Raw genomic sequence first — 144179 nt, forward strand, 5'->3', positions numbered from 1 at the left:
GAGGCTTTCCGTTTGTAAACGGAACGTAACGCCGCGTCAGCTTTGGCCTCCGGCGCTCTGACGGTGTCCTGTACAGAACGTGACACATTAACTTGCAGCGGCTGACCTCACTTTTACAATGCGTGGGATCTTTTACGACGCGCGGATTATAGTTTTATCCCCCAATGGTAAAATGAGACTTGTGTGCTGCACAATTTCCTGTCTGCATTGCCTTTTTTTTGTGATGTCGTTGAGTTTGTTCCTTTATCTTTTCTCGCGATTAACCTTAGTGACAACTGACCAAGAAGTGTGACACCCTGCAGTGGAGAAACAATACGGTACTATTCAGTCGCGCCGATCGAGAGGCTGGCTATTGTTCTGGTCGTTGAACTCCAATGGCCAGCAGAGGGCGGTAGAGTCACATAATCGCCCCCCCACCCGTCACAAAAACAACAAGCACACTATTCTGCTTGCAAACTACTATTGCTTGTTGGGAAAACACACACCGCGTTTGTTAGGAAACCACTGGGTCAGGGCGAATGTTTTTTTATGGTAGCTTTCCACAAGCTTACAAATCACTGGCTTGCTTTATTTCGTGTCAGCACATAATTACATGTGTTTTTTAAAAAGTTGGAAAGCAAGTGTTCCCAGGGTGCTAGTCAGTGCCAAGCTACTCAGACGTTTGGTGCAAATAAGTCACTGTTTTGCTTTGTTAGGTAATTCACTCTTGCAAGTAGCGGTGGAATGAGGCACTGCTTCTGTTCTGCAGTTCAGTTTCCGGTCTTCCTCGCACATGTTTTGCCACTTTCAAGGGAGCACTGGATACAACAGGCTGAGAGGGAGAGAGAGAGGGAGGGAGGGAGGGGGACACAATCACCAGAGAGAACAGTCAGTACTGGACTGAAAAGTTGAGAAGAGAGCAGTCCTCTTTACGCTGCATGCCTCAGCAGTGGCTCACATGGAGCTGCATGTGACAGCCAGCAGGAACAGTAGAGCTCACTGTGCTGAACCGCAGCCGGCACAGATACTCCTGCTGCAGGGCCGCCAAGTACTGCACACAGATCACAACAACAAGACAGTTGATGAATACAAATGCTATTTATAGAAATACAGAAATGCTATAGTAAACGTGCACTCTTCCTTCTATTAACTTCTTTTTGAAATTTCAGCCAATGACAAAAGTGTGTGTATGTGTGTGGGGGGGGGGCTGCAAAATAACAATGTTCAAAAGTGGAAACTAGGCCTATGCCATCCTCCTGCAAAATGCATTATGCATTGTGAAACAGCCATCCCCATGTATAGTGTAAACATAAAGGGATCATATATACACTACCGTTCAAAGGTTTGGGATCACCCTAACAATTTTGTGTTTTCCATGAAAAGTTACACTTATTCACCACCATATGTTGTGAAATGAATAGAAAATAGAGTCAAGACATTGACAAGGTTAGAAATAATGATTTGTATTTGAAATAAGATTTTTTTTACATCAAACTTTGCTTTCGTCAAAGAATCCTCCATTTGCAGCAATTACAGCATTGCAGACCTTTGGCATTCTAGCTGTTAATTTGTTGAGGTAATCTGGAGAAATTGCACCCCACGCTTCCAGAAGCAGCTCCCACAAGTTGGATTGGTTGGATGGGCACTTCTTTGAGCAGATTGAGTTTCTGGAGCATCACATTTGTGGGGTCAATTAAACGCTCAAAATGGCCAGAAAAAGAGAACTTTCATCTGAAACTCGACAGTCTATTCTTGTTCTTAGAAATGAAGGCTATTCCATGCGAGAAATTGCTAAGAAATTGAAGATTTCCTACACCGGTGTGTACTACTCCCTTCAGAGGACAGCACAAACAGGCTCTAACCAGAGTAGAAAAAGAAGTGGGAGGCCGCGTTGCGCAACTGAGCAAGAAGATAAGTACATTAGAGTCTCTAGTTTGAGAAACAGACGCCTCACAGGTCCCCAACTGGCATCTTCATTAAATAGTACCTGTTAGAGCCTGTTTGTGCTGTCCTCTGAAGGGAGTAGTACACACCGGTGTAGGAAATCTTCAATTTCTTAGCAATTTCTCGCATGGAATAGCCTTCATTTCTAAGAACAAGAATAGACTGTCGAGTTTCAGATGAAAGTTCTCTTTTTCTGGCCATTTTGAGCGTTTAATTGACCCCACAAATGTGATGCTCCAGAAACTCAATCTGCTCAAAGAAGTGCCCATCCAACCAATCCAACTTGTGGGAGCTGCTTCTGGAAGCGTGGGGTGCAATTTCTCCAGATTACCTCAACAAATTAACAGCTAGAATGCCAAAGGTCTGCAATGCTGTAATTGCTGCAAATGGAGGATTCTTTGACGAAAGCAAAGTTTGATGTAAAAAAAATCTTATTTCAAATACAAATCATTATTTCTAACCTTGTCAATGTCTTGACTCTATTTTCTATTCATTTCACAACATATGGTGGTGAATAAGTGTGACTTTTCATGGAAAACACGAAATTGTTTGGGTGATCCCAAACTTTTGAACGGTAGTGTATATATATATATATATATATATATATATATATATATATATATATATATATATATATATATATATGTATATGTATATATATATGTATATGTATATATATATATAATCCAGTGAGTCAAGTAAAATCTTTATGAGACAGTACAGGCCTGTTTCATGCCATTAGCAATCATCAGCTGCCAATCACTATTTTGTCAAACTTATTTTGCTCCTTATTTGTTGAGCACTTTGTTGAGCACTTTGTTGAGTAATGCTCATTAACATTTGTAGCCTCTTACACGAGTCCTTTTAGAAAATTTGCTTTTGGGTTCACATGGAGTCACAACGCCCAGTGATTTGCATTTAGAAATGAAAGTTGCATCAATGCTGCAAATCGTGTTGACAAGGATTCCACTGCTAAAGGCAAAATCCTGATGATGGTCGTTTTTGTTCATCTATGGGGAAACTAGTAACTATTGAGATGGAAAAAAAACTTTTAGCTAAAGCATTTTAAACTATTGATGTTGAATTATTAGATGATGAATTTGCTTCAGTAACTCGCTAACACCTGCCTTCTTTTTCCTCATTTGGCTGTCTGATGGTGAAGAAAAGCTATAGCTATGCACCATATCATTTTTCCCCCCCAGAAAATCCTACCTGACTGTAATGATTTAAATTTTGCAATTACAAAAGCATCCGCAATTTGAATATTCAATACACCAGAGATAGAAACTCTCGAAAAAGGACATTTGCTCGCATTGAAATCTTAAGGGTTGAAGCTTAGCAGAAGAAACGGCAAACTCGGTCGCACAGCTGTCATCATTTGTGTTACTTGCATGCAAGCAGCAGATGCAGTAATATCACCTGGGTAAACGGCCGTCAACGACTGTGACCTAGTTTACACACGGGGCTGGGGTATGATTTTGAAAAAGAAAAAAAAATCTCCTCAGCTTGTGAAAAAACAAGCAACAATTTAATATATAAAAATAGACAATATTGCCCTTAGCGTGCATAGTCACAGCTAAGCCATTGTGATAAACTCACTGTTCTGTACAGTGTAAGCAGTGTTGTCTCGGAGGCTAAATTCACCTAAATGAAGTTAAGCCACCGTTTTATTTGCAGACTATAGTCAGTAATAGTATCAAACTGATGCAAGCTGTAGAGAGTAGTGTATTTCAAGGGGAAATACATAAATTAATGCTTTTCTGAAATTACTGACCATGTTGATAGCTGCTTGCCTTGTCGGCTGTAGATCATAGTTTACCTACCGCTTTATTTACCACTACATCCCTGAGTGTACGGGTCTGTCAGAAACCATACAATTAGAAATGCTGTTGTAGCCCCCACAGACAGTGCCTCAAAATGGGACTCCTGTTGCAGCATCCAGAAATTCCCAAAATGTCAATAAACACACAAGAATAGGTATATGAACACTACATCATAACGCGTGTCTGTGATTGCAGTGTAGGTGGTGTACAGCGCAATAAAACATGGCTCTATTGAAATACAAATATACTATCTGAGCTTTAAGCAAATTTATTTAGTTGTGGCTTATGCAGCCCTCTCTTCCTGCACTCGTCTTCATATGGACACCTTTGCTGTGCGTTAGAGGAGGGAGGGGGTGGGGGGTGTCTAGATGTCACTAAAACAATGAAACTGTATTCTTGTTGGCCCCTTGGTGCAGCTACAGGGATATGATATCGACCATGGAGTGCGCCAGGGATTAAGCCACAGTGCACTTTGGCAAAAGGCCAAAACCTGCCATTAGTCTGCCACAGGAAGTGTTTCACCGCCCTGACAAGATACACAGACAAAGAGATAGCAGTTGGCATATCACTTAAGGTGTCAGTGTTGTGACAGTTTACTCAAAACTCTTTCCGTGATACCATTTCCATAGTGGCACTATGAAAAGTCAACAGTCTGAATTAGTCTATTTGATGGAAATTTGGCATGCAAGTGGAGAAAGAGGTCACATGATCCCCTAAAGACCTCTCAAGTTGTTTAGAGCTGCTTTGCTTTTTTTTTACCCCCCCCCCAATTGTATCTGGCCAATCACCCCACTCTTCCGAGCCGTCCCGGTCACTGCTCCACCCCCTCTGCCGATCCAGGGAGGGCTGCAGACTACCACATGTCTCCTCCGATACATGTGGAGTCGCCAGCCGCTTCTTTTCACCTGACAGTGAGGAGTTTCACCAGGGGGACGTAGCGCCTGGGAGGATCATGGTATTCCCCTTAGTTCCCCCTCCCCCCCCGAACAGGTGCCCCGACCAACCAGAGGAGGCGCTATTGCAGCGACCAGGACAAATACCCACATCCGGCTTTCCACCCGCAGACATGTAGGGACGCCTGACCAAGCCGGAGGTAACACGGGGATTCGAACCGGTGATCCCCGTGTTGGTTTGCAACGGAACAGCCCGCCATGCTACCCAGATGCCAAAGCTGTACTTTTTTTTTTTGACCATCTCAGTTAAGAGTTATATTAAAGGTGCTTATGTGTCATATGCAGCTTTTCCTGAAGTTTGATATGAATTGTGGATATTGATAGGGGTTGCTGAGTGATGCTGACTGAAAAAGGCTACGTGAGTCATGTCCACCCCGCTACCCAGATTTCAGCAATCAAGCATACAGGACTAGTTGACTGTGTGTCTGTTGAACAAACTGATGGTGTTCGAAAATGGTAGATGTTCTTTGTCCCCTGAACAAACAGAGGTCAGCATAAGAATAGAGTAACACATAGCAGCTTTAACATAATGTATTTTCAGAGAATCTCACATATTGATGGAAAATTTACGTAGCCCACCCTCACTTAAATTATTGTGTTTTTTTTCTTCTCTTTTACAAAAACCCTAAATGTTAACATTGTACTATCACCGAAACACTGTCAACATACTGTATCCTGGTAATGAAAGCTCGGGCAATTCATTGTGGAGCAAAGGTGAAAACAGAGCCGAAAGTGACGGACTGTTGTTTTAACGAGGGGCACCTCTAATTTTAGACTGGACCTTCAGTGGTGAGCTACCACTGTTGTTTCTGTTGACTGGCCTAGCTGCTCAGCGCTAGCTTATTCATGACCTATTTTTGCTCTTGACATGCTTCTGACCCTGGCATGAAACAAGATAACATGGGCAAGGGACAACAGCATTGGCGACAAAAATGATGATAATGATAACAGCAGCAATAATGATGACAACGACAAAGTTGTCGAAGATGAAGAAGGAGAATATGATGACGATGATGATGGGAAATATGATGTACAGTATTTTTGCCTAGCAGCATGTTTGCCTTTGTCACCATGGTGACTACTGTCAAAATGTGACATCAGAGGGTATGTAAAATGAAGCCAACTGGTGTGAGCATGTGACATTCCCGCAAGTGGAGCAGGAGAAGGGGCACGAGTGACTCTGTGGGGGTGGGGTGGAGGGGTTCATCTGTCTCAGGGAGGAAGTGAATCATGTCCAGTTCTTGTTATTATTGCCTCTGTGCTTATGAAACTTCTTTCACTGAATCATCCCTCTTTAAACCCAATCCTGAGGTATGTGGACGAAGGAGTGTTGCTCAGAAATGCACGCAGCAAATGCCAATGTTTCTAATCATAACAGCTCAAGGCAGAGGTACAAATCTAACCATGTCCAGGTAATCCAAATACAATAAAGGCAATGAAGATACAACGTCCATATAACAATGAAATGCCTTTCCGGTTTTACAGGAAGTACGTTTTGGGAGAACTTCCATGCTCTGCCTGGTAACCTAAATGACCACCTGTCTTAGAGACAACAGTGCACAACACCACTGGATACTTCTTGTGAGTGGTGAGCACTCTGAAAACGGGTAAAGCCCTTACATGTAATCCAGATACACAGGAACTAGGGCACAGTTTCACATGCCTCTGGCTTTGTCAAACTTCGTCTGTAATATTGCTGCATGTAGGCCATCACTGGCACAACTTGACTGAGAAAGTGGGCCACAAGAGGCAATGGTCGCAACCTGAGAGGCTGCGAGAATGTAGGTTAACTAGAAATTACATAACATGGTCACTGCACAAAAAAGCACAGTAATGATTTGTGGTCACTGTCTCTAGCAGTGATATAGAGGTACATATACAATCAGAGAACACCTAGAGAAGGAAAGTGGCTTTGAACTAATGAATTTCCAGTGGGCTGTGAGTTTTAGCAGAACACATATCAATTTTTTTTTGTTAAAAAGGCCATCGAGTAGCATTAAATATCAAAATATGAAAAGAAAAACATTTCAGAATTCAGGTCATTTTATTTTCTGTTTTATTTGCGGCTTTGCGAGGGACCAAACCCACCAAACAGTGATGAAACTCATCTGTGCTGAGGTTAACAGGCTGTATAGATACGAGAAGAAACATGAACGTTGTGTTGCAGAAAGAGAGCAGCATGAGCATTGCTTATGCAGCTTGCCCTATGACTCATCCCCTCCTTTCACTCCTCTGCCCCCCGCTCCAGTTCCTCAGGACCCCCCAGGACGGAGTGGAAAAACACACTTGCTGGATTAACCTCCTGACACATTAAAAGACGTCTCATGCGACACAAAGACACACTGCATGGTACAAGGCAATAGAATTCAAGAGGTGATTCCCGCTTTATTTTGTGCAAATGTTTTTGACAAGTTGTCCCCAGAAAGCCAGTTGACTGTGTTTTACGTGTAACACCCGTAGCACCCTGTGCAGTGCAGGATGGCCCTATGGATGCATACACAGATGCAGAGGCTGTCTTCCTTGACCTGTCCCACTTCACAAAGCCACTCCAGTCAGTACAGTACAGTGATTCATCAAACAGTTTTGTCTTTAGATGTTTAGGCAGTTATTACTAAAATTCTGGGCAGAAGACGACAAATAAGATTGGTCTCTTCGTTATCGTAATTTACATCACAATATTTATGAGACGGTCTTGCTGCTGTATTTGTTGTGTTAATTTTGTTCATGGGTGAAACGCACTCAAATGAATCATTATTTTCACTATGTGATGAGGTAAGGATCAGCCATCTCTCCCTGGACGAGAAGAGTTCGAAAGGTGGTTTTTGGTATTGTCACCATGTCTATTAATGTACTATTTCACTATGTGTATTGCAGAGGTGGAAAGTAACGAAATACATTTACTCACGTTACTGTATTGAATACTTTTTTTGTGTATTTTGTATTTTTTAAGTACAATTTAAAATCGGTATTTTGTATTTTACTTGAGTACGTTTTGACTCAAGTATTGTACTTAGTTACTTTTTAAAACCTATCCGTTACTGAGTAAAAATAACAATTCAACCTACAGGGGAAAAATACGCGCCAGAACCATAGACAGTAAACCAATGGCCAGAACCAACAGTGACAAATGATGATGTGATTAGCACTGGCGCGTGAACATAGAGGGCGCGCGCGGACAAGCTAGGTTAGTGGGCGCGAAGTTTTTAGTTTCTAGTGCTAGAATGGGGGTCGACAAAGCAGGCACGGCCAGCGGTCGCGGTCCAGAAGACCCGGACCTAGAAATAATAGATGAAGCTCAAGCTGAAACATCGAAGTCTGTAGAACTAGATGCAGAAAAAAAATCCTTGGCCACATTTGGAAGATTTCTTTTTGTTCAAGCGTAGGAAAGGCAACAGCATCATCATGCAGTGCAAGATGTGCCTCCCAGCAGTGAAGTACCTGTCTGCTTTCAACAACTCCACTTCAAATCTGCAGAAGCATGTTTTGGTAAGTATTTCTGCTGTCTCATTAGTAGTTTTATTTAATATAGCTGTTATGTCTGCACACATCGACAGTGCTGCATTTGATTTGGTGCTGTTCTATTGTGCTGGGATCGATTGGTGATGCCTGCGGGCTCTGGGTTGTTTGATCGGGTCTGCCTTTGATGCTGTGTCAGTCTAAATAAAGAATGCCACGGAGAGGTTGTGTCGAGCGACAGCGCTGTGTCCTGACGTGATTTAAAAATACAATAATAGCCAACCCAGGCTCACCCCATTTCGTGGGCATTTTTATGCTAGCACCTGCAACCATTGACAGTAGAAGAAACCCACAGCTAGCCAGCACATTCTAATTAGCTGCTATGCTAACATAATCAAACGTGACACATCATTAAGTACCAAATGAACTCGCTCCAGCCGACAATCCGCATGTTTATCGTACTTCAAACAGATACAAAACGCGTAATGTATATTTGCAGTCTGTTTAAGTCTTTAGGACATTGGCTAAATTTGCATAACAGCTAGCCCCTGGTACTTGAATGTGTAAAGGCTAGCTGTTAGTTGCTAGTAGTCTTGAGTGGACTCGGGGAAATTAGCCTTGGTTAAATTTAGCTGCTATGAATAGTCGGTGTTACCCCGTCGAAATTGCCACGGGTTTCAATTTGATTGTGTCTTTGAATTTACAGTCAAATCAAATGTATCAACTGTGTTAACAGAGAGGGTTGTAGTGTGAGGCACTTTGCCTAACCAACATTACAGGGCACTCAGCGCTCCTCCACAATAGGCGGGGAGCTAAGGGGCCTTACCGTCTGACCATGCTGAACATGTTAACAAATGTTAACATTGAAAATGTTGGGTTGCATTTCATGTTTCAGGTACTCAATGCATTTCAATGTATTTCCCTCCATTGGAAATGCGTTACAATTACAGGAACATGACTCTCCATGAGCAAGGGGAAAGTGTGACATCTGTCTTTGCAAGTTTAATCACATCTAGTGATAAATGTATGGTTTTAGTGGTATTATTGGCTTTCTCTTAATAATAAAGGCCAAAATGTAAAGTCTTTCTACTCGATTTACAAGGCAAATCAAGTAGAAAGACTTTAAATTTTGGTCTCTACTATTATGGAAAGCCAATAATACCACTGAAACCATACATTTTCCAAAGCTTGTGTCCTCTAGATGTGATTAAACATGCAGAGACAGATGTCACACCTTCCCCTTGCTCGTGGAGAGCCAATGGAGGGAAATACATTGAAATGCATTGAGTACCTGAAACATGATGTGCAACCCAAAATTTTCAATGTTAACATTTGTTAACATGTTCAGCATGGTCAGACCTTTCAAAAAAAGTTGGTTTCGTTCGATTGTAAGGAGGGTGCACGACTGCACGGTAAGGCCTCGTAGCTCCCCGCCTACTAGGCAGACCCAGAAAAGATTGTTTTGACTCCTTCATATCGACGACAAGGGATTAGATCACTAGTAGGCGATTGTTGCTCTGTGTGCATGCAAGCAGCTATGATGATTACACATGCATTGATATGTCTCCTTCCTCTGTATCATAATACTGGTAGGCTATAGAAACACATTGGCTTTTGATGTTGATTTGAAATCTCAATTTTAGCATTCAAATCCAAATCATTGATTTTGTTGGGAAGGGTGCAGCATTGTAATGCCCTCTGGATTGTGGCATATTGTGCTTAATACAATGTAATAGACAAAATGTGATGACTAAAGAAATAGAAAACTTTTATTTATCAAAGTTTTAATTTCAGTGTGTTTAATAAGCACCACATTGATTCCTCTACTGATAATACCCTTTTCTGTTTTTTCACAGAGGAAACATCCATCGAAACAGTTGGCTTTTAGCCGAGCAAAGCCAGGGAAGCGAACCCACCAAGCAAATCCACCAAGTCCAAGCAAACAAACAAATATAAAAGATGCCATGACAGTGGGAGGCAACCGCCGTGTGCCACAAGGCAAGATCGACAAGATCATCATTAGGCTAATATGTGAGGGCCTTCATACATTTAGTTTGGTTGAACAACCTGCGTTCAAAGAACTTTTGACAATGCTAAATCCACAATGCAAGGTCATTTCCAGGCCCACTGTCCGGCCTAGATTAGAGGCATCTGCCATTCAGATGAAGAAGAATGTCATGTCCCATCTCAGTAAAGTGAGCTACGTTGCCACCACTACAGATTGTTGGACTGCACACCAGCAAAGTTTTATTGGGGTGACGGGTCATTGGGTGGATGAAGAAACCTTTGAGAGGAGATCAGCTGCGCTTGCATGTAAGAGGTTAAGAGGGTCCCACACCTTTGATGTCCTTGCAGGGGCACTTGACGACATACACTGTCAGTATAGAATTAGGGGCAAAGCGGTGAGAACCACAACAGATAGTGGCTCAAACTTCGTTAAAGCTTTTAGTGTCTTCGGAGAACAGAGCCAGTCTGAGGATGCAGAATCAGATGCTGAGTCGGACAGAGATTCAATTGATGATGAGCCCACAGCCAACTACCTGGACACATTCAGCATCCTGGAGCAAGATAATGGCCTGGAGTACCAACTTCCTACACACCAAAGGTGTGCATGCCATCTTCTCAACTTAGTTGCCACAACAGATGCTGAGATAGCAGAAAAGAAGATGGACACATACAAGAGACTATCACGTGCAGCCTTTGGGAAATGTCAAGCCATGTGGAACAATACGGGTCGTTCATACATGGCAGCAGAAGTTGTGGAAGATCATTGCCGACTCCAGCTCATCCGACCAAATCAAACGCGGTGGAATTCAACATTCATGGCTGTGGAGAGAATCATACGGATCATACAAGAGAAAGGGGAGGAGGCAATCAGGAATATTTGTGAAGAATTCAAATTGAAAACGTAAGTTTTAATTTGCATTTCAACAGTATGAAAGTGTGAATGTGTGTTTACATACTTGAAACTTAACTTTTCCTGCTTGATTTCCTGACAATTCTTTGTATTCTATTTATGCCAGGCTGACTCAAGCAGAAATTGCTTTCCTGACTGATTACTGCTCGGTGATGAAACCTCTGGTAAAGGCCTTGAACATACTTCAGTCAGAGACCAACACACACTTAGGGTGGCTTCTTCCAGTGATATGTCAGCTACAAGCAAAACTCAAAAGGCAGGAGACCTCATCCAAGATGTGTCTACCACTCATCAAAGCCATTCAGGATGGTGTCCAAAAGCGTTTTGGTGAGATGATGATGGACCCAGAACTGATTGCGGCAGCAATACTTCTACCGAAGTTCAAGACCACCTGGACAGAGAGGCCGGATGTCATAGAAACAGGTATGATTGCATCTTATAATAAACTGCTTTTCAGCTGTGTATTGGAGATCTACTTTGTTTTATACTCAATACAATGTGGTCAGTGCTATAAGGCATTATGCATTATGGTGCACGCTTGGTAAATTAATCAAGTCTTAATTGTCAGAAATGTGTTGTTTGTCACTCGACAGGTCTGGCTCATGTCAGACGAACACCTTGACCAGATGGCAGAGGTGGAAGTGGAGCAAGTTGGACAACATTCCTCAGATGAAGATGATTTCTTCACCTCAATGAAGTCCAGAAGGTCAGAAGGTACAGGGGAGTTGGAAGGGTACCTAGCCTGTATCCCAAACGATATGGATCTGCTAAACTCCTTTCCAAATTTAAAAAAACTCTCTCTGAAACTCAACACTGGCCTGCCTGCTTCAGCTGCCTGCGAGCGGCTTTTCAGTTGTGCTGGATTACTGTTCACTGCAAAGCGAGCAAGGATGAGCTCAACTAACTTTGAAAATCAGCTGCTGCTTAAACTGAACAAGAAGTTTGTAGACTAGGTTATAGGTGATTTAGGGTGTCACAAAACTAGTGGCCTTGATTTGCAATATTCCTCTCTGGAATATTGCTGCTCTTTTATGTTAGTTCCTTTAATTTTGTAACACTTGTGCGCGTCATCATGTGGACATTACTTTGTAGTTTGTACCTCTCTGAGAGAGAGAGAGAGAGAGAGAGAGAAAGTAGGCGTGCACAAGCCTGTTTAATGTTTTTTACCACTAAATGGATGAGCTCAATTAACTTTGAAAATCAGCAGCTGCTTAAACTGAACAAGAAGTTTGTAGACTAGGTTACAGGTAATTCAGGGTGTCACAAAACTAGCAGCCTTGATTTGCAGTATAACAGCTGTTGCTGTTGGTGTTGACATGTATGTTGTTGTAATTACACTTACATTTGTGTAGGTATTCTTTGTTGTTATCGCACTTACACACACATGCCCTCTATAGCGCTCTTGCAGCTGTGGAGATGGCATTAACACATTCTCATTCTCTGACGGTTAACAAACACACACACACACACACACACACACACACACACACACACACACACACACACACACACACACACACACACACACACACACAAGCATGTCTCCTCTGGAATATTGCTGCTCCTTTATGTCAGTTTGACTTTGTAGCAACACTTATGAGCGTCATCATGTGGGCATTACTTGGTACTTTTTACCTGTGTGTGTGAGAGAGAGAGAGGGTGAGAGGGAGAGAGAGGGAGAGCGTGTGCGTGTGAGAGAGAGAGTGAGAGAGAGAAAACGTGAGAGTAAGCATGTTTAATGTTGTACCACTAAATGGATGAGCTCAACTAACTTTAAGATGCTACTTAAACTGAACAAGAAGTTCAGTTGTTGTGAAGTTGTTGTTATTGCGCTTACATTTGTTACACTTGTTCTTTAATTAAAAACAAAATAGTTATGGATTTCTGACCCCTTGTCCTATTTTTACTACCCTCACACCCCACACAAAGAAAGTAACTAAGTAACTTTTACTTAAAGTACATTTCAAATGAACTACTTTTTACTTTTACTTGAGTACATTTTCAGATGAGTACTTTTACTTCTACTTGAGTAATATTTCATCAAAGTATTGGTACTTTTACTTGAGTACAATATTTTTGTACTTTTTCCACCTCTGGTGTATTGTGTCGTCTTGTAGATGAATGTAAATGTTTGTGTTTTGCTGTACATCTGTGATCATGGATTACAGGAATGGTGGAAATCGGCAGCTTGTCAACTCTGACGGCGATTACGCAACTTTGAAAAAAAATCCCTGGCAAGGAAGCAAATATTAATAAGTAATGTGGGAAACTGTCAGAGCAAAATGCAAAACAAATGCACACAAAGCACATTAATATTATAGATGATATTGTTTTACAGTAGCAAAAAATAGTCATAGCAATATAAGTCCAGTCAAGAGAGACAATTCTGTAGTTAAATTATCTATCTTGTAATTTTTTTACCTCTCTGTTTGCGTCACTGATTTTGTCAGTGCTCTATCAGTGTCTTTGTCCACGTCCGTGTCTGCGTCTAAGTTTTGTCTTCGTTTGATGGCTGGGAGAGCTTGGTCTGTTGCCTCTTGTAGGCCCAGGGACCATGGCCCTGCCCGGAGCTCTGCCCGAGGAGGTAACACCAAGGGCGATCTGACAGGACGCAGAATCGGGTTAGGCTAAGCTAACTGCTAGCCCACGCAGATCGGCAGTTCCGACAGTCATCCTGGCTGGCGTTCGTTCCCTTGAACAGTGATTTTTTTTTAGCTTGGATATACGTGCTAGTTTGGATATGTGTGTTGTTTTGGATATGTGTGTTCTTGTAGTTTTTAGATATGTGATTTTGTCTTTGTGTTGCATTGCTGTGGGCTGGGGGAAACGATATTTTGTTTCATACATGAAATGAATTTACAAAGTGTCCCTGATTCCCGATCTGTCTGTCTGTCAGTCTGTCTGTTTAAAAAGCGCACCACATATGATGGAGTGGACATGCTGTGAGTTTGCATCACCAAGTGATAGATTCTCAAAAAGACAAAAAAAAAACAACTTACAAGCACCAGTTGTCATTATTCCATTGACAGCTGTCATTTTAAAAGCCTAAAATATATACCTGAATAGTTGGCATTGAGGCTTTAATTTTCAAATAAAAACATGTACTTCCACTTAAAAAAAAACAACAACAACATGACAGCAAAGTGGATGTCTGTGGCTCGTGAAAGGAAATGTAAATCCTAGCAAAAAATTGTCCACAAAAAAGGGGGTGGGCTAAAATTGAATTGAAGCATACACTCACTGGCCACTTTATTAGGTACACCTTGCTAGTACCGGGTTGGACCCCCTTTTGCCTTCAGAACTGCCTTAATCCTTCGTGGCATAGATTCAACAAGGTACTGGAAACATTCCTCAGAGAGTTTGGTCCATATTGACATGATAGCATCACGCAGTTACTGCAGATTTGTCGGCTGCACATCCATGATACGAATCTCCCGGTCCACCACATCCCAAAGGTGCTCTATTGGATTGAGATCTGGTGACTGTGGAGGCCATTTGAGTACAGTGAACTCATTGTCATGTTCAAGAAACCAGACTGAGATGATTCGAGCTTTATGACATGGCACGTTATCCTGCTGGAAGTAGCCATCAGAGGATAGGAACACTGTGGTCATAAAGGGATGGACATGGTCAGCAACAATACTCAGGTAGGCTGTGGCGTTGACACGATGCTCAATTGGTACTAAGGGGCCCAAAGTGTGCCAAGAAAATATCCCCCACACCATTACACCACCACCACCAGCCTGAACCGTTGATACAAGGCAGGATGGATCCATGCTTTCATATTGTTGACGCCAAATTCTGACCCTACCATCCGAATGTCGCAGCAGAAATCGAGACTCATCAGACCAGGCAACGTTTTTCCAATCTTCTATTGTCCAATTTTGGTGAGCCTGTGCGAATTGTAGCCTCAGTTTCCTGTTCTTAGCTGACAGGAGTGGCACCCGGTGTGGTCTTCTGCTGCTGTAGCCCATCTGCCTCAAGGTTCGACGTGTTGTGCGTTCAGAGATGCTCTTCTGCATACCTCGGTTGTAATGAGTGGTTATTTGAGTTACTGTTGCCTTTCTATCAGCTCGAACCAGTCTGGCCATTCTCCTCTGACCTCTGGCATCAACAAGGCATTTTCGCCCACTGAACTGCCGCTCACTGGATATTTTCTCTTTTCCGGACCATTCTCTGTAAACCCTAGAGATGGTTGTGCGTGAAAATCCCAGTAGATCAGCAGTTTCTGAAATACTCAGACCAGCCCGTCTGGCACCAACAACCATGCCACGTTCAAAGTCACTTAAATCACCTTTCTGCCCCATTCTGATGCTCGGTTTGAACTGCAGCAGATCATCTTGACCATGTCTACATGCCTAAATGCATTGAGTTGCTGCTATGTGATTGGCTGATTAGAAATTTGCATTAACGAGCAGTTGGACAGGTGTGCCTAATAAAGTGGCCGGTGAGTGTATATTGGTGTTAGATTTTTATCATCCCCGCCAGGCAGTAGCCTGGGAGGGGATATTGCGTTTGGTCATGCATGTTGGTGTGTGTGTGTGTGTGTGTGTGTGTCTGTGGCTAATCTCGCATACTACTGGGCCTATCAGCTTAATATGTTTTGTGCACAGTTATGAGTGTATGATGAGGAACTTCTCGTGGTTGCAGTGATTCAGAGCCTTTGAAGAACGTTTGTTCTTGCTACCACCGCTCCCTCTCTTCTTTCACTCTCTAGCTCGTTCGACCAACACTGCTGTCTGTCGCTGCTGATCTGAGTCAACCGTGAACCTACACACATCTACGGCTGACTTCGGGCGGCGAACATTATGTATTTGGGTATGAGTCTTGAATGTAAATGAGAAGTCGATGGTATCGCAAGTCAGCAAATCATTCTTTGCTGATCTTAGCACAGGAGAACAGGAGGAAAAGTGGATGAGCCAAAATTGATAAACTCTGTCTTTATTTTCATGACATACTAATAAAGCTGGGTAAACCGTTAATGCTCACACAAGCACTACTCCTACGTCTGACTCAGATCAGCTGGTGACATGATGAAAAGTTATTAAAAGAATTTTGAAAATCCAAAAAAAATGCGAAACTTATAAAGAAACAACTTCCTCTAGGTTGTAGTTAAAACAGGAAGTGTTGCTTAATTGTCGCTGCCCGATCTGAGTCAACCGGAGATGTGATTCGAACATGTGCAAGCGTAAACAGGTTACCCAGCTTTATTAAGTTATGAAATTAAAGATAAGTTTGTGGTTAAACCAGAATTGTTGCACAGCAAACCTTCTCTTTTTGGAAAGTGCAAGTTCATGTTAGAATTGGTCGCATTCATGCGAGGGTACAGGCTGCACATCCACAGGCTGACAGGCAAAACGATTTGATTGGCTAGATTTTTTTAGCTTGAGCGCTGCATATTAAAAACTTTTTTTTCGATATTTCCCGTTCAATCAACTTGGCGCTGTGCCAACGTCTTATAATGGCAGGTGTATCTGTCCGGTGCTAATCTTGCGTATTATTGGGCCTGTCATCCAAATAATTATTGTACAGCTATGATCATGGTCCTCATCTGGTTTTTTGCCTAACTCCGAGCACCGGAGGAGAGATACGCAAACAATGCCTCTATATTTTCCTTCCTCCCAGTAGACGGTGGTTCGAGCACCTGAGAAGGGGAGGTACGTCTGGAGGGGCTCTCTACTGAGTGCACTCTTCTAGTTTGGTGACTGTGTTGGAGGCAGCTTCTCATGGCCTAAGATGTGGCCACTGAATGATTTAGTGTAATTTGCGCACTGGTTGTAATTGTGTACTATCAGAAAGAAGGCTGTAGTCATTGCTGAGAATATTGCACATAAGTTAAAGCATAATTATGTAACTTTTTTAACCGCTTCAAAATCATTTTGATGGTACACTGACTTATAATAGGGAGAATTGGGCCTCTTTCATTCCCACTCCGCACCCGAATGTGTGATCTTGCACTATGTAACCTGGGGTTGAGCGGGTACGGTCTCCTGCGAGAGATTTTTTTTCCTAGGATCGCGAAAGCATGACCTGCCTAACTCTGCCTCTGATTGGCTTACCTGATATTCTTACCAAAACCCTAATCAATCCCACTCCCCAGCAAACAAAACATGTCCCCAGCACGTCCCCTAAAGGTCCTCTAGGGTTTTCATTACGTCACGGGGACGTTATTGCGGGACGTCCCTATAATGTCCCGAGGACATTACAGGGACATTAGGGGAAAGTCCTCTAGACGTCCCTGTGACGTCCTGGGGACACAATAACGTTCAAAGAACGTCCCAAGGACATTACAGGGAGGACGTCACGGGGACGTTATCGCGGGACGTTCACGGAGCGTCCCGAGGAAATTACACGGACGTTAGGGGAAAGTCTTCTAGAAGTCCCCGGGACGTCATGGGGATGTTGAGGGACGTTCTTTGAATGTCTTGCAATAACGTCCCCGTGACGTAATGAACGCCCTACACAATGACATTTACCGGACGTTCGGAGAGGACCTTTAGGGGACGTGCTGGGAACGTTTTTTTGTTTGCTGGGTCCTTATGCGACCGACCAACCCAACCAGCGAAGGTAACAAGTACTAGCCAATCAGAGGCAGAGTAGGGCGGGTCATGCCTTCACCATCCTAGGAAAAAAATATCTGTCGTGGGAGATCATACCCTCTCAACCCAAGTTATCTTGGCCTTGTTCAGACTGCCAGCCCAAATCCGATTTTTGGCATATCCAGATTTTCCCTGATTGATTTCAGGAAGTCTGGACAGCAAAAAAAAACAAAAAACACATGAAATGGGATTTTTGCAAATCGGATCAAAACTACATTTGGATGTGGTTTGAAATGCGATTCCAATCAGATTTCTACAGATGCGTCCCAGTCGGGACGCTCTGGCCGCCCAATTTGGATTTCAAACTGTCTTTTGCGTCACTTGCAGTGTGATACAACAATGACGTCAAATCCAGAGTGACGGAAGTGGAGCCTGCCATGACTGTAGCACGGAAAATTGCTATGTACACCAGCCTCCTCTGTCACTGAGTTTGTCTGGTGTGATGGGGGAGTTCTGCACCACGACTTGACACCACGACTGTTTGAAGGGCAAGATGATGGATCCCCATTTCCCATGTTTCCATGTTGGTAAACCCCATCACCAGTGTACGTAGTTACTCATGCCTATGTCGTTACTGCAGCAACCCCTGCAGATACGTTGGTTATGTGTGGACACACAAATCTGATCTGATTACTTGCAAATAACAGTGCAGACAGTGTCTTAAATATCTGATTTTAGAAATGAATCCAATTTGCCTGCAACCTGAACTACTAACGATAACAATCGACAACTCTGTGGTTTCACAAAGCGTGGCAGCCAAAAATCTCGGCGTTACGTTCGATCCCAGCCTTTCTTTTGATAAGCACATAAAAGAAATCACCAAGACTGCCTTCTTTCACTTACGTAACATAGCTAAAATTCGGTCTTTCCGGCCCATGGCCGATGCAGAGACTCTAATACATTCATTTGTCTCGTCCAGACTTGACTACTGTTCTGTTCACAGGTCTGCCACATACTAGTACTAAAAGTCTTCAGATGGTTCAGAATGCTGCTTCTAGAATCCTAGCTAACTCTAGGAAACTTGACCATATTACACAAATTCTTGCCTCCCTTCATTGGCTTCCTATCCATGTTAGAACAGAATTCAAGGTGCTTCTGCTGCCTTATAAAATCCTAAATGGGCTGGCCCCATCTTACCTGTCTGATCTCCTTAAACCGCATCTTCCATCTCGAGCTCTCCGCTCTCAAAATACAGGGCTCCTGTGTGTACCTAAAGTTAAAAAGAAGTCAGCTGGTGGCAGGGCCTTTTCCTATCGGGCCCCGCTCTTGTGGAATAACCTGCCTGCTGCCATCAGACAATCAGAGTCGGTCGAGTCCTTTAAATCCAAACTTAAAACTCATCTTTTTGCCTTAACCTACAATTACTTGCCTTTAAGATGAGTGTTTTATAACCTGTATTGCATGGCTGGTCGGTTTCTATCTCAATGAATTTACCAAGCACTTTCTGCCAACAAGATTTTAGCATATAGATTATGACTAATTGATGACTTAATTGATTTTGACTAATGAATATTGCAAACTGTTCTCTTCTCTCACATGTCTTGTCTCTTTCTCTGAATGATGTCTTCTCCTTTCTCTTTCTGTGTGTGAATGATGTCATTTGAGTCTCCCTTGTGTGCACGTGCAGTCGGTCCTCCTCCCAGGTCTCCATGGTGATGGTGGTCGCTAACTAGATGCTCCATGGCATCCCCCTCATCACATTTTCTTTTTATACATCTTAGAAATCCATATAATTTTGTTATGCTGTTTCAATGTTATATCCTTCTCTCACTAAGATGTGTGACTAATGTTTTTTTTTTTTTACATGGTGATGCTGGTCGTGTGGCTTGGGTCCTGGGCTGTTCTGGTGGTGTCTGGACACTGCTTGGCATCCTGCGCATCATATTATTCATACATTTTATAATTGTGTTATCCTCTTTCAGTGTTGTATTCTGTAAATAGGGTAAACATAACATCCATTGCATGTTGTCCATCCTGGGAGAGAGACCCCTCCTCTGTTGCTCTCCCTGAGGTTTCTTCCTATTTTTTCTCCCTGTTAAAGGTTTTTTTTGGGGGGGGAGTTGTTCCTTACCCAGTGCGAGGGTCTAAGGACAGGATGTTGTGTTGCTGTAAAGCCCCTTGAGGCAAATTTGTAATTTGTGATATTGGGCTATACAAATAAAATTGACTTGACTTGACTTGAACAAAGCCGTAGCGCAAGAATAGGCATTCAGGACTGGGAGTGGGAATGAAAGAGGCACCATTCTCCCTATTACAAGTCAGTGTACCATCAAAATGATTTTGAAGCTATTATTTTAAGGTAAAAAAAAAGCTACATAATGCTGCTTTAAATTACACATTATTAAAGGATCAGTTTGGATTTTTTTGACACGAGGTGGGATCAGTTACTCCCTGATAGGTATATCGATGCATGGACATTCGCCTGGTCCATGAGCCCCATGTTCAGAGATTTTGTAGCTTGTCACAGCAAGTCAGCAACTTGTGAGAGAAAACCAAACAGCAGCAAATGGGACCAGCTAAAAAAAACAAAACAAAACAACAACAATAACATTTTAAGCAACAACACAACATAAACAAAAAGGTTTTATCCATTCACAGCCAAATAAAACCTTTTTCCTGTATCACTGATGCTTTTTCTCCTCACAGACCAATGTTATATCAGTTATAATGTTATAATGTCATGTTATATATGTTATAATGTTATACCAATGTTGTACCAGGGCTAGGCATGGGCACGGGGGGTGCGGTGCCACATGCCCCACCAAATGCCCCATCAAATGCTCTGCCTGCCCCCCAACGCCAAGTGTCCCCCCTCATCCCAAACTGCAAAAATAAGTATTTTATTTTTTCCTTGTAGATTCAGCCAATCATAAAAATCCATCCATACATTATCTGAACTGCTTATCCTGCTGTCAGGGTCGCTGGAGCCTATCCTAGCAGTCATTGGGCGGCAGGCGGGGAGACACCCTGGACAGGCCGCCAGGCCATCACACAGGGCCGACACACACACACACACACACACACACACACACACACACACACACACACACACACACACACACACACACACACACACACACACACACACACACACCTATACACCTAGGGGCAATTTAGTATGGCCAATTGACCTGACCTACATGTCTTTGGACTGTGGGAGGAAACCGGAGCACCCCCGGGGCTCAAACCCAGAACCTTCTTGCTGTGAGGCAACCACGCTAACCACTACGCTACCATGTCACCAATCATTAATAATAATTTTTTAAAAAGCCACGTCAGAATAATATGTTTTACTAATATCTGATTGGTTGGTTTTGCCATATGGTTGGTTTGGCCATATAGAGACCCAGCGAGAGAGGGGTGTCAGTTCTCGGATCAGTTTGTTGTCACTTGATTACTGTATACTGCTGCCTGTACTCGGGGTCAGTCCCATGTTCCCTCAGCCCTGTGGATTAGCTATCGAATAGGTTAGCAATTGGTTAAGGTTAGATTAAGGTAAGCGTTGGGTCAAGGTGAGAGTTAGGTAGAGGTTGAGGTTAAGTCAGGTTAATGTAGGTTAGGTTAGGTTAGGTTTAGGTAAGTTCAGTGAAATAGGGCTGAGGGAACATAGCGGCCCGGTCAGGCCCAGCCCGAAAAAACAACATGGAGCCACCACCCCGTGGACTCACCACACGCGGGGAGGAGCATTGGGGTAGGGTGCATTGCAGGCCAGGTGGCAGGCAAAGGCGGGGACTGGGGCGTGCAGATCGCAGATTGGTCCTCAGGACGTAGAATGTCACTTCTCTGGCAGGAAAGGAGCCTGAGCTGGTGTGGGGGAGGGGGGGTGGTACCAACTAGATATAGTTGGACTCACCTCCACACATAGCATGGGCTCTGGTACCAAATTCCGGAAGAGGGGGTGGACTGTTTACTTTTCCGGAGTTGGCCAAGGTGACGGGCGCCGGGCGGGTGTGGGGATACTCACAAGTCCCTGGTTGAGCGCTGCCGTGTTGGAGTTCCCCCCGGGGAATGAGAGGGTCACTTCTATATGACTGCGAGTTGCTGGGGGGGGGGGGGGCTCTGACTGTTATGTGTGCTTTTGCACTGAATAGCAGTTTGGAGTATCCGGCCTTCTTGGAGTCTCTGGGCGGTGTCCTGGATAGGGTTCCACCCGGGGACTCTATAGTTCTGCTGGGGAACTTCAGTTCTCACATGGGCAATGATGGAGAAACCTGGAGGGGCGTGATTGGGAGGAACGGCCTCCCTGGTCAGAACCCGAGTTGGTACCTTGTTATTGGACTTCTGTGCAAATCATAGATTGGCCATAACAAACACCATGTTCAAACATAAGGTAGTTCATAGGTGTACTTGGTACCAGAACACCTTAGGCCGAAGATCGATGATAGACTTTGTGGTCTTATCATCTGATCTGCGGCTGTATGTTTTGGACACTCGGGTGAAGAGAGGACCAGAGCTGTCAACTGATCACCACCTGGTGGTGAGTTGGATCAGATGGGGGGGAAGGCTGCCAGACAGACCTGGCAAATCCAAACGTGTAGTGAGGGTGAACTAGGAATGTCTGGCAGAGGCCCCTGTCGTGAGGTCTTCAACTCCCACCTCCGGAAGAAGTTTTCATGTATTCCGAGGGAGGCTGGGGACATGGGGTCTGAGCGGGCCATGTTCAAAGCCTCTATTGCAAATGCGGCAGGTAGGAGCTGTGGTCATAAGGTCATCGGTGCCTGTTGAGGTGGCAACCTAAGAACCCACTGGTGGACACCGGTGGTGAAGGAAGCCATCAGCCTGAAGAAGGAGGCCTTTCAGGCTTGGTTGGCCCAGGGGTTTCTTGAAGCAGCAGACAGGCACCGGGAGGCCAGAAGGGCTGTGGCTTCGGCAGTCGCGGAAGCAAAAACTCGGGTGTGGGAGGAGTTTGGCGAGGCTATGGAGGAGGACTTTCGGTTGGCCTCAAGGAAGTTCTGGCAAACCATCTGGCGACTCAGGAAGGAGAAGCAGGGCCTGAATCAGGCTGTGTTCAGCCGGGGAGGGGAACTGCTGACCTGGACTGGGGATGTTGTCAGGCTGCGAAGAACACTTTGGGGAGCTCCTGAACCTGGCTAACACGTCCTCAGTGGAGGAGGTAGAGTCTGAAACTCAGGGGAAGCCCCACCCACATCCCTGACAGAGGTCTCTGAGGTAGTTAAGAAGCTCCTCGGTGGCAAGGCGCCGGGTGTGGATGAGATTCGCCCTGAGATGCTGAAGGCTCTGGACATTGTTGGGGTGTCTTGGCTGACACGTCTCTTCAGTGTCGCGTGGAGGTCGGGGACAGTACCGGTGGAGTGGCAGACTGGGGTAGTGGTTCCCATATTTAAAAAAGGGGAACAGAGAGTGTGTTTCAATTATTGGGGCATCACATTGCTCAGCCTCCCTGAGAAAGTCTACTCTAAGGTGCTGGAAAGGACGATTGTCGAACCTCGGATCTAGGAGGAACAATGCGGATTCCGTCCTGGCCGTGGAATAACGGACCAACTCTTTACCAACTCTTTACCCTTGTAAAGAGTTGGTCCGTTATGGCTGGTCAACACCCATGCTGATGGAAGCATGGGTGTTGACCAGCCAGGAAGGCTTATGACCGTGTACCCTGGGGCACTCTGTGAGGGGCACTGTTGGAGTATGGGGTACCGCAGCAGTTGCCACAAGCCATCCGGTCCTTGTATAACCAAAGTGAGAGTTGGGTCCGCATTCTTGGCACAAAGTCAAACAAACTCCGCCAAGGTTGTCCCTTGTCTCTGATTCTGTTTGTGATATTCATGGACATGATCTCAAGGCACAGCCCAGGTGAGGAGTGTGTCCATTTTGGGAACCTCAGAATTGCATCTCTGCTCTTCGCAGATGATGTGGTTTTGTTGGCTTCGTTAGAAGGCGACCTCCAGTGCGCACTGGGGCGGTTTGCAGCTGAGTGTGAAATGGCTGGGATGAAGGAGTTTGAGTATCTCGGGGTCTTGTTCACGAGTGAGCGTAGGATGGAGTGGGAGATTGACAGGCGGATTGAAATTACACCAGCCTAGTGGCCTGTCCAGGGTGTCTCCCTGCCTGCCGCCCGCTGACTGCTGGGATAGGCTCCAGCATCCCTGCGACCCTGAGAGCAGGATAAGCAGTTCGGATAATGGATGGCTGGATGGAAAATTACAACCAACCAACATCTTACTCCCCCCCCCCCATTCAAAGCAGTGTAGAAGCGGGCCTACTTGGTACTATTTTGTTTGTTGCAGAAGGCAATTGTATAATTTAGTGATACACTGGCGTTCTACAAACAAAATGGTTCCGAGATATAGCACTAGTTTGTGAGGAAAAGAGCATTAGTATGATACATGACAGCGATATTCTTTTGTGGAGGGTTAAAACCTGTTTCATGTGCTTTTGCTTTAAAATGTTTATGTTAGCTGACCCCGTTCATTTTTCTTTGAGAAGCTGCTGAGTAGTGGGCAAATCTCTGAACACGGTGCACACGGACCAGGCTAATGACCATGCACCGATATTGCTGCCTGTAAGTTTTATAACTTGGTGATGAAAAAAATTCAAAATAACCCTTCAAGGTGTTTTATATATTAAAGGTCCAATGTGTGATCTATTTGACCATATAAAATTGAGGTATTTGCATGCATAATTCAAGAGTTTGAGTGAGACAGAAAATAAGCATTTTGCGTCTTTCTCAACTGATCGTATTTGAAAACCTGCCTGTTTTATTCTTAGGCCCCACGTTAGTTTTGGGAGTGATTTTTCTGCCTGTGTTTTGTCATGTTGGTAGCAGGGCTGCCCTTTTGTCCACGTTGGAATTAAAGATTGTACCTGTACCCCTTGCATTTGATTCATAGCTCATTAGGTTCTAAGGATTGCGTGAGGACAGACTTATCTGATGCGGCTGAAAATCAACGCAAACGCAGTATGGACGTGGACTCTCCACGCAGAAAGGAACAAAACGTGACCGGGAATCGAACTCGCAACCTTCCAATAACGCGGTAACTCCCCCTCCCCCTCTTCGTGTCTGCCACGTCATTCACACAGGGGCTGTTCTGCTCTGACGAACTCCGCTCCCACACTGACGCCAGTGTTAAGGGGGGGGGGGGGGGGCAAATACGCGGAGCTACCCGTCACTTGATGATACGCGTGTTTGCAGAGAGGACACACACACAAGCCTTCGTTTCCAGATCCGTGCCCATTATGCTGCCTGTTCGTTCGTGGTGAGTAACGAGTTCGCCTCTCCGCAGTTGATCGCAAAATGTCACAGACGGACGTATTTGCCAGACTTGACACGTCCGGGTGTTTTGTAAAAGTTTAACTGACTCGCGACCTGGACATATATATTCATATATACACAGGTTTAGTCGCATTCGCTCTCTTTCAGTGTTTTAAGGGTGAAGGAATAGTTTGCTGGAGTTTTGACGAAGCTGCCCACCAAGCCGTTTCTTTTGTTTTTGTTTTTGTTTTTGCTGAAGAAAACGATCTCTGTGGGGGGAGACGGAGTGCGAGAACAATGTTGTCATTGTGGTTGAGGCGATCACCGCGGTGTCTGCTCCGCGGGGGTGAAGAGGTCAGCGGCGGAAGCGGACGGTCGCTGTAAAGGACCCCTTTAATCTAAGTCGGGGAACGACCGTCACGCCGCTGGTTGGTGTCGGCGGTGGCTTTTCGCGAATCGATTACCGGTTTCTGAAGGAAAACGTTCAACGTGAAATCGATTGAATGGGATCGCTGTTTTGAGTCAACTTCGCATCTCCTCTTAAAACCGGCTATCATCCGCTGCTTTGATACTTGGGGGTCTCTATGGTGTATTAAATGTAAAGGGGGGGGTCAGTGATCTGAAGATGGTTGACACTGAATTGCTGCTTTGCCTGCTTTAGATACAACTTTATTCATCCCTTTGGGGGTCAGGGGACACTTTCAGGAATTAAATGGGTTTACTTACTTACCGCCGTATTATATCAGGTGGGACAAAAGGCATGCTGCTTAAGCACATAATGAAAAAAAAGAAACTCACTTTTTTTTCTCTCTCATTTGCTGACGGGTTCAAGTGACTACTTCCGGTCTGTATACACAGTGTGAGCTCAGTGATTAAAACATTAACTCACTACTTAAGGCCCCTGTCATGTCCATCCAGAAAGAAGGACTTGGTGTGCCTGCCTCTGTAAACCGCAGGGCAGTGGCAGAGTCTTGTTGAGGACAGCCTGTTCTTGGCACTTCGACTGTCAGTGTAGGAGGAGTTAAGGACCAGGTAGTCTGTATTTCACATAGTTCTCCAGATCCACAGGCAATGCCCTATTTTGCCCCTGGTGTTGTTTGCATTGAGCTAGTAACTCAGCCACTCGCCCGCTGCCTATCTAGAGACACATGTGGCACTGTTTTTTAAGACTGGTCTGAGGAGGCAGAGCACTCCTCAAGTCCGACTTCCTTGGACTGGACAGATGAGTGCAAATGCAGGTTAAATGCAGAGTTGTTTTGTTTTTCTATTGATCTGTTAGTATTTTGCTGTTTATTCTAGAAAAGAAACATGTTGGTGAGGTCCAAATGTACTTCCGGCCAAGAGAAAAGAACATGTTCATGTACAGGCATACAAAGTTTAACACTACAAGCAGGGGAATGAACCTTCAACTAATCTATTGTTGCAGTTGGCAAAAATCCAGAGTTGCATCAGATGGTGTTGAGATATTTATTTTCCTCTGGATTGTCTCTTGAACTGCTTTCTCAACTTGCTAGCTTTTTACACTGAAAGCCATGCTAAAACGTGTTATCTTAAAATGGTGGTGTGCAGCTTTTTTTTTTTGCATATATTTTTCTCTTTCCTTTCCGTCCAATAACAGCAGCCTTTGTGGCTTTGACTCTCTTCCCCCAGTCCTTAAAATATGCTGTTTGGACCGTCTGTTTCCATGTATTCTTCATAAAGAACTCAAGGAATCACTGGAATGTTAATTACTCCATGGACGAAAGAAACAAGAGCTGTTGTTTTTTCTTCTTTTTTTTTCCTGGTATCTTAAGTTGTCTTCAGTAATGGTGGCGTTCGGAACGTGTGTAAATTTAAGGCACGTGGATATATAAGCCAATCACAATCAAATTTTGATTAGCCTAAACAAGCTGATGTCCTAAAACCTGCTCAACCAGAAGAGCTGTGGCTCTGGAGAGACCTGTCCCTCCAAGTGTCACTTACTAAAGCAGAGGCATCAAATTACTTGGCTGTGTATATCTGGCCATTAATACCCGAAGAGGCAACATGTTACTGTAATGCTAAAATGTTACTGCGATTTTGACTTGTGAATTTGCTTAAAGTCTCATTCGTGTGCTTAGCGTGGAAAGGTACCACCAGTAACCTTTGCATATGTGAGTGTAGAGCTATAGAATGCATGACAGCATGTCTCCTTGATTTACAACTAGTCCGCTCGCCTCACTGTTCATACATGTTTTATTGCCACTACATGACAGTGAGTGATACTCAGCCATCTCTCTTTTTCTTTTCTTTTTTTTTTGTTTTGTGTCCATACAGAATCTTTACCAACCACCATAATGAGGGGGATTCTTAAAAGAAAGTTTGCTGAGGTAGATGAAGATTCTTGCTCCTCCTCCTCCTCTCCTCTGTCCTCCCTTTCTTCCCCTGCCTCCTCGGAGTGGGAGGAGTCTGATGGTGAAAGCAGTCTTTCTGACAACCAGCAGTTCACATCATGTTCCTCCACTTCGCCTTCCAGTTTACCCAGTAAGTGTGCACACCCCTGGTAGCTTTTATTTTTCTTTCAAATAATGCAAACTTCTTCCTTATCTGGCCGAGTCCCTGCGAGTATGTTACACAGTAGGAGTGTCTCTTATCACTCCACGGCAGTACTGTTATGAATGACTGATAACCGAACGCTAACCTCAGAGCCATTTTAGATAAAGCATAGAGAATGACTTGCCTCCGGTATGTCTGTCCAGCCTTGTGGCAAATAATTTGTTTGAGCGATAGGATGTTGCAGAATCAATTTGGATAACCCAGGCCCTTTAAACAAGTAGGATCAAATTGGCTATATTCAAATGCCAATGATCTATAGACAGTATCATTCTCAGTATAGTCTACACAGCAGCTCATTTGCATTACACAAGCTTGCAATTTTATGCTCTCTCTAGCTTGAAATGCACGCCAAGTCTCTCAACTGAGTCACAGAGAAAACAATGCCCCGATGGCCCCAATGTGGACTGTCTTTTTTTGGACAGAAGAGCAGCTGAAACAAGCTTAGTCAGCTGGTCTCTGTTGTTTACTGACTTCTGGTACTAGAGTTCAGGCTAAAGGTTATCTTAGAGTTCATCCACAGTTATGTGTAAAGAGCAGTTGATTTGTTTAAACTGAAGCGTTAAACACCATCCTATACATACCTAGATGGATGTAAAACACAACACTAACTGAAAGATTATGAATATGTATTTGCCAATTGCTGCAGAACAACATTTACAACTGGCTCTTCTTTTTTTCCACTCTTTTGTCCTGATCTGTTGCTGTAGACCCTCGCCTTGGTATTTCCTTTCCATATTTATGTTCCACCATTGACCTATAGACAGCCATAGTGACGCACCTTTAGTGTGCCATCTAGTGGCCACTCGGCCTGTATCGGGGCTGAGACCAGCAGGGCCTGACTAGTTAGTAAAGTTGTTGCTCAAGTTCTCACCAGTTTAATTTTTTCAAAGGGATTCCCTGTGGTCCCAATAACTCAAACATCAGATGGTCAATTTAATAATGTTGCTACAGTATTAGAACTTAAATTGAATAGAACTGATAAGTTGAGTGTAATACTAGAACCATGTTATAGAGAAATATGGGAATATGTGGATTAACAAGCATATATGCAGGGTACACAGTGCACAGTAGAACAAACCCACATTGCAATACTAGAACATGCCAGAACGTTTGAATGCATGATATTGGAAAAACAAATACTCAAACCACAAATGAAGAATGTTAAGTAAATAGAAACAAAGCATGTCAAGTCAAGAGAGGGGAAGAAGAATATGCCAAAAAAAAAGAAAAAATATATACATACATACATACATATATATGTGTGTGTGTGTGTGTGTGTGTGTAATGAATAAAGACAAAGAAACATAGAATAATAAATATCAATGTCTTTGCTGCCCTTCTCTCTCCTATGTCACTAGTCAAGTCCATCCTGAAGGGATCCAAAAGTGTGCGGAGCAACGTGCGCTTCGACCGGGTCACGGTGTTTAGTTTCCCTCGCTGCCAAGGCTTCACCAGTGTGCCCAGCCGCGGTGGTGCCACGCTGGGCATGGTGTGGAGGCACAGCGCCCTCCACAGGTACACACTGGCCGAGCATGCTCTGGAGCAGCAGCACAGGCGCAGAGAGAGGCTCTGGGAGCGGCTGAGAGAAGACAGGCTTGAAGCGTTGAGACACAAAGTGAGTGATACTTATTTGTACTGAGCACAGTAACTAGCATGCCTTACCGTGTCCCACACCGTTTCTAGAGAAGTGTCCTACTTGAGATATTCTCCCCAGCTTGTTTTCTGGGCAAAATACTTATTCTTTTGTTTTGCCATGATTTTAGCTGATTGCCAGTGGCGCCATCGACCAGAGAGAAGCAGATAGACTCACAGTGGATCAAGTACCTGATGTAAACATCAACATCCATATCAGTGATGCTGAGCTGGAGGTCAGGGGCTTCTTGCAGCCCTATTCTGCCAAGCAAAGGCAGGCCCTCCTCAGGAGAGCAGGGGTTAAACGCATCGACAAGGAGGAGAAGAGACAGCTCCATGCCCTGCGTCTTTCCAGGGAGAAGTGCGGATGTGACTGTAAAGGCTTCTGTGAGCCAGAGACGTGTGCATGTAGCCTGGCAGGCATCAAGTGCCAGGTAGGAATCTTAAACTAGCTTTTATAGTATGTCAAACCATGGGTATGTAAACATATACTGTAAAATTAGTTTTCATTTATATCTTTTAACATGGACAAGGCTGAGGGGAGTGGTTTTACTGTAGACTCAAAGATATTAAACCCATGTGGAAATTTCTTTTTCTTACAGCTATCTTTGTGTTTCATGTTTTTCTTCTGTAGATGGACCGCTTCAACTTCCCTTGTGGCTGTACTAAGGATGGTTGCGGAAATGCTCAGGGACGCATCGAGTTCAACCCCAGACGTGTGCAGACCCACCGCCTCCACACTGTCATGAGACTGGAACTGGAAAGGCAAATGCAAGATGAAACTCTCAACCAACTGGACCAGAGGGCAGTTCCAGAGGAACTCCAAGAAGATGAGGACCGGGTACTCCCAGTGCCCGAAGCCCAGGAGAGGAGCTGCCCTTTTGGGTTTACGGCAGAGGAGGACTGCCTCCCGCTTACAATGCCCTCCATCTCCTCCTTCCATTTCATTCCAGAGCGGCCTGTGGTGGAAGAGAACAGCTGCAGCAGTGACGCGACTGACTCCTGCTGTTTCTCCACCAACAGTGAGGACTCCGATGCGTGGGGAAGCCCCCTGCGGAACCGCAATGTACTTGAGGTGGATGACGGCGGATTGGCCCGTGACCTCAGCATCCATTACTGTGAAGGTGACGACTGCTCTACGGGCAGTGACGGTCGGGTAAGACATATCAGACTACCACTGGCCAAGCACACTGACTGTGGCTCTTACAGCACCACTACTGACACAACAGGACCACTTTGCATGTCTAAGGCGGCCAACACATTCCCAGAAAATATCGGCCGAGCCACAGGAGCGGATTATCTTGACGAGAATGCCAATCAGTCCACCGACTTTTTTGATGACTCCTCCATTGAAGAATGCCCCAACACTCCCTCCCCGTCTATAGACTATTCTTCAAGCAGTTACATGGACCTCAGCCTCTCAGAATCAGACTTGGAATTTTTTGATAGTGACTGCAGTTCTGGCCCGCTGCATAACTCTTTTAAAGGACAAAGTCAAGTCGACTGCTTTCGCCATTTACAGCTCCTCAGCTCATGGAGTCTCCCACAGTACAGCGAGTCAAACACCTGCCTCCTGGAATCCCTCATTGGTTTGTCTGAGCCAAGCCAAAATCAAGATTATCCATTAACAGATAACCTGCGGTCAGATCTGACTGAATGACCATTATTACAGAAAGGTTTTGTGAGATAATAGTAGTAATCTTGTAAGAGAGCACTTAGCGAAGAGAACACTGTCTTGTATATTCATAAGATTATTTCAGTGTATAAAGTTTGATTTGCACAATGTTGGATTTTTTTTATTTCCTGCTAGATATTTTATATTGCCATTAAAATCTGCCTTTATTGCAGGGAAGATTCACTCGGCTTACCTAACTTATGTCTTATTGCTCATTATTCATCCACCAAAATGTGATGATTTCTGATGTATATTATTGGGGGGGGGGGTTCTCCGACTATCATATTTCTATGTTAAGGCAATAAACTGAAAAGATTTTATTTATTTATTAACTGTATTAATATTTGCTTAATAAGTGATAATTTCATGATTATCGTTGTGAATTTGTTTGACAAAACGGTGACTGGGCTAGCATGAAAGGTACAGGTTTTAAGCACTATTTTCAACATGTAAACCATGATGGCATGGAGAGCGAATGTAATGAACATAATAATTCCTCACTTTGTACAACTGTCAGTGTTCCCTTTGGGTATGCTAAAAGCATTTTACTGAATACGGTATCAAGAATTAAAGAAAAGGCATTAAGTTGTGATTCTATGGGTAAACGAGTATACCAATTTTAAAACACTTAGAACTGCAGGTGGTATTCTGTATTCTGGTTCCCCCATATTTGTATACATTGGAGATTGCCCTATGTTAATATATATATATATGTGTGTGAATCTGAATACATTCAGCCTCAACACGACAGTTTAGTGGGATATTACTGAATGTTATACAAATGTATAGCTCATGAGTATTACATTGAAGCTTTCCTTTAGCTTTTGTATATGACTACAGTACTAGAGTCAATGGACTTACAGTAAATTAAAGTTGATAAGTTTAATAAATGAATCAGTGAATATGTAAAGAATATATTGTCAATTTTTTTTAAAAACATTTTGAATAAATGTATTGGCCAATTTGCCCATCCTCCCATTATTTGGGTATATTGGCCAATTTAGCCATTTAAATTCAAACTGTATTTATGGTCTACATTATAAATGTAACTGGTGAAGTTGATAATGATTTTATGGTGATGACTTCTAAGGTACACAATATTTTTACATGTCACAAGTTTATATAATTACAAGCTCATATTTATGCCGTTTTTGAAGATAATTTTTTATGTACAAATAAAAAATATCATTCTGGCAGAACATGTCCCATGATCTATTATTTTAAGCAGCAGTTATTCATCTATACTGCAGTTTGCAATTTCGGCTGTACTTCAGAGCATATCTAAACGCCTGTAGGTACATTTTGTTTCTTATCTAAGAAAAGTTGTTGATTTATAAAAAAAATTTAAAAAAAACAGTCGTAAACTTGTGTTGAAAACAAGCCACCAACATATTGTCAGAGCCAGGGTAGGTGTTAGTGTTACGTGATCAAGAATATCAAGAATAAAGTATGAGTGGAAAATAAAAACCAAAGACAATTGGCATCTTGCTTTTAAGAACAATGTAATGGTGACACTGAGATTTAAAAAGATTGCCCAAATCCCCCAAAGGCCTACAAGTCAATATCCAAATAAGAATCTACTACTACTACTACTACTACTACTACTACTACTACTTCTTTCGGCAGCTCCTGTTAGGGGTCGCCACAGCAGATCATCTGTTTCCATCTCTTCTTGTCCTCTGCATCTTCCTCTGTCACACCAACCAGCTGCATGTCCTCCCTCACCGCATCCATAAACCTCCTCTTTGGCCTTCCTCTTTTCCTCTTGCCTGGCAGCTCCATATTCAGCATCCTTCTCCCAATATACCCAGCATCTCTCCTCCACACATGTCCAAAACATCTCAATCTTGCCTCTCTTGCTTTGTCTCCAAACCGTCCAACCTGAGCGGTCCCTCTAATATACTCGTTCCTAATCCTGTTCTTCTTCGTCATTCTCAATGAAAAGCTTAATGTCTTCAACTCTGCCACCTCCAGCTCTGCCTCCTGTCTTTTCGTCAGTGCCACCATCTCCAAACCATATAACATAGCTGGTCTCACAACCATATTGTAAACCTTCCCTTTAACTCTTGCTGGTACCCTTCTGTAGCAAATTACCCCTGACACTCTTCTCCACCCACTCCACCCTGCCTGCATTCTCTTCTTCACCTCTCTTCTGCACTCCCCGTTACTATGGACAGTTGATCCCAAGTATGTAAACTCATCCACCTTCATCTTCTGTACTCTTTGCGTCCTCACTATTCCACTGTCCTCCCTCTCATTCACGCGTATGTATTCTGTATTGCTGCTACTGACTTTCACCCCTCTTCTCTCCAGTGCATACCTCCACCTCTCCAGGCTCTCCTCAACCTGCACCTTACTCGCACTACAGATCACAATGTCACCCGCGAACATCATAGTCCACAGAGACTCCTGCCTGGCCTCGTCCATCACCATTGCAAACAAGAAAGAGCTCAGAGCCAGTCCATGTCCTAACCTGCTGCACATCCTCCCCAGCTCGGTCCCTCTGTCTAGTCAATCAGTACAAGTCCTTTTCTCCTTCCTTAGTGTCCAACCTCTCATACAACTCACCATACACCTTTTCCTTTGCCTTCGCCACCTCTCTCTTCACATCTTTTTGTACTCCTGTCTACTTCATCTCTCTGACTATCCCGCTTCTTTGCCAACCTCTTCCTCTGTATACTTTGCTTTACTTCCTCATTCCACCACTAAGTCTCCTTGTCTTCCTTCCTCTGTCCAGATGACACACCAAGTACCTTACTAGCTGTCTCCCTCACTATTTCTGCAGTGGTTGCCCAGCTAGGCAGCTCTTCACTACCACCCAGTGACTGTCTTAACTCCTTCCTGAACTCCTCACAATAGTCTTCCTTCTTTAACTTCTACCATTTGATCTTTGGCTCTGCCTTCATTATTCCTCCTGATCTCCAGTCATCCTACACATCACCATCCGATGCTGCCTAGCTACGTGATTCCCTGTCACCACCTTGCAGTCTCCAATCCCTTTCAGATCGCACCTCCTGCACAAGATAAAGTCCACCTGTGTGCATCTTCCTTCACTCTTATATGTCACCCTGTGTTCCTCCCTTTTCTTGAAATATGTATTCACAACAGCCATTTCCATCCTTTTCACAAAACCCATCACCGTCTGTCCTTCCATATTACTCTCCTTGACACCATACCTACCCATCACCTCCTCGTCACCCGTTCCCTTCACGAACATGTCCATTGAAATCCGCTCCTATCACCACTCTCTCCTCATTGGGTACACTATCCACCACTTCATCCAACTCACTCCAGAATTCTTCTTTCTTTTCCATCTCACATCCAACTTGCGGGGCATATGTGCTGATAACATTCATCATCACACCTTTGATTTCCAGCTTCATACTCACCACTCTGTTCGACACTCTCTTCACCTCCAACACACTCTTGACATACTCTTCCTTCAGAATTACCCCTACCCCATTTCTCCTCCTAGCCGCACTATGGTAGAAGAGTTTGAACCCACCTCCGATGCTCCTGGCCTTACTCCCCTTCCATCTGTCCTCACTCTTGTTTGTGCACATGTATTCCGTCTTGCTCTACTGGCTTTTATTCCTCTTCTCTCCAGTGCATACCTCCACCTCTCCAGGCTCTCCTCAACCTGCTACCTGCACTCACTACACATCACAATGTCATCCACGAACATATAGTCCACAGAGACTCCTGCCTGATCTCGTCCATCAACCTGTCCATCACCATTGCAAACAAGGGCTGAGTCACTCCTTGATGTAATCCAACCTCTACGTTGAACCCGTCCGTCATTCCTACCGCACATCTCACCACTTTCACACTGCCCTCATACATACCCTGCACCACTCCTACATACTTCTCTGCCACCCCCGACCTCCTCATACAATACTACACCTCCTCTCTCGGCACCCTTCCATATGCGTTCTCTAAATCTACAAAGACACTGTAACTCCTTCTGATCTCTATACTTCTCAATCAACATTCTCAAAGCAAACGTCACATCTGTAGTGCTCTTTCGTGGCATGAAACCATACTGCTGCTGGCTAATCATCACCTCTCCTCTTAACCTAGCTTCTATTACTCCTTCCCATATCTTCATGATGTGGCTGATCAACTTTATACCTCTGTAGTTGCTACAGCTCTGCACATCACCCTTATTCTTGACCAATACCCAAATCTACTACTACTACTTTTGGCTGCTCCCGTCAGGGGTCGCCACAGCGCATCATCTGTTTCCATATCTTCCTGTCCTCTGCATTTTCCTCTGTCACCACATCCATAAACCTCCTCTTTGGCCTTCCTCTTTTCCTCTTCCCGGGCAGCTTCATATTCAGTATCTTTCCCCCTATATACCTAGCATCTCTCCTCCACTCATGTCCAAACCATCTCAATCTTGCCTCTCTCGCTTTGTCTCCAAACCATCCAACCTGAGCTGTACCTCTAATATACTCGTTCCTAATCCTGTCCTTCTTCATCATTCCCAATGAAAAGCTTAGCATCTTCAACTCTGCCACCTCCAGCTCCACCTCCTGTCTTTTCATCAGTGCCACTGTCTCCAAACCATATAACATAGTTGGTCTCACAACCATATTGTAAACCTTGCCTTTAACTCTTGCTAGTACCCTTCTGTTGCAAATCACTCCTGACACTCTTCTCAACCCACTCCACCCTCCCTGCACTCTCTTCTTCACCTCTTTTTCACACTCCCAATTACGTTGGACAGTCGACCACAAGTATTAAAACTCATACGCCTTCGTCACCTCCACTCCTTGCATCCTCACCATTCCACTGTCCTCCCTCTCATTCACACGCGTTTCGTCTTGCTCCTACTGACTTTCATTCCTCTTCTCTCCAGTGCATACCTCCACCTCTCCAGGCTCTCCTCAACCTGCACCCTACTCTCGCTACAGATCACAATGTCAACATCCAACCTGTCCATCACCATTGCATCTTGAGCAATACCCAAATAAGAATAGGATTAAAAAAATGGACGTAAAATGAAAAAATTAAAACACGGGGGGGGGGGGCAAAACAAAAAGAAATAGACCACATAAATCACGGTAAGCTTCTTGTCCCTTCAGTTACTTATCATCTCCCCGTGGTGTGTCGGGAAATGACTACGTACACATTCTCTCGGAAACCACGTGATCAGGCGAAACTAGCCGAACCGCCATATGGCATCTTCATTACCAAGCCTAAACGCTATACTTTACTACCACCACCACTACTACTACTTCCGGCTGCTCCCGTTAGGGGTCGCCACAGCGGATCATCCGTTTCCATTTCTTCCTGTCCTCTGCATCTTCCTCTGTCACACCAACCACCTGCATGTCCTCCCTCACCACATCCATAAACCTCCTCTGTGGCCTTCCTCTTTTCCTCTTCCCTGGCAGCTCCATATTCAGTATCCTTCTCCCAATATACCCAGCATCTCTCCTCCACACCAGTCCAAACCATCTCAATCTTGCCTCTCTTGCTTTGTCTCCAAACCGTCCAACCTGAGCGGTCCCTCTAATATAATCATTCCTAATCCTGTCCTTCTTCGTTACTCCCAGTGAAAATCTTAGCATCTTCAACTCTGCCACCTCCAGCTCCGCCTCCTGTCTTTTCATCAGTGCCACTGTCTCCAAACCATATAACATAGCTGGTCTCACAAACGTTTTGTAAACCTTCCCTTTAACTCTTGCTGGTCGCAAATCACTCCTGACACTCTTCTCCACCCACTCCACCCTGCCTGCACTCTCTTCTTCACCTCGCTCCAGCACTCCCCGTTACTTTGGACAGTTGACCCCAAGTATTTAAACTCATATGCCTTCGTCACCTCCACTCCTTGCATCCTCACCATTCCACTGTCCTCCCTCTCATTCACACATAGGTATTCCGTCTTGCTCCTACTGACTTTCATTCCTCTTCTCTCCAGTGCATACCTCCACCTCTCCAGGCTCTCCTCAACCTGCACCCTACTCTCACTACAGATCACAATGTCATCCGTGAACATCATCGTCCACGGAAACTCCTGCCTGTTCTCGTCCGTCAACCTGTCCATCACCATTGCAAACAAGAAAGGGCTCAGAGCCGATCCTTGATGTAATCCCACCTCCACCTTGAACCCATCTGTCATTCCAACTGCACACCTCACCACTGTCACACTTCCCTCATACATATCCTGCACCACTCCTCATACTTCTCTGCCACTCCCGACTTCCTCATACAATACCACACCTCCTCTCTTGGCACCCTGTCGTATGCGTTCTCTAAATCTACAAAGACACAATGTAACTCCTTCTGGCCTTCTCTATACTCCTCAAGCAACAATCTCAAAGCAAACATTGCATCTGTGGTGCTCTTTCGTGGCATGAAACCATACTGCTGCTCGCTAATCATCACCTCTCCTATAGCTTCTACTACTCTTTCCCACATCTTCATGTTGTGGCTGATCAACTTTATACGTCTGTAGTTGCTACAGCGCTGCACATCGCCCTTGTTGTTGAACTTTACCACTGTGTCATGTGTGGGCCGCTCGTTGAGAATTTTTATCGGCAGGGTACTTCTGGATGTTAGTGACACAAAAAATGTGTTAACCAACATACTCGCCGGATACTTCATATTAAAAGAAGAATTACACCTAGGGGGAAAATCAAATGGAGATCTCCTGCTGACTGGCAGAAAACCTGGTTTCTGCCCAGGAAGTACTGCAAATAAAGCCAAGGAGGTTAATTTGAAGGTTCTCCACAAGATATATCCTGTGAATTCTGTCTTATCCAAATATATGGACATAGATAACAAATGTTACTTTTGTGGCTACGTGGAGGAAACGCTGGTACATTTATATTTTGAATGTGAGAACACATTTCTTACCCATCTAAACTGTTAACTCGCCGATCAACATAATGTTACTCACTCATTCAACCTTAAAGATATAATTTTTATTATGAAAATTCCACAAAAAAGCCACTTTTTTGTTTTATATGCAAAATTGTTCCATCCATACAAAGTTGCAGCCTTTCTTTCCCCTTTTCATACTGGAAATAGACTAGCTTCTCAAATCTCTTAAATTGGTTAGAAATTTAAAAAATATATATATTTCAGAGTTTCTATGAAGCAGTCTTTAATAGAAATAGATAAGTAATGATTTGATTTATTTGTAATGATTTGCTCTACTTGTATGAGTGTTTGTGTTTCTATGTATATGTGTTTTATTGTAGGTACATGTATGTTTTTGTTAGGAAACTGTTTTACTGTACCTACGTTTTAATTTTTTGTGAACAAAAAATATTGTTGTATTCCTTTGAGGAATAATGAAGAATAAATTTTAAAAAAGTGATTGACAGGCATATTTCCCACCTGTATATCACGAAGACCCGCCTTACTCTGCATCTGATTGGCTAGTACTTGTTTCCTCCGTTAGTTAGGTTGGTTACGGTTAGAGTTAGGGCAGGATTAGGGTTAGGGTTACCCAATCAGAGGCAGAGTAGGGGTGGGTTTTTTTCGAAATGCGGGTGGGGAAAATGACGCCATCGGCGGTCCTCGCCAATCACGTGGTTTCCGGAAGAATGTCTGTCTATGGCGACTCTTCCGGTTATGTCTTCGCCAACCAAGGACTGGATTGGGAAGAAGGAGGAGGAGGAGGAGGAGGAGGCGGAGGAGGGGAGGGGGGTATTAATTGCCACAGCGTTCGCTGGCAGCGATGCTTGACTAGTTTGGTCTGCTGAGGTACGAACCATAGACAAGATGGCCACAGACTGTCAATAAATCTTCCGCGGTTCTCTGATGAGATTAATACTTTAAGATTCAGTCACGATGGGCCTATCGCAAAGTTCAGGTGGACTGGAAGGAGGAACGTATGGATATCATGTGCACGGAGTAAGGACTGTGACTTAATTGAACTGTTTTGCTTTTGTTTTTAAGCGGCGTACGTTTCAGCAGCTTACGTTGATATTCGTGGAGTTGCTGCAATGCGACCTGCCAAAATCTGATGAGGTGGCACTTATACTTGTTCATTGGACACGCATCCACAAGTGGAAGTTTAAATGTCGTCAAAGAAATAAGCGTCTATACAGTCTGCTAACTAACTTAACGTTCAGCAAGAGGGAACTACAGCAGCCTCTTGGCTCAACGTTGATGCCACATCTTTGCAGGCAAATCTGTCAATAACTGTCTTGTAGTGTATGGCTAATGGCTTTTGTTATTTTATTTTCTGATGGGATCGGGTTCAGCAATAAAGCAATGTATATTTCATGGAGTGTGAAGCCCACCTTATTTGAGCATGTATAGAGACTTTATTGAGGCTGTGTATTAAACCAAAATCCTCTTCAAGGGCTGCTGTGCACTACAAGTCGTTTAATATGAGGCAGTTTAGTGTGAACGGCTGGCTTACCTTGATCAGTAGGATTTATAACATGTAAAATACATAGATATGTTACATCACATTGCAACTTTCAGTGTTTGTTCTCATCTTCATAGGTGCAGGAGAATTCACCCGCCGAAAAGGCTGGATTGGAGCCATTTTTTGACTTCATTCTCTCTCTTGATAACAACAGACTTGTAAGTTCAGTATTTGAGCATAATTACTGTAGTCATAGGGTATCAGCTGCAAATAGATCATAAATCAATAAAAGGGACATCTGTGAAACACGTTGATCAAAAAAAGATTGTGGTATAACATGACAGTTTTACACAAACCTTATCATGAATATTTAGTTAATATTACCCCCCCCACACACACACACTCCCAATTCCTTTCATTTCTGTGCACCAGAACCAGGAGAATGACCTGCTCAAGGAACTGCTGAAAGCCAACATGGAGAAAGCAGTGAAAATGGAGGTGTACAGCACCAAAACCATGAAGGTCCGTGAGCTGGAGGTGGTGCCTAGTTACATGTGGGGAGGACAGGGCCTTCTAGGTGCCAGTGTCCGCTTCTGCAGTCACCAAGGTGCCAATGAGAACGTCTGGCACGTCCTGGTGAGCTGCTCCACTAAGCTATGCCAGGCTCTGACTGATGAAAGTTTTGCCTCTGCACTCATAAAGTAGTTTTTTTGTTGTCCTTTTGTTTGTCCCCCTGATAGAAATTGTATTTGTTTTTCCCAGGATGTAGATGTCAATTCACCTGCTGCTCTGGCAGGGCTTCGACCTCACAGTGACTTCATTGTGGGTGCAGATCAGGTGCTGCAAGATGTAAGACTCATTTTCATATTGGGCTTTTTTTCTTGACTGTAAAATAACTTGGCTGTGTAATGGGCTGTGATTGTGCTGTCAACTCAAAGTGTTATCACTGGCCCTGTGGCCTTGAATTGAACTAAGTGGGCATAGATGATGGATGGATGGATGTTACCATTGGCCAGCAGTGTAAAATGTTGACTGATGCCAACTCACAAGCTAAAACAGTATTGTTGATACCGTGTTCCCAGTCAGAAGACTTCTTTACCCTCATTGAAGCCCATGAAGGGAAAGCCCTGAAGCTATTGGTGTACAACACAGAAACCGATGCTTGCCGAGAGGTGGTGGTCACACCAAACGGAGCCTGGGGGGGTGAGGGCAGGTATGTGGCCGTTCATGTAAATACAAGGATTTCTAGACCTTGTTGTCTTCATATTAGGAAACACTGATAAAGTTTTATCTATGAAATATGTTATCCCTGTGCAGTTTGGGTTGCGGCATTGGCTATGGCTACCTGCATCGAATTCCAGCTTCTCCTGATGTATCCATCGCAACCCCTCCACCATCTGCTCCTGAAGAAAGCCCTTCCTCAACAACGCCTACCCATGGATTCACAGAGGTATATGCTTTTCTGATGCTTAGTTCAAAATATTTATCTGACAGTTGCGTGATTTGACTCTGTGCATTCTATGCCATTTTTTTCTGAGGCATTAGTGGTCAAGGGTTTTGAAACTATGCAATTTCCACAGCTCTTCACAAATGTTTTACCCATTTATAAACCAATGTTAATAATATGCAGCTAAGAGTTGCAAAATATAAGTATCAGTCTTGAAACATTTACGATCTCAGGATGGAATTAATTAACTCCATAAATGGCAGTACTGTTTGTCTTGGTTTCTGATAATGGTACAGCTGAATAACTTCTTGGCTTGAGATATAGTTCTTACCTCTGTATATTTACAGGTGTCTCTGATGGCTGCTTCAGGCCAGAGGGAGGATCTTGTTGACCCTGAGCAGGTCACCCTACAGGATGCCCAACTACCTCTGCCCATTCAGAGTGTCATTGACCCTGGTGAGTGGCAGAAATGTGTCATTAAAACACAGTGGAAAACCCGAGAGAGAGAGTACACTGGGATTACTTGAGTTCGCTCTGAAACTGTGGAGGCGCTCTGATGTCTCTCAAATCCCCAAATCTTACTGCCCAAAAACTCAGCCAATTATGTGGAGGAAAATTTTAACTATTGCCATATTCTGCTTAGACCTCATTGGTGATATATGGTTTCATATATCTCTGTGTTTTAATTATACATTCCTGTGTTAATCCTTTTACACCATAGTATGTATGACGTCCTGTGTGGTGTCCTATACTTTGTTGAAGAACAGAACTACTTCTTTCCAATTCAAGATCAAATATTTTATTAATTATTTACCAAAGTACTTTGTTGTAAGTTGTTGTAAGTGCTGGTATGTTCTTGAAAGCCTTAAAATTGCAAGCGTTTTGTTTTTGTTTGTGTAGGTTTCTCTGAATCTGAGGAGGCCATTTTAAATACTGACCCTTCAGACTTGGTGGACAGGTTGGACCTGTCCATGTCATCCATTGACATGACCAACACCTCACTGGCCATGCATGAGGAGAAGGACATTGAAATAACAGGTGTAGGTAGGTCAACATCAATATTCTGTACCCACCATGTGCTTCCAATATTCTATGGGAGAACATAAATAGGATTACATCTGCTCTACTGCCCTTCTAGTTCATTCCCTGCTCCAATATTGTCCAGACTGGTGTTCATGCAACTCAGGCTGCCGTCTTTAGTCTTAATACATATCTTATGTTTACATTTTCTGTTTGTCTATACAGAGGAGCTAGAGACTAGTGATTTGGCCACTATGTCAGTTGACAGCCTGACTGAGATGGAGCCGCAAGAGCTCAGCTTCTTGTCCACCGTGGACCCAGCTTCAGCTTTCACCTCCACTGACACTGTATCGGATTCCTTAGTCCCACCTGACGAATCTTCTTACTTGATCCCAGAATCCACAGATCCACCCTGCAGTTCTGCTGAGTCTGGTGAAGCCCAAGGTATGGCCATGGATGAATTCTCTCCTCCCTTGGTGTCCCTGGAGCCTCCTGTTGATCCCCCAGTATCAGCCCCCAGCTCCCCCTCCCCACCTCCTGCTGATCTCATCCCACCTCAGGCTGCTGGCGAGTCCCCAGCGGATGACTCTCTTCAACATGCATTGGGGGATACAATGGAGCCTGACGTCATCAGCTTGGTGGAGCAGTCTTCAGATCCTGAGCCTGCGGACCCCACTCAACAATGCGGCCAAAAGGATGAGGCGCAGGAGCCTGACGAGGTAACTACAGACCTTACTCTTGAGTAAGCTTGATTTAGGTCATTAAGGAAGAATGAAAATGCAAAGAGATATCGACAATCTACAGGGCTTTTTATGGAAACACTAAGGGATGATTATGGAGGAGACGGCACAGGCCAAGGGAAACGTTGCACTTCCTCATGTGGTACATCAGTCTGTATGTCTCACATTGTTATATGGGTCATTTATCGTTGTTACTTTATGGGAATATATGGTTTTTATGGAGATAAGTAGAATTATTTTAAGGAACTAGAAGCACTGTAGTAATGTCCTTGCTCTTCTTTATTGTATTGGAGAATTTCTAGGTACTGCTGATTCTTAATTCAATTTTTTTTTCTAGAGCTAAATTGAACGGTTTGAATTACTACATTGTTATACAATCCTTTCATACATCTGGGAGAATGGCTGTTGAATACTTCCAAAGATATAAATATTTGAGACCACACTAACAATACTGCATCATGGAAACATATACATTCACTACTGCTAAGTGCAGTTGCACCTTAATGTATCATCACTAATGTCTGGAAAGTGTTTAAAAGTGTTTTTAAACTGCCACCGTTGGCAGTTCAAATTAAGAATTTTGGTCATCCACTACACAAAATATGGAAGCATCCCTAGTAGTGCAAATCTGTTGTTTATTGACACATTATCTTCCCAAAATTGATGTTTTAAAATTAGCATTACATAGGTTTTTAGTTTTAGAGGCTAGACTTTGAGAATACTATTGTGTTTACAAGGGAAACACAAATCCTCTTTTTCGTTTTTTTTAGTTAAGGTCGATCGGTACTTTATAAAGCTACTATTTATGGGGTCAGTATGTTTTTAACAATGTCATTCAAAATTTTTTATTCAGCCATACAACCACATACAAAGAATTTTGTCCCAGTGTGTCATTCCACAGTATAATTGTCAGTTTGTCATTATTGTGACATTATTGTGATCTATGCAATAGCAAAACTATGTTAAAGTATTGCCTTTGACTCGACCTTGTGTCTATGAACAATGTGCTTGTAATATAAATCTAATTGTAGATGGCAGCCCTTTCATACAATATGTAAGCAGTTTTTGATAATATAGTGATGCTGCTGTTAGTTGAATTGTCTTTTTGTAGGGACATCCTGTTTTTAAAACTTTCAAAAGTAGGTGCTGGTAGATAAAAGGATGAAAAACATATTTTTGCAGATATTTTATCAATGAATCATATGTTTATTAGGGATGAGTGAAAAACAAAAAAAAATCTGTTAATGTGTGAGAATTTTCTTTTGATGCAAAAAGAATCACATATTACTGGAACAAAAGATGAAAATAAAAACCTTTTTGTCCCTTATTTTCCTTATTTCAGACTCAATACACATTACAACTCTGAAGAAACAGTTGTTGATAATTACAATAAATCTGTCATTGTTAAACCATTCAAATTTATTTCATTGTTGAATGCCTAAAATATACATCATTCACAAGTTATTACAACAAGGGTATACATATTGCAGTGAGATGGCCTAATTATGGTTTCACAGCCCCTGTATTGGTCATTTAGTTTACTCAATGTGTGACGCTAAGATAGAAGCACATTCTCAATGGGGGAACTTTTTCGGTACAATTTACAATGAAAAAGTGCGCCTCTGTGCTTGACGACATACCAAGCGACAAGTAGGCATTGCTATTTATTTCACTTTGGTAAATTTACCACAGTGAAGAAGGTTCATATATATATATAGCTAATAGGGTTTTAAGAGAGCCTTTCAAGTTATATTTAATGAATAACTATATAATCTAAATGAAATATACACTAGGAACATCCCTCTTTACTTCGATAGTCACTGTTTATGATCCAAGCACAGAGCAAGTAAGCATGTGTAATTGTTTAAGATAGAGTACCTTATACATCATTTTCTGATTAAGATGATTTGGACAACTACTAGGATTCTTGAGTAAATTGTAAATTTTGGGTTGTGGTGAGAACATGAAATACCATTTTAACATCCAAGTCAAATAACTGTTAATGAATGTGCTCTTTTTTGGGTTTAGAAAGTAATCTGTTAGTATCGCCTTTTAACTGTACATCAACAAAATAAAAATGCTGAAAAGAATGTCACCTAAATCAAATGTTGTACATATATTTACAAAAAAAAAAAACTCAAAACATTCAGTTCATTGATAACAGCATAGCTCAAAATGAAAAGCTCTGACACTTGGACACTTCTGTCAATGAGGGTCTAGGCTCTTCAGTTATTGGATGTCTAAGCCGAGGTAAATTCAAGTTAAGATGGACCCCCCCCCTGCCCCCCCCCCAAAAAAAACATAGGAAGTTGATTGCTTTGAGGAACTGTGAAACTACCCAGAGACCAAGTTTATTCCTAGGCGGTGGTACTGTATAGATGGTGGAGTGTTGGGAGAACAAAGACAGTTTCTGGAATGTACTAGAACAAACATTAGTCTACTACATCCATGTGCATACACATACTCGGACAAACAAACACGTATTGAATACCAGTCGCTTCAACATAAAATGCCAATCATCAGGACAAAGAATAAAAAGAGCAGTCAAAGATGAAAAAAATAATAGGTGTTAGATTAAACATTTGACTCAATCCTTCAAATTGTACATATCGTGCCCCCCCCCCCAAAAAAAAAGGGAAAAAAAAGGAAAATCTACAAACCATTTTTCTCCCAGGTGTTCCAGCCGCTCCGGCCTGTTCTGAGTTCACTATGGTAGTTTGTGAGCCAAATGCTCACAGCTTTCACTGGGTCCTCATTGATACTGCGACTCCTGACCACACAATGGGGTTGGGGGTACTATATGTCAGAGGTGGGTGGTGATTGGCAAAATGACGAGTTCTTTTTCTCTTTAAAAGTTAATGACTTTCACGTTGACTTCTGCCTATAGTGAAGCGTCAAGTCTCCTCCGCTCTTCCAGATAAAATGTTTTACTGTTCGCAGGTCCATGTTGGGATCTAGAACCTGATCGACAGGTTAAAAGAAAAAATATTTTTATTAAGTTAAACAAGACTGAAGATGTACAAGGTAAGATACTTATTTGAATTGTGTTGATTCAAGTAAAAACAAACAAACAAGGAAAACAACACGGATTGCCCACCTGGTCCTGGCACATTAGCTCAATCTTTTCCTCAGCTAGCATTGCCATGTCTTCCTCCTTCTCCTGCTCCCCCGGCTTCTCATTGGCCGAGGAACTGGTGGTCTGCGACTCGTTGTCTAGGTTGATGATCTTCTCATAAACATGCTCCATTACCTTCCTCACCTGGAGCATGTCACTGGCCGACAGACGATCCCTGCAGAATTCAATGTGTTCATAAGCAATAATCAGATAGGTGGTTTGGACCAGGCCACAATATTACCATATTTCCCATACTACAAGTCACACCACGTGTTGTTGTGGAAAAAAAAAAAAACATATGTCGCTTCAGTGTATAAGTCGCATTTATATGGTGGTACCATAGAAACTGAATGACAGTAGAATGGACATTCCAATTCAAATCAACATAGCAGGATGGTCAGAGCCGGGGCGGCCATTTGGATCGCTGCCATTGCAAAAGAACTGTGACCATTGTAGCAGGCTAACTTCCGTATAAACCGACTTGTGGCAAGTCGCAGACCCCCCCCCCCCATGTCATGGACTCACTGAAGTGAGGATTTGCAGAAATGACCAAATGAGCAGTAGAGTAGTACGAATACTTACTGCCCTACTAACGTGTTGGCACCATAACAACTAACAATCGCCATTTTCTTTTAAACTACGCAAATGACACCGGCAAACAATTCAATGTCCGTTCTACTCTCACTCAATTTCTATGGGTGATAGTCTTTTCAATTGAGTCAGAAGAGTAAACAGTGCCAGTACCATCTACTGGCCGTAGTTGAAATGCAGTGTACTCTCCTGCCAAAATTATATGGTATTAATTGCTTTGGAATATAAGTCACAGGACCAGCCAGACGGGTAAAAAAAAATCAGCAACTTATAGTCCTGGATACACAGTAGATGAGCGTGAGTGATGGAGGATTGACATCATCTATGTCTGTAATTATTAAGTAGTGTCCTGCATATCGCTTCACACAAACAAATGCAAGCTTACAAGCCCCAGCAGACAGATAAACGCAACTCACTTCTTTAGAGTTTTTGCACCGGAGGAAGAATGAGGCTGGAGGTAGAATGGAATTTTGTTGAACTTGGGCATATTTTTCTGAAAGGGAAGGGGGAGGTTGATACGCATAAGTGACACAATATCATTAATGTTTTGTTTTTTTAAATCATGCGCAGACCTGGGAAAATTTGTTCACTTTTTACTATGTGTGATAGTATTTTCCATCCATCCATCCATTATCCAAACCACTTATCCTGCTCTCAGGGTCGTGGCGATGCTGGAGCCTATCCCAACAGTCAATGAACGGCAGGCGGGGAGACACCCTGGACAGGCCGCCAGTCCATCTCAGGGCCCACACACACACACATATTCACACCTAGGAACAATGTAGTACGGCCGATTCACCTGACCTGCATGTCTTTGGACAGTGATAGTATTTTACACAACCTAAATTTGGGTGAAAAGCATCGATTAATACTTACATCTACAGTTATGTCTATGACCCACTGTGGAACTGTCTCGTTAAGCAACATGGACTCCGTCTCTCCACCTGAATCTCGACATAGCAGCCTGTTGAACAGTTCATACGACATTAAAGCCACAGACACGGCCTGGGATGTACCCAGTGAGTCAACTATTCAAAGTAACATTTCTAAACACATTCGGTGCAGCCTAGGAGCTTCAATCTAATGTGGCAGCACATGGATCAATACTATCAATAGGAACTGGCGATAAACACTGGGTTTCTATCAAAAATATACAAACAGTAATGTATTGAATTTGAGAGGCTGAATTGAAATTATAGATTTCCATAAATACTTTTGCTATTGCTAACAGGGTTTTAACACTTCCTGAAGGCAGAAAAGTATTTTTGTTGAGAAAGATTTTATGTGAAAAATAGCAATGAATAGACAATCAAACAAACTGAGAAGGAATGATTCTGCAGAGTGAATATTCTCATAACGGTTGATGGACTGATTTGCATGGTCATTCATTTGCATAACATTACATAATACAGATCTGTTTTCAAGATTTTAGCAGTGTATCTAGTGGATGCATTTTCTGACACAGCTAAGTTCTATATTAAGGAAGGCTATGTACTTACTTCAAATCAGCCGATTAAAACAAATCTGACATTAATTCAATTTTTTGTGACATTTCAAAACTTTGCATTAAATTTGCTTGACAAGTCTGATGAAAACATAATCTTGTGTGAGACAGTACCTAAATAGAGTTCTCCCTCCTGCCTCCCCGAAGATGACTGGCGTGTGCGGTGGCACCTGGAAGTAACCATTTCCTTTCTGGACCCTGTTTTCCTGCTCACCATTCACTGCAGGCAAGAGAGTTCAATCATCATGAGACAAACTGAATGATGCTGTGGCATTGATACAACAGGCATATATGCTTTGTAAATATTGATGTGTCTATCCAACTGGTGTTTGAGGCCAGGTGCTGAATAAAAGTAGATTTTTGGCACAAATGGAAGAATATATCTGCTGAGTCCAAGTCTTTTACTGCTTTATTTTTACCAACATCATATTTGTCATGAGAAGGAAGGGCTGTGTGTACTCCCACATACACAAATACACAAATAAGGATGAAAAACTTCAAGTACTGGAGAATAAAATCTGACAAAAAGGACGAGACAGTGTCAGGATGATACAAAATCTGGAAGCATCTTACTGATGGTGCTGTGGATGGCAGCCTCAGTATAGTGCTCTGTAGTACGTTCTTTGTTTTAGTCTATTTTCTGTGTGTCCGGTTACTCAGACCCGATTACTTTCACTAGATAAGAACTGGTTAACATTAGGCAGTTAACTCCAGATAGTTTTTCCACCAGTTTTCACAAACCCGGAAAGTTTTTTGGAGATCTTAGTTGGAAGAACAGTGGCTGTGAGACATGGACGTGACGCAGACAGGGGAAGCGGGCCAGTGTGCTGGTGAGACTGATAGCGGGGATTTCGATCTGCACTCCCAGTGATTCACCTGGCGAAACTCCACTCCATACCCAACAAAATGGACAAGCTGCTTCTCCTCAATGGGACGAACAAAGACTTTGCACGTTCTGCTGCCCTTTGTTTCACTGAAACCTGGCTCAGCGAATCCAGCCCCAACAGTGGATTACATCTGTCGGGCTTCCGCCTACATCGTGCAGATCGCGTAACGGCACTATCGGGGAAAGCAAAGGGCGGAGGAATTTGCTTCTACATAAACGATGGTTGGTGTACAAATGTCACAATGTTAGTAAATACTGCAGCCCCAAGATATGGAGTCATTGTTCATAAACTGCAAGCCATATTATGGGCAAGGCTAACTGCTAGCCCGTGCAGACCGGCAGCTCCAACAGTTATTCTGGCTGGTGTTCATTCCCTTGGACAGTGATTTTTTGTTTAGTTTGGATATATGTGTTAGTTTGGATATGTGTGTTCTTGTAGTTTTTGGATGTGTTTTTGTCTTTGTGCTGTACTGCTGTGGGCTGGGGGAAAGGGCATTTCGTTTCATTTCATGTATGCAAGTACATGAAATGAAATGACAAATAAAGTGTTCTGATTCCTGATATTATTCACCGTGAGAGTTTTCATCCTTCATTCTGGTCGGTGTTTACATCCCAGCGTGAATGGCACACTGCAAATCTTGGCTGACCAGATTACTGGCTTGGAACAAAAACACATCGACTGACTTTTCATAATCCTTGGGGACTTTAACAGAGCAAAATTAAACCACAAACTACCAAAATACAGATAGCATATTAATTATCCCACCAGGGAAAATAACACACTGGACCACTTCAACAAAATTCTTTATGATGCATATCGCTCCGTCCCACAGGCAGATTTGGGGCACTCTGATCACTGCCTGGTTCATCTTATTCCAACATACAGGCAGAAACTAAAATCTGCAAAGCCTGTGGTTAAAACAGTGAAGGAAAGGACCAGTGAGGCAAAGCAGGAACTGCAAGACTGTTTTGATTGCACCGACTGGAGTGTTTTTGAAGCTGCAACTGGCAACCTGGACAGACTGACAGACACTGTGACATCTTACATCATCTTTTGTGAAGACGTGTGTGCCAACCAAGACCTTCTGCACATACAACAATAACAAGCCATGGTTCACAGCCAAACTAAGACAACTTCGGCAGGCCAAGCAGGATGCCTACAGTAGTGGGGATAGAGCCCCGTACAAGCAGGCCAGAAATTCACTGACACATGAGATCCGAGTGGCTAAAAGAAGCTACACTGAAAAGCTGAAAAACAGGCATTCGGCCAACAACCCTGTCTCAGTGTGGAGAGGCCTGCAAGACATCACAAACTACAGAAGACCATCCCCCATGCTGAGGCAAACAAAGACAGACCTGGCTGACGACCTGAATTGTCTTCTATTGTAGGTTTGAGATGGACAAAATCACACCCCTCACCCACTCTAGCCCAACAACAACAGCCCCCATCACACCTCTAGCAACCCTCCTACTCCCCCCCCCCCCGATACTCAGGCTGCACTCAAGATATGTGTAGTGGATTTGAGCCAACTTTTCAGGGACAGAAGACCCGGAAAGCACCGGGTCAAGACAACGTCTCCCATCCTGTCTTAAAGCCTGTGCTGACCAACTGCATCCAATCTTCATGCAGCTCTTCAACAGATCCCTAAAGTTGTGTGAAGTCCCCTCCTGCTTCAAACGCTCCACCATCATCCCAGTACCCAAGAAACCCTGCATCACAGGACTGAATGACTACAGGCCTGTCGCTCTGATGTCTGTGGTCATGAAGTCCTTTGAACGACTGGTGTTGGTTCACCTGAAGAATGTCACAGGACACCAGCTGGACCCCCTGCAATTTGCCTACTGCGTAAACAGGTCAGTGGATGATGCAGTCAATATGGGACTGCACTACATCCTGCAACACCCTGTCTGCCCAGCGACATATGCAAGGATCCTGGTTGTGGACTTCAGCTCAGCGTTTAACACCATCATTCCAGAAATCTTCTCCTCTTAACTCTCCCAGCTCACTGTATCCCCTGCAATCCGTCAGTGGATCATACCAGCTTCCTGACAGGCAGTAAAGAGCAGGTGAGGCTGGGGGAAGTCACTTCTGATATACGGTCAGCACTGGTGCTCCCCAAGGATGTGTTCTCTCCCCACTGCTCTTCTCCCTCTACATCAATGACTGCACCTCCAAGGACCCAGCTGTTAAACTCCTGAAGTTTACAGATGACGATGACACTACGGTCATCAGACTCATCCAGGATGGCAACGACTCTGCATATCGGCAGGAGGTTGAGCAGCTGGTGCTCTGCTGCAGTCAGAGCAACTTAGAGCTGAACATGCTCAAGACTGTGGAGATGACAGTGGACTTTAGGAGACAGCCCTCAACACTGCTCCCCCTCACAATATCCAACAACCCTGTGTCAACTGTGGAGCCCTTCAAGTTTCTGAGAATTACCATTTCCAAAGACCTGAAGTGGGAGACCAAGATCAACTCCATCCTACAAAAGGCACAGCAGAGGATGTTCTTCTATGGTCTGCCATAGAAGCTGTTGAGCCAGTTCTACACCGCAGTCATTGAATCTGTCCTGTGCACATCCATCACGGTCTGGTTCAGAGCAGCAACAAAACAGGATGGGAACAGACTGCAGCGAACAGTAAGGACAGCAGAAAAAAAAATCATTGGCACTCCGCTGCCCATCCTGTAGGACTTGTATACCTCTAGAGCCTGGAAACGGGTGGGCAGAATCAGCACAGGCCCCCCACACAAGGACACAATCTGTTTGAACTCCTACCCTCTGGCAAGTGCTACAGAGCAATGTACACCAAAACCACCAGACATAGAGCAGTTTTTTCCCCACAGGCCAACTCTCATAAACGCTTAACAGCATGATGCAAAAATAGGCATTTATTATGTAAATATGACACTTTGTAAATAGCCCCCTCTGGTCAAGATATCTCACCTAAACTTCTACGATGTGCACTACCTCTTTTTAAACCAGATGTGCAATACAAATGTACAATTGCAAAAACACGTACAACTGCCGTATACTGGTTACAACTTATCGCCGCTTTTGTTGTAGTTGTAACATAGGTATATAATATAGTATGTAGTTGTGTGGTGGAGGGTAGGTGAATATATAGTGTATATTTCTGGTATAAAAGATAATATAGTGTGAGTATATAGCATTGTATATGGGCATGATGGGTTGTGGAGTTGTGGTATTGGTATATGGTACAGTGTATGGGCAATACAGTATATAAGCAATAAGGTATAATATATGGGCATAGGTTGATCATTATTCTACCATAACAAAAATCTGTATAGTAGTGACTTACCTGTTATGTATACATGCTTGCCTCCAATGTCCTGTTTGTTGTTCCATTTATTTCTTCTATTTTTTTCTTTTGTTTTCTTTTTGTGTGAGTGATGTCTATGAGTGCTAAAAGCTGCAGTGAACTGGAGTCAAATTCCTCATGTGCAAAGGCACACTTGGCCAATAAAGTTGATTCCAATTCTGATTTTGGCCGGAAAAATTTTAATGGAAAGGAAGAGTGAACCATCTCCTCACCGTGGTTAACCTCATTCTCCTCCTCGTCCATGGGGTTGATGTGCGTCCTGGGCCAGAACTCGAGCAGCGCCTGAAGCAGCAGCCCACCCAGGTTCACTGCAGAGGAGCAACACGTTTTAATGAAAATTTATACAATCAGACAAATTATTTAGATGTGTGGTTTGACGTATGTGATTGAGCTGGAATTCATACACTTTGGGTCAGAGCCATCAGAGCTTGAAAATCCAGCATCCTTTGCAGACACCCAGGCAGCAAAGCAGTCACTCTCATCCAATGTGATGGTAAGCATCTGCTCAAACCAAACCAGGGGAGTGGGGAAAAAAAACAAAACATAACCATACATACGCTCACTAAATACTTATGATATTAAGATCACATTACAGTTACACCAACCAGGTTTGGAGCTTACCCCAGTTTTCAGATCAACAGAGAACCAGTTTGGTACGTAAACCATTTTGAAGCGATTTTTGATCTCCTCATCAAACTCCACTTTCCCCAGGTCTTCCCCTTTGCAAGCCTGGAAGCAGAACATATGCAATAGGCCCTAATAAGACTGCAAATGTGTCAAAGGCCCAACTGTAGCCAAAAGATTTACCAAAGCCTGGTGTTTACCTTAAGGACGTCCCAGAAAGCCACGTTGTTGTTGGTATCTTTGGTGAGTATATGCCTTTTATCATTCAGAATGTGACACTGAATAATACTGGCACCTCCTATCAAACACAAATATTCGATTTTACTTTGCAACATTGCAGAGGAAAAGTATTTGCAAAATACTTCAGGCTGACAATCACAAACTTACCCTTAATGACTTGCTCAGGTTGAGTACACAACGGTGTCAAAGGGGTACTACAGTCATTGTCATACTCTCCTGATGCTCTGAAGTTGTGCATTCCCTTGAGTGACTACACAGGTAGACAAGTAAAAACCATTACTCATAACTGACTGCCCTGTGATTTTGTTAATCCCTTCATAAATGTTCCTTGTAGCTACCTGCAATTAGCGTAACACCTACAATTATTCTTTGTTTATCACCCACACTATTACAAACAAGGTTTGATTTTTTTCCCCCACAAATTACAGGAGGATTAGTATTAGATGGTATTAGGTGCAGTCACACATGTAGTTCTCTATTCACACTGTGTTGTCTGCTAGGGCCATGAGGTTGACAGCTCGCCAATGATCTCAGAGGGGCCACGCATGCTTACCCATTTGTTAACGGATGACTTGGTGGTGGAGACCCAGATCGCTGGAGGTGGGTCAGCAGATCTGTCCAATTCCATCTGAGCAAGAGAGAGAGAGAGAGGAAGGGTTTGAATGATTTTTGAATAGTTAGAATGCGTTATAAGAGTACAGAAAACTAAAATTCCCTATAGCTGGCACATGGCATTTTTTAAACTTAAAATCTCATTACCACACTTTCCTCTAGTGACAACTGGATTATAAAGGGACTGCAAAAATCTAAACTAAAAGAGTGCACTCAATAGACGGCAGATCTCTGCCAGGCGAATCTCCCTTTCTCTGGTGCTCGGACTTGGCGACAAACCCCCCCCCTTTTTTTTGCCTACCGGGAGAAGGCAAAACATGGAGGCACCAATTGCATATCTCCCCTTCTCCAGTCCTCGGATTTAGGCAAAAAACCAGCTGAGAAGTTAGCACTCAATTGCAGTATAAAACAGGTTTTTCAAAAGATTTGAATCTCTGTAACCATGAGCGGGTCCTTGATCATAGTCATAACTGTGCACAAAAATTATTATGCTGACAGGCCCAGTAGTATGCAAGATTAACAGCAGACAGATACATGCACACACGGACAGAAAAACAGTTTTTCCTGCCCTTATAAGGCTTTTGCACAGTGCCCAAGTCGATCGAACGGGAAATATAGAAAAAAAATAAGTTTAATCTGCAGCACTCAAGCTAAAAAAAATCTACCTAACAAAAACATTTTGCCTGTCAGTCTGTGGATGCACAGCCTCCTAGGTGGACCCTCGCATGAATGCGAATAAGTCTAATATAAACTTGCACTCTCCAAAAAGAAAGGGTTTGCTATGCCAACATTTTGATCTAACCCTAACACTGTCTTTATTTTCATAATATAATAAAGCTGGATAAACTGTTTATGCTCACACATGCGCGACTCACATTTACGGATGACTCAGATCAGACAGTGACAAGAATATGCAACACTTCCTGTTTTGACTGCAACCTAGAGGAAGTTGTTCCTTTATAACTTTCGCATTTTTTGGAATATCAAAATTATTTTAATAACTTTTACTTTTAATCATGTCGCTGGCCAATCTGAGTCAACCATAGATGTGTCGCACATGAGCGAGCATAAACATTTTACCCAGTTTTATTATATTATGAAAATAAAGACAAGAGGTTATCATTTTTGGTTCATCCAGTGTTCCTCCAGTTCTCCTGTACTGAGATCAGCAGCAAATGATTTTTCTAAGACTTGCGAAATACAATCTACTTCTCATTTACTTGTAAGACTCATACCCGAATACACTTTTTGACACTGTTGCTGCCCGATTTAAGTCAACCGTGCACATGCGTGGCTCACATCTACGGTTGACTCAGTTCAGGCAGAGACAGAGAGCAGCATTAGTTGAGCGAGCTAGAGTGAATGAAGAGAGGGAGCGGCAGTACCAAGAACAAACATTTTTCAAAGGTTTTGAATCACTGCAACCACGAGAGGTTCTTGATCATAATCATAACTGTGCACAAAAAATATTAGGCTGATAGACCCAGTAGTATGCAAGACTCATACCCGAATACACAGTGTTTTCACACTGTCACTGCCCAATCTTAAGTCAACCATGCACATGCGTGAGTCACATCTACCTACGGTTAACTCAGATCGGGCAGTGACAGAGAACAGTGCTGGTCAAGCGAGCTAGAGAGTGAATGAAGAGAAAGAGCTGCGGTACCAAGAAAAAAAGGTTTTGCAAAGGTTTTGAATCACAACTGGTTCTTGGTCATACAGTCATAATTGTGCACAAAAAACATTAGACTGATGAGCCCAGCAGCATGCGAGACTAGCCGCGGACAGATAGACAAACACATACACAGAGACACACATGTGACAAAACACAAAAAAATTACTTAAATATCCCACTACAGTGTGACAACTGAGCACATGATATTTCCCTTGCCCAGGTGAGCAGACACCGGCTGCTTAAGTCCAGGTCAGCAGACACCGGCTCCTTACTTTGAGCACTGGCGCTTTCTCCTCACAGATGAGCACACGGATGTCTGGGTTGCGCAGATCAGTGCAGTAAATTTTTTTGTCCCTGCCACCAGAGTAGATGTGTGTGAAGGCCTCGTTGACCTGCAGGGCCCAAACCCCTTCGTCATGGACCCGGTAGGTGGCAATACACCTTTGTTGGCCGAGGGACCACAGGCGGATGGTCCCATCGGAGCTGCCTGACAGACACTGTGGGCAAGGAAAACAGTATAAGAAAAGGCTTGAAAACAAAATAAATAAATAAACTAACTAACAAATAAACGGATGGATGAATGAATGGATAGACAAATAAATAAATAACAATCCTCGTGATAAAAGGCCTCTGCTGTAATATTTATTGTGAGTCATCTCAGCTAACCTGAGTGCCATCTCGATTCAGCAACAATGATTTGACATTGTCCGTGTGACCTTTTAGTTTCATCAATTTTGCACAAGTACGCGGGTCCCACACTCTCAGGACCTGAAGAAAAAAAAGAATAAAAAGGGCAAATTAAGACCACTATGAACTTTAAAATTTTTGGGTTAGGTAATAGTACACTGAGATTGTGAATGGAGACAAAAACAAAGAGAGATACAAACCTTTTCTGTGGATCCTGACACAATGACTGTGCCCATCTGATTCATAGCCAGGCTATAGATAGAGTCTTTGTTCCCACTGAGTGATGAGGCTGTTTCAGACAGAACAGAGTGAGTCCGGTGGTACAAAAACCAATATCTCTTTGGGAAAAAATAAGTCATTGTAAACAGAGAATCTGTAAACTTGTGCTGTCACAACAACAAAGCGGCCAAAGTGAGAAACAGATGTGCTCAACTGTAAAATGTCGTAAACATACTTACTGGTGACAGTGTTGTTGGATGCTGTGAGTGCTGTTAGTGTGTTCACATCCCAAAGGAAAATTTGACGGTCTAAGCCTGCTGATGCCACTAACTCCTTGTCTTTAGCATAGGCCAAGGCTTTCACATAGTCTTTGTGTGTCCGTAACGTTGACATGCAGAACCCTTTATGTGCATTCCACACTTTGACTGTTGTATCTGAAGAGGCAGATATCACTGAAAAAGATATTAATAATTTGCACATTATCGAGTTGGTCTCCTGGCTAGCCAACAGCACAGTCAGTTAAACAAATACTAGATGGTGCTATGGTTCTAAATGCCAGAAGAAAATGAATACAGTATATCCCTTTATCGAGAGTGGGGGAGAATTAAACTCACATGTTTTTCCATTGCAACAGAGAACAATGTCATTAACCCAATCTGTATGGTGCTCCATCGAGGCAATGTATGGATCCTGCTACAATCAAAGAACAGGGAAATTGGGGCATTTCCATTGATCATTGATAGAGATTACAAACAGTATAGCTGTAGCGTGTCAGCGATTCAGAAAAAGGCATTTCATGAAAATGTCAGTCAGTATTTTGGGGAATTACAAATTTTGACAAAGATTAAAGGACAAAGAAAATGTACTTTGTGCTGATTGACACTCCATATCCGGATGATGGAATCCCTTCCAGCAGTAAAGAGCCGGTTCAGTGCTGGGTCCAGTTGGAGTGCATTAACCCCATTCCGATTGTACTTCTCAACCTCATCCCTAATGACATATGACACCTGAAATAGGAAAAAAAGAGTGAGCACCGAGCTCACGCTGCATTCGCAGAGCCATGACTCCAACGTCGCCGATATGACATTTACGGCCTTTTTTAGACGGCGTAATGATATCTAATTAAAAGTATTCAAAACGACACCGTGGCATGTTCCAAAACGCATTGCTATTTTCATGTCAGTTTACGTTACACTGGAAACCGTTAGAAAATAATCCCATGAAATGATTCTGAGGTTGGAGGTGAAACATCGAACCCAATCGTGTGCGATGACAAACCATCTAAATACTTACAAAGTGAAGGATGGAACCAGCCTGTAACATGCATTATTTCAGCAATTAGACCGAGCCCAGTTGCAGGTTAGCATAGTATAAACGCAGCAAAAGATTATATTAAATGTGACTGCTAATTCGCTTTGCAAATGCTGACGCTTGTAAACGAACCTACAAAACAAAACAGGGTTTAAATTAACTGTGACCGTGTCAGATTTTGTACCTAGCTTGTGATTATTCCATCTAATTGTCAGCGTTAGAGGAGGAAGCTAACGGTAATGCTAACTGTTAGCTAAGCTAGGCTAGCCGGCTTGAGTCATCATTCTTAGTCACGCTACCTATGGCAGCGGTTTTTTTTACCTTACACCTTGTGTCATTAGCACACTTTTTTATACTAAGGATCATTTCACTACCATTATCATACATGTAAAAATACTGAAAAGATTACAATTTACCTGTACTTTTCTCCGCCCAGCAGCATTTTGCCTATGATGGGTGGCCATCTTGCATGTTGACAGTCAATGCATATGATGTTACATCCGGAAAAAAGAAAACATGCCCTTTTGTGCTTTGTGGGTAATGGAGTTTAAATTGTGTCTCAGGCGACGCTCAGGTGAAACGTTCAGTGACTCCCACAGGAAATTGCAGCTGTTACATGTTACAATATAATAATATAGCTGCTAATAATATAGCTGCTACAGCTTAATTAAATGAGCTGCTGTGAGCGAGGATATCATTAATAAAAAAAAAACAGGCATTCAGTATGCGGAACCCCAGCTAACAACCTCTCTATTAAGCGCGTGAATGTGGCAGGCACATTGCACAAACCAAAGCAAAGGACTTTAAACTGCCATAGTCCCTTCCCAATAAAAAAAAAATGCAGTCTTGGGCCTCGCTGCAGGAGATAGCGGGACCTGCCAATAGCCACTCCTTAAGTCCAAGGAAGAGAACCAGGAGGAGCCATTCACCAGATCCAGGCATTCATCCACACGTGGAAGGGGATAGGAGTCCTTCTTGGTGACCTCATGAAATCTCCTGTTGTTCACACAGAAGCGCCACTCCCCCCCCCCCTTCTTTGGCACCATGACCACCAGTGAAGCCCAGGTGCTCACCCTGGGCTCTGTCTTCATGCTGCATTTTTTTGTAGAGCCCGCTCCACCGCTTCCTGCCGACCCAAAGGGAGGCGCTGTGGGCACTGCCATATGGGCACGGGATCCCCAGTCTCAATGAAGTGTTGCACAAGAGCATCTGAGACAAGAAGCACATTCAGTGCCTTAGGCAAGCCTCCCCTGGAGCAGGGGAGGCAGGCCTGGAGCTCCAAACTGGAGCTCCAGGCCTGCCTCAACTGCACTGACTGGAGTGTTTTTGAGCCTGCATCTACAGACCTGGAAGAACTTACTGACATTGTGACATCTTACATTTAATTTCACTTGAACACAATTCATTGAAAGCCATCAGACCAGCTCACTTACATCTTACATCAGTTTTTGTGAGGACGTGTGTGCCCACCAAAACTTTCTGTACCTTTAACATCAATAAGCCTTGGTTCACAGCACAACTCAGGCAGCTTTGTCAGGCCAAAGAGCAAGCCTACAGGAGTGGAGATAGGATCTGGTATAACAAAGCCAGAAATATACTCACAAAGGAGATCAGAGTGGCAAAAAGGTGCTGCTCTGAAAAGTTGATAAACAGGTTTTCTGCCAATGACCCATAATCAGTCTGCAGTGGTTTGAACACATTACCAACTACAAGAGACCCCCCCCCCCCCACACACACACACACACACACACACACACACACTGCAGGGAACCATCACTGGCTGATGACCTATATGGGTTTTACTGCAGGTTTGAAAAGCAAACGTTCACACCCCTCACCCTCTCCAGCCACAATACACAACCAACTGCACTCCCTGCCAGCCACTTCTCCCCCCCACCGAACCCCCACCCACACTCACGATGTGTGTTGAGGACGTGCGCCAGTTGTTCTAGAAACAGAAAGCCACTTAAAGTTTTAGCATTGTAAGGTTAAAACGAAATTTGTTCTCTGCATTTAACCTATCCTATAAGTACAGGAGCAGTGGGCAGCTGCAGCGCCTGGGGACCAACTCCAGTTCTTCTTTCCATGGCCCTGTTCAGGGGCCCAGACAGGAGTATTAACCCTAACACGCATGTCTTTTTTTGATGATCAGAAGCCCAGGAAGGTGCCAGGCTCAGATGCCGTGTCACCTTCCTGTCTTAAAGTTTGTGCTGACCAGCTGGCCCCCATTTTCTCACTGATCACTGATCTTCAACAGATTACTGAAGCTGTGTGAAGTCCCCTCCCACTTCAAGAGCTCCACTATCATTCCGGTCCTCAAGAAACCCCTTATCGCAGGATTAAATGACTACAGGACCATTGCCCTAACATCTGTGTTCATGAAATTCTTCAAGAGACTGGTGTTGGCCCACCTGAAGGAAATCACAGGCCTCCTATTCGACCCCCTGCAGTTTGCCTACCAAGCAAACAGGTAGTGGATGGTGCAGTCAACATGGGATTGCACTACATCTTCCAACACCTCAACTCCCCAGGGATATGCACAAGGGTCCTATTTGTGGACTTTAGCTCAGCATTCAACACCATCATCCCAGATATCCTCCACTCCAAATTCCCCCGGCTCACTGTACCAGCCCCCATCTGCCAGTGAATTAAAATTTAAAATTACATCCAGCACCCGGAAAATCAGCACTGGTGCCCCCCAGGGATGTGTGCTCTCCTCTCTACTCTTCTCCCTCTACACAAATGACTGCACCACAGGTGACCCGCTTGTTAAGCTGAAGTTTACGGATGACAGAACCATCATTGGCCTTATCCGGGATGGAGACGAGTCTGCATATAGACAGGAGGTTGATCAGCTGGCACTTTGGTGCGTCCATAACAACCTGGAGCTGAACACACTCAAAACAGTGGAGATAACAGTGAAATTCAAGAGAAGCCTCCAACACTGCCCCCCCCCACCATACTCAACAGCACGGTTTCTGCAGTGGAAACTTACAGATTTCTGGGTTCCACAATCTCCCAGGACCTAAGGTGGGCATCCAACATAGACACAATCATGAAAAAGGCCTAGCAGAGGATGTACTTTCTAACCCAGCCACTGAGGATGCACAAGCCAGTGCATTCTTAGTGCCAGTCCCAAGCCCAGATAAATAGGGAGGGTTGCATCAGGAAGGGAATCCGGTGTAAAATCTTTGCCAAATCAAATATGCAGATCATAAATCAGATTTCCACACCGGATTGGTCAAGGCCCGGGTTACCAACGACCGCCACTGGTACTGTTGGCCAGCAGGATGCCAGTGGAACCTATGCTACTGTTGGGGAAAGGAGAAGGAGAGGGAGAAGGCATGTCTAGAGGCAGCAAGAGAGGAGGAAGGGTAGGGTTGTGGAGGTGAGAGTTGGAACTTTGAATGTTGGCACTATGACTGTTAAAGGGAGAGAGCTGGCTGATATGATGGAAAGAAGAAAGGTAGGTATACTGTGTGTGCAAGAGACCATGTGAAAGGGGAGGAAGGCCAGGAGCACTGGATGTGGGTTCAAACTATTCTACCATGCTGCAAATGGGAGGAGAAATGGGGTAGGGGTAATTCTGAAGGAACAGTATGTCAAGAGTGTGCCGGAGGTGAAGAGAGTGTCAGACAGAGTGATGAGTATGAAACTGGAAATCGAAGGTGTATTGATGAATGTTATCAGCACATATGCCCTACAAGTTGGGTGTGAGATGGAAGAGAAAAGAATTCTGGAGTGAGTTGGATGAAGTGGTGGAGAGGGTACCCAAGCGGGAGAGAGTGGTAATTGGAGCGGTTTTCAATGGGCGTGTTGGTGAAGGGAACAGAGGTGATGAGGAGGTGATGGGTAGGTATGGTGTCAAGAAGAGAAATGTGGAAAGACATATGTTGATGGATTTTGCGAAAAAGATGGAAATGACTGTGGTGAATACATATTTCAAGAAGAGGGAGGAACACAGGGTGACATATAAGAGTGGAGGAAAGCGCACACAGGTGGACTATATCTTATGTAGAAGGCGCGATCTAAAAGGGATTGGAGACAGTAAGGTGGTGACAAGGGAGAATGTAGCTAGGCAGCATCGGATGGTGGTCTGTAGGATGACTTTGGAGACCAAGAAGAGGATGAGAGTGAAGGCAGAGCCAAGGATCAAATGGTGGAAGTTGAAGAAGGAAGACTGTTTTGTGGAGTTCAGGCAGGAGTTAAGACAGGCACTGGGTGGTAGTGAATAGTTGCCAGATGGCTGGGCAACCACTGCAGAAATAGTGAGGGAGACAGCTAGGAAGGTACTTGGTGTGTAATGAGGACAGAGGAAGGAAGACAAGGAGACTTAGTGGTGGAATGAGGAAGTACAGCAAATTATACAGAGGAAAAGGTTGGCAAAGAAGAAGTGGGATAGTCAGAGAGATGACGTAGACTAGAGTACAAAGAGATGCGAAGACAGAGGTGGCAAAGGCAAAGGAAAAGGCGTATGGTGAGTTGTATGAGAGGTTGGACACTAAGAAAGGAGAAAAGGACTTGTACCGATTGGCTAGACAGAGGGACTGAGCTGGGAAGGATGTGCAGCAGGTAAGGGAGATCAAGGATAGAGATGGAAATGTGCTGACAAGGGATGAGAGTGTGTTGAGAAGGTGGAAGGGGTATTTTGAGGGGCTGATGAATGAAGAAAATGAGAGAGAGAGAAGGTTGGATGATGTGGGGATAGTGAATCAGGAAGTGCGGTGGATTAGCAAGGAGGAAGTGAGGGCAGCTATGAGGAGGATGAAGAGTGGAAAGGCACTTGATCCAGATGACGTACCTGTGAAAGCATGGAAATGTTTAGGAGAGATGGCAGTGGAGTTTTTAACTAGATTGTTTAACACAATATTGGGAAGTGAGAGGATCCCTGAGGAGTGGAGAAGAAGCATACTGGTACTGATTTTCAAGAATAAGGGCGATGTACAGAACTGTAACAACTACAGAGGTATAAAGTTGAGCAGTCACAACATGAAGATATGGGAAGGAGTAATAGAAGCTAGGTTAAGAGGAGAGGTGATGATCAGCAAGCAGCAGTATGGTTTCATGCCATGAAAGAGCACCACAGATGTGATGTTTGCTTTGAGAATGTTGATGGAAAAGTATAGAGAAGGCCAGAAGGAGTTACATTGTGTCTTTGTAGATTTAGAGAACGCATATGACAGGGTGCCGAGAGAGGAGGTGTGGTATTGTATGAGGAGGTCAGGAGTGGCAGAGAAGTATGTAAGAGTGGTGCAGGACATGTATGAGGGAAGTGTGACAATGGTGAGGTGTGCAGTAGGAATGACAGGATAGGTTCAAGGTGGAGGTGGGATTACATCAAGGATCGGCTCTGAGCCCTTTCTTGTTTGCAATGGTGATGGACAGGTTGATGGACAAGATCAGGCTGGAGTCTCCGTGGACTATGATGTTTGCGGATGACATTGTGATCTGTAGCGAGAGTAGGGTGCGGGTTGAGGAGAGCCTGGAGAGGTGGAGGTATGCACTGGAGAGAAGAGGAATGAAAGTCAGTAGGAGCAAGATGGAATACCTATGCATGAATGAGAGGGAGGACAGTGGAATGGTGAGGATGCAAGGAGTAGAGGTGATGAATGCGTATGAGTTAAAATACTTGGGGTTAACTGTCCAAAGTAATAGGGAGTGCAGAAGAGAGGTGAAAAAGAGAGTGCAGGCAGGGTGGAGTGGGTGGAGAAGAGTGTCAGGAGTGATTTGTGACAGAAGGGTACCAGCAAAAGTTAAAGAGAAGGTTTACAAGATGGTTGTGAGACCAGCTATGTTATATGGTTTGGAGACAGTGGCACTGACGAAAAGACAGGAGGTGGAGCTGGAGGTGGCAGATTTGAAGACATTAAGATTTTCATTGGGCATGACGAAGAAGGACAGGATTAGGAACGATTATATTAGAGGGACTGTTCAGGTTGGACAGTTTGGTAACAAAGCAAGAGGCAAGATTGAGATGGCTTGGACATGTGTGGAGGAGAGATACTGGGTATATTGGGAGAAGGATGCTGAATATGGAGCTGCCAGGGAAGAGGAAAAGAGGATAGCCAAAGAGAAGGTTTATGGATGTGGTGAGGGAAGACATGCAGGTGGTTAGTGTGACAGAGGATGATGCATAGGAAAGGAAGAAATGGAAACTGATGATCCATTGTGATGACCCCTAACAGGAGCAGCTGAAAGTGGTAGTAGTAGTAGTAGTAGATATTGGAGGAACAGCTGAGGTTGGACAGTTTGGAGACAGAGCAAGAGAGGTAACATTGAGATGGCTTGGACACGTGTGGAGGAGAGATGCTGGGTATATTGGGAGAAGGATGCTGAATATGGAGCTGCCAGGGAAGAGGAAAAGAGCAAGACCAAAGAGGAGGTTTATGGATGTGGTGAGAGAGGACATGCAGGTGATTGGTGTGACAGAGGAAGATGCAGAGGACCGGAAGAGATGGAAACAGATGATCTGCTGTGGCGACCCTTAACGGGAGCAGCCAAAAGTAGTAGTAGTAGTAGTAGTAGTAGTAGTAGTAGTAGTAGTAAAGGATGTACTTTCTCCACCAGCTCAAGAAATTCAACCTGCCGCAGGAGCTGCTGAATCAGTTCTACACTGCAATAGTCCAGTCTGTCCTCTGCATATCCATCACTGTCTGGCTTGGTTCGGCCACCAAACAGGATAGAGACAGACTACAACAGTCGGTAAAGTCTGCAGAGAAAATCAGTGGTGCCAACCTGCCATTCATTCAGGACTTGGAGACCTCCAGACTCAGGAAATGGGTACACAACATCACTGCAAACTCATCACACCCTGGTCACAACCTGTTCCAACTCCCCTCTGGCAGGCACTACAGAGCACTGTACCCCAAAACAACCAGATATAAAAACAGATTCTGTCCACAGACTGTTATTTAAATGAACGCTTAACACTGTCAAATAAACCCAACCATTTTGTATACACTGTACTGTACATTGTACATATACTGGTATGCTCTGTCATGTCCATCTACCTCAGGCATGTATGTAAATAACATGCTAACATCTATTTCAGTATCTCTGGTATATTCGTTGCACCATTGCAAGGTGTGTGCCTTCATTCATGTCTAAAAAGTAAGGGGGAAAACTGGAGATTTCACTATAAATATTTGAAATCTTCATAAATAGGAAATTTGAATGGCTTTGTAATGCATCTTCACCTCTTCAAAGATGTCTTAAATTAAACCATTTGTTTTCAGTGTCAAATGACAATAACAAATCATTCATACCCAGTGGAACATAGCCCACAGCCTAAAATGGACCACAGCCTAAAACTGCAATGGTGAACCTCATTTTGACGTCAGATGCGTATAGTGTTGACAATCAATTCTCTGAAATGAGTAACTTTCGGGGGTGCAACCTAAATAGGGTCTCTTAATCGCTAGAAGTATGAAAACAACGTCAGTTTTGCAGTTAATTTGACATCATTGATTGACATGAAATCAAATGTCATGGGCAATTACTTTTTCACTTCCAGTTTTACAATCCACTTTTAACATGGCCGCAAGAATACCCCCCCCCCCACTCTCTCCCTCTCCGTTGTTGTGTGTGCTTGTTTGGTTTACCGTGATATAGTGAAACTTGACCTAAAACCACAACGGCCAAAAAAAGTGCGGAGGATTTGTTGAGAGACTTTATTTAATGTATGCCAATAGAGGGAGCAATAAGGCAACAACACTGCAGGTTTGGAGTTTGGCCCATTCCTCGGTGCGGTGGTCTGTATCCTCCAGGTGATAAGGGCTCGCAGATGGATTGACAACTTTCTGCTCTTTCTAAAAAAATTAATTTAATTAAAAAAAAAACCCGACCTGCTCCCCCGCACAAAACCTTTCGGGGACACGTTTAGGGAACACGTGATTGAAGAATCAGGACGCTGTGATGAGGCAAAAAGTCATCACCAATAAAAATAGCAAATAGGCTGGCTGTAGGCTTAAACTGGCAATATTGTGTACAGAAAACAGCGTAGTCCAAACCTGACACTGTGCTGTAACTTGTGTTTCGCCATCAGATTTGAATGCGGAATGAAACGTTCGTGGTTGGAGCGGCAGTAATCCTTTGTGTGTGTGTGTGTGCGTGCGTGTGTGTGTGTGCGTGCGTGCGTGCGTGCGAGTGTGTGTGTGTGTGTGTGTGCGCGCATTCCCCTCCCACCACCATTCAAACTGCTCAGGGGCAAATATTGGTGCGACTTTTCCCTTTCTGCGCAACTGGTAAAGAAAACGCGTGAAATTCGGCTTGGCGCGCCGTCCTCTCCACGGTGCACGGCTTGGGACCTTTCCCGCGATTGGATGAACAATGAAGAGTCACCCTTATCGGAGAGAAGGTCTTTTTTTCAAGGGCGACAACTGGCTGTTGCACGTGTAGCACATCCACCGTGGTTCAAAATGTCTTAGAAAAGGTGATTTGACAGCTGGCATCCATCTAGAAGTCTGGATTTCTCTCCGCGATATTAAAGCGCTTTTTCTTTTTTTTCTTCTTTTTTTTAAGTCTTTGTGATTTGGAGTATTGATCGATTATTATTATTATGAGTCGGGATAGTCCATGAAAGGAAGTCATGGATTTTGCACGGGTGGTTTGGCAGTTTCTTCTTCTGAAACACGGAGAACTTGTCTCGGGAAGCTATGCTGTCAATCTCAGAGTTTCACATGTGAGTATCACTGAAGATGATGTTTTGTGGCCATGCATCAGCTACAATGACAGGCAGTAAAGTTAAAGGTACGTCAATCAAAGATCAATCGCCGGGCCCATTTTGTTCATTACAGTAGTACAGTAACACAACCCATCTCCACCTTCCTTTGACATCATCAGTTTTTGAATAGCTCGTCAAACTATTGCAACCACAAGTTTTAAACAAGGGGTTTGGTTATATTCCATATGTAAAAGTATTACTGAGGTAGGCTATTGGCTATAAAAATGCAAAAAAAGAAGATAATCAATCAAATCAGATCCATTTGTTTGTTGTGAAGATGTCATTTGAGCTGTGCATGTTGTTTTTGTTGTTTGTCCCCCCCCCCCCCTAAATTCGCTTGAGCATCAGTGAAGAGCTGAGCATTAAAGGCTTACACTTAGCTGGATCATTTGCATCCTTCTCATGGCCTCTCACCATGTCAAAATCTGTTTTTCCTCTCTGAAAATGGAAACAAGGTTTGAGTCATGTTTGTGGGGGTACTGTGTTTTGTCATGCGACACGTTGTAGTTCCCATTGTAGTTCACAGTTTCCCCAGCCATGGAAATTCGAGAGAAGGGAACGCACGTACACGGTCAATCGCTAATGTGTACATCCCTCAAACTCGACCACTGCATTATTTCGGAAAGTACAAGGGAGCATTTAAAGCCCCTGTTTCTCTTTGGAAAACTGTTACCTTAAAATGATGGTTATGTCTATTCTTGCTGACTAATCAGTGAGTGGGTATGAGCTATCATGTATCATCACTGGTTTGTTTAAAGATTTCCCTGTTTGTGGAAAGAGGACAGAGTGCAGGTACTTCCTGTAACCTCAGGGGTTTAGCTGAAAACAAAGCGCCTCAGCCACTGGTAGCTGCAACGTGCAAACTGCATTTTGAAAAAGTGAAATGAAACCCGAAAAAATATTTCTGAACTTTATTAACATCAGTGCTCACCAATGTGGCAGCCTGCTGCTCATTTTGTTGGTCTATACCTGCTGGAGCTAACCTATTTAAACTATCCACCGCAATCACAGTAAAAGGGTTTTTATAAGAAGTAGGTCATGGGTTCAGTGTTGTGCACCTACAACTACAATGTGAAATTCTGTGAGAACATCAACCATTCTCCACATGACGGCCCCCAATGGTCCGCAGGCAAACTTTTAAGCTGTTGCACCATTTGACCTCTGCTATGTAGTCAATAACTCTTTCAGTGCTTGTTAATGCCAAATTGAGGCCTATTTTCTTTCTTTTTTTCTTTTTTTATTTAAACAAATCCTGCCGCTTCAAGTTTGTGGAAGTTTGGAATTTCAGATCTACCCCCCCCCCCCATATGAAAGCCCCACTAAGTGTATGCTTTGTTTGTATCATAGGGTTTTGTGATCATGGCCAGAATGTACCAACCCTTGAAGAGATCACATATTGAGAAAATGGCAGCACCACATAACACAGAACGGAACAGAATGCCACCAAAACGCATAACAAACCAAAGCCCAAGTGGCTACTATGAGTAAGACAATGGCTAAACTGGTCTGTCATGCTGTCCTGAGATAACCCTCTTGAGGGCCTCTTGACTTTAGCAGAAGATACATCTGGAGCATCCAAACGTAGCACAACAGAATTAAAAGGTACACGCTCACTACAGGAAACCCTGTGGCACATTCAGTTTGCATGAATATCCCATTGTCAGCTATGTAAGAATTGCTGATGAGAAAACAAACGTTACAAAGTACTTTTGATATGACACTGTTATGTTAAAAGTCCAGCTGAAATGGCATTTCAAGAGTACCCGACTTCTGTATCGTGATCTATTTCTGAGTGAAACAGGATAGTCAGGCGGGACATGATGTTGGGAGGAATTTGATTTGAACGTTGAAAAGTGCGTGTGTTGCTAGCTGGCTAACTAATGACTCTTAGCTAGGCAAGCATCATATTTTGTTTTACAGGAGGAAAACGTGATTGATTTTGATATAAAAATACAAATTGATTTTTTTTTTACATTTTTCCGGCATATATTGTTAGATATAGGTACATAATATGACTAGGGATGTGATATAAAATGGTTAAAAAGGAAGTTTTGATTTCATCTTGACTTTAAAGACAGAATCTGCCCAACCACAGTAACGAAGTACTCAAGTAAAAAAAAAAATCAAATCAAATTGAAGACTTTTGCATTATGAAAAAATTAGAAAGAATTTAAGTTTAAAATGTATTTTGGAGCTATGTTATCTATCCATGTTGATATTCTTGATCATCCTGTATCATGATCTTTGAATGAGGATGAGCGGACAAAGCGGGGGGGGGGAAGCTTGTTTCAGTCGAAAAGCATTACTCTTCAAGAATATTTCTACATACTTGGAAATATCGTACTCCCCAAATATGAGCATTCAGTAAAGACAATAGGTGAGACTCAACTCAAGCTATTGTTTAGCAGAGGATTAGCTGACTAGGCCTTAAATCAGTAGATCATGCTCTATCAATGTGATATGTTATCAGTCGTATGATTTCTCTCCATAAACGTTTTAGCATATGTTGAAAGGATTGGCAGTAATGTTAGCTTTTTTTTCAGTGCCTTTAAGCAAAATAAAAGCTAATTTGTATTGTCTAGTAAATATAGGCATTGTGCCCAACTGTTAGCATGCACTGCAGCAAGCCAGACCCCAGAGGTTGTTCAGAAATCTAGAAATGTTCATCTGCAAAAATAATTCGATCCAAAAGATTATTTACCAAAAAGTGAATAAATCATTTTAGAATCCCCCCCCCCCAGTTTCTGCTCAACGCAACTTTGTTACATGATTTGTTTAGCGTCTTCAAAGCACAAACATCACAACAAGATAAGCTGCATAATCTTAAAGTATTACTTAACAGGTTGGCCCACTCTCTCTAACAAAAAGAACATACCAAAGCTCACATAGGTTTAATTTGAACTTAATTGAATCAAAATGGACTGAACTAATGTCGAGAGACTGGTCATCCAATGTAAACAATCATGAGTCAATTTTTGAACATAAAGCTATGAGATCAGCAATGATATGATTCAAACTTTAGTAGGAACCTAATAAGCATTAAAACACTGAGCTGAAATCTCATCGTTAATCTTAGATATGACCATCTGTGGCATGCATTTCAGAGTACCCTACCCATTTGCAATCCAGTGAGTAAAAGTACAGCATAGCTTTGTAAATCTATGCAAATTCAAAGTTATTATGTGCTAGTGAATAGGCTACTTTTTAAAAAGGCAATCGTTGATTCTTTGTCAGATTAATTTTGCAATGGAAGACATTTAACGTTGGACAAAAAGCGATGTTGTAAAGGCCAAGAGAAAATATTATTGCAAACCTAAAACATAAAGATAACATAATTGTTCTCATTTAAGTCCACAGTTCTGTCAGTGGGCCTTTGACAGTCACTTCTAAAACATCAGAATGGTGCTGGATTGGTTTCTTTTGGACACGAATATTCAAATAGTTTTTCAGCTAAACAAGGTTCTCATAGTGCAATGCTAATCAGATTTAAAAAGAAAAAGAAAGTTTGGTTTGTCAGATTCAGACAATCCTCTCTTTTTACAAGGGAAACCTGTTACATCTTTTTTCTAATCTATCTCACATGAACTAACAATTTAGAATTACACTGTAATACTCTTGTCTCTTTAGAGTCCTATCCCAGAAATGTAGCAGTATGATTGTTATCCGCATTGAGGAAACACACACACACACACACACACACACACACACACACACACACACAATTTACAATCAATATGTGGCTAAGAAAGAGTAGCTTTGCTTCCAATCAACTTTTTAGCCATTTCCCTTCATCACAATGGGCTTGATTGGCTATCGTCACCATCTTAAAATAATGGCCTAAGTCATATTTTCAAGTTTTTAAAAAACAGAATAAACTGACAAATTTTGTTTCAGTTTCAGTTTATTCCGTTTTTTTTAAAACTTGAAAATATGACTTAGGCCATTATTTTAAGAAAGTGACGCTATAATAGATAATAATATTTAGTAAAACGCTTTCCTGACAGCTATCAAGTAAAAAGATGCACTATTGCCACCCTAAACCCTGTAAATGGAGACATTTTTCTCGGTACCTGCTCCTTATCAGCCAATCAAGAGAGTGTTTTGCGAGCCGGTGTTGCCATTGGTCCCTACCTGCTGTCAATCAATTTGCGTGCGCACAAGGCTGTTAGGCAGAAGTGAGGGGGCGGAGTCTTTCGCAGCGTGTTATAAAATTATAGCTAGCTCTTGCTAACTTCCGTCCAGGAGCACTTACCCTCTTTTTAACTGGTGAAGTTGATTATTCAAAGAGAAGAGGGGAGGCTGCCAAGTGCTTTTGCTCCACTTGAGGTAAATGTATGTGTATGTACCTCCTACTACCAATCATTTTGCTCATATCTGTTTAGCCAGGCAGTCAATCAGTGATATTTCAGACTCAGTTTTCAGTTATTATTGATGAGTTGAAATCTATTTTAAGGAAATAACTCGGTCCTCTTCAGTCAGAGATACTGTTATTGAGTTGTTTTTTTATCATCTCCATAATTTCGCTAGCTACCTCAGACCCAACTGGGTTGGTGTCTCATACAGAGTGTGTCATTAAAGCCGCTTTCTCATCCCGTTTTGGAAGAGAAAACTGGAAAATTTGAAAGTTTATTTACTCTTGAACAAAAGAAAGGAATGACATTTTTTTTACCATTAAGTAAGTCTTGCGCAACACAACATCGTAAAGCGCTATGATAGGAAATAGAACATGAATAATGCAAAATGACGTCATTGACATGCAAAATAGTCAGGAAGTGACAAAACAGCAGCCTTGTGTGAGACTTTGCAGTGTCCTTCAGTAGTATAAGTTAAAGCAAAATGAAATCTCTCCTGCACTACCCCGCCTCAAAATAAAAAGAATGTGTATTGTCCACTATTGTTTCAACGAGAAGGCAGTGAGTCTAAATGAAACAAGGGGCTATTAGTGAGTATGGCTGAATGCAAGCAATGTCCTTTGGAATGCATTGTATGAGAATTGGAGAAAGAATATGTCTGTCAGATCTTTTTGCTTTATGTTCAAATGCATTGCCATAACTCTTGCAGGTCTCATGTAGTGTACTTTTCCGTCTTATTCCCCAGTTTTTAGTTAAGGAAATACTACTGGAGAGCACTGTAGGTTCAGTGTGTGTGTGTGTGTGTGAATGCCATGTGTCAAAACTCCCAACCCATGGCTCTTGTCTACTTTGAATAATAATTACGATAATTATTTGCAGTGATGACCGTATCGCATCTGGCTGTAATGGGTATTAAAATTCATTCAACTAAAAGATTTTTCTCTCTCTGTCCTGTCTAATTCTTTTTCACCATCACCCCCCTCACCCTCAGTAAGCCGGCTTGCAAATCAAAACAGCGCACATTGGCAGATATTCTCCTTGTGCATTTGACTGTAGATTAATCATTTTTGTGACCCAAATTTGCATAGAATACGAATACCGTTGCCCGCCTTTGATTAAAAACTATAGGAACGGTGATATGACTAATAATGCTGAACTTTAAACATGTTTTCACGAGTAGAACTTGTTATCAATTGTCCCACGATTTTATTCCGATCAATTGCAAAACAATAAAATGCAACGTAATGACATGCTATGTCACGGCATATTTAAGCTTTGTAACGCTGCTTATTACAGGCTATTACAGGCTATTACAGGCCCTGTTACTTCCCTGCATTTTGGTTTTGTCAGAGTCACATCATGACAGAGACATTCTTCCTGTCAACCTGTTTATCTGCCTTATGACGTTGCGAATGAAACTTAACCTATTTATTCTGACAGCAAATGGGAAAGCACTGGCTCCAGTGTACGAGATGAGCTGATCTGAGATCAACCTTGGCCAAATAAGCAGATAAAATAAAAGCCGATAACTAGCGTCTGGCTGGACGTGTGAAGGGATCAATGCATTTCAGGACAGGAGGAGCTGGAGAACTCACACAGCCTAGTCAATCTGAAAGAAGATACAATGATATTTCTCTGTCAAAAGGGGAACATGTAATCCTCTATTTGGAAAGCTTTTCAGTTATTAAAATATCAGTCTCACTGGCAAAATATTGTAGGGAATTTTTATTATTTTTATAAGGGGGCAGACTGTCTGCCCTCCCTGACATTTTTTTTTCTTTTCTGGATAGGTCTTGGTCCTGGTTCAAGTCTTAAATTTGATTCACACATAGTGTGAAATAAAATATGCCATTAATTTATGCCATTTGGACAACCACAAGAAGGTTTTTGAAACTCAGTTAAGTACACGTGTCTGTGACTTAAAACTTTTTCCTGATTAAAAACCCCTTCCATCTGTTAAAACCCCACCCATCTGGTAGATCCAGTAAGTTGAGACCAGTGCCATAGTATATTTTACAGTTGCTGTTTGACCGTCATCTAAAGGCAAAGAGGAGAGTTTACTCACACTGAAAGTTGCCCCATCATAAATAATTTTTCAGCATATACATAGATTGGTTTGAAAACGTTCCTTACTGTGCTGACTATGTCACACAGTTTTTTCTTTGTAATACATCGCTGAAATAGAATTATGGGAGAGAGTCATGAGCTCTTATGTCCATCCATCCATCCACTACTTTTAGGGCTTGGTGCTCACGTGGCTCCTTATTATTCAGAGGAACAACAGCTGGGCTCTGAAGTCCTCCCTAAACTCCTCATGCCTTCACAAAGCGTGAGCCCCATCACGCTCAGCAGACACCTAATTTACACCACTTGTATCCTTGATCTCATACTTTCATTAAGTAGCCATAACTTGTAGTCATATAGCCTCGCAGACTGACTACAGGTGTTCCACAGGGTTCGGTTCTGGGTCCTCTCCTTTTCTCCCTGTACACGACATCCCTGGGTTCTGTTATTCGCTCGCATGAATTCTCTTACCATTGTTATGCCGATGACACCCAGCTGATCTTGTCCTTTCCTCCCTCTGACACACAAGTAGAGACACGCATTGCTGCGTGCTTGACTGACATCTCAGAGTGGATGGTGACACACCACCTGAAGCTCAATCTGGACAAGACAGAGCTGATGTTCCTCCCGGGGAAAGGTTTCCCGCACCGAGACCTGGCCATCACCATTGACAACACCGTGGTGATGCCAACTCGGACTGTGAGGAATCTGGATATGATCCTGGATGACCAACTGTTGTTTGCTGAAAACGTTGCATCGGTTGCTCGCTCCTCTGTTACATCAGGAGGATTCACCCATTCCTCACCGACGAGATGGCACAGGTGCTCATTCAGGCTCTGGTCATCTCCCGGCTGGACTATGGCAACTCCCTCCTTGCTGGCACCCCGGTGTCGGCCATCAGACCTCTGGAGCTTGTTCAGAAAGCTGCAGCTCGTCTGGTGTTCAACCGCCCTAAGTTCTCCCACACAACTCCCCTTCTCATGTCCCTACACTGGCTCCCAGTAGCTGCTCGCATCCAGTTTAAGACTGGTGCTAGCCTACAGGGCAGCGAAAGGAACAGCTCCTTCCTATCTCCAGGCCATGGTCAAGCCCTACACCCCCGCCCAACCACTTCGTTCTGCTGCCTCGGGACACCTGGTTGTCCCGTTGCTCAGAGGCCCTTGCTGCCGATCGACCCGGTTACGGCTCTTTTCTGTCCTGGCCCACAGTGGTGGAATGAACTCCCCACTGATGTCAGGACAGCGGAGTTGCTGCCCATCTTTCGGCGCAGGTTGAAAACTCACCTCTTCAAGAACTACTACCCTGTTACTTGTTCTTAGCACTTATTGTATTCACTCATTTAAAAAAAAAAACCTTTCTTGCACTTTTACTTTAGCACTGGTTTTGCTCTTAGATGCTTGTTTAGATGCACTTATGACCTCTGATGACTAGTAGTTCTCCTGATTTCCTACGTTAAATGCACTTATTGTAAGCCGCTTTGGATAAAAGTGTTGGCTAAATGACTGTAATGTAATATAGGAGAGGGTTTGAACTAGGGCTGGGCAATAATTCATTGTTAACGTTCATCGTCTTTCAATGTCATTGTCATCGACATTAAATTGTCATATTGTGATACACAATTATGTTGTCTAAATTAATGATGATGAGAATCTATTATCCCTATGATTATTGTGATGACAGTATTTTCTATATTGCCCAGCATTAGTTTGAACCAAGACTGACCTGTACATCAAGAGCTTTGTTTTGTGCCTCGGTGCAGCACTCAAATGATTTCAGTTGCCAAACCTATCTGACTGTTAAGGTGGACCCATATGACAGCTCCAAAAACATGCGAGAGAACTTTTGTTGGGAAAGGGACAGAGATCCCATTCCTGGATTCGGGCCTGGGAGTGCAGGTTCCGGGAGGGTGTCTGGTGACTAAAGGTGTGACACAAGAGGTAAGGTGCAATGCCATCGGTCCATTTGGGTAGTAAACAAAAATGGGGGTCATAGTCCTTGATTATTCATAATCATTTTTACATTGGTAATTTCAACCACTTGAAACAATGTGGATCTCAAACATGCCCCTGTGAAATATATTTTGAATACACACTTCATTTAGGTGAAGTTCAAGCATCATCATTTTATCAAGCATTACAAGACCTTTAAAGGTGTCCTTGCAATCTAATTACCTAAACATTTCACCAAAATGAAATCAAGTAACTCCTTGATCATTTGGATTTAAAGATCATTTCAAATCATTTCACATTTAAATCGATCCCTGGCGGATGCTATCAAGAGCTAGCTATAATTTTATAACATACTGCAAAATAATCCGCCCTCTCACTTTTGCCTAAGAGCCTTGAGCGGCTACAGAGAACATTTTCTCTCAGTGCATCCACTTCCTTGATAGCTGTTGGCATGTAGAGAGAGTGTGACCATATTTTATAAGACTTGTCCTCGGTTAAAATTGCTGATAGCCACTTTAAAGGTAATTTCACATGTGGTAGATATGCAAGATATTCTAGAAATCGCTGACAAAGTTGACTTAGGTTATTGTCCACTTGTGCTTTCTTGAATTTACATGAGATGCAACAGGAATGCCCTGCATCATCTTGTAGGTTGTTTTTGTTTTTTGTTTTTTTCAAGTCAGTGAGTCAGTTATTGAATTCATCAAATGGGGCTTGTCTTGCCTTTCAGTAGGAGTGTAATGTTTCATTTACTGAAGTAATATGACTCTATTTAAAAGTAATCCATGTTGGGATCTCTCTAAATGTAATACTCTCAAGTGAAATTTGCAAGTACGAACTAAAAAGTAATGTAATCAACATCGTGCTCAATGGCCATGTTTGCTGCTTTCTTTCTGCATTTAATTTCTTCTCCCCACCCCTCTGCTATGTAACCATTCCACCTGAAATGATCTCCTCTGATTTCAGGTGTAATCAAGCATAACAACTCCCAGATTGGACCAAATGAACAAATGTTCTGTTTAAAAGAACTGCTCCCTGGCTGCATTTTCCATAAAATGATACCCAAAGATCGCAGGTTTCACCGGCCTTTTTCGGTAGCTAGTACCAGCATGTCAGCAGAAGGAATGTTACATAGATAAACCGATACATTGGAAGACTGACACTCAGTATCTTTAAGGTTGGTGTCAGGTCATCATGGGATAGACTCTCTTGTTCATCCAGTTCAGTGAAGGGAAATAGTGAGAGATCACCCTCCCAAATCAGTGCGTGTGAGAACCCCCTGGTCAGAGCAAACGGCTGTTGGCTTAATCCCCCCTGACTGAGAACTATGGCTGCCCTAGTTTGATGGAGGCTGTTGGGTAACAGAAAGCTGGCATTGGTCGGTGGTAAAGAACTTAAACCATGTCTCTGTCCGTGCATATGCACTGGAACTCCCTCTCTACCATCTTCCAATCAGGAAATCACAGTCAATCCGGCTTTTGAATTAAGCTTTAAATATTGCATTCATGCAAAGTTCAAAACTGAGAACACAAGAAATGAATAAGTGACGAAGAAGTACTTGCCATTTAGCAATGTTAGACTTTTCATGATAGGGTCCTGTCTATGTAATACAATTCAATCATTTACTGCCGTTTAATTTAGATATTTACTACGTTTCCCTTGGAGGTGTCGTGGTATACCGGTATTGACGAAAACCGTGACATTTAAAAAATGAAATATTGATGTCATTTTAACAAGTACATATATGATAATATCCTGTAAATAATCCAGCGCCTCTTAAATCATTTCCGTTTTAGGCATCCGGGTGGCATGGCAGTCTAGTCCGTTGCCTACCAACACGGGGATCGCCAGTTCAGATCCCAGTGTCACCTCTCACTTGGTCTGGCGTCCCTACAGACACAATTGGCCGTGTCTGCAGGTGGGAAGCCGGATGTGGGTATGTGTCCTGGTCGCTACACTAGCGCCTCCTCTGGGCGGTCGGGGCGCCTGTTCGGGAGGGAGGGGGAACTGGGGGGAATAGCGTGATCCTCCCACGTGTTACATCCCCCTGAGGGAAACTCCTCACTGTCAGGTGAAAAGAAGCGGCTATTAAGTCCACAGGTATCGGAGGAGGCATGTGGTAGTCTGCAGCCCTCCCCGGGTCGGCAGAGGGGGTGGAGCAGTGACCAGGGCGGCTCGGAAGAGTGGGATAAAGGGCCATGTATAATTGGGGAGAAAGAAGGGGGAAGAAATTCCGGGGTTTTTTTCCGTTCTCGCGTTGCCCCCCCCCCCCACACACACACACACACACCTGAGCAGTAACTAGCTAGCTAGCTACTACCACAGTGTGTAGCTACTACAGCCACGCAAAATCATGTCATGAAAAAGGAAAAAGTAATGTAAGGACATGGTCAGGGGACATTAAATCACATTATATCAGAGTGGTTAGTTGTCAGCCAGTGGTCTCACACACAGACTCTGTCCCCTGCTCCCTGCAAGTCATTTTGTTTCAGTTGACATTATATTCATGGCAGATGTTCGGCCTTGTGGATCTTGTGTTTATCAGTTCATCTGTTTGCCTTTTCACTATCCATTAAGTGTAATTGTTCTTTTCGTACGCTTTTGTACAGTTATGGTCACAGACTCTCCACCTCTAAACTCATATTTTGAGTGTAATTCATTTGCCAAAAAAGAGACAAAACGTACAGTAAACAAAGTTAAAGATGAATTTGACTGATAGCGTTGTCATTTTTTCCCTCTAATTTTCTATAGATGTTGCGATGATATCGATATCGTGAAATCTTTTGGCCACAATAATCGTGTAGTGAAAATCTGATATCATGACAGCCCTTATTTCCCTTCTATACTACCATGGTTATGTTAACTACAGTTTTCTATAGTTCAACTGATGCGTCACTGCTTATGTAACTCCTCTGAATCAGCCTATTTAGCCTACAGTATTTACAGGCACCCATTAGACTATGTTTTTCCACTCACTCTGGATGGACTAGTCTTCGGCTGAACCTTCTAGGAAATCAAATCCTTTTTTACCGTGATTACAAAGTGATAAGAAATTAATGATAAAATAATATCTAGGTTGCAGAATTTTGTTATATGATGGATCGAAAGATGACTTTGCATATGGTCTCATGTGACTAACACTTTGGTAGACTCAGTATAATTCAGTGTAAATCTGTTTGCTCCGATACTTGATTTCTGACTAAACATTTTGGTTCCACTTTGAGGATGGATGAATTTATCAGATAAAAAGAAGGTCTACTGTATAGTCCTATTCCTTAAGGTGGCATAGTTTTATCCAAAAATGAAAACAATTTAAAGAAATGCAACTTGAAATCAACCTGTTGCTATTTCAAAGACAAAAATCATTCTGTGTTCTGTGCTTATGACTGGACCTATAGTCTACCTTGATAGTAGATGCATAGTATATAGAGTGTAATATATAGAGTCACATGGTTTTGTGTCTGATTTTTCAAGGGTTAAAAGAGCCCCATCGCAAGAACAAACCATGTTCTCCTGGCAAATCTCTGGCCAGTATGTACGTTTTGTAATTTTATTTTCTCCTGTGGCTCAAATCCAGCACAAATGAGTTCCCCTGACAATGCATTGTGCAATAGGAAATGGAAAACACCGCAACAAATGTCAAGATTAAAAACTGTGCAGGCACATGGACACAACATGCACAATCGACTTTCTCTGGTTCTTGGTTATTCCTCCACTGTTTACTTACCAAATGCTGATGCCAAGATTTTTAGAAACAATGATAACGGTGAATAGAATTTTGCCTGTATAAAGCCGGTGATTCAGTATATTTACATTCAAGTTCATCATTTTCAAATCACTGATAGAAAGATGAAATTTTGGATTGTGACATGTTTTGGGAATTTAAATGACACAAGAGGGACAACCTGTGAATACACCATATGCTTTCAAATGAGTTAGGTAACTTACATTCATCTCCTATCTACTTTCCCTGCTTCTCTCTTTGTCCCCCCCCCGAACCACCCTGTAGCTGTAAGTAAATTCTAGTACAGGAGAATCAGGATGAAAAGATGGCAGCCATGCTGTTACCAACGGGTCCTGATGGCTTGCGGCGGTTCACTCGCGAATCCTTGGCTGCCATTGAGCAGAGGATTGCGGAGGAGCAGGCCAAGAATGCCAAGGATTACCAGGAGGATCTGGGGAATGTGGAGCTGCCCAAACCCAGGGCCGACCTGGAGGCAGGCAAGCAGCTGCCACGCATCTATGGTGACATCCCAACAGGACTTGTTGGGGTTCCACTGGAAGACATTGACCCTTTTTACTTCAAGAACCAGAGGGTAAGGATTTCCCTTTGTGTGCACGTCTGCATGGGGGAGTGAGTGGTGGTGGTATTAGTGTTGGTATTTGTACTTCAGAAGCGTGTGTGTGTGCGCGCGTGTGTGTGTTTGTGTGTGTGTGTATGTGTGTGTGTGTGTCGGGGGGGGGTCTGATTCATCCGGATGGGCATGTTTCTGCATATGCACATTACGTCCTTCCTCAAGAGCCACTGAAAAAAAAACAGGTGCACAACTCTTTGTTTTGGGTTGCAAAGACAAATTCCAGTGCACACATAGCAACTACTGCTGGGCAAAATTTTAAATATTATTTGTAGATCGTCTTTTGTATCAGGATAATGATTATTCAGATGTTGTCATATTGGGACAATATTTTTGTTGGCTAAATTAATGAAAACCGGAATCTATTTCACACAAAGTGAGATCTGAAATATTTGAGGGATTTTTTGATTATATACATATAAAACTCTGTGATTCTCATGATGATGATGCCATTTTACATATCCCGTAGCACTAGTAGCAACCAGTAAAGAGCACTACATGTAATGTTTTGTCAAGTTAAAGTTTTATGTCAGTCAAAAGATCAAAAAGATATTAATTTTCCTGTTTAAAAAAAAACTCCTCCCTGGCTATTTTTTTCTACAAAATGATACTCATAATCACTATTGAGTTTAGAAAAAATGAAAAGTCCCTTAGTGAACACCCTGGCTGTTTATCTGAAAGAGTTAAATGTCAGCTTTTGGAAACTAAGGGGATGGTCAAGTGTTTGCCAAATGACTGCAGACAGCTTTCAGTATTCATATCCACAACATGGTGAGGTTGAGTGACCTCATATGTTTTCACGGCTACATAACTGACAAATACCAAGACTTTCCTTCACTTTCTGACAGCAAGCTTGTCTTAGATTTAAGAATACAATGGGTTTGTGTTTTGTGCCACTTATCAAGACAGAAACTGCTTGTTATGGCAGATTTCCTTAGACACTCACAAAGGCACAATTATGCCTTTACACGTTCGCCTGTTATACTTACTGGCATTGCCTGATTTGGCTCTTTTCAGGCCTAAATTACCCTTTTGGAATTGAATCTCTTTGGAAGAATGGAAACATTGTTCAAAGTAACATAATGACCAAACGAGAAGTGCTTTTGCCATTTGCTTTGATTTATATGTGTGTGAATAGCCCTCGTATTCAAGTAGCTCTAGAGGAAAACAATTTTGGCCATCTTTATTTGAATGATTAAATTTAGAAAATATCAGTAAGGGCGTCCGGGTAGCGTAGAGGTCTATTCCATTGCCTACCAGCACAGGGGTCGCCGGTTCGAATCCCCGTGTTACCTCCGGCTTGATCGGGCATCCCTACAGACACAATTGGCCATGTCTGCAGGTGGGAAGCCAGATGTGGGTATGTCCTGGTCGCTGCACTAGCACCTCCTGTGGTCGATCGAGGCGCCTGTTCAGGGGGGAGGGGGAACTGGGGGGAATAGCGTGATCTCCCACGCGCTACGTCCCCCTGGAGAAACTCCTCACTGTCAGGTGAAAAGAAGCGGCTGGCGACTCCACATGTATTGGAGGAGGCATGTGGTAGTCTGCAGCCCTCCCCGAATTGGCAGAGGGGGTGGAGCAGTGACCGGGACGGCTCGGAGAGCAGGGCGATCGGCTAGGTACAACTGGGGAGAAAAAGGGGGGGAACATAATTTTGTTTTAAAAAATCAGTAGATTCAGAGTTCATTCAACTTGTCAGTATCGGGATTTTACTCTCTATCTTAGTCCTCTAATCTCTATGCAAATAGCTTTGAAAAATGAGCATTCATGTGTAGTATCATTGAGGATTTGGTTGTTACGAAATTGGTAGCGTCAGTAAACCTTGTCTGCCGGGTGTGACAACGTGTATGACCCATTCGTGGAAAAAGATTCTACCTGTGTCTTTTATTGGACAGTGACATTATTGAATGCATTATGATAAAACCACAATCAGGATTTGTGAACGTGAACACGCTAGTCACTCCTTAAGATGAGTCAGGGTTTTTCTTTTTAAACCAAGTGGCCAAGTAGCATTTGAGAACAGTCAGCTGGTTTGAGCACCATGCAAAAGCGCCTCTTTAGACCTCTTTGTGGATGCTCAAATGGGATTAGCAAGTTTTGATTTGCAGAGTCGGCAGATCAAGCCTCTGCCCATTAATGGGCCGCTTATGGAGAGATGGAAAAAAAAAAGGACATGGCAGTCATTCTCAGGGTCTCTCTTTGTTTTGGCATGTGATGCACCGCTGGATGGGAGGATTAACCAAAGACGAATAAATATTTAAATAAATGCCACATCTGTTGGGGAAAGGTTCAGCCCACTTTGGAGTTGCCTCCATTAGTTCAGCCGGGCCCTGCCCTCAGCAGCGCACCGGTTCTCTGGGAGGCAGCAGCAGTGCTCACAGCGGATGTTCAAACATGCTGCAGGATGCAGTAAGAAACTCAACACAGCAGCTTTAATATCAACGCTACCCATCAAAGTTGATATATGATCTCATGCTTACACCCTTATACCCATTGAACTGTATGAAACAGAAGGAAAAGAACAAATTAGCTGCAGTATGTGTTAGTTTTGTATAAGCATGTGATTTCTTTTTACGCCGACATCATGTAGTGTCGTGTAAAGAGCCTCGAAATTGTACCGCCAAAAGTGGGTGCTATACCGTTACCACTGTATATTCTATATATATAATATTATATTTCTATTACAATATATTTATATATATATATGTATATAGAGAGAGAGAGAGGGAGAGAGAGAGAGAGAGAGAGAGAGAGAGAGAGAGAGAGATGTATATGTATGTATTATTCATATACATGTATGTACACTACCGTTCAAAAGTTTGGGATCACCCAAACAATTTCGTGTTTTCCATGAAAAGTCACACTTATTCACCACCATATGTTGTGAAATGAATAGAAAATAGAGTCAAGACATTGACAAGGTTAGAAATAATGATTTGTATTTGAAATAAGATTTTTTTACATCAAACTTTGCTTTCGTCAAAGAATCCTCCATTTGCAGCAATTACAGCATTGCAGACCTTTGGCATTCTAGCTGTTAATTTGTTGAGGTAATCTGGAGAAATTGCACCCCACGCTTCCAGAAGCAGCTCCCACAAGTTGGATTGGTTGGATGGGCACTTCTTTGAGCAGATTGAGTTTCTGGAGCATCACATTTGTGGGGTCAATTAAACGCTCAAAATGGCCAGAAAAAGAGAACTTTCATCTGAAACTCGACAGTCTATTCTTGTTCTTAGAAATGAAGGCTATTCCATGCGAGAAATTGCTAAGAAATTGAAGATTTCCTACACCGGTGTGTACTACTCCCTTCAGAGGACAGCACAAACAGGCTCTAACAGGTACTATTTAATGAAGATGCCAGTTGGGGACCTGTGAGGCATCTGTTTCTCAAACTAGAGACTCTAATGTACTTATCTTCTTGCTCAGTTGTGCAACGCGGCCTCCCACTTCTTTTTCTACTCTGGTTAGAGCCTGTTTGTGCTGTCCTCTGAAGGGAGTAGTACACACCGGTGTAGGAAATCTTCAATTTCTTAGCAATTTCTCGCATGGAATAGCCTTCATTTCTAAGAACAAGAATAGACTGTCGAGTTTCAGATGAAAGTTCTCTTTTTCTGGCCATTTTGGGCGTTTAATTGACCCCACAAATGTGATGCTCCAGAAACTCAATCTGCTCAAAGAAGTGCCCATCCAACCAATCCAACTTGTGGGAGCTGCTTCTGGAAGCGTGGGGTGCAATTTCTCCAGATTACCTCAACAAATTAACAGCTAGAATGCCAAAGGTCTACAATGCTGTAATTGCTGCAAATGGAGGATTCTTTGACGAAAGCAAAGTTTGATGTAAAAAAAATCTTATTTCAAATACAAATCATTATTTCTAACCTTGTCAATGTCTTGACTCTATTTTCTATTCATTTCACAACATATGGTGGTGAATAAGTGTGACTTTTCATGGAAAACACAAAATTGTTTGGGTGATCCCAAACTTTTGAACGGTAGTGTATGTATATATATATATATAATATTCTGGATATATTGATGAACTTTTGTGGGTGATGTCTGAAATATGTGATTTTTTTTTCTTTCTTACTAACGAGTTGTGTGTTTCTTTTCTGTTTTCCCCGCAGACTTTTATAGTACTTAACAAAGGGAAGGCCATCTTCCGATTCAGTGCCACGTCTGCGCTTTATATTTTCTCCCAATTTCACTTCATCAGAACAATCGCCATAAAGGTTCTGGTGCATTCATATCCTTTCAGACGTCTACCACAGGACGTTGTCGGAGCCGTTATGCGCCACAATCACAGCCGCATGCAACACATAACGTGATACATGGTCATACTAAAGGTTACGTAAAAATAATGGTGTCATTTATTGTGGGAAGCAAGCCAAGTTGGTCATTCTTTGTCACTATTAAATCACATCCTGTGTCACTTTAATGCATTTGCTGATGAATAACCATTCATTGAATTAGGGATAATGCAATAGTGTCTCATCACCATCATCGGGGGGAAAAAAAGAGACTTGAGGAAAGATTGTAATTATAAGAAGAGTTCTTTTTTAATTTTGTATAGATAGTATTAAGGGTTATGGTTTACACAAGGTTGGATATTGTTAATCAGCTATTTAGGTATGGCCTTGCTTTTGTTGTGGACAAATTTCAAGTGACATTTTTTTGCGTGCTATCAGCTCAGCATTTATGATAGCATGGAGAACTGACTGCGCGTGAGGAGAGCTCACCGGAAAGAAAAACCCTCTGAAAAAGTTCCTCGCGAGGTCCAAATTTTAGGCCATCATAAAGTGCTGAAGCCCCTCCCTCCATCCCACAATGTCAGATAAGCCAATTTATAATATTTACCGATCCCCCCCTACCCCCCTTTAGGACTCTATTGGATTTTTCCGTAGTCCCATTTCTGAAACAGTCTTTGTAATGTTCCTCCCTGGCATCGGAAACCCAATCCCCTGACATCCCTCTTTTAATCTCCAAAATGAAATAAGAGCAAGGAGATTTTACATCATGTGATGGCTGCCTATTAGTTCTCAGACAGCCTGCATGTCCTTTGCATGCAGGAGGGAATCTATCTCTCTCTATATATCCATCTACTATATCTCTTTTATGATATTGATTACAAAGCTGCTGGTATGGGACACTTGTGCTTTTGTCAGACATTAAACATGGAGTTATTATCCTCCACGATCCTCTGCAACAGGAGGAAAAATAAAGTGAATGCTTAAGCTGTTCCCATGTGAACTACATTTGAGTTTGTCATCCAAAAGCCGCATGTTTATTTTGGAATACAGCCATTGTTTGAAGTTTTATTATTATTATTCTGTGCAATTCAACATGTCCAAACTAACAAGCTTTGGGAACCGAGTCCTTCGGTGACCTGCTCAGAAAGTACCGTCATCTCCATTTATTTTCTGCTATTAGTCCCTGTTTAAGAGCAGGTCACTTTTCTTGGATTGGTTAAACTTAATTTGAAATGAAAGCCCCCCCCCTTTTTTTAAGGTCCCCTTGCTGTAGTAATGGATGGTACATTTTGAAGAGGACCCACCTAAATGGAGGGACAGGAGTTATGAACCTGTTCCACTGATCTCAGACTTTAACATGACACCACATGCCAAGAAAGGGACCGGTTCACGACAGAAGGAACAAATAGAAAATGATAATGGAAAATGAAATTATCAAGTAATGATTAAGGTAGACTGCTGTGACATTAGCACATTTTCCCATCACATTTTGTGTTGTTGTCAATCATGATAACCATTTCAGCTCTCCGTCTCATGAAACTTGGTGCTTTTGTTTCATTCGTCCGTAGACATTAGCTGAATGATATCATTATCCTACCTCGCTGTTGAACAGCATTTGCTGTTGCTTATCTTTATGATTGTCCATAATCTTTGCTTATTTGTAATGCCTTTGGCATGCACGGACCTCTTTTGCCGTCATTATATCTCCATGTTTATTCCCACTGAAAGCAGTTAAGGCTGCTTCCCCCCTGCCCTTTCTTTTGTGTGCTTTGATTTGTCTCTAACTAAATGTATTTGATATTTCACAAAGCACTTTCCTTAACACTTTTCACATTGTTCAGCCTGTTCATAATGTGCACTATACTGACCAACTGTTGTTTCATGGCGATGTCTGATCCAGCGCCATGGACCAAGTACCTAGAGTAAGTATGCAGTTTACCTCTCATCCGTTGTCAGGTCATTAAATAAATCTCAAGGCTAAAAATTTAAACTGTGCTACGTTTGTTCCAATGTTGAGCCCTGCCAGGGTTTGTTGCTTTGTCAGTCGTGATTGGAGAGTCATTTGGCATGTAAGTATATGAGGCACGTAATACTTACTGCATTCAGAATGGTACATGATGGATGTAGAGAAAGCATGTGGTGTGGTATGAAATTATTCATGGCTGCCTCAGAAGCTTCAAAAGCATTACACTGTCCCACTGACAGTAATACATGTCAAGGCCAAGCTTTTTTTATTATTATGATTCATAGCTGTTCTGTAGCATGCACCATGCCATCTGCATTGCAAAAGAGAAAGCCTTTAACTTGCTCAAACCTGCTCCTGGACTGGTGGAAGTTCAGTGTTTATGGTTGTCATGTGTAATGGGCCGGAAACGAGAACTACTCTTCCATCAGATTTCATCAACTTAGCCATTCAGGGGCGTCTGGGTAGCGTAGCGGTCTAGGTCTATTCTGTTGCCTACCAACACGGGGATCGCCGGTTCGAATCCCGGTGTTACCTCTGGCTTGGTCAGGCGTCCCTACAGACACAATTGGCCGTGTCTGCGGGTGGGAAGCCGGATGTGGGTATGTGTCCTGTTCGCTGCACTAGAGTCTCTTCTGGTTGGGGGAGGGGGAACTGGGGGGAATAGCATGATTTTCCCATGCGCTACATCCCCCCTGGTGAAACTCCCCACTGTCAGGTGAAAAGAAGCGGCTGGTGACGCCACATGTATCGGAGGAGGCATGTGGTAGTCTGCAGCCCTCCTCGGATCAGCAGAGGGGGTGGAGCAGCGACCGGGACGGCTTGGAAAATATGGTAATTGGCCAAGTTGAATTGGAGCGAAAAAGGGGGAAAAAAATCCCCCTCCCACCCCCCCAAAAAAAAAAAACTTAGCCATTCAGGGCAATAACTGAATAGCATCTTCAAGGACACAGCTTGTTCACACCTCGCAGTTTACCAACTCAGTTGATGGGTAATCAGGCCAGTTGGGATTGATTTAGCTCAGCTCGACTGGGCAGTAAAAAGGCCAAAACTTACAGTGCATGTCATGTCAACTACCAATTGTAGTAGGCATAAAGAAAAATATCATTTGTAGGTAGACTTTCAGAAAAAAATCCCATCTTAACTGATTAGATTATTAAAGTAATGCACAGTATGGTGTTTTCATACTCTAACCAGGTATCGTGTTCATGGAAACACCACGGCAAAGTGAGGCTTGATTGTTACTTTTGATAAATTTGTTGAAAAAAAAATTGAATACACTTTTGGTTTCTTCTGTTCCCTCTAAACTTTACGTGATACGCTTTCACAAACCTGTGGCATCCTATGCAAGTTCCTCTAAAAGATGCTAAATCTATGTAAATGTGCAGGCATATTGTACTTTGTGTCCTGCAAAAGTACACAGCTGGTCTAAAACATCACTGCAGAAAGTGAATTATAGATCGCCCATTCATGAGTCAATGCCTCATCCTTTCATACCTTTTTTTTATACCAACATCAATCCTTCTTTTCATTATTGACTGTGATTGTGCTAGCTGAAATTATCAAATCATCTCTTAACTTGCACTTCTCAAATACCATTTAAATAATTGCATTTTGTATGTTTTTCGCCTTCACTAATATTTCATTAGTCGTTTATATTTTGTTTTGTTTTATTTGCAGGTATACATTCACTGGAATTTATACTTTTGAGTCGGTAATAAAGATATTAGCGAGAGGATTCTGTGTCGGGCCCTTCACCTTTCTGAGGGACCCATGGAACTGGTTGGACTTCACTGTCATTGTTATGGCGTGAGTATCACTTAACCACATTTTATTGCTAAAGATATATTCATTTTTTACTTTTGTTTTGTGAAAACAGATTAGCTGCCACAAGTACACACGTATTACCAGATGACTCTCGGATATGATGCCCACTTTCGCTGTCCATGGTGCTGAAAGACAGCCGCTGCATTACGTTTTCTGTCATTTCAAGAAGAAGAAGAAGAGGAAGAAGAAGAAGAAGATCCATCCATCAATCCATCCATCCATCCATCCATTATCCTTCCCGCTTATCCTGCTGTCAGGGTCACGGGGATACTGGAGCCTATCCCAGCAGTCAGTTGGTGGCAGGCGGGGAGACACCCTGGATAGGCCAACAGGCCATCACACGGGGCCGACACACACACACACACACACACACACACACACACACACACACACACACACACACACACACACACACACACACACACACACACACACACACACACACACACACACATTCATACCTAGGGACAATTTAGTATGGCCGATTCACCTGACCTACATGTCTTTGGACTGTGGGAGGAAACTAGAGCACCCAGAGGAAACCCACGCAGACACAGGGAAGAAGAAGATGTACTTTATTAATTCCAGTGGGGAAATTCATCCTCTGCTTTTAAACCATATAGCAAGTATCAGTGATTAGCTGCCATGTGGCACCCAGGGACCAACTCCAGTTCTTCCTTCCTATTGCCTTGGTCAAGGGCACAGACAGGAGTAGTAACCCTAACATGCATGTTTTGATGGTGGGAGGAAACCGGAGCACCCACAGCAAACCCACCCAGATATGGGGAGAACAATGCAAACTCTACACAGAATGGACCTGGGATGCTCCTGGTGATCGAACCCAGGACCTTCTTGCTGTGAGGCAACAGTGCTGACTATTGGGCCTCCATGCTGCCCAAGAGAAGGCAGGACTTGGAGAAACTGAGAGACTGTGCAATCTATGCCATGTGCAATTCTACCAAAATTGGATTAATGTTATAACTAATATATAATGACCGAATTTGCATCTGATACTCAGACATTACTCTCGGAACAAGTCCGATCTCTAATACATGATGTCTCTGACTGGTAAAAGTCATTCAGACATCAACAACCGTTGCATTTTTCAAATTTGGATCCGAATGTGCTTGTCTAGCTTGGAACAAAGACTTGACGTTGATGTTAGTCAGTTTGCTGCGGATATGCAAGTTTGACTATGAGTTGTATAGTAGGACAACTGTTTACCAAAAACGACACCATGACAAATGACTCCCAATCGTCTTGCAGGAGTGTTGGGTAAATTTTGCTGATGTCTGTAGAACAACTTCCAGAGCACCACTTGAAAATCAACTGAAAAAAGCAAGATGCTTTCTTTTGAGACATTAGCCCGGTGGGGAAGGGACGATACACCTTTTGACAAACTACCATCGATGATACGATGGGCTGTATGTTTCAGACGAAACCCCGATTAGGACCTTGGATGGCCTCAGATAGCCTCAGAAAGCTGCTTTTCCAAAGTTGGGACAACAGAGCTCTGTATCTGAAGCTTTCTGAAGCTGACATGCAGATGTCTATGCTCACTTTCCGCTGCTGTTTGCCAGGCGTGCTTAGTTGTGAAAATGGGCAGGCTCTCAGGTCGTCTAAGCATTTTTTTTGGGGGGGGATTTCCTCCCCCCCTTTTCTCCCCAATTGTATCCAGCCAATTACCCCACTGAGCCATCCCGGTCACTAGTCCACCCACTCTGCCAATCCAAGGAGGGCTGCAGACTACCACATGCCTCCACCGGTACATGTGGAGTCGCCAGCCGCTTCTTTTCACCTGACAGTGAGGAGTTTCGTCAGGGGGACGTAGCGCATTTGGAGGATCACGCTATTCCCCCCCAGTTCCCCCTCCCCCCTGAACAGGCGCCCCGACCGCCCAGAGGAGGTGCTAGTGCAGCGACAAGGACACATACCAATTCAATTGTGTCTGTAGGGATGCCCGACCAAGCTGGAGGTAACTGGAGCTGATTTGAACAGGCGACCCCCATGTTGGTAGGCAATGGAATAGACCACCACACTACCCAGACGCCCCGATTCGTCTAAGCATTTTGATATGTTCACTCGTCACTGCCACCATGTAGCCCGGTCACCGCTCATCAGGAATCACCTTTGGAAAAAAACAAACTGATAACATTCACTTGTGTCCACATTGGTTTGAGACGCTCAAAAATCGTTTAATTCACAGAGACTGTGGGATGCAGCCTTGACATGAAAATGATGAGCAACACTTTGCCCTCCCTTTGAGTTTAACTGGTTTGGAAATGGTATGGGATGACTCGGTGTCCGATGTGTTCATACAGATAATCAAATTAACGAGCTCATCTGTCAGTATGCTGGACCATTAACTATTCAGATTCTCAGCTGTTAGGATAAATTATTAACAATAAGTTGCAAAACACTCTTTTCCTACATACAATGGTCTAGTAATTTCAAAGTGACCATGGCTAGTCATCTTGTAATGGTGATTTTAAGCACCGTGACCTATAATCCTATTTGTGGAGGTCAGAGATATGCGTGTCGTCATTCGGTGCTCATGGTGCAGGTGGGGGATTAGACAGGTGACCTATTTGTGCAGCTTTGCCTTTCAGTACCAATCATCTCGATAGGGCATTTACATTGTTTGGAAACAGCAGGATAAAAAGAGTTTTACTGTGCATAGTTACGCTAACTACACAGTAAAACTCACTCACCTCAATTACTCATTTGTTGTGCACCCCACTGGCTGAGGTGGCTAATGCGTCATCTATCTGTTCTCATTAACTCAAAACCCCAACTGGTTGTTGTTTTATCACTTTCCTCTGACCACCTTATCTGTTTAGGCTTAGAAACTGTTAAAACCTACAGCAGTAAAGTGAATTGTTCACTTTCCATGGCTGGGTCTTTGGTCATATGCTGTACGAGTAAGACTCGGTACTATAACTGGTTAAGGTCATGATAAAAACAAATCATTCTTGTTGAAAAAGCTATTCAATAGATTTCATTTGGTTATAACTTGTAAAGGGGTGGCACAGTGGCGCAGTGGTTTGCGCGATCGCCTCACAGCAAGAAGGTCCTGGGTTCGAGCCCCGGGGTAGTCCAACCTTGAGGGTCGTCCTCTATGTGGAGTTTGCATGTTCTTCCTGTGTCTGCATGGGGGTGCTCCGGTTTCCTCCCACAGTCCAAAGACATGTAGGTCAGGTGAATCGGCAGTACTAACTTGTCCCTAGGTGTGTGTGTGTGTGTGTGTGTGTGTGTGTGTGTGTGTGTGTGTGTGTGTGTGTGTGTGTGTGTGTGTGTGTGTGTGTGTGTGTGTGTGTGTGTGTGTGTGTGTGTGTGTGTGTGTGTGTGTGTGTGTGTGTGTGTGTGTGTGTGTGTCAGCCCTGTGATGGACTGGCGGCCTGTCCAGGGTGTCTCCCCGCCTGCTGCCCAATGACTGCTGGGATGGGCTCCAGCATCCCTGTGACCCTGGGTGGGATAAGCGGTTTGGATAATGGATGGATGGATAACTTGTAAAAAACATCATATATGTTGCATAAGATAGTCATGCAACATATTTTTTTCCTTTCTGTTTGTATTAATGTATCTGTTTTCAAACATTACTAGTTTCAGCTTTCTATTTCCAGGTATGTGACAGAATTTGTAGACCTCGGGAACGTCTCCGCATTACGAACATTTAGAGTACTTCGGGCACTGAAAACCATCTCGGTTATCCCAGGTAAGAGAAGCATTGTGGGAAATTAATCTATGTGAAGGTCATGGGGGAGGGGGGTGTGGGTGTCTAAGGTGGAGGATCCCTGTTTCATACATTTTGCATGCCGTTAGTCAGTATGTAACATCAGTTTGTTTTGCAATTCTTCTGTTATCAAGAAACTCCACTGATTTTGACTTGGAAGTGAACTCTTGCCTGTCGCCTTGATCAGTGTGAATTTAGATTGCTCCCCGAAAAATTGCCTTTGTTTATCCCTGCACAAAACATCTCAGCTCTGTTTCCAGCTGTGCTTGTGTTCACACAGTCATGATCATCCGTCGTATCGAACCCTCCTATCCAAGCACATTGTGAAACTTCATTTGAGAGGAGCAGTGTTAAATCCGATGTATCCATCTCTTCCATCTAGGTCTGAAGACCATCGTGGGCGCTCTGATCCAGTCTGTGAAGAAGCTGGCGGACGTTATGATCTTGACCGTCTTCTGTCTCAGCGTGTTCGCCCTCATCGGCCTGCAGCTCTTCATGGGGATACTTCGGCAGAAGTGCATCCGTAGCATCTCCCACTGCGTCAACTCCTCCTACAGCCCCAACGAAACCTTCATCTGCAACAACAGGACCTGGAGCTCCAGGGCGGACTTCCTCACCAACGAAGGTCTGCGCAAATGTTGTGAACCTCCCAAAATGCTGTGCCTTCCCATTTCCAGTCACCACCTACTAAATGTTAATGGGAACTGGATTTGCAATGCAGTGGGCACTGGATTTGCAATGCAGTGGGTGCTGTAATCGCCATAGCATCAGTGATATTTGACCTCGTCAATGAAATGTCAAATGGTAAACTGGGTAGAATCTTTGCATGCTTCATTTTTTTTTTTTTACTTTTTAATGTCTCCACAGACAACTTTTACAAAATTGAAGGAGCAAAGGATGCCTTAATATGTGGATATGGTAGCGATGCAGGGTAAGTGAGCCTGTTCCCTGTGCATGATATCATATACACTTACAGTATGTCTCATTTATAGGATAATACATAACGCCTTCTGGTCTCCTATGTGTAGTGTGTATAACTGGATAGAGCAGCTTCACTAAGTGTGTTGGCAAAATTACTTATACAAGCACAAAGACAGACAGATTTTATCTTGATCATATAAAAAAAGATAAACAATAGTCGATGTGTTTTTTTTCCCCTCAGTTTCTAACTTAGAGATGTGACATATATATAAATCCGGTTAAATGGAGGTAGTCCAGCCGGTGTGAGGATGTAGCGTGACAGGGTCAGCACACAGGATGACATGTGGTGTGGATAATCACCCTGCCTCCACCGGAGTCCTTTACACCGAGAACATGGGGTTGGCAGCTGGAGAGACGGGCCTGGTGGGGTCTTTTATGATTTCATCATTTAAAAGCTCTCTGGCACGATAAGGTTAACCGTAGCGGACGGGTGACTTTGGAGAGGGATGCTGCTATTGTTCAGACGAGACTCTGTGCCCGTTTCTTGGAAATCTTCCTCCGGAGTTCTGGTTTAATATCAGAAACTAATTCTCTGCAGCAAAGACACATTAGCTTTTTCACACCATTGTGAATTGTGTAACCAGAAGCACCTTTGCTACATCAAATAGTAATTGTGATAGTTAATTAATACAATTCCTTACAGGTTAAAACTTGAATCATACCAACATTTAAACATTTGATATGTGTGGAAGAGACGTTGCTTATGACATGAATTGTATCAGCCAATCAATCAGCAGTAATGGTTTTTAATTAAAAGCAGAAAAATGGAGACATGAAAGATGATATTTTGTCTTAGGAAAGAGGGACTTTATGCCCAATCAAATGCATAGCAAGAAACCATCCAAATATTGCTATTCAGCCTACGCACTGATTAATCCTATAAATCCAAATGCTTTTGAAACAACCAGCAACAGGATGACTCCGTCCATGCCAAGCCTGGTTCAAGGGTTATAGTGAGCTAAATACCCATCTGTGTGACTCTGAAATCCTAGGGTCTCAACAAATGGCTTGTTAATCATATGAAATAATAGAGAAGTGCATAAAACAGAAAAGCATGATGATATCAAGCTAAGGTATGGAAGCTGAGTTTGTCAAAGTGTTAGTCCTTAATTTTTTTTTAATAAAAAAATATAAATAAAAAAAAATCTCATAAAATCTACTAAAAATCGAATAAATAAAAAAAAAACAACAAATAAATAATAAAATCTAATAAAAATCTAATTAAAGTGCTATATAAATATTATTATTATTATTATTAAGAGATTTTAGACATAAAAATAGGCCATAAAATTCAGCAGTAATAGCATTTTTAATCAATTAATAATTTCTAAAAATCAGTGAATGCAGCAACGCAGAAACATAAACTCTTTAGTTTTTAATTTCACACAGTAGACACTCCCCAAAACACAGAAACTTAATCTTCAAGAAGGAAAATCTAATCCACTAGTTTGTGTGCAACTCAGAAAGAAAAAGAGGAAACGTCGGAGGGCGTCCAAAGGAAAATGACGTCACAGCTCTCCCTAAAATAGTAGGTCAGTATGATCAGACTATCTCAGCTTTTACTTGTCCAGCTGTTCCCAAAGTTTACCTACAAATTGCTGCAACTTTGCAGGACTTTCTGCATTTGAGTTTTATTTGCTGCGCTGTGTGTCGGCCATTTGAGGAGCCCCACAGGGCCCAGATGATGCTGGTGATCCTCACCCCATCACATTCACATCTGAGACACTTTTAATCTTTCTTCACCCCCAACTCTAATGGGTTTGATAATGGCTGTTTGGACAAAAAGAGAACAATGAGGATTAGTTCTTCTTTCAACCATTAATTTTAGGACTGATAGGGCATTTATAAGAGATTTTTATTTATGCTAGACTTCAGATTACTGTCAAATCTAGGACAGAAATAAACAGGGGGGCAATGCAGATCTGTAGTAACCTGATGCCAGATTCCAAGTGAACATAAGATAACTTTTGTTTTTTTCTTCATCTTTTTTTTTTTCCCGAAATGGTCAAGACAAATTTGTAAGTCCTGTCGCATTTTAGATGGACCTTTTTTGAGGCTAGCGATGGAGGCAAGATATTAAGCAGGTCATGAGGGAGGACGTAAAACATAGAGGATGCTTAATCTTTTGAGTGTATTCCAACAAGTAATCCCTGAGTAGATTTCCAAATTAAAGCTTTGGATACATTATGATGACTCACACACACACACACACACACACACACACACACACACACACACACACACACACACACACACACACACACACACACACGTGCACACACAAACACGCATGCATGCATGCACACACACACGCACACACATGCATGCACACAGATAGAGACACAACTGTAAACGGACGCACATGTACAGATAGACACATGCATGGATGTACACACACACACACACACACACACAAAGAAATATGTTTTACCCTCAAACACTCAAATGTTTTCACTATAGTTGTTTGACAAGTCTGTAATAAATTGTTTGCCCAGAGGTCTTAGTGCTAAGTCTCTGTACAGCTAGGCTGTTCCTTAACATGCCCACTGTAGAGTTCAGATAATTATTTTCAGACGCTTATCCCCATTAGGCAACAATCATGATTTCCAATATTATCTATCTATCTATCTATCTATCTATCTATCTATCTATCTATCTATCTATCTATCTATCTATCTATCTATCTATCTATCTATCTATCTATCTATCTATCTATCTATCTATCTATCTATCTATCTATCTATCTATCTATCTATCTATCTATCTATCTATCTATCTATCTATCTATCTATCTATCTATCTATCTATCTATCTATCTATCTATCTATCTATCTATCTATCTATCTATCTATCTATCTATCCATCCATCCATCCATCCATCCATCCATCCATCGTAGGGCTAACACTCCATTAACAGCCATAATACTGAGCAGTTTTCTTGTGTGTCTGTTAAATGTCACCAACATTGTGCAGAATAATGCCCACCAGTGACCATTATAAATGAATGTGAAAACTTACTTGCTGGTTTGCAGATTGCATTGTGTAAAAAAATGCAAATAACCACACCACATACAGCTGTGTAATATAGAGTTGCTAACTGAATTTGTTGTCCGTCAGTAACGTCACCGGTGGACACAATTTAAGAAACACACAAGACTACTCAGTATTATGTCTACTGATGGAGCGTTATCCCTGCAACAAATATACAGAGATAATGTTGAAAGTCGGGATTAGTTCCCCTTAAGGTCAGCATGCATCAAGGTCTACGACCGTGATACTGACCTTAACTATCGTATGGACAATTTGAGTTTTTGCCCTCGATTGTCAAATAACAGGAATGGGAAGAACCGCCCCCCGCCACCACCACCACCATGCCATTTGCAGTTATCTGGAATATAGTCCAGATGCTTTTCTCCTGATCTGCTAAACAAAGTGCAAGTGCCTCACGGTGCACTACAAAAGATACTCCCATTTAAACAGCTGAAATATTGTATTAAAATGTACTCTTGAAGGATCAAGAGTACGGGAGCCATGTGCTGACAGTTCCAAAACTTCGATATATGCCAAACATACACGCTCTAAACAGTAAATGGACAGCTCATGAAAGTCCCCATGCACAAATTGTTTAAAAGTCGAGGATAAAATGCGTTCGTCTCTTAAACAGGGTTACACTTTGCAGTGGTGGGTGCAGTCTCTGTTTCACTGTTTATCACTTGAGATAATGTGAATGTGGAGAATTTTTTTTTTTTTTTTTGCTACTCCCTTGTCGATTTAGAGGAGAACCATTCCTCACCTACCTTATTATTATTATTATTATTATTACTATTATACAAATTTCCTTTAACTTCATGCCATAATACAACATAATAACCGGGCCCATTCCTTGGACCCAGGGTTAGATAAGGTAGAAGTCTATTTGATGGATAGTGCCTTTCTTAGGATATGAGATGTTCCAGGTAGTGCGATCTTCTGTAGTTCTTGTATTTTGATGTTACCCGGGATTCATTGGGTGTACTTCTCCATCCTTTTTTTTAACAAGTCCCAGGGCTCCTATCACTACTGGTATTGTTGTGGTTTTCATTCCCCACATTAGTTCAATCTCGATTATTATTATTATTACCTCATTACCTCAGTGTCAAATGTTAGTATTGTCTTGGGATTTTTAATGTCTCTGAAATATCTTCATTTTTTTTGTTTAAAAAAATGTCTGTCAAATATATTTTACAGATTCTTGAAATATGTATGAATTTCACTGAACAGTTATTGCAAATACAAGGAAGGCAATGGCCCAACTGCAGTGTAGCGTTCACTACATGCGAGCAGCAAACAGCTGTCCCTGAGTGTTAGGCTGCTGCTGTGTGTGTACTCGGTGTTATCCGTGTGAAGCGAGATCCCACAGGGAGGAAGTGTGTGGCAAAGCATTGGCCCTAGAGGAGCCTCAGCTCAGCAGAGGATCCACACATGCGATGTTGTTCTCCAGGGCGCCGTTTCTATGGACACCTCCTGTACTTTTAGTCTAACAAGCAGGCCTTGCCTTGTTTTTTTTTTCACGAGACCTCATCGTTGCATAACGAGCCTCACCTTCAAACCGGGCACCCTAATGACGGCATCTACTGCCAGTGAGGAAATGAGATCAGCGACACCCACCTGGACTCCTCAGATGCATCTAATCAGTCCGAACTCTCACAGGGAGGCAAACACGGGTCACCAGCAGCCGTGTTCCAGTGCAAGTCTTAAAACTGAACATGAGATTAAAAGCAAAAAGTTTCTAGAAATTTCTCGCTCAAATTTTGCAACAAAGGAAGTCTTCTGTAAAGCTGCTCACAACAGCTTTGTTTTATTTGATTTTAGACATGCTTGCTGTCTGCATGGATTCGGCATATCGTGGGCTGACGTTCCCGTGTCATGAATATCCTATGCTGTTCAAAATCAGCCAAAGAATCTATTTGAATACTCGGTTGTTTTCCCTTCCCTATTCACTGACTGTATGATGGGACCACATGATCTGGCCTGCAGTGGTAGCTTTATTTGATATATTAAAAAAAAAATGCATCACTACGTCATACAAAATATAGCCTAGCTAATAAATAAAGTATGTGGCGCTCTGGTGCTGAAATCAATGCTGTGCACATCGATTGCCAATAGCCTGAGATAAATTATGGAGCTTTTCTTTATCACTGCTGTACTGTACACCTGAAATACCAGTAAGTATATCCACATGTCAGAGTAGGATAACGGCCACTGCTAAATCAGTGACAATGAAAATACAAGAAGCTGTTGTGTGTTTTGGTTCTGGCAAATGTGAACCAGTGAGGTCGTGTGCTATCTTCATTTACAAATTGAGCATATCTTGTTTTGAATTGCACCATGATGGTCAAAGTCAATAAAAACCAAGTACAGTATATTTTGCTGCAAATTAATTAATTGTCTTGAAAATCAGCCATTTCCAACTGAAAATGCCCGTGCCTGTATCAGATTTTGATTTATCCTGCTGCGTTGAGCAAAGGGGTAAAATAATGATGTAAAAAGGGGTTGTTGCATCTTTGTTAATTGGATGGCAACACATACATTGTCTGCAAGTCATGTGTGTGTGTGTGTTTGTCTGTGTGCGTAAATGCATGTGTGTATGTGTGTCCTCAATGGGCGTGACTGGAACACAGGGAGGAAACTACCGCTGGCCTTACCCAGTCTCCCATTGTCCCCCAGCAGACCAGCGAACCTTACTGCTTTCCTGCCTAGCTTGCTGGTTGGCTGACTGGCTGGTTGGGGGGGCTGGCTGATTAGTTGGCTGACTGTTTGGTTGGTGACATCTACAGCTGTTCTCAGAGTGATATGCTCCCACCCAGCTGTTTGCCTGCCATTACTAAATTATTCTGCTCTCGCAGTGACATGGCTGTCCGGGCTGTTCTTAGTCACTGGGCTGAAATATTTGCTGTAATGCCGCTACGCTGACAATAAAGATCAGTGATTGAAGCTGAAATTTTTTGAACTGCAATTTGATATCCATCTGGCTCGACATAATCCCTTTTGCTCCTGCCTGGAATGAATCTGAGTCCCCTCTTCAGTTGGAATAATGGGGATGAGACCAGTACATGTACTTACTGACTCATCCGCTTCTCTCCCTCGTGGAGTCAGAGAACTACGGGGGTACATGTAAAATACCGGAGATGTTTTTAACCCCAATAATAGCATAGCATGCTATCATAGCTATAGCAAGTCCCGCTGCTTCTCCATTGGATTATGCTTAGCTCTTATCAGTCCCAGCTTTAATCAACCCCCCCCCCCATTTGTACCTATGACATAAATAAACTGTTTGCTGTTTGTGTATTATTGTATTATAGGAAGTGTCCCGATGGATTTGATTGCCTAAGGGTTGGAAGGAATCCTAACTATGGCTACACAAGTTTTGACAGCTTTGGCTGGGCTTTTCTGGCTCTTTTCCGACTCATGACACAAGACTACTGGGAGAAACTGTTTCACCAGGTGCAATTTTTTTTTTCCACAAACATTTCCTCATGCTTCATTTGTTCTATGTGCCCTTATTTCAAGCACACGTTTATTTAAAATGTACAATTTGAAAACACAACTCCAAATGTATTAAATTATTGGGGACATCCAGGTGGCGTGGCGGTCTATTCTGTTGCCTACCAACACGGGGATCAGAGGTTTGAATCCCCGTGTTACCTCCAGCCTGGTCGGGTGTCCCTACAGACACAATTGGCCTTGTCTGCGGGTGGGAAGCCGGATATGGGTATGTGTCCTGGTCGCTGCACTAGCGCCTTCTTTGGTCAGTCGGGGAGCCTGTTTGGGGGTGGAGGGGGAACTGGGGGGAATGGCGTGATCCTCCCACATGCTGCATCCCCCTGGGGATACTTCTCAATGTCAGGTGAAACAAAGTGGCTGGCAACTCCATGTGTATTGGAGGAGGCATGTGGTAGTCTGCAGCCCTCCCTGGATCAGCAGAGGGGGTGGAGCAGCGACCAGGACGGCTCGAAAGAGTGGGGTAATTGGCCGGATACAACTGGGGAGAAAAAGGGCGTAAAAATGTATTTCATGATTATATTTTGATTCATAATTAACTCCATTTCATGTATGTTATATAGAGGTATATCATGGATGATGCTGCTGAGCTTCTTTCAAATATACATGCTTCGAAATGTGAAGTTCCACGTGCTGATAATATTCTCACACCCTTTTAGACTCTGCGCTCAGCGGGGAAGACCTATATGGTGTTTTTTGTGCTGGTCATCTTCCTGGGCTCCTTTTACCTGGTTAATTTGATCCTGGCTGTGGTGGCCATGGCCTACGAGGAGCAAAATCAGGCAACCATCGCTGAGGCCTGGCAGAAAGAGAGGGAGTTCCAGCTGGCCATGGAGCACCTCCGCAGGGAGCAGAGGGTAAACCCAGTATTATAGCAGTAAACAAACCCATGCTAAGTATTTCATCATGTATGTGTGGTGTACAATTTACCCATAATGTCAACCAGGATTTCACAAATATCCAAATATCATTCGATTTGTTTCTTTTTTTGCTCTTCTATCTCGAAACTAAGGCTAATGCAAGAAATCAGAAAACCTTTAACAGTTTCTTTCTGTGTGAAGTTGGCAGCGAAAAGACAGGTGCAGGAGACGGACTCGGTGTTATCTCCAGAACTGTCCCCGTTCTGCTTGAAACGAGGCAGTTTACGGCGGAGCAGCAGAAGGAGGAGGTCCCACAGGACGCTGTCAGAGGAGACCGCAGAGGAGGCTGCCGAAGAGAAGTTTGACCCTCTGGATGAGCCAATGGTATGGCACTTAAAACTCAAGAATTTCTCTACCAAACTGAAATGTGTTGAAATTTGTCCCTTTTCAGTCGGATCAATATGCCCTTCACACCTAATAAATGTTACAGTTGCTAGTGTCGTCGTGTGTATCTTTTCACTGACAGACTTAAAATGCAGCTATCAAACACTAACTGGTCAAAAAAAACAGACTATATCATAGATCAGGTATTGTTCTTGTGCTGTCTTACAGATAATTACTTGACATATGTGGGGAATGAGTGAATATTTGGAATTAGTGGGCTGAGTTCAGTCAGTTGTGAGACAATATGTAGGTAGCCCAAAAAGTGCCAAGAAAATATCACCTTGAAATGCTGTGTGGCAGTTTAAGTCACGGAAGTCAGTGTGACTCCAAACGTTAAAGGGCGTTATAAAACTGAAACATAGTAAGAGGGTTGAAAGGTAACTAGAACTAATGGATCCACTGTGTCTCTGCAGCCTCCTCTGTCTCCCCTGCCCATCCACCCGCTCCTGGCCACCCTCTCCTCTCACCCCCTCAGCACCCGCAGAGCAAGCCAAAATAGCATCTTCAGCTCGTTCAGGGCACGCAACAACTCAGAGGCTGACTTTGGGGATGACGAATACAGCGTTTACGGGGACGCGGTGAGGAGCCGCACCGGTTCCATGGCCATCCCATGGAAGAGGAGGACGGGCAGTGTGAAGAGCCACTGCTCCCAAGTATTCTCCCCAAGCCTCAATGTCAACGGCCGGCTCAACATATCCCTCGACCAGAATGGGATCACTGCTGTGGGCCTGCACACCCCAACCTCGCTGCCAGCCTGCAGCATGGAGAAGGTCAAGGAGGACACAGTGAGTGTGAGGTGTCCTACAAGGAAGAGACATGTACTGTGATTGACCTGTGGTTTTCAAACCACAGGTCAACCATGTGACCACACGGTAGTGCTGGATGATTTGGAAAAAATTATAATCATGGTGATCATCATAGGAAATTTTACACTATATATATATATATATATATATATATATATATATATATATAGCATTTCTTTTCCTGAAACCGTCAATGGGGCTGTTATAAGTGCTCAACTACTGAGGAGCGGAATATCAATTATATATATGCTTACATATGTAAAAATATCATATTTCAAAATCTAACTGAGGTTCATAACATTGAACTGTTTGGTAATGTAAAGTATAATGTTAAACCAAAACCAGCTTTCAAATAACACTATATCCAATATTTCAAACCCCCCTTTGTGAGGAATGTTAGGTAATACACTTGATTCTTATCGTTAATTTAAACAAAACTGGACATCCAGGGGGTGTGGCGGTCTATTCCATTGTGTCCTGGTCGCTGCACTAGCACCTCCTCTGGTCAGTCGGGGCACCTGTTCGGGGGGGAGAGAGGAATGGGGGGAATAGCGTGATCCTCCCACGCGCTGCAGCCCCCTGGCGAAACTCCTCACCGTCAGGTGAAAAGAAGCGGCTGACAACTCCACATGTATCGGAGGAGGCATGTGGCAGTCTGTAGTCCTCCCCAGATCGGCAGAGGGGGTGGAACAGAGATCTGGATGGCTCAGAAGAGTGGGTTAATTGACCGGATATGATTGAGGAGAAAAGGGGGGGGGGTCAAAAAAAAATTGTATATCGCGATACGATGATATCTGAATTTGATGCCAGTACAAAACAACAGAAAGACGACAATATTGTTATTATTGCCCAGCCCTAACACACACCCACACACAACACACTTGTTCGTTAGTCTTCACTATTAAAGTTAAAAGGCGCTATGTGTAATTCTACTTAAATCCTGACATCTATGGTTCTGTGATGGAAACAACAAGTCAAAGCATACAGGACAAACAGATTGAAATCGAAAGTTAACGAATACACCGCTCATCTAGGGACATCTGCCATTTTCAAAAGCTCTCAATAGACGTCAAATCAGTGTGACTCCTTCATATTTTACCAAGGACAGCAAGAGGAACCAGGTCTTTTGTGGATTGGTATGTCAAACAATAGCAAAACTCAGCCAGCTTGGCCCTTGTGTTTTTAATTGGATGAATTTAGGAGGTGAGGATGCTGTGTGTCACTTGCTTTATTTCAGTCAGTGCCACTCAGCAAACCCTGCTGATATTTGCCTGTCATATTTTGCTTTGGTAAAGTCTAAAGATTACACATTACACCTTTACATTACTCAGCATCCATCATTAAAACTCTCACCAACATCCAGCAAGATGAATGCAGAGATGTCTCTTGAGGGTCCGTGATTTTAAATCAACATCAATAGCCTTCATGTATTCCTTTGGTTGTCTCATCTCATTACTATCCCGTTACTGTGTCCCAGGAGCTAGCCTGTGAGGAGGAGACAACCTCCAAGCCTGCTCTCCAGCCTTCTCCTACAGTAACCGAACCTCCTCCACTGCACAGGAAAAGGGGGCTTAGCTCTGTCAGCTTTCTCAGCGATGCCATGGATGGTGAGAGTTACCTAATAGGTCAGAACTCACGATATTTACAATTTATCTGTGGTGTGATTTCAGTTGTTGATATGAAAATTCCTTGTCTGCATGCATTGGTCACATTTCTGTTGTACTGTTTTGCATACTTTTTGTGCTATTTAAAGAATAGCTTCCTTTTTTTTTAAACCAAGCCTCATCAAAATGTTTTCAAAAAGGAAATATAACATGGTTTTTAAAGGCTTAAATGATTGCCCCATTGGACTGTGTTGAAACCCAGTGATAGGGTTCAGGTAAGTGGTAGGTTTTCTTAATACTGAAGCAATCAGTACATTTTTTTTATCTGTACTATTCTAGATGATGTCCAACAACATTTTTTATGAGGCCTGCATTCACAAAAGTGCAGAAAAAAGTGCAAAAAAGTGAACCTATCCTTCAAGTAAATGGAGCCTTATTCAACATAGTTGGGTGCTAGGTGATTGAAAAGAGTAAAAGAGTAAAAAAAAATAGCATATGGTTACTGGAATCTTGAACAAAGTTTTGTTTTAAGACTCAAAAGTGAGCTGATCATTTAGCCGATTCAAGGTTCTCCTTGAGTTGACTACACGTTGGTTTCCCTTTACAGAGCTGGAGGAGTCGAGGCAAAAGTGCCATCCCTGTTGGTACACGTTCGCCAAGAAGTACCTGATCTGGGACTGCTGCCCGTGGTGGCTGAAGGTGAAGGATTGGGTGAAGTTCATGGTGATGGATCCTTTCCTGGATCTGGGCATTACTATCTGTATTGTCCTGAACACACTCTTCATGGCCATGGAGCACTACCCCATGACTGACGAGTTCAGTGGGATGCTTTCAGTGGGCAATCTGGTAAGGATTTCTGTGACACAGTCCTGAATCTGTAGATCGCCAAGCTGCAGCCATTAACCCTCGCCCTCACAAATGCAAGTGTTGCGTGGTAAATGACTAGTGAAGGGGAAGAAGTGTGGCATAATATTGAGCAGATGTAAATGGGGATAATAGCTCGATATCAGCACAAAACAAACCATATTGTGGGTCTATGGTGAAATCTGTAAAGAATCCGTGAAAGTTAAATTTGATTTCCACGCAGTTTGCCATGTCCACAGAGGTTGGGAATATTTGGGACATGGGGACGAGCTTAAACCTTCATGTGTATTTTATGATCTCCCTCTACTGGTAAACCAGAAAAACTGCTTGTGAATTCAAGTTTCCTAATGACCATCAGAAAGTAACACTATCTTATCTCAAAATATGCGTTTTCGTGTCCATCGGAAAAAGAAAAGCTCAAGGCTACTCAGTGTACTACATTGTCAGCATCCTTACGTTGTAGCTTCATTTTTCAAATTTGGCTGAACTGCTGCAGCCCCAACCTTCTTGTTTTTTTAGTTTTTTTTTATTCCGCTCCTCACTTTCTTGGAGAGAACAAAAATATATATATATATAAAAAGAGACTTGCATCTCTGCTAAAAAATATGCTTCATTATTATTTAATTATTCCATGTGTATGGGTTTTGTCCAGTGTTCTTTCAACAGAGTTTAATTCCAGTTTCTGCTCTTTCGCTCTATTACAGGTGTTCACCGGCATCTTTACAGCTGAGATGGTGCTGAAGTTGATAGCATTAGACCCCTACTACTACTTCCAACAAGGCTGGAACATCTTCGACGGCGTTATTGTTTGTCTGAGTCTGATGGAGCTGGGCCTCTCCAATGTGGAGGGACTATCTGTGCTGCGCTCCTTCAGATTGGTAATAAGAACCGTTTGCATTCACTGTCCGCATTTAAAATAGTGCCTGTTTATCATTACTTTCACATCCATTATTGGGAATTTTTGTAATCTTTTCACAAAAGATAAACCCCACGTGTGAAAGGTCATGCACACAAGGCCAAATTTTGACCGCTTTGCAGGTACCATGGCCAACCGGACATCTAATCTGTCAACCATTATTGAGATTGTGCGATGTCGTCACTGAGATTAAAGGAGCCAAAGGCCTGTTTTAACAAGAGCAACTCGGTTATATTGGATATGAAAATGGATCTAAATTTTATCATATGTGAAAATCGTCTGTGCGTTGTTTCGTTTTTTTTAGGAAGTGCATGTGTAGAAAGTATCTTTAATGTTGAAGTCTTCAGAAAAAGAAGCTGAACATGAAAAACAAATGTTTTAACATCCTCTAGCATCTTTCTGACTCATGTGGATTGCTTATGGAATCATTTCCGAATACACTTTACTTGTGCTGTCTTTAATTTTGGCTAATTAATCAATTTTTTTTACAACTTAAATTTGTGGATACTGAGATATGAACACACTTTTAATCTGGCAATTTAAAATCAAATTAACACAGTATGATTTTTCATCTGAAGGACTGAGTCAGTGCAGAGGCCAGGAATTTCTTGCATTCGAGTTACATGAAACTGAAACACAGCATAATTTCCCTACGAAATGGCAACATCATTTGTTTTTTCTTTCCTCTTATCCTTCCATCAGCTAAGAGTCTTCAAGCTGGCAAAGTCCTGGCCCACGCTGAACACCCTCATCAAGATCATCGGTAACTCGGTAGGGGCCTTGGGCAACCTGACACTTGTGTTGGCCATCATCGTCTTCATTTTTGCTGTGGTGGGCATGCAGCTTTTTGGGAAAAACTACCAGGACTGTGTGTGTAAAATCTCCATGGACTGTCAGCTGCCCCGCTGGCACATGAAGGACTTCTTCCATTCATTTCTCATTGTTTTCCGGGTGCTGTGTGGAGAGTGGATCGAGACCATGTGGGATTGTATGGAAGTGGCTGGGCAGCCCCTCTGCATCCTGGTGTTCATGCTGGTGATGGTGATAGGAAACCTGGTGGTGAGTACAATTCTGCAGACTTTCACGTCGGTCATTATCCCGAATTTATGAAACTGCGTCAGAATGAAAAACATTTTGTCTGCCCAAAGCAGCTGACTGTGAGCGCTATCACATCCAAATGATGATGTCACTCATAATCAGGGATTATGTTCCACCAATGGAGGCTGGCCATTCTATGATAAAAGGAGAGGAATTGCTTGGAGAGTGATAGGTGCTTAAAAGCAAAGGACTTTGCAATCTGATATTAATATCAGATTGGTAAAGTAGTTTGTAGATTTTTTTTTTCTTTATGTTTCTATGAAAACAGCCATGGTCCCATACTAGGTTGAAGGATTAATATCAATAGCCCTCAAAACAGATCTAGGCAGGGTAATAATGGCTTGACAGTGGCTCGGAGGTAGAGCAGGTCGTCTGGTAATTGGAGGGTCGTTGGTTCGATCCTCGGCTCCTCCTTGCAAAAATGTCGAGGTGTCCTTGAGTAAGACCCCTAACCCCTAACTGCTTCCAATGAGCTGGTTGTTACCTTGCATGGTTGACACTGGTGTGTGTGTGTGTGTGTGTGTGTGTGTGTGTGTGTGTGTGTGTGTGTGTGTGTGTGTGTGTGTGTGTGTGTGTGTGTGTTTGCATGGGTGAATGTGAGGCATTCATTGATTGTAAAGCACTTTAAGTGGCTGTTGCAGCTAGAAAAGTGCTATATAAACACAATCCATTTATAGAAACCATCTGTTGTCCCTCCAAAGCCATACAGATGTATTGTCTATACAAGTTGTCAAGCAAACAGTACTCACAACAGATACATACAACAGACTGAAGTAGCTTTACCACGCCTTGATGTCCAAAAAGGTTTAGTGCTTTATCCACTGGTAATGACCTAAGCTTTGTGGGTGAAATCTTAACCTAAGTGCCGTAGGAAGGATAAGGAAAGGCTATGGCGCAGTGTGTTCTGCCCATCCGTCCAGCCTTCAGGCAGTTATTATAGTTTTCATAGCTCCAAAATACAAAGCTTCCATGTCATTGCTTGTGACTGTTTACATAAAATTTAAAAAAATTAATCCATGTAACAGTTCTGTTTATACACAACTGCTGTCACTTGGCACCATAACAAGGGTATATTGGTTGGCCAACCCATATGGTGCGTTGCTCTCCAGCTGTGTCCTAGAAGCTAACGTTTAATGAGAATGGATCAAAAATCTTTTCCCAGAATCCCAGACAGCCAGCAATAGAAACGTTTTATTCGTGTTCGCTATTGCTTATTTCAAACGAGGCTCAACCCATTTCAGTATTAAGACGAGTCTTTAAGTATCTTAAAAAGGATTTATTTTGATTATTTCCTTCCTGTTTCTTGGTTTTGCCAACTGTATTGAGACGGCACCTGCCTTTCTCTGTGAGGCTCTTGCCAGCCTCTTGACACAACCCTTCTCTGTAATATGTAACATCCACATAAGAGAGATGAGCAGCGTTGGCGGGCGCTGGCTTTTACAGGTCATGTCCGTGCACATATTAAAATAGTTTAATACACAGAGGGCATTCTCCACCCGGCGATCAAATCGACCCACTCACGTAATTGTTTTAAAACCCTGTCAGGCTTTAAGAGAGCAGGGGTTTTTGAGAGAAGAGTTCCTTTTAGATATGGCTCAAACACCTGTTCCCAGCCTGCCCTCTGTCCCCTCTGCCATTAAACTCCAGTTTCTCCCTTATTTAATCCCAACCTCTGAAATGTAACGGTCATAAATGTAGTAATATATACTTTCAAAAAGAAAAATATGTTTTCAGTGTTTTTTGCATGACTGACACTACTTTTAATGCATATCCACAGACTGTACTGTTGAAAATAATATGTATAGGGTTGCATAACGACAGCTTCACTGCCCTAGTAATTGTAAAGTAATGCTTTTTTTTTTTACAAGTTAACACAATACAGACGCCCCCAGTGACTGTATTGCCTTATTAGGGAACTAAACAGATCATAACTGTGCTCCTTATAGAGTTATATAGACAGAAACCTCCTCTGCACATGAATCATGTGAAAGCTGTTTATCCAAAGGATTATCCAGGATGCTTAGGGGCGAGAAGGTCAAAGGGCATTCATCAGTAATCATCTGCTCATACTCCCCATCTCCGACTGGCTCAGAGACCTGGCCCAGAGATGATCCCTACCAACTGTGCACATCAAACACACACACGCACACACACGCACACACACACACACACACACACACACACACACACACACACACACACACACACACACACACACACACACACACACACACACACACACACACACACGGTGCAGAGGTATGCTAAATGGTGCCACTCTCTCGGCTAGTAGACGTGTTACTCTAGAGTTGGAAGTTCAGAACCTTGAGTTTATGAGGCAGCAAAAATATAAGACTACAAACTATATGCATCTGGACATATCTGGGAATGCCACCCTGTGTTCACGGTACAGGATTTTGCGATGTTTATGTCATGTCTAGGGGGGCACACATGTTATGTCTGCTGAGGATCTGTTGCCTTTGAGCTTATATCAGTTTGAAAGGCATTGTCTGCTTTGTGGTAACAGAGATTATGACTGGAGAGCATTAAGATAAACGTTTTTGTTTTTTATTTCAGCAAACTTTTAGCAAGCCCACACGGGCCATTACAGAAACCCATTTTGTGTATGTACATTATGAATATTCTTTTGAATTTTGGTAAAACTGTCACATAATCAGCAGTATACAGAGTAAAGGTAAACGCTGGATAAGCAAAAGATAAGTATGTGGTACTCACATAATGTGAATCCATCACAACTTTTACAGTGAATAGATAAATAGGGAGGTTTTCATCAACAAATTGCTGGTTTGCAAGTTACAGATCACTGGATTTTCTAGTTTGTATGCTGTAAGGGAGAACAATAACCAGGAATAAACATTAAACACATAGAAGACATCGTATATGAAATGTGGATAGGATATGTGCATATATGCACGATAGCCATTCACATTATCAGGTTACAAGAAAAAGACAGTTCAGTATATGTACAGTTATGAACAGCACAGGTAAATACACAATGAACAGATAAAAATGAATACATATATTCATATGCAAATGCTACGCATAGTGTCTTTTTCCATTCTTCGTAACAGAAGGATGTAGCCTATTTACTGGCATGTTCTTGTGAAATTTTCCAAATGTTCAGCCTAGAAACCTCTCATTTATCATAGAAACGTATGATTGATCAGCTGACTACCGTGACTGCGTACCTAAATCGGAACATCTTTGATCCACCTTTCCCCAGGTGCTGAACCTGTTTTTGGCTCTGCTGCTCAGCTCCTTCAGCTCGGACAACCTTTCGGCTCCAGATGAGGACGGTGATTTAAACAATATCCAGATTGCTGTTGCCCGCATCCATACTGGTGTCACCTGGATGACCACAAACATCGCCGACCTCTTCAATGGCAACCTCAAACACCACAAGCAGAACCCCAAAGAGGCCAGCCAGTCCATCAAGCTTGTTGCCAACCACGTGGAAAGCAATGGGGGAGTTTTTGGGTGCTACAGTGATAAGTACATAATACCAGAGGAGGACAGCTATATGACCAACCCAAACCTGACCGTCATCGTACCCATTGCCCCCGGGGAATCGGATGTGGAGTTTCCTGAAGAGGAGGAGATTTCTGAGTTATCAGATGATGAAGAGAACAAACCGGTAAACTCTCCTCCACAATCAGGGGCGGATCTACAGGGTGGCAAGGGGTGGCAGCTGCCACCTCTGGGACACAGTCTTGCCACCCCTTTGCCACCCCAGGAAAAAAATCTCTAGATCCACCACTGTCCACAATAAATACATATACAGAAACAAAGGCCTTGAGATTTCAACCTTGTGACTCAGTAATCTCTGTAACTAGTGTTTTTCAAGAGTAATTCATTTCAGCAAATATTTCACACAGTTGCAGTGCGTGCAGTGTATTTCAGGACCCAGTCTCACTGCAGGGAGAAACGTAAATATCACTCAGTTGTGTCTAATTGTTAAACCCCTGCATGTGCACTGCTGATACGACAGAGCCAGTTGAGGGTTTCTGCCCCAAGCCGACAGAATGTGTGACTAGTTAAAACATATCACAGCGGTATTAAAACTTGTTTTACATTATTTGAGCTGAAAACATGTTGGTGTGGGCTGAGGATGGTAAAACTGATTGCCCTCACAATAAATTCAGCAAAAAAAATAAGATGAATCACATAGCCACTTGCTTTTTCTTTCTTCCATGGGGAAACTTCCATTACCGTCAACCCTCTCTGAGCTGCCCTACATCATAAAGGGGCATCAAAGTTGGCAAGACCCGGGTGTCTGGGTAGCGTAGCAGTCTCTTCCGTTGCCCACCAATACGGGGATCGCCAGTTCGAATCCCCGTATTACTTCCAGTTTGGTCAGGCATCCCTGTGGGTATGTATCCTGGTCGCTGCACTAGCACCTGCTCTGGTCGGTCGGGGCACCTGTTCAGGGGGGAGGACAAACTGGGGGGAACAGCATGATCCTTCCACGTGCTATATCCCCCTGGTGAAACTCCTCACTGTCAGGTGAAAAGAAGCGGCTGGTGACTCCACATGTATCGGAGGAGGCACGTGGTAGTCTGCAGCCCTGCCTGGATCAGCAGAGGGGGTGGAGCAGTGACCGGGACAGCTAGGAAAGAGTGGGGTAATTGGCCGGCTACAACTGGGGAGAAAAAGGGGGGGAACCCCCCCCCCCCAAAAAAAGTTGGTAAGACCCGTGTGACGCAGGTGACACCCATTGGGTCGGTGGGGTTAGACTAGTAAAATATGAGCCCAGTGAAAACGCGACACGCCGGCAATAGCCAACTAAACTTTGTGGGTGGACTTGTGAGAAGCTGACACGAGGTGTTTTAACTACAGCACTGCCGCCTTCAGTCTAAACCACACCACCATAGCTGCCCTAATCCTTTTCAAAATGTGAGTAGGCGGAGACAGGCCAAAAATGAGTGTTTACTTACTCTTTAAGATAAAGGGGATTTTGGAAGTGGAACAGGAAATGCCAGCTGGACATGCCATTAAGATCTATAAATGGGCCGGAGAGATGGTCTACTGATGCAAATTAAAGACACAGAGCATTTATTGCCCTCATTATTCACAGGAAAGTACAACATAGGTCATTATAGGTCATTACTTCAAGCGTCAAGCTCTTGACCCTGAACTCATGTCATTCAAACATGTATGAAAGGTGAAAGGTTGAAGAGACGATAGAGGAGGGACATTAGTTTATGTTGGGGGGGTAGTAAAGTGGACACAGATGTGGAGGCTTTCCGGATACATAAGCTGTTAATCTGCCAAGCAGACAAGGTGATCCCTGGCGACACAGAGATTTGGTTGCATAAGGACCAAACACAAGTGCGCACAAAAAATCTTAAGTAGACCAAGCCATCTTTTGAGGCAGTTGGAGAACATATTTTGGCTCACAAGATTTGAGGCCAAACAAAAACAGCACCCTTAATGAAAACAAAAATGACTACAGTGATGTTGTGGCAAGCAGTAGGCTAAAATAGAAGCAGTGTAACAATAAATCAGATGGAGGCTTTTCCAGTTGAATGCAGCTGCAGCTGTGTTTATCCTGCTATGCTTACATCACAGAGAACCAAGATGAGCCCGGCGTGTTTTTAACCTGTAGACGTCTGCAAACCCACTAAAATGACCAGGGGTTTAATTACTCTTTAAGCTTCACGAGGGGAACATCTGGGGAAGTCGTCTCAAAAACTAGCCTTTATGAGAAAAGTTGACTAAAACAGGTAGCTTTTTGAAGGTCATAAATCATATAGGCATACTCCAATAATAACTTTAACCCAAACATAACCAGGCAAAATGGCACAGTCATATGAACACAAACAGTAGTGAGTAGTGGAAAAATTGCTTCTCATGTTTTCTGTTTTTAAAGTGTACGACTGCTCGTACAATTTCTCAAGACTGTTTTGTGTCTGTCATTTCTGGGCTGCAGTTCAAACTCTATTCTAGTGACTTTTCTTAGTAGCCCTCATCTTTGTCAGAGCCAAATAGTTTTTTCTGTTCATCCAATATCTTGACTGCACATCTCTGCCCCTCAAAAAGGAGATTTTTAATCCCAAAGGGACCCTCCTTGTTTATATAAAGTTTATAATATATAATTAGATAAACAAATAAAAATCTCTTTGCCTCCCATCAGCCATGAGGATAAATAACCTTCACGTAATCAGACCTGAGTGCATCACAATCATTTGCACAGTGGAGTCTTTACTTACAAAAGGAAGCTACTTAATGAGTTAATGTTATCTGTGACCCTCATTAATCACTAATCATCTCTTCCTCTCCCCGTTTTCATCTACTTTGTGTGTGTGTGTGTGTGTGTGTGTGTGTGTGTGTGTGTGTGTGTGTGTGTGTGTGTGTGTTGATAAGCCCCCCCCCCCCACTCTCTCTATCGCCCTCTCTCTGTCTCTCTCTGTCTCTCTCTCTCTCTCCCTTCCTCCTGCCTCACTGGAAACAACCTTCTGTCACCCTGTCTCTCCTCATTCCTCTATCTCTGAATGCCTATGGATGGAGTGGGCGGAGGGGCTCGGTGGTTCTAGTCCCTCCGGCAGTCAGACAGCAGTGAGCCAGATGTGGAGCCTGGCCCAGCAGAGCAGATTAAACTGACGGAGCTGAGCAGAGCTGGGTAGGGCCAGGCTGAGCTGGGCAGGCTGCAGTCTGGCTCGCTCCATCCCTCTTTCTCTGCCGCACTCCCCTCCCCTCCCCACCACATCAGAATTAGGCATCAGGGGAAATGGGGGGGGGGGGGCGCCTTCTCCAGCCATCCATCAGCTTAACAGGGCATCAGCAGCTGCTCAGCAGTAAAGAAGGATATATTTTACACGTGTAGGGCTTTAAACACACACCAAAATGACAAGGCAGTCTGTGGTTACTGACAAATTAGGGAGGGGGGAAATTTTACTCTGCCATGAATATGTAAAACCTGCCGAGATGGTTTGATAGTTGTTTCTTGACTCATGTCCTAGTTTCTCAAAGTTTCAAGTTAACTTCGAGGGGAAACTATCTCATGTTAAATGCACGTCAGTGCATAACTATATGTGGCCCTTACCTTCTCCATAGGGTGTGACGCCTTGTCTGTTGGGTTGTTTGGATGTGTGCGTGTTCACGTGTGAATCGTAATTTTAGCAACGGTAATAGTAATTGGAATAGTAGTGCTTAATTCTTACCAGAGTGAAAAAATATTTTATCGCTGAAACACTGCAGGGTCATAACATATGAAACACAAAGGAACAATTGAAACGCTGTTCACAGGGACTCTGGGGCACTGCTGTGCAAATGGCAGATAAAAGGATTATCACTATTGCATTGAACGCTGACTCACATCCTCCCTTCTCTGTCTTTGGACGTTAAGAATGGTGATGCCAGTAATCTTGTTTTTGATCATACACATGTTTTGTTTTTTTTATGCTGGATTATGCTACATTCTCATTTTATTGGATTGAAACTGCACCTCTGTTTCAATAATCCTGGTAAATCATGTTAAATATGCTGCCATTATAATGCAAGAAAATCTCATCAAAACAGCGGAACTGTACTGGTGGTGGTGTGGAGGGGGGGAGGATGGCACAGGGTGAACCGCCTTTGGGTTAGCTAGTTCTTAAAATCATTATTTTTACTTTACAAAAACGATTTTTAAAAGAAAATAACATTTAAAAAATGAGAGTATATTGCATGCTATTAAAAATGGGTAACGGCTGGATGATGCTGAGTGATTCTGATAAAGCCGTGACCTCAAAAACCCAGGTTCAGATCGTTTTGTTTGTTCGTTAGCACTCATTCAATCTTCTTGAGATGAATGCAGTTAATGTGACATAATGGAGAGGAGATTAATTGGCACATTACAGCGAGCTAGAGTTGCAACCTTGTGACTTTCTTCGATTTTCTGGTTTTTAGGAGAAGGTCAGCCTATCGGAGGGCAGCACAGTGGATCTAAGGAAGCCTGGAGAGGAGCGGGATAATTTCTCTGAGCTGGCTGAGGAGACGATGGAGCCAGAGGACTGCTTCCCTGAATGTGTGTATTAAATCAGACAGTAGCTGTTATTTCAACAAATCTTCGAAAAAGCCTTTCCAAGTTTCTTAAAACAAATTGTTGAACAAGTCCCCACAACAAATATGACACCACCACTGATATATTGGGGAGTATTTTGTTTTCAGAATATTCTAGATGTTAATCCGTCAGAAGCAATACTGTCAACTCACAGGAGTCAATACGCTCTGGTATTTATGTGTATTTCTCCTCAGTCTGCGTCCGGCACTGTCACTGCTGTAACATCGACACCACTCGTGGTTTGGGCCAGGCCTGGTGGCGACTGAGGAAGACTTGCTACCAGATCGTAGAGCACAGCTGGTTTGAGACCTTCATCATCTTCATGATTCTGCTTAGCAGTGGAGCGCTGGTAATGTCTCTCCGTGCCGTTTTGCCACAATGTGAAATTTTAGCTTCATTTATATTTATACGATGCCTGCATCTTCACAGTGGCAGTTGTTGGAAAGTTTCTCATAACAGTGCCTTGTATGTTTTCCTTTTATAGTGTTGCAGCATCCACCAAAGTCCATTCTTCTTCAGATGCGAAGATTTAAAACTGACTTTGAACATTGAAATGCAAAAGTCTCTCCCCCTAACTCTTACTTGGTTTCTAAATAATTCATTCTACTTCACTGTGTTGGGTTACAAAAGCAAAAAAAAACAAAAAACAGTTCCTCCCTGACTTTAATCATTGTTATATAATGATAAAATATTGCTATAATGACGTTGTGCCATCAGTGATGACCACGACGATGGCTACACCTCTATTTTATTCACTTGTCATTGTGTCTCCCGTTATTCTGTCTTTTTTAGCACATTATCCTGATGCAATTTTCTTGCTTTCTGTTGTCCCACTGATGTGTGCAGGCATTTGAAGACATCTACATTGAGAAGAGAAAGGTTGTAAAGGTGGTGTTGGAGTATGCAGACAAGGTCTTTTCCTACATCTTCGTCCTGGAGATGTTCCTTAAGTGGATTGCCTACGGCTTCAAGAAATATTTCACCAATTACTGGTGCTGGCTTGACTTTCTTATCGTGGATGTAAGTGAACTTTGCCTGGCATTTTACAGCATTTACATAACTAAGTTTATAAGGTAACAGAGGAATAATTAAGCTCTATCAGCTCATATTTAACCATGTTACAGTACATCTCATTTTGGCAAAAGAATGACATATTATGGTTAAATGCTTTAATGTAAATATTATACTACATAACTACCAACCACTAAAATTACCACTAAAAAGTCATCATCTGGGGGGGGCGTCCGGGTAGCGTAGCGGTCTATTCCGTTGCCTACCAACACGGGGGTCGCCAGTTCGCATTCCCGTATTACCTCCAGCTTGGTGGGGCTTCCCTGCAGACACAATTGGCCATGTCTGCGGGTGGGAAGCCGATGTGGGTATGTGTCCTGGTTGCTGCATTAGCGCTTCCTCTGGTCGGTCGGGGCGCCTGTTCAGGGGGGAGGGGGAACTGGGGAGAATAGCGTGATCCTCCCACATGCTGTGTCCCCCTGGTGAAACTCCTCACTGTCAGGTGAAAAGAAGCAGCTGGCGACTCCACATGTATCGGAGGAGGCATGTGATAGTCTGCAGCCCTCCCCGGATCGGCAGACGGGTGGAACAATGACCGGGATGGCTTGGAGAGCAGGGTGATTGGCCAGGTACAGTTGGGGGGCGGGGGGGAAAGGGGGGGTTTAAATTAAAATAAAAAGTCATCATGCGTTGCACGATTCAGATTATCAAACAAAAGTAATTTGAATTTTGAACATATTATAAAACGTAAGAAGTTAACTGACATGATCAGAATCATCCCAGTGCAGTAAACCCAAAGACATCCGGTCCCCCGGTCAAGTTAAAACAAACTGATGATAATTTGCCAAGTTAGCACTCTGATGTGCAGCTGTAAAATTATAAAGTTGCTACAAAACCGCTTGACTTCAGTTTACACAAGGTTCATCGTCCTAAAACTTGTTCACATTGGTATTTACTATTAGTATGCAGCATCGTTGAAGTGATGATCATTACAAACCAAGGCCTTCATTAGAGGTCTTTAGTGCTCAAGGGCTGTAGTCCGTGGCCTGACTTGACCTCCTCTGATTTCACCCGCTGTTACACAGATTTCCACAGACCGCTCTATTGTTAGGGTAAGTTCTAGTTAGTCGGGTCCCAGGTGAGTATGGGCCGCCAGCAGGGAAACTTACATCTGCATCACAAATGCTTCTGTGTTTCCTCACTCGTGCTTTCTATTTCGATATAAAAAGCCACCATGTCATTTCCCAAAGAAATAATTGCTTATTGAAAATGACAAGCGTTGTGTGAAACGTGACTTTTTTCAAAGCAAACACCCTCTTGAATACCACACCCTGGCTTTTATATCAAATACAAATGCACTACCATGTATGACTCTCAGGTTTATCTACAGAAGATCTGCCGTGTGCTTTACTTAGGAAACGGTCAGGAGATAAATTACACTGTTAAACAGGCATTCTTCTTCACATCAATTTAGAAATGTACCGGTTGAATCAATGTCCACATTACTGTGTCCTACTCATCTAATGAGTGTAACACGTTATATTGTCTAACTGTTTAGGGTGTATAACCGGCCCTGTTGTCCACTGCAGAGAATGTTGACTATATATATATGCCTCTTTCCTTCTTCCTACAAAAGTACCAGCTTATTTTTTCCTTTTACAACGCTTTTACTATTACTCGCCTCGGCACCAGAGACCTCTGTTGTCTTTTGAACAGTTAGTCGATTTGAGTATCTTCTTTAGATATATTGGACAAATCCATCTAAATAGACTTTTATAAAGAAATACAGATCATTGGGACCTTAACAGCCCGAAATTGTTTGCATAAAGTTATTTCGATCACCTGGATGAAAAAATTGTGAAACAAATTCGGCAAAGAAAGATTTGTTAAAATTCTTTATAAAACCTCACTCTATTTGATATATATACATATGTTCTGTATGTATATATAGCTGAGTATGTATGCATGTACCCTGGATGTGCATATGTGCATACTTGTCTGTGTTTTGTCATCACCAGTCATTACTACATGAAACGCTGCCATTTATTTATATCTACATACATTTGTATCATACCACTTTCATTCATAGCTATCATCCAAGGGCCATTCAACAGCGGAATACCATTTTGTTTTGTCTGTTTTGGATGTAGAATAGAGTGGAAGTCTAAATTTGATAAAAGATTTAACAACCTCAAAAAAAAAATCCAAATTACTCAAATTAAGCCACTGTGTTCCTAACTGTGGAATGTCCCAAAATACATATAAATATGATATATAATTAACTCTAAAATATAGCTCTGCAACCTTTTTTCTATCATCTATTGTGGATCGCTTTTTCTTTTTTTCACTTTAATTTTTTCTTTTATAAAATATTACAATTGTTTATACTATGCATAAAATTCTGTTTGACTACATGGTGTCGATAAGAATCTGGATGTGATAGTCATTTGCACATTATGTATGAATATTTTCCAGGATGTCTCTGGTGTTAACCCAGCAACAATAAAAAAATTTGTGTTCTTTATCACACAAGACCGTTTCCGATTTTTCCTCCAACGGTCTCAATGTGAACTGGAGTTGACTTAAAAGCTCAAGTTTGATACCTGAGTATCATAGGCTGGATTACTTTCTCTACACTCTATAGGTGTCCTTGATAAGCCTGGTGGCAAATTCGCTGGGCTATTCAGACTTTGCTGCCATCAAGTCCCTCAGGACCCTCCGCGCTTTGAGGCCTCTAAGAGCCCTGTCCAGATTTGAGGGCATGCGGGTGAGGAGCATTTTTAATACTTTGCATTGATATCATCCATTCTTCTTATAGACATATTTGTAGTGTAGCGGTCTATTCTGTTGCCTACCATCACGGGGATTGCCTGTTCAAATCCCCGTGTTACCTCCGGCTTGGTTGGGCATCCCTACAGACACAATTGGCCCTGTCTGCAGGTGGGAAACCAAATGTGGGCATGTGTGCTGGTTGCTGCACTAGCGCCTCCTCTGGTCGGTCGGGGCGCCTGTTCAGGGGAGAGGGGGGAATAGCGTGATCCTCCCACGTGCTACGTCCCCCTGGTGAAACTCCTCACTGTCAGGTGGACAGAAGCAGCTGGCGACTCCACATGTATCGGACGAGGCACGTGGTCATCTGCAGCCCTCCCTGGATCGGCAGAGGGGGTGGAGCAGCGACCTGGACGGCTTGGAGAGCGGGGGGGTTGGCCAGGTACAATTGGAGAGAAAAAGGGGGGGGGGGTTAAAAAAACAAACAAAACAAAGAAAGGTTTGTAGTGACTGGGACTGTACGAGTTACTCACTGGGTCATTTTGATTGCTGTCGCTGCTGGCCAGAGTAGCATAGGTTGAATGTACAAGCAATGGTTCTTTTGTCTTCCTCAAGGATGTACTGATATAGACGGACTGTTAAGAGGATTGATACGTGACCTTTGGTGACATGTATGTCCTTCAAAGCACAGAGCTGTGAAAAGGATGCGTTTGTTTGTGTTTTGTTATCAGGTGGTGGTAAATGCTCTCATCGGAGCCATCCCCTCCATCATGAATGTGCTGCTGGTTTGTCTCATCTTCTGGCTGATCTTCAGCATCATGGGTGTTAACCTGTTTGCTGGCAAGTTCGGGAAATGTGTGAATCGAACGGGCTTCATCCACAATGCCTCCGTAGTCAACAACAAGTCTGACTGCCAAGCCATGAATGACACCCAGTTTTACTGGACAAGAGTGAAGGTCAACTTTGACAATGTCGGTCTCGGCTACCTCTCCCTTCTGCAAGTGGTGAGTATCTGTCACAGCTCTCATCTGAGTTCGCAGCATCCATCAACCACTTAGCAGTGTTCCTATTCTTGGTCTAGTGTGTGCATCAAGCTTGTTCACTTGAAGGATACCACTCAAAATATCAGGTGTGTGAACCAATCAGCAAGGTGCTTTACATGGTTCATCTGGTAATCCCATTGACCTTACTCAGTCAAAGCTTTCATTTGTATCCAAAAATAGTCTGTTTCCTGATATTCATACAGCTGGTCATTTGGGGCTGCTGAGAAATAACAAGACCCCAAGACCCCCCCCCCCACACACACACACACATCACTAACACCCATTTAGGGTATTGTTTTTGGTCCTTATGAAAAACCCATGCTGCTTCCTCCGGCACAGAGGCAAAGATGGAGATTTTGGTTGAGGAAACAACAGCCAGTGTAGTATTAAGAAAACACAATTTGAAAACACCAGGATAAAAACGTTGTGTTAAAAACAAAACATCTTACAGAATGTCTTCATGCCCATATCTACACAGTTCTGATCACGCCCACTCCTTCCTTGGTGTGTTTTTGTGTGGGTATAGATAAAATTCAATCTGCCCTGAGCTGATTACACTAACCGGGGCAGTTTGTTTGTGTACAGAAAAACTTTTGGCTCAAGTAAAATGAAAATGACAGATAGGCGTACCGTCCCAGGAGGTGGCCATTACATTTGGAACAAAACTGGCTCAAGGTCATGGTCAAGGTCAACAAAAAAGGGGGACACGGATTCTTTTTCCATTACTTGAGCAAAATTTGTCCAATTTACATCAAACTATAGGCAACATTTAGATTTTCCTATTTATAAGATGTAATTATATCAATTGCCAGTATAAAAAATCCACTAAATTAAAGTGGCACTGTCAAAGATTTACACGTAAATAAATGTCCATTAAGATATAAATGTCTGTTAAGATTTCCACTTTCCAGGTGGTGTGGCGGTCTATTCCGTTGCCTACCAACACGGGGATCGCTGGTTTGAATCCCTGTGTTACCTCCAGCTTGGTCGGACATCCCTACAGACACAATTGGCCATGTCTGTGGGTGGGAATTCGGACGTGGGTATGTGTCCTGGTCACTGCACTAGTGCCTCCTCTGGTCGATCAGGGCATCTGTTGGGGGGGGGGGACTGGGGGGAATAGCGTGATCCTCCCATGCGCTACATCCCCCTGGCGAAACTCCTCACTATCAAGTGAAAAGAAGTGGCTGGCGACTCCACATGTATCGGAGGAGGCATGTGGTAGTCTGCAGCCCTCCCCGGTTTGGCAGAGTAGGTGGAGCAGCAACCGGGATGGCTCGGAAGAGTGGGGTAGTTGGCTGGGTACAATTAGGGATAAAAAGGGTGGGGGGGGGTTTGTAAATGATATTGACATAACGATTTTTTTGTATGACAGTACACGTCATACTTACCCAATGACACTAAAAGATGACGGTCATGGGCGCCAATCACGTGGATGCCCAGGGCCTTGGAGGTGTAATGCGTGACCAATCAGTTAAATTTGAAAGTGGGGTCTGTGTTTGCCTGCGAGCATGACCTGTATATCAGTGAAAAAAAAAAACTTGCATGAGTGATATTGCTAGTAAGGCTTATTGCAAAGAAAATGAACTAATTTGTGTTTACGTTAAATCAAAGCCGTGGGAAAGAGGATGGTCTGAAGAGAGAGCTGTTCTTTAGCCACGGTTTCAGAGGATGGTAGAACAACTTAATGATGTCTTAACTTAATGACTTTTACCCCCTCACCATTTTCTATGGTTGATGCTAAGAATGATTTATTTATTTTTTTCTCTATAACTTCATTTACTGGTGTCCGGGTGGCGTAGTGGTCTATTCTGTTGCCTACCAACATGGGGATCACCGGTTCGAATCCCCATGTTACCTCCACGTTGGTTGGGCATCCCTACAGACACAATTGGCCGTGTCTGCAGGTGGAAGGCCAGATGTGGGTATGTGTCCTGGTCACTGCACTAGCGCCTTCTCTGGTCAGTCGGGGCACTGTTTGGGGGGGGACTGGGGGGAATAGCGTAATCCTCCCATGCGCTACTTCCCCCTGGTGAGCTCCTTACTGTCAGGTGAAAAGAAGCAGCTGGTGACTCCACATGTATCGGAGGAGGCATGTGGTAGTCTGCAGCCCTCCCTGGATCGGCGGGGGATGGAGCACAACCGGGATGGCTTGGAAAATAGGGTAATTGGCCAGGTACAATTGGGGGTGAAAAAAAAAAAATAATAATAATTTCATTTACTTGCAAAACCACTATTGATATATAATATTATATTGTATCATAGGCAACATTCAAAGGATGGATGGAAATAATGTATGCAGCTGTTGATTCAAGAGGAGTAAGTATGTCTATTTATTCCCATGCCATTAGCACTTAAGCCTTAGGGTAACGTACTGACCTATAGTAATTATTGTTTGTTCTTTAGGTGGAGGAGCAACCCATCAGAGAAATCAACCTCTACATGTATTTATACTTTGTCATCTTCATCATATTTGGCTCCTTCTTCACCCTCAATCTCTTCATTGGTGTGATTATTGACAATTTCAATCAACAGAAACGAAAGATGAGTATATCCTACAACATGGCAGCCAGACCTAAGTCAATTGGCATTTGCAAGTAATTCATAGGATTTATAGTAAACTGCTTGTGGTACGAGAGCGGTGGACGTTACTGCATCAGGACAATTCTCGAGTCATTCGACGATTGAACATATTAAGCTGGCTCTCAAACACAGCACTTCAATGTGACTGACCGAACCATCTCACAAAATTGTTTTACTGTCCTCTGTTGCAAGCCCCACTCGTGTGTTAGAAACAAACCCGAAGAATTGTGTGCAAATACTATTTGACCTGGATCTAAAGGCAAAAGTTTTATGTTACATCCTGTTTTTTTTTCATTTTAAATCAACATTGAATAACATCAAATACAGCAGAAATGAGTTGAATGGAAGCCTTTTTAAATCTCTTCTTTTTGCTGTAAAAATAATGTGAAGTTTTTTCGGCTATACTTAGGTGGACAGGATATCTTCATGACAGAAGAACAGAAGAAGTATTATAACGCAATGAAGAAGTTAGGATCTAAAAAGCCTCAAAAGCCTATACCAAGGCCTACGGTAAAAAATAAATAAATAAATAAAGGAATAAAAACATGATGCATATCTAATGTGTTATTCATTCATGTCCATGCATGTTATCATTCACTTCTTCCATCATTTTTTTTCTTGTATGAATAACCCCTAAGACGGCATGTCATCTAACCTTGATAACATTTTCATACTGATGTTATTAATCATCTTTATCATCATTTCTGACCACGTATTACTGACTAATTTGTTGTTTATGCTTCCCCGTCCTAGAACATCCTCCAAGCCTTCTTCTTTGATCTAGTGTCCAAGCAAGCCTTTGACATCATGATCATGATGCTAATCATCATCAACATGGTGACCATGATGGTGGAGACTGATGAACAGTCGGAACGTATGGAGTCCATCCTCAACAAAATAAACCTGGTCTTCATCGTCATCTTCACTACCGAATGCCTGATCAAGATCTTTGCCCTCCGTTGCTACTTCTTTACTGTTGGATGGAACATCTTTGACTTTGTGGTGATCATCCTCTCCATCGTGGGTGGGTGGACAAGCTATGATTTCAGATTGTGTCTGTGGTGGATACTGGGTGTACCTGTCGGCAGTGATAAAGTGGTAAATGGTAGATGAATGATGAATGTCAGTTGGTGATTATTATAAGGTGAACAATGACTGATGTTTAGAAAAAATCATAAATGTCACAAGAGTTTGTCTTTCTCCATGAGAAGGACACCTGGAAGGGCCTTGTGGTTCTTGGATATTTTTCATTATGTGGCTTTACAGCAATAATCACAACACAAATAATGACAGATGCTGGTTATCGTTCCACACTGTTTGTACAAATTGTTTTTTTAAGGCTGTCTGACTTATGGGTGCACCCATCTAATTAAGCACAAGTTTGTCCTCTGACAGGGCATCCGGGTAGTGTGGCAGTCTATTCCGTTGCCTACCAACATGGGGATCACCGGTTCGCATCCCTGTGTTACCTCCGGCTTGGTCGGGCATCCCTACAGACACAATTGGCCGTGTCTGCAGGTGGGAAGCCGGATGTGGGTATGTGTCCTGGTCGCTGCACTAGCGCCTCCTCTGGTCGATCGGGGCGCCTGCTCAGGGGGGACTCGGGGAGGGGGAACCAGGGAGAATAGTGTGATTCTCCCATGCGCTATGTCCCCCTGGCGAAACTCTTCACTGTCAGGTGAAAAGAAGTGGCTGGCCACTCTGTAGCCCTCCCCGGATCGGCAAAGAGGGTGGAGCAGCGACGGGACAGCTCGGGAAGAGTGGGGTAACTGGCCGGATACAATTGGGGAGAAAAAGGGGGTTTAGGGTGTCTTACTTTTTAAACTCAAGTGCGGCTCATTGACCAGATGGACACTTCCCACTCCTTGCCCTACTTACTACGATTATATTTTGAAAATAACAGTAAAAATATCAATTGATGCTTTATTATCCCACTGAAGCTATTACTTTTTTTATATAACTTAAATTAGTTTGCTGCTGCATACCTTGATGTATGCTGTGACTTCACTTCATTTATTCTTAATTGTAAATGTGATTGTGTAGCCCTCTGAGACTAAATTGTGATTTAGGGCTATACAATTAAATCTGAGTTGACTTGACTGAAAAGGTCAGTATGCAAATAAAAAAAAAACTGTTTTACCTTGTCTACCACTTCTTTTTGGCTATTTTACAAAATTATGCAACAAATTAGAGAATTCACCTAAGCCTGTGAAAGGTTAAAACACGTCAAACAACTTCATCAGTTCCATGAAAATTTGGTACGATGTGGTCTCTTTTTGTCTTGTTTCTGATTTTGACCTCTCTTTTCAGGGATTGTTCTTGCTGACATCATCGAGAAGTACTTTGTTTCTCCGACCCTGTTTCGAGTAATCAGATTGGCGAGGATAGGACGTGTACTTCGACTTATACGTGGAGCCAAAGGAATAAGGACTTTACTATTTGCCTTAATGATGTCAATGCCAGCATTGTTCAACATTGGCCTCCTCCTTTTCCTAGTTATGTTCATCTACGCTATTTTTGGTATGGCGAACTTTGCCTATGTTAAAAAACAAGATGGGATTGATGACATGTTTAACTTCGAAACCTTTGGGAACAGCATGATCTGCTTGTTTCAGATCAGCACTTCTGCCGGCTGGGACAACCTACTGAGCCCTATCATGGCCGCCCCTCCTGATGAGTGTGATCACAGCTTTGTTAATACTGGCACTAACACCAAGGGAAACTGTGGCAGCCCCTCAGTCGGGATAGCATTCTTTGTCAGTTACATTATAATTTCATTTCTAATTGTTGTTAATATGTATATAGCTATAATTCTGGAGAACTTCAGTGTTGCCACAGAAGAGAGCACAGAGCCACTGAGCGAAGATGACTTTGAAATGTTCTACGAGGTGTGGGAGAAGTTTGACTCTGAGGCTACCCAGTTCATTGAGTTTTCCATGCTCTCGAGCTTTGCTGACACTCTGTCGGAGCCGCTGCGCATCGCCAAGCCCAACAAGATCAAGCTCATCTCCATGGACCTCCCCATGGTCAGTGGGGATAGGATTCACTGTCTGGACATCCTGTTTGCCTTTACCAAGCGCGTCCTGGGCGAGTCGGGTGAGATGGATGCTCTCAAGCAGCAAATGGAGGAGAAGTTCATGATGACCAACCCCTCCAAGATCTCTCATGAGCCCATCACCTCCACGCTGCGCCGCAAACAGGAGGAGGTGTCTGCCATCATCATCCAGAGGTGTTATAGGAGGCATCTGGTGCGACGGCAGATGAAACAGGCATCCTACCTCTACAGACAAATCAACCAAGAGACGGTGGTGGATGTGGAGAACGCTCCCGAAAAAGTAGGCCTTATAGCCTCCATGATACAGGAGCACTATGGACCTGCAGGGGTGGAGCATGTGGAGATAACAGAAGCCACCCTGATGTCCTCACCACCATCTTATGACAGTGTGACCAGGGCAGCAAGTGACCTCCCTCAGATTGTCAGATCTGTATACAGAGACTCAGAACTTGGGGAGCCAGGACCCTCAAGTGAAAATTACGAGGAGACTTTTCTTTGAGATTTGCTTACAAGGAGAATGTTTGTCTGGGGTTTTTTGTTTGTTTGATTTGTTTACAGCAGAAAATATAACAAAGAAGAAACTCATTATCAAAGAGGTAAACATTTTCCTATTGGAAGTTAAAAAAAGTGGAAACATTTTTTTATGTAACTCACAGCCAATATCTCAACTGAATAATCCTTTATATGTTACACTGTTAGACATACAGATGCCACCTCTATGTAAGAAAAGCTTTTAAGTGGTTTTCTTGAATCCATTTTCCTTTTCAGAATGAGTCATCATTTGGCAGATATTTCGTACTTAACTATTATATCCAAGGGAATCATAAATGGAAAAATGGTTTGTATTACAATAATGTTAACTTACAATAATGTTAACTTATGCATACCAATAATGATATGTGCATTAGCATTTATTATGAACTTTACTTCATAACAAATAAATGGCTTAAAACAAAGCTCATAGAAGGCACAACTTACATTAATTTCATACTAATAGGTACAGACAGGAAGTAAGGTTTGCTATATAACAATGCATGTTTTCCAGACATTTTAGTTATAATATTTTTATATGCAGCAACTCTTTATTTTACTCATCTTTCTATGGGCTACTCTTCCTGTCAACAAGATCTGTGCATATAATCAAAAAAATGTCTGATTCAGCTTGATAGCAACTGCTTTGGTAGGCTGTTTTATTAGCAAAGGAGAGGTCACTGGCAGGCTACTACACCAAACACATATTTGATATACAGTACATTATATTTAGCTTCTCTGAGCTTGCAGATACTCTAACAAATCAAAACATTGCATTAGCTACTTATCCTAAGCCTTTTAAAGGGGGTTTTAAAGGAAAATTGTGGGGTTTTTTTTACAGCTTGTGAGTTATTTTCCTAGTTTTTTCCATCGCGCATATCAGTTATGGTATCATTTTGCTCATTGGCCTCATTTTGGAGACTTTGGACTACTATTTAGACAGAGCTTTACAATGGTGTCTTACCGGGCAAACCAACATGAGCCTTCAACCCATCCTTTCAAAAACAACAAAAACACCTTAGTGCCTCATTTAGACTGTGATAATTGATAGATAATGATTTCTGATTATCTACAACTACTCGGTTGTGCTGGCCGGTCATTTATTTGATGAGCACTGTTATTATTCCTATAAGTTGAACCAGTTGCTCAGCAATGTGATTAACTGTTTATTGGACATTTTGTTTAACTCGCACTTTCATTTTCCCTTCCAAATATGCGGCTTAGATAATTGGGTTAAAGGTTCACTCAGTGGTTTCCCTATGGATGGTTGGATGGTTCTTCCTCACCTTGTGAAACAACTGATGCGACACTGTTCTCTACTGCCACCTCTCAGTGCATGTGCAGCTGAGCCTCTCGACCAGATGTGACGACTCATCTAGTACACTATCGCTTCCACTCATGTACGGTATTCAGTATTTGACCAGAAAAAGTAACGGCTCACAAGGAAAAGCAGATGGTAAAGACATGAGGGTGAACAAAATGAGTAGTTCAGTTAGTTACCTGTCAAACATAAAACAAGCTGCATCAGCATCACTTGAAAATGCTTTGTCCATTTTCACAGCTTTCTGTCTGTAGAAGGCCGCACCAGTATTCACCCTCATTTTCTACCATTGGTGGTCTGAGTTTTTTCTTTTGTCTTTGTTTTTCACTTTTTAGGCCCAATTTTTTCAGACACCCCCCCCCCCCCTTGTGTCTGCTGGTAAGGTATCTTGATGATCCGCCACAGACTTGAGCCAAAGAGCGTGAAGCTCTTTTTTTTTTCTACAGCAAGTAAGTCCTTCTGGTTACACAGTCTGAGCATGTTAGTTAACATGCCAGTCTCCATAACAGGAGGATCTGCACTCTTATGCTAGTAAATTCTAAACCTCAGAAAAACATTTTCAGTCTTGATCTACTGTGAGTGTACATAATTTAAAACATTTAATGAATAAGGGCGGCACGGTGGCGCAGTGGATAATGCAGTCATCTCAAAGCAAGAAAGTCCTGGGTTCAAACCCCAAGGCTGTCCAACCTTGCAGGGCATCCTCTGTGTGGAGTTTGCATGTTCTCCTTGTGTCTGTGTGGGTTTCTTCTGGGTGTTCCGGTTTCTTCCCACAGTCCAAAGACATATAGGTCAGGTGAATCGGCCGTACTAAATTGTCTTTAGGTGTGAATGTTTGTTTGTTTGTGTGTGTGTGTTGGCCCTGTGATGGTCTGGCGGCCTCTCCAGGGTGTCTCCCCGCCTGCCGCCCAGTGGCTGCTAGGATAGGCTCTAGCATCCCCGTGGTCTGGATAGTGGATGGATGGATTGATGAATTTCTTAAATATATCTATTGTTTTTCAGGCCCTAACAAATCGCTTAGTGGTCCTTTAAATTGACTTTTTGAAACATATCTGAAGCTCATGTACTGTTTCCCCCTGGGATGCCATTGTAAAGCTGTCTCCAGCGGTGGTACCATATTCAAAATCTTGACATGAAACTGGAGAATAAAGATATCAATGTATAAAGCTGGCAAAACTGCAGAAAAAGACCCGGGTCATAAAAGTGAAAATGGAATTGTCTTTTAGCCTTGTAAGCTAAACTGTTTGCTCAATAGCTAATGCTAACGTTCCTTTATGACAAACTGCGGTGATAAAAATAAACCCTAGATTTTTTTTTTACATTTATAGCAAGTGGTGTGGCTAGCTAGTTGATGTCAATGTCAAAATAAGTCCTAGATTGCAAATCAGTAGGCCAATGTAGGCAACTCATTAGCACAAATTTGGCACTGAGAATAAGAAGCATACGGAACAACTGTTACAGCATAATAAAAAGCATACACTATCATCAGAATAATTTTGCATTGTAAATTTCAATGGCAAAATTTAACACCCGCTTACTAAGAGAACATTTATCCGAAATCCCTGCTCAATACACTTTCACACTATTTCATAGATTGGGAACAAATGACAGAAGCATTACATAACTAAATCTGAGCGACGGATTGGATCAGTTGTTAGCAATGTGCCATAGCTGTTCTAAAGCTCATGTGTAGGTGTCACGGATGTGTTATAAACCAAAGTTCATATAAAGTGTTTCCCACTCAAGTACTCAATAAATTGGGTTTTATTCTACAGAAATAAATGTATTTATCACAGTTTTTCAAACTCCTTTAGAATTTACACCACTGGATCTTTAAAATCATAATAATAAATTTTACATTCAAAATCAAAGAAAATTATTGATGTACAAAGGTCAAGTTACAAGTATAGCTTTTCAAAATAATAATTTTGTGTTAGCATTGTCCCTGTTAATTCAGGAACAGTGCATGACATTCAAATACTTCAAGAATATTCATCATTGTTTTCTGGTCAGGGAAACTATTCAGTTCATAGCACATTTTGATTGATTGAAATTGATAAAGTGATCACTTAACCTTGGCAGCTAGTCAGAATTGAAGGAAGGATACTCATGTCAAGAAAAGAGAATATATGAAACAACGTTTTCAGTTTTTCTGTACTCCAGTATTTGCACAAGCAAAGAGAGAGAGAGAGATTGTTAAAAAAATATGTTGCTCATATAAAAAAGTACAATTTTCACAATCCTCAAAAATTGGAAAACTTCAATTACAGTTTGTTTGTCAAACACATTGAAGGGCTTTGTAACTAATAATCCCAGAATTATGTGCCTGATTTTGACTGTCGCTTGCACACGAGTCCCCTTTGACCATTTAATTTGATTTGATGGATGTGGATTGCAAAAGCATGAATGCATGACAAGCTCCTTTTGTAATTAACTGTATAAAGAGCTTTGGGGCTGCATATGTAAAACTAATTTTTACCTAATTTTTGTAATGTATTTATATTGGGAGATCATTTCAATGACACTCATGGAAGCAGTAAGGAAGACACCCAGATTTATCAAATTATGTATGTATTTTATATAAAAGAAGGAGATTTTCCTTGAGAACCTGTTTGCCTGTATTACAATTAGGTTGGTCATGTCATGGATCGCTATAGCAAATGGTAATAAAACCTTTTTCCATATTTTTGGTTTTTCACAATTGAATTAGCTTGCATACTCGGGGTATGTCAGTACACTGTGACATTCAAGTTTTCAATGAAATAGTTTTGACCCTATTTAAATGTTGTCCGAGTAAAATAAGGTAAAATTCATCAGCTGTGCAGCGTATCTCCATTTTCACATTAAAATAACATTTAAATGGTTTGACCTCATTACAAGACAGGGCACTGTTAAATCCCCCTGCTGACTGCATGTGTATGGAAAACAGGACAGATGTGCACAAACCTCAGCCTCCATTGCTCACTCATCCTTGTGATTTTTTTTGGATTTTTTTTTTACCTTTTAAAGGTATAATAATTTTAAAATGTCAAGGTAAATGATGGTAGCATTATGTAGTTTCTGTTGGTATATGACAATGTAATGTATTCACAGGGTTGACGAGATAGTTTAACTGTTTCGTTAGGATTGGTGAATTTACTTATTCATTGAAAAACAAAAACAAAAAGCTGTAAAATTTGATCAAAACAAACTGAAAAAATAGGAGCAGTCCAGGCAGAGAGATGCAGTGTTAAAATTGCATTATTAAAAGTTGTAGGGGTAATAATGACCTCTAAATGAACTAGATGTCTATTGAAAAAGTAGAATAATTAATAACGAAAGTCTATAATAAAAGAAAAGATGATAAATAAGGATTGCAAAATGGAGCAAATGGATTAAAGCGAGTGGCTTTTATCATTAACACAATTTATCATACTTGGGTCATCCGGATAGCATAGCGGTCTATTCTGTTGCCTACCAACACGGGGGCCGTTGGTTTGAATCCCCTTGTTGCCTCCGGCTTGGTCGGGCGTCCCTGCAGACACAATTGGCCATGTCTGTAGGTGGGAAGCCGGATGTGAGTATGTGTCCTGGTCGCTGCACTAGCGCCTCCTCTGGTCGGTCGGGGCGCCTGTTCGGGGGGAGGGGGAACTGGGGGGAATAGCGTGATCCTCCCATGCGCTACGTCCCCCTGGTGAAAGTCCTCACTGTCAGGTTAAAAGAAGCGGCTGGCAACTCCACATGTATCAGAGGAGACATGTGGTAGTCTGCAGCCCTCCCCGGATCAGCAGAGGGGGTCGAACAGTGACTGGGACGGCTCAGAAAACAGTTTTGGCCAAGTACAATTGGGGAGAAAATAAAAGGGGGGGGGGGATCCCAAAAAAAAGAAAAAAGTATCATACTTGGATTTTAGAGATGAATGTAAAAGTTTTACAAACTTTCAGTTTGAAACTAATAATAAACACTAAGCAAAAATGCCCCCCCCCCCCCCCAGCTTGCAGACGTCTGGCCACATGGCCTCCTAAGGCCTCCTGCTGCCAGAGACTCATCCCCACACCATCTACTGCTCCAGGTCAGTGTCTCACACCGAGCCCCCACCTCATCTCAGTAGCCCAGGTCCGATGTTGAGGCTGTGAGCTTCTGGTGTCCTCATGCCCCTCTTCCACTTAACCTTGTTGACTACAACAGAAGCCGTCTGGATGGTGACCATGAATTTCTGTTAGTTGGTGAGTATTGTTAGTTGGTTTGTGAAAACCCCAGGGGACATGACCCACTGTTTTTCTGGTTTTAAAGTGTCCATGTTGGCGCCGACAACTTCAACATGACTTAGCAACTGAGAACCAAAGAAAACGCTGCTTCCTGTCTGGACCCATCCCAGCACAGAGAAAAGGCTGTGAGGTTTTTGGGTGTACCTTATTTGTTTGCACCACTGGCTTTCAATTGAACAAGTATTTATCAGTCACTCTGGTTCCTTCTGTACCAGGAAGGACCCATACAGAGGAGAGGAGATTGGTATCCACCCCAACAGCCAGGGAACAAGTCTGCTGACTTTCAACTTGACACACCATCCATCCATGAAAACATCTGATCACATGGCCCCATCCAGCATCCACCTCCCGTACAGGGCTGTTCCAGTACACCTGCTTCAATATGTCTGTTCTAGGCCTGTGTTTCTAATGATCTCAATGTTTTTAATGTAAACACTGTTGCACAATGACATGAATGACATAACAGTAACCTTATCACTTTAAAACTTGTCATCGCTGATTGTCCATAATGTCACCTTTGAGCTCACAAACTTTTATTATTTTTTTTTTACAATAGTTGAAATGTGGCTCGGTGAAGGTGATTTCATCCTCCGATTGAATCCTAGATCCCCCATCACCAACACAGGCTGCCCAGTATGCACAGGGGTATCGGTTACTTTTACAAACAGTTTTACTTGTTCATCCATTTCATTGGGTGACTTCACATCCTCTGAATTACCGAGTTTTATGATCAGGGGTAATTCCTCTTGGTTATGCTTGTCAATTTACTGACACAATTTAAATATTACACACTACTGATGCTTGGGGACTTTAATATCCATCTGTGTTGCATTGCCCATCTAGGGTGGCACGGTGTCCCAGTGATTAGCACTGTTGCCTCACAGCAAGAAGGTACTGGGTTCGAACACCAGACCGTCCCAGGTCCTTTCTGTGCAGAGTTTGCATGTTCTCCCTGTGTCTGCGTGGGTTTTCTCCCACCATCAAAAAGACATGCATGGTTAGGGTTCACACTCCTGTCCCTCTGAGCAAGGCAAAGGAAAAAACTGGAGTTGGTACCCAGGCGCTGCAGCTGCCCACTGTTGGCTCTTCTTACCTGTCTCATCTTAACCGCTTTGTTAACAAACTCTCATACACAATCCTCTGGTATCTGCCCTGATTCTGTAATAATAACTGATGATTATGCATCAGATCACAAGGCGGCTTTAGACAGCCCACCCTTTCCCAAAACCGTTTCAGTTTTTCATGTGATTTTAACTCTGAAAACCAAGTTCTCTGATGCCTTTCTTACACCCAGTCCTTTAGGTTGCTATCAGGCCGTCTCCATAACACTGCAAATCTGGTCAGAATGTAGGACTACAACTCCTCGACTTCAGAGGAGATCAGATAAAACACTGGCCATCTTACATGTGTATGTGTGTATGTGTGTGTGTCTGTGGTGGGAGGGGGGGGGGGGTCCCTAGGTCCAATTCACCTAATGCCTACACATAATCTCTGTCATTGTAAATATATATCATCCTGACACTGCTGACATGTAGTTATGTACCCATGTTCCTCTCATGCCAACAGTCTTTTTACAAAAACTGCTTAACATATATAAAACAAGGTGCGTAGCGTAGCGGTCTATTCCATTGGGGATCGTTGATTCAAATCCCTGTGTTACCTTGGTCGGGCGTCCCTACAGACACAATTGGCCGTGTCTGTAGGTGGGAAACCAGATGTGGGTATGTGTCCTGGTCACTGCACTAGCGCCTCTTCTGGTCAGTCGGGGCACCTGTTCAGGGGGGAGGGGGAACTGGGGGGAATAGCGTGACCCTCCCACACGCTACGTCCCCCTGGTGAAACTCCTCACTGTCAGGTGAAAAGAAGCGGCTGGCGACTCCACATGTATCAGAGGAGGCATGTGGTAGTCTACAGCCCTCCCCGGATCGGCAGAGGGGGTGGAGCAGCGACCGGGACGGCTCGGAAGAGTGGGGTAATTGGACGGGTACAATTAGGGGGAAAAAGGGGGGAGGAAAAAAACCCATACATAAAACATACCTACAAAAAGCTGAACATCAAAAAAATAGCTCCAACTGACGGAAGACAAGTCTAAAATACTGCCACAGTCACCGTCTCACCATATTCCACGATAACAAATGTGTGTTCCTCGGATTCATTCATAAAACTTGGGTGTAACTATGAACTCAATGAAGAGTTTAAAAGAGTTGTGCAACCGAACTGTCTCCACTTTGGGACAGTCTGAAAAGGTCACATCTTTCTTGTCTTTCAGTCAAATGGTAAAAGTTATTCCACGCCTCTGTCTCCTCTCCCATAGACCATCATAATTTGCTCCAAGATTATGAAGCGCACTTCCTGAGGAGCTCAAAGTGAAAACCTGTCCATTCTTTTACAAGACTCGTAAAAACTATTTTCTAATCTTTTCATCATTTTATTGTTATGTGGGGGTGGGGGTTTGCCGTTCGTGTGTCTTTCTACTGTTGTCTTATCGGTGCTTTTACTGTTGGTGTTTTGTCTCACGCGTTGGAACAACTGTTTTGAAAAGCGCTATGCAAATAAAGTTTATTTTTATTGTTATTGAAAAAAAATCATCAGGGGTGCCAATTTGGATTTAGCCCCACAGAGATGTCCTCTCTCTGGTTATCGGGGTGGTCAAATCCAAGTCTGACCAGCTGGGATAGAGGGATAATCTGTGTGTAAAAAAAAAAAATCACTTGTTTTAATTACACACTCACAGACATTCAAATGCACGCACTCTCACTCTTTTTCTCTCTTTTTTGGGTCTCAAACATGTACATAAAGTTCAAATGCAGGCATAGAAGTACTTTATATATGTCATTTATAAGACACACACACACACACACACACACATCAGAGAGGCAGACTGACACGCATTTGCAGAAATACACGCGATACATTTCCCATCAGTCAGTCCTCACAGTAGACAGATGCTTTGCCTTGAATTTAATGTGGGTCTGTGCATGAAATGCTGAATAAAATGTTACTTGAATAAATGTGACTTGGTAATTGATCTGATTTTCAAGCATTTGGACATGTGGCAGAGATTAGAGCTTCCTCGGAGAGAGAAAACATTTTTAAAAAGATTAAAAAAAGCACTATTTCTAATTACTGAAATGCACCAGCAGACAGTAAAACACCGCAATGTCAATGTAAGGTATTATAAATCGTTTCACTCAACAACGATCTGAGCATGAATAATATGGACACTCTAGAATTTGATAGAAAGTACATTTGATGGATTAAATTTCCTATGTGTGCCCTATATTTAAATAACAATGAATGAAACAAAGGTCAGTGGTGTCAGCATCTCTGTACAGCTTAATCATTATCAGTCGAAAAGACTACCGTGGCTGGGATTCATTTTTCAATGCGATGGTCATGTGCACTGTGGGCGGCACGGTGGCAGTCCTGGTCCTGGGATCGAACCCTGGGGTTGTCCAACCTTGGGGGTCATCCCAGGTTGTCCTCTGTGCGGAGTTTGTATGTTCTCCTCGTGTCTGTGTGGGTTGTCTCCGGGTGCTCCTGTTTCCTCCCACAGTCCAAAGACATGTAGGTAAGGTGAATCAGCCATACTAAATTGTCCCTAGGTGTGAATGTGTGTGTGTGTGTGTGTGTGTGTGTGTGTGTGTGTGTGTGTGTGTGTGTGTGTGTGTGTGTGTGTGTGTGTGTGTGTGTGTGTGTGTGTGTGAAAGTGTGTGAATGTGTGTGTGTGTGTGTGTCAGCCCTTTGACTGACTGGTGGCCTGTCCAGGGCGTCTTCCCGCCTGCCGCCCAGTGACTGCTGGGATAGGCTCCAGCATCCCCGCGACCCTGACAGCAGGACAAGTGGTTTGGGTAATGGGTGGATGGATATGTTATGGCCTTCGCAGTCACCAGATCTCAACCCAATTGAACACCTATGGGAGCTTTTGGACCGACATGTTAGACATCCCTACAACCCTGAGCAGGATAAGCGGTTTGGATAATGGATGGATGGATGGCCATGCGCATGTTTAAGTCTACCATTAATACAACAGACACACAGTCAACATTGCTGGAGACAACTTATGAATGGATTAACCCATCTAACGACACCATGTTTTCCCAGAGATTGCTGTCAACCATTGTTCTTTGGGATAATTTTGGTTTCAATGTTTCCATCCTAACTTTGGTTCTTTTGTAGGTTGTGTCAAAAGGAGTTATTTTATTTGAATGCTTTGTTCAAGGGAAAAAAGGCCTGTACCATTCACCGCTATTAAAGATCACATTTACAGAACTTACAACCGAATGTTGTCTTTACTCTCAGCTAAAGCCACACCGTACAGACCGTCACTATCTGATCACTCACAGGTCGTCACCCTCTCAAACAAAAAAAACAATAAGTAACCAGTAGGCGAGCCCTCCCCCATCTGCTCCACCAACCTCAGGCACGCATACTGACCGACATAACATGCACTCCCATGATTGGCAGAGAGCAGGGGGATGATAGACTGACTCCGCTAATCAGAACACCCAACAGTACAGGGTTGCTACATTACCCCCCTACTGCAAAGTTCCTCATTCTCGAGGGACAGAGTCTCCTCTCTAAGTACATCATTTCCTTTTGGAGTTTTTTTTTTTTTTTGCGATGGAGAGTTAGGTAGACTACTGACATGTCCGGTGAGACCAGAGCGCATTCTTGTCCTCTCCAGGAACCTAGGGTCTCACTAATATTTGTCATCCCCTTAGTGGTCAAACAAAGTCTCTGAAGGACTTGGAGGCCTCCTCTGCCTTCATGGATGTGCTACCTGGGGGGCTGGAGACAAGGGATCAGTGACCGAGGAGGACTCAGCCACCAGAGGAGGGACAGAGAAAGAGGAGGTGGGTGACTCAGTTACTGGCGGGCGGTTGCTGCCCTGTGAGTCCAGGGACCAGGACAGGGTTGCCGGGGGGAAAGATAAGAAGGCTGGGGATGCAGTCTCTGGAGCCCCCTGCATTGCCACAAGGAAGATGGCAGGGGAGTGAGCAGCTACCAGTGTCCCCGATGCATGTGGGGAAGAGCCCCCTCTGTAAGGGGCCAGTCTGTTTCTATGCAGCACCACTTTCCTCCCCTTGGATGGCAGCTGCATCCTGTAAACGACCTCCCCCAATCTCTCCAGTATTCTGCAAGGGCCTGCTCACTGACTGTCAAGCTAGACACCAGCTTTTTTTCAACGGAAGGCTATAGACCCAGACCAACTCTTCAGCCAGAGAGTGCCTTCCTTGTGTCCTCACATCATAGTTCTGTTTTTGCCTCACACTGGCTCTCTGCTGCTGCTCCCGGGCAAAAACGATGGCTGACTCAAGGTGGTCCTGCAGCCTCCTGGCATACTCAGGACCCGGGGAAGGGTCTGGGGAATCTGATGGCTGACCAAAAGCCAACTCTGCTGGGGGGGGGGGGTGTTGGGCGTGCAGGATATGGTCTCCTGAACAGCAGAGCGACATGATATGTGCACCAAGAGTAGATGGTCATCCCAGTACCATTGCGAAGAGAGGATGGCCAGCTGCTGGTCCAAGGTGCGATGGAATCTTTCTACCAAGCTGTCACTCTGGGGCTGCAAGGAGGTGGTGCAGGTCTTGTGTATGGTCAGATGCTCACACATGGAGGCAAAACACCCGGGACTCAAAGAAATTAAATATTAAGCTACAAGTCTTACTTTTTCCTTGTAATGTCAAGATGGCTCTTTGACCTCAGAGAACCAGCCAGAAGTAAATGGCACGCTTTGCTCTCTGCTAATCAATATAGCGATCTCTGCTAATACAAACTTTATTTAAATGTGGCCAGAAGTGGCAATGCTAAATAAATGAAAGACCAGGGACATGGTGGGATAAGATAAGACAGAGGATAAGCTAAACTTTATCATGATGTATGTCAGGTATTCACGCCATCTAATCACGGCTGCCAACTGACCTCAGACAGTACTACGAGACCCACCACAGTGGGGCTGGAATTACAGAAGTTTCCGACCCCCCCGCCCCGCAGAATCGGACTCCCCTTCATGTCAAACGGGTTACCCCTGACCCCCCCCTTAACCCCTTAACCCTAACCCGTTCATGCAAAGGGGAGTCAGAAAATTCTATAACACCGGCAGTGCAGCAAGGGGGACATTTTCAACTAAAAGATGATTTTTTTTTTACATCCAGAAATGGTTTGGTAATGTTGGCCAATGTTAAAACCAGATCCGGTTTTGATAAGTTTCATCAGGTAGCAGGCATGTAGACATGTCTACAGCTCAAAAAACGCGAGTACGGTTTTAATCACATTTTAGATAATACCATTAATAGTCAATCTTCAAGTAAAGTTTAATTTGAATAGCCCAAAATCACAAGGTACGGCTTTAAAGGGCTTTAATACTTCAGGATAAATCTTGTTCAACATATAGTATATCCATCCATCCATCCATTCCAGCAGTCATTGGGCGGCAGGCGGGGAGGCACCCTGGACAGGCTGCCAGGCCATCATAGGGCAGGCTCCTAATTCACTCAGTTAATTTTCCTCATCGGATTATTTGTCTCTATCTGGCACCACATGCATTTGCTGTGTCCATGCCAATGTAATAATGCAAAGCTCTTTACCCACAATAGACTTATTCTTAAATGCAATAGTATACCAGGTCAGGGGTCTGAAGGCTTTCTACAACATCATCATCAGAATAATATCATACATATAGCATATTTATAAAAAAAAGGTGATTTGTTTTAACAATTATAAATCACAGTTGTTATGCATTCACTTGAAATTTATATATTCTGTGTTCTACCAAATGAACACATTGCTTAAAAGTGATCTTGATACAGCTGATATAGCATCAGATTTTGTAGCTCTAAGATATCAGTTGAGGCCCAGTGAGCATGGATCACATCACCCAGGGCTTAACCTGGACAGCATAGACTACAGTGGGGTGTGCACTACTGCGTGTAGGGGAAGTCAGGCCAAATAAAAGTATAGTCCCATTTAAATTCACATTCAGTTCTTAAGAGGTGCGTGTCAAAAACTAATCAGTCTGGCTATATTTCATTCTACATAACAATTCAAAGTCATTTACATGTGGGTCAGCTTGGGTAAAAGTAAATGGGTCCGCGGTGGTGTAGCGGTCTAAGCATCGGCTCTGTGTCGATGCAGTTGCCCACTGGGGACTGGGGTTCGCGCCCCGGTCTCGTCAGATCCGACTATGGCCGGACTCGACGAAGCAGCGATCATTGGCAACGCTGTCTTCGGGAGGGGGGCGGAGTCGGCTTGTGTTCGTCACGTGAATGCGTCTCTGTGTGTGTCGGAAAAACAGTGGTTCGGCTTGGAGTCGCCTTGTCACGAAAGGGGCGAGGCGGTCTCCTTCGAGACTGCCGGCCGGAGAGATGCAGTTGGCGAACGCATACAGTGCGAGGGTGGGTGTTTGAATTAAAATAGGGATCGATTGGCCACTAAATTGGGAGAAAAAAGGGAAAAATCAGCAATAAATTTATAAAAAAAAAAGTAAATGAAAAGGTATTGCAGCTGCCCAAACTAAGAAAAAAATGTCGTTGAGGAGATGACACCTACCTGAACTTCCTGTGGTGATCAGTAACCGTCTCATGATCACCCGTTTGGTGCTTGCCAACGACCAAAGGGCAACAGTTGTGAGTGCCTATGCCCTACTTTAGACTCTGAAGAGGAGGTAAAACATACCTTCTATGCCTGCTTAGATGAGACACTGTCAAGAATCCCCAAGGAGGATAAGCTTATTCTCCTAGGAAACTTCAATGCCAGAGTTGGCCGGGGTCAACACCTCTGGAAGGACACTATAGGAAAGGAAGGCATCGGGAACATCAATTCCAATGGCGTTCTGCTTCTTAGCAAATGTTCTCAGTATGACCTCACCATCACTAACACTCTGTTTCACCAGAAAAGCTAATTTAAGGCATCTTGGAGACACCCCGGCTCCAAACGGTGGCACCTCCTCAACTGTCATTGTACAAACCAGGGGCCGCCATGACGTGAACATTACAAGGGCCATGATCGACGCAGATGACTGCTGGACAGATCATCACCTCATTCGCTCCGTGATGTCCATCAAACTCAAGAGGAAGAGGAAGGTTCAAAAGAAGCAGATCCGGCCAAGACTGAAACTTGAGAGCCTGAATGAAACTGCCACCCAGCAGCGACTTCAGGCCTCTCTTGGGGAAACCCTCCAACAGGAATATCCCAGTGACATTGAGAAGCACTGGAGCCTGCTCAAATCCATCATCCTTAACACCTGCAAAATCATACTTGGGTGCAAGTCCAGAAAACACCAGGACTGGTTTGTTAAGAATGACACAGAGATAGAACAGCTCATCTCCAAGAAAAGGAAAGCCTTTCATGCCTGGTAAAATGATGTAACCTGCAAGGCTAAAAGAGTGACTCACTCCATAGCCAAGGCAGACATCCAGAGACGGTTGAGAGAGCTTAAGAACTCTTGTTGGACAGAAAAGGCTGTGGAAATCTAGCGACTGGCAGACTTGGGTGACACTAGAGGTTTTTTCAGCACTACTAAGGTCTAAATATGGTCCAAACAACCATGGCTTAACCCCCCTCAAAGGACAGGCGGGAGCTGCTGAAGGACAAGTCTATTAACACCTGATGGATGGAGCACTTCCAGGAACTCCTCAACTGCAACAGCACAGCTGAACCAGACATTGCCAGCCACATTCCTCAGAGTCACATCAGAGAAGACATTGGTGTACCTCCCACCATGACAGAGGTTCAAGATGCCATCAGGAGCCTTAAGAACAATAAGGCAACCAGTTCAGATAGGATCCCAGCTGAGATCTTCAAGGAAGGTGGACCAGAGCTCCTGTATCACATTCATGCCTTCCTCCTCAAGGTCTTGGAAAAAGAAGAACTTCCCTCAGAGCTCAGGGATGCTCTAATAGTGGCCATATTCAAGAAAGAGGGCAATGCAGAATGTGGAAACTACAGGTACATCTCACTCCTGTCAACAACAAGCAAAGTCCTCGCTCGCATCCTCGCAAACTGACTGCTACCACTGGCTGAGGAAGTATTCCCAGAATCTCAGTGTGGCTTCCGCCCATCCAGAGGTACAGCAGACATGATATTTACAGCACACCAACTCCAGGAAAAATTTTGTGAATAAAGGCAGCCTTTGTACATGGCTTTCATAGACCTGACAAAGGCCTTTGACTTAGTAGACTGCCTGGCTCTGTCGAGCACACTATCAAGATATGGCTGCCATGACAAATACATCAGAATTTGAGGCTTCTACATGACGGCATGTCAGTCACAGTGCTCAGCAACAGCAGTTTTGAGTCAGAGCCCTTCACTGGGGAAACAGGCATCAAATAGGGATGCATCATCGCACCCACCCTGCTTGCCATCTTTATTGGTGCCAAACTCCACCTCACTGGTGAAGAGCAGCCACGGGGATCCCAATCCTATACAGAACTGACGGCAGGCTCTTCAACCTTAATAGGTTCAAGGCCAAGAGCAAACTCTGCGACACCACCACCATGGAGCTTCAATATGCAGATGACAACGACATTGCAGCACACTCCGCAGAGGACCTCCAGGACATTCTGAATGCCCTTGCCAAGGCATACAGAGCCCTGGGTCTAACATTAAACACCAAGAAGACCAAAGTCCTATAGCAACCTCTACCCAACCAGCCATCTACCCAGCCCACCATAAAAGTGGACAACAAAATTATTGAAAACGTTGATCACTTCCCCTACCTTGGCAGCCTTCTCTCCTCAAAAGCTGACACCAACTCCAAGATCAACCGAGTTGTGCCAGTGGCACTTATGTCAGACTCAGGAAAAGAGTCTTTGAAGACCAAGGCCTAAAGGCCCAAACAAAACTCCTTGTCTACAAAGCTGTTGTTCTCCCCCACCCTGCTGTATGGAGCAGAGTCATTGGCCATCTACAGCAGGCACCTGAGAGCCCTGGAACAATACCACCAAAGATCCTGAGGATCAGCTGGAAGTACAGACGCACCAAGATCAGCATTCTGGAAGGATCAGAATCAGAATCATGTTATTGGCCATGTAAGTTTGCACATACATGGAACTGGACTCCCGTTTCATGGCTCTCTTGGTGTACTTAACATAGAATAACAACACTACAACACAACAATCTTCAGATATAGACACAGGGATTGATTTATACAGACAAAATAAGAGGTGATAAAGTGCAGTGGTGCAGAGAATATACCAGAGGTGCTGAAATAGATGTGTAACCGGTTATTTTCTTGCCCGATGCGGGATTCGATACGGGGTACACTGTACCACAAGGCGACATCACTAACCGCTCGGCCAAAGACTCAGACCCATTAGCTAGGGGCTAGCGTGTCTTATTTGTAGTTTACAAATGTTAGCAGGTTACTTACATACATACCTGAGGTAAATGGACATGACAGGGCGTACCCGTATATGTACAATGTACATTACAGTATATAAAAATGGTTTGAATGACAGTCCGCGAAAAGAAACTTTTTTATATCTGGTTGTTTGGTGGTACAGTCCTCTGTAGCGCCTACCAGAGGGGAGGAGTCGGAACAGGTTATGAACAGGGTGAGATGAGTCAGCAGTGATGTTGCCTGCCCGTTTCTTGACTCTGGAGGTGTGTAAGTCCTGAATCGAAGGCAGTTTGGCATCAATGATTTTCTCTGCAGATTTAACTCTCCGTTGTAGTCTGTCCCTCAATCCCTGTCCTGTTTGGTGAAGAAGCCAACATGCCCAGCATCTGATCACCACCACAATAATGCAGCGCCAACTCCGATGGACAGGCCACGTCATCTGCATGTCCAACACACACGTCTCCCCAAACAGATCCTGTACTCCCAGCTGGAGGAAGGTCAGCGAGCTCCCGGCGGGCAAAAGAAATGTCTCAAGACCAGTCTGAAGAAATGTAACACCACATCGAGCAACTTGGAACACATTGCACTGGACTGGCGCTCCTGGAAGAAATCCGTGCAGGAAGGAGCTGCACGAAACGAAATGGAACTCCACTGTGCCGCAGAGAAAAAGCGACAGCACCGCAAGGAGAGAAAAGGGCTCAACCACCACCACTTTCCCCTGTCCACACTGCACCAAAGTATGTGGATCGCGGATTTACCGCTACAGCCATCCGAAGACCCACAAGCAGACAACCCAACGGAGAGGACGATGATTCTGACATGTAGCTATATAAAATAGCCTGTTAAAATTGTTATTCCAGAAGCTTTGAACTCTGCAACATTGCACTATTATTAAGGTGCAGTTTACAGTATTGGAGATGAACGCAATCTATAGGCATTTAGAGGCTGAAAATCTTAAAAGAAAGAAAGAAAGAAAGAAAGAAAGAAAGAAAGAAAGAAAAAATAAAGATTTGTTGGGGCTTTGGCCGCAGAGAAACGTGTTTAAACATTTTGGACAATAGGTGGCAGTCGTGAAACAGAAAGCTGGAATTTAAGAAAACGAAGACGAGGAAAAAGAAGAAGAAGAAGAAGAAACTAAAAAAAGTGGCTTGATTTAAATCCTCTGTATCAAGCTAGACAACTCTTGTATTGGATAGTTAATTAAAAAATAAATAAAGAATATATTCCACGTTCCCCATTCATCTTCATTAGTTCCTCCTCAGAGGAATAAAATGGGTATGTATTTCGCGAGGGACACGTCTATTTCAGGTGACGTTTAATCGTGTTAGCTTGCATGCTAACTTTCTTGCTAGGATCAACAAAGAGTTACCGTTAAGGGATGAACTCATATATTCCTCTGTTAGTCATTGTCGCTATATTTTTTTGCTTTACTTCAGAAATAATGCTTATTGGCGATGGAAGATTGTAATGTATTTAGCGTTAATTAACTTTCATTTTACTGGTTATGGGCTTAATTGATTGTGTATTCGCTTTACAAACACAGCAAAATGACAGGTGAATAATTTGCGGGTTTCCCCCCCCCCCTGTATAAACAATAACTTTATGACAACCAGTCGAAAAAGAGTCGTGGGGAAAGATGCATCCATCAGCGCCTCTCATTTAAAACTAAGAAAAGAATACACACCGTCTGTGCCATAATGCCATGTGATGCCACACTTGTACTTTAGAATAATGTGATAATCTCTCGCCTCCAGAGTGTCCCTTTTCCATGTCCACTGTGAGGTTCCTAGTTCCCCCACTGCGGTTGATGTCAGCTGTGATGTGGGAAGTAGTTCATCTACAGAACACAAATCATTATGGAAAAGTTGAAGAGTTTGTTTCCATGGTAACTGAAGCCATCCCTGAGATCTTGACAGATAGACAGATGAGACTCCTCACCCTAGGATTAAGAGCAAAGGTAAGGCCTGAATGTTCATTCCGAACTGGAGAGGGTCACCTTGCTACTTTGATAGTAATTGGCTACATCATTATGATCAAATCTTTTAGATAATTTTGTTAAGCCCAAAACAGGTCCTGATACTTACAGCAATTCTTTTTGATAATGCACATCAAAGCTGCATTAGGTAGTATTTTCTATATTAATGGGGAATCAAATGACTCCCTGTGAAATGAAAGGATTGCTTGTACTGCCGATCACATTGAGAATTAACACCAGGGACAGGGTCAGGTTTTGCCTTCACATTGCAGCTCATTGTTTACATTATCTAGCCCGAAGATGAGAGGTGCCTGATAGCACTTCTCCCTGTAGCTACAAAACCGTGACTAAACTGCTTGCTCAACTTGACCAAAGATGAAAACACTCTGCAAGCGTCATCCTAGACCGCATTCTCAGCCAGTTGTGTGAGTGGTTTAGCCATGGTTTTATGGGGGGGGGGGGGGGATTCTGAAACTGTCTTCAAGTCAAATAAAAACAGTAAACAAAGCAAGTGGTGGCATGACTTTTAATGGTGGTATAATATCACAATTGCAAGCTGGTAACTTAACATAGAAAAGGTTGGGCTTTGGTGGAACTGAGTAGCTGATTCCATAGGTGGAGGAATTTGTTGAAACCAATTTGATTATCAGTTTTGGTTTATTATTGGTTTTGATAAATCAATAGGGTTGATATTATATTAAAACATTCAGGCTGAAATTTCAGTAGGAACATTTAATTTTGCTTGAAGCGGTATCAGAAAGTCAGGTGAAGTGGATGGACAGAAGAGAGGAATTAAAGCAGTATGTTAAGCATTTGGACTTCACCTGATTACCCACAGGTTGTGTCCTTGTGGTTAATGCCTGTAGCTCCACAGAATCTTCTTTCTTCTTTCAGTTAAGCCCTTAGCCTGGTGAATAGGGTTTCTCTTTTTCATAAAACGGCTACGGATCCATTTCTTTTCCAGATGACTTTGCAGCTGTTACACTCTGAAAACACTGAGGATCTCAATAATATTAAAACAAACCTAGACTGTCTTCAACTCTCCTGCTCAAAACAGGTGTGTGACCCTCCTCTTGTGGAAAACAAATCTGAACATAATTTCCAGACATGATGCAAGATAATTTAATTTGTATATTTTACTTTACAGGAAGACGAAGGAGATGAAGCTCTTGAGGCTAACTTTGTGAGGCTCGTTCAAAGACTTCTGGAAGATCCAGATGGTAGACAACATTTCCTGAAGGTATTGATGGGTTCAAGTCTAATATCCCTTTCCCACCAAACTAAAATCATCGGTGTTAACTGGGACTGGCTTTGGTGTGAAAGGGTCTGATGCCGAAAATCTTTAAATTAGTCATGGGTACGTTGGTAGCTATCTTCCTAGGCATTGGCATAGGAATTATTTCTGTACTGTTTGAAAGAGTCTCACAGAATACCAGCATTCGCACATTCAACGTGTTGTTTGACACATTAGTTTAACACACAATCAATGAAGATGAATATCTATTTCGGACAGGTAAATGCAAAGACGCATTCTATAAGCCAAATATCCCTTCCTATTCTGTACCATAAAGCTGATGCAGTAACAGCAAGAAAAAGCAATTGCATTTATATAATGAAAGTATATGAAAAAAATAGCAACACGTTGCGATAAACTTGTCCACTTGCAATTTTTTCAAGCTCAGTATAAACAAACTGATATATGGAGGACAGAATCTAACAACTAAAATGAAGGAGTTTGCCATTTGTGTGTGAAAGAGACTTTCCAGAAAAAAATGTAATCAACTTGGTGGTGTGGAAGGGAGTTTTCTCCACATCCCAGGATTTGAAACCAAAGAAAATACAAAGATTTGGGTGTGAATGGGCCTAAACTGTTCTTTTTGACACAGTGAAGACCATTTTATTGCCAGAATATGCAGTACATACAGTTAAGGTCAAAATTATTAGCCCCCTTTATGAAATCGAACAAAACCCTTAACTTTTCCATGGAAATGACCATAACCGTAAGTGTTTATAGTTTAATTGCTTCCAAAAGAACAAAGACAAAATCTCCACTAAGCTTGATTAAGATATTCTACTGATACGCTGAATTGAAACAAGAAAAAACAAAAATGGCAAGGCCAAAATTATTGGCCCTCTGACAATTAATAGCCAATAGTGTAACCTTTCTGACTCATAACTGACAACCTCTTATGGTAGTTCCTAACTAGGTTGGCACATGTCTCTTGAGGGATCTTAGCCCATTCTTCCATGGCAAATTGTTCCAGCTCATCCAAATTGTGTGGTTTTTGAGAATGGACATTAACCTTGAGCTCCCGCCACATATTCTCAATAGGATTGAGATCTGGGCTCAGAGGGCCACTCCAGGACCTTGATTTTGGTGTCCTTCAAAAAGTTTTGGACCAACTTGAATGAATGCTTCAGGTCATTCTCTTGCTAGAAGACTCAGCAGCAACCTAAAGCTAGACTGGCAGCAGATTCCTTTACATTATCCTTCAAAATGTCAACATAATCTTCTTTCTTCATGATCCCATGCACCAGAACGAGGTTCCCTGTGCCTGAAGCAGCAAAACAGTCCCACAGCATTATGCTCCCACCACCATGTTTAACTGTGGCAACTGTGTTTTTAGGGTTGAAGGCCTCTCCCTTCCTTCGCCAAACAAAAGCAACATCCATGTGCCCAAACAGCTCAAGGTTAGTCTCATCAGACCAAAGGACAGACTTCCAAAACTCATGCCTGTGTTTCAAATGTTCACGGGCAAACTTCAGTCTGGCTCTGATGTGCCGCTATGTGAGCAATGAAGGTTT

The 144179-nt window shown here is 43.0% G+C and overlaps 5 protein-coding genes across 6 annotated transcripts in view; 4 read left to right on the forward strand and 1 right to left on the reverse strand.

Annotated features, from left to right (window-relative positions):
- Nucleotides 1-24775: 24775 nt before the first annotated feature.
- On the forward strand, nucleotides 24776-31952 carry LOC130123654 (cysteine/serine-rich nuclear protein 1-like). Its single transcript, XM_056292892.1, has 5 exons — nucleotides 24776-24885; nucleotides 27177-27383; nucleotides 28814-29070; nucleotides 29219-29521; nucleotides 29722-31952. Exons 2-5 carry the CDS (start codon nucleotides 27197-27199, stop codon nucleotides 30745-30747), a joined length of 1773 nt encoding a protein of 590 aa, XP_056148867.1. The 5' UTR covers nucleotides 24776-24885; nucleotides 27177-27196; the 3' UTR covers nucleotides 30748-31952.
- Nucleotides 31953-38483: 6531 nt separating this feature from the next.
- On the forward strand, nucleotides 38484-47760 carry LOC130123686 (Golgi reassembly-stacking protein 1-like). Of its 2 annotated transcripts, none has more exons than XM_056292937.1 (10): nucleotides 38484-38634; nucleotides 39235-39315; nucleotides 39530-39733; nucleotides 39860-39946; nucleotides 40180-40310; nucleotides 40415-40547; nucleotides 40892-41000; nucleotides 41445-41588; nucleotides 41790-42283; nucleotides 47662-47760. In XM_056292937.1, the coding sequence occupies exons 1-10, from the start codon at nucleotides 38572-38574 to the stop codon at nucleotides 47692-47694; spliced, it is 1479 nt and encodes a 492-aa protein (XP_056148912.1). In that variant the 5' UTR covers nucleotides 38484-38571; the 3' UTR covers nucleotides 47695-47760. The 2 variants fall into 2 exon arrangements, with proteins under 2 accessions (XP_056148912.1, XP_056148913.1); XM_056292938.1 differs by having other exon boundaries at nucleotides 41961-42283.
- LOC130123685 (WD repeat-containing protein 48) lies at nucleotides 44598-57580 on the reverse strand. Its single transcript, XM_056292936.1, has 18 exons — nucleotides 57527-57580; nucleotides 56666-56806; nucleotides 56414-56492; nucleotides 56039-56251; nucleotides 55781-55869; nucleotides 55560-55661; nucleotides 55166-55390; nucleotides 53160-53234; nucleotides 52754-52856; nucleotides 52567-52664; nucleotides 52364-52471; nucleotides 52147-52243; nucleotides 51955-52050; nucleotides 47629-47734; nucleotides 46887-46974; nucleotides 46427-46503; nucleotides 45402-45594; nucleotides 44598-45265 (listed from the first exon to the last, which is right to left on the reverse strand). Exons 1-18 carry the CDS (start codon nucleotides 57572-57574, stop codon nucleotides 45170-45172), a joined length of 2034 nt encoding a protein of 677 aa, XP_056148911.1. The 5' UTR covers nucleotides 57575-57580; the 3' UTR covers nucleotides 44598-45169.
- Nucleotides 57581-78246: 20666 nt separating this feature from the next.
- LOC130123874 (sodium channel protein type 4 subunit alpha B-like) lies at nucleotides 78247-124248 on the forward strand. Its single transcript, XM_056293191.1, has 26 exons — nucleotides 78247-78513; nucleotides 82677-82795; nucleotides 84632-84721; nucleotides 86443-86571; nucleotides 90213-90304; nucleotides 90705-90947; nucleotides 91190-91253; nucleotides 97645-97786; nucleotides 98503-98700; nucleotides 98905-99087; nucleotides 99561-99932; nucleotides 101431-101560; nucleotides 102165-102403; nucleotides 103126-103299; nucleotides 104040-104396; nucleotides 107680-108090; nucleotides 112344-112461; nucleotides 112692-112846; nucleotides 113344-113517; nucleotides 116153-116275; nucleotides 117009-117281; nucleotides 119586-119639; nucleotides 119727-119868; nucleotides 120313-120413; nucleotides 120657-120927; nucleotides 122214-124248. Exons 1-26 carry the CDS (start codon nucleotides 78247-78249, stop codon nucleotides 123455-123457), a joined length of 5865 nt encoding a protein of 1954 aa, XP_056149166.1. The 3' UTR covers nucleotides 123458-124248.
- Nucleotides 124249-140535: 16287 nt separating this feature from the next.
- Nucleotides 140536-144179, forward strand: part of LOC130124356 (zinc finger protein ZFMSA12A-like) — a 7019-nt gene continuing 3375 nt past the window's right edge. Inside the window, exons 1-4 of the mRNA XM_056293813.1 lie at nucleotides 140536-140674; nucleotides 141154-141356; nucleotides 142339-142431; nucleotides 142522-142614. Coding sequence (XP_056149788.1) covers nucleotides 140671-140674; nucleotides 141154-141356; nucleotides 142339-142431; nucleotides 142522-142614 — 393 coding nt within the window. The 5' untranslated portion in view covers nucleotides 140536-140670. The remainder of the gene's footprint in view (nucleotides 140675-141153; nucleotides 141357-142338; nucleotides 142432-142521; nucleotides 142615-144179) is intronic.

This window comes from Lampris incognitus, chromosome 14, assembly GCF_029633865.1.
Source record: "Lampris incognitus isolate fLamInc1 chromosome 14, fLamInc1.hap2, whole genome shotgun sequence".
In the NCBI taxonomy this organism is placed as follows: Eukaryota; Metazoa; Chordata; class Actinopteri; order Lampriformes; family Lampridae; genus Lampris; species Lampris incognitus.

What these genes read in the sequence shown, in the direction of transcription:
- LOC130123686 (XM_056292937.1), top strand. Translation starts at nt 38,572, where the DNA reads ATGGGCCTATCGCAAAGTTCAGGTGGACTGGAAGGAGGAACGTATGGA. An exon ending in GCCTGGGGGGGTGAGGGCAG is followed by an intron (nt 40,311 to 40,414) that starts GTATGTGGCCGT and finishes ATCCCTGTGCAG; the next exon opens with TTTGGGTTGCGGCATTGGCT. An exon ending in CATTGAAATAACAGGTGTAG is followed by an intron (nt 41,589 to 41,789) that starts GTAGGTCAACAT and finishes TTGTCTATACAG; the next exon opens with AGGAGCTAGAGACTAGTGAT.
- LOC130123874 (XM_056293191.1), top strand. Translation starts at nt 78,247, where the DNA reads ATGGCAGCCATGCTGTTACCAACGGGTCCTGATGGCTTGCGGCGGTTC. An exon ending in CCATGGACCAAGTACCTAGA is followed by an intron (nt 84,722 to 86,442) that starts GTAAGTATGCAG and finishes TTTTATTTGCAG; the next exon opens with GTATACATTCACTGGAATTT. An exon ending in TGCTGCGCTCCTTCAGATTG is followed by an intron (nt 103,300 to 104,039) that starts GTAATAAGAACC and finishes TCCTTCCATCAG; the next exon opens with CTAAGAGTCTTCAAGCTGGC.
- LOC130123654 (XM_056292892.1), top strand. Translation starts at nt 27,197, where the DNA reads ATGAGGGGGATTCTTAAAAGAAAGTTTGCTGAGGTAGATGAAGATTCT. An exon ending in TTGAAGCGTTGAGACACAAA is followed by an intron (nt 29,071 to 29,218) that starts GTGAGTGATACT and finishes CCATGATTTTAG; the next exon opens with CTGATTGCCAGTGGCGCCAT. An exon ending in TGGCAGGCATCAAGTGCCAG is followed by an intron (nt 29,522 to 29,721) that starts GTAGGAATCTTA and finishes TTTCTTCTGTAG; the next exon opens with ATGGACCGCTTCAACTTCCC.
- LOC130123685 (XM_056292936.1), bottom strand. Translation starts at nt 57,574, where the DNA reads ATGGCCACCCATCATAGGCAAAATGCTGCTGGGCGGAGAAAAGTACAG. An exon ending in ACCTGAGCAAGTCATTAAGG is followed by an intron (nt 52,665 to 52,753) that starts GTAAGTTTGTGA and finishes TGTGTTTGATAG; the next exon opens with GAGGTGCCAGTATTATTCAG. An exon ending in TCATAGACATAACTGTAGAT is followed by an intron (nt 46,504 to 46,886) that starts GTAAGTATTAAT and finishes CTTCCCTTTCAG; the next exon opens with AAAAATATGCCCAAGTTCAA.